Consider the following 135,621-nt stretch of genomic DNA (forward strand, 5'->3'; position numbering starts at 1 on the left):
CCAGGCCCAGGAGCAACGGCCCCAGAGGAAAGACCGTTCCCACTGAGATTCGCTCAGGCTGAGAAGCAGATTTCGCAGGAAGCGGGAGGAGAGAGCTTCCTTCGCCAATGCAGAGGCAGCCTAGCGGCCTGCGTCTGCACAGCTGGATTTGGCAGAGAGGCGTTCGCTTTGCCCCTGGGAGACGCTGAGATTGGCTCCAAGCACCGAGATTTCCGGGTGCGCGGCCTGCATCTCTCTTGCACTCTCCGAGCTGGAGAAGGCTTTCCTAGCTGCCAGCATTGCTTCCCTGAAAGGAGCAGGCTGAGGAAGTGTGTCCGACATGACTCAGCCCCTTCCTAGGCTTCCCCGTGCTATTGCCTTTCAGTGCAATGGAAGGCGCAGGACTCCTTGGAAAGGAGGCTGGGCTCGGTTGTCTCCCCACTTCAGAGGTCTAGAGCAGAGCACTGAGACGTCTGTCAGGCGGAAGGGAAGCGCTGTTGTGCCCATGGTGAAGATGTTGCTTGGCCGCACTGTGGAAGCAACGCCCAGAGAGAAACAGGCACCGTGGGCCTCCAGGCAGGGGCTGCGGGATCACAGCCAGAATGCCCCTGCGTCTCCGCTGAGAAGCGACCTCCCAGTTGGAGGCTCCATGCCGCCCTCCAGAGGAGCAAAGACGTGTGGAGTGTGTCTGGCCTTTCCTTGGGAGTGTGGTGCCCTTCCCTCTTCCCCAGGCACAGGAGCAACTGCCCCTGAGCAAAGACCTCTCCAAGGGCTTTTCCCTCAGGCTGAAGCAGATTTCGCAGGAAGCGGGCCTAGAGAGCTTCCTTCGTGGATGCAGAGGCAGCAGAGCGGCCTGCGTGTGCAAAGCTGCATTTGGCAGAGAGGAGCTCGCTTTGGCACTGGGAGGCTGTGAGACCTGCTCCAAGCACCGGGATTGCTGGGTTGGGGCCTGCATCTCGCTGCCACTTGCTGAGCTTCCAAAGACTTTCCTAGCTCACAGCCTCGCTAGCCATGAAGGAGCAGGCTGAGGGAGTGTGTCAGACATGACTCAGCACTTTCCTGGGCTTGCCTGTGGTTTTGCCTTTCCACTCCAACTGGGCCCCGGGACTCCTTGCACAGGAGGAGGAGCCCGGTTGTCTCCAAACTTCCTAGGGCTAGAGTAGAGCAGGGAGAACTCTGTCAGCTGGAAGGGAAGAGCAGAAGGGTAGGTGGGGCAGATGTTGCCTGGTCGCTCTGGTGAAGCAACGCCCAGGGAGAAACAGGCACCATGGGCCTCCAGGCAGGGGATGCGAGACCCCAGCCAGAGTGCTTCTGCGTCTCAGCCGAGAAGCTTCCTGAGCGTTTGAGGTTGCCTGCAGCTCTCCAGAGGAGCAAAGACATGTGGGGTGTGTTTGGCCTTTCCCTGTGAGGGTGGTGCCCTTGCGGCAGCCCCAGGCCCAGGAGCAACGGCCCCAGAGGAAAGACCGTTCCCACTGAGATTCGCTCAGGCTGAGAAGCAGATTTCGCAGGAAGCGGGAGGAGAGAGCTTCCTTCGCCAATGCAGAGGCAGCCTAGCGGCCTGCGTCTGCACAGCTGGATTTGGCAGAGAGGCGTTCGCTTTGCCCCTGGGAGACGCTGAGATTGGCTCCAAGCACCGAGATTTCCGGGTGCGCGGCCTGCATCTCTCTTGCACTCTCCGAGCTGGAGAAGGCTTTCCTAGCTCCCAGCGTTGCTTCCCTGAAAGGAGCAGGCTGAGGAAGTGTGTCCGACATGACTCAGCCCCTTCCTAGGCTTCCCCGTGCTATTGCCTTTCAGTGCAATGGAAGGCGCAGGACTCCTTGGAAAGGAGGCTGGGCTCGGTTGTCTCCCCACTTCAGAGGTCTAGAGCAGAGCACTGAGACGTCTGTCAGGCGGAAGGGAAGCGCTGTTGTGCCCATGGTGAAGATGTTGCTTTGCCGCACTGTGGAAGCAACGCCCAGAGAGACACAGGCACCGTGGGCCTCCAGGCAGGGGCTGCGGGATCCCAGCCAGAATGCCCCTGCGTCTCAGCTGAGAAGCTACCTCCCAGGTGGAGGCTCCATGCCGCCCTCCAGAAGAGCAAAGACGTGTGGAGTGTGTCTGGCCTTTCCTTGGGAGTGTGGTGCCCTGCCCTCTTCCCCAGGCACAGGAGAAACTGCCCCTGAGCCAAGACCTCTCCAAGGGCCTTTCCCTCAGGCGGAAGCAGATTTCGCAGGGGCGGGCCTAGAGAGCTTCCTTCGTGGATGCAGAGGCAGCAGAGCGGCCTGCGTGTGCAAAGCTGCAATGGGCAGAGAGGAGCTCGCTTTGGCACTGGGAGGCTGGGAGGCCTGCTCCAAGCACCGGGATTGCTGGGTTGGGGCCTGCATCTCGCTTCCACGTGCTGAGCTTCCAAAGAGTTTCCTAGCTGACAGCCTCGCTAGCCATGAAGGAGCAGGCTGAGGGAGTGTGTCAGACATGACTCAGCACTCTCCTGGGCTTGCCTGGGGTTTTACCTTTCCACTCCAACTGGGCCCCAGGACTCCTTGCACAGGAGGAGGAGCCCGGTTGTCTCCAAACTTCCTAGGGCTAGAGTAGAGCAGGGAGAACGCTGTCAGCTGGAAGGGAAGAGCAGAAGGGTAGATGGGGCAGATGTTGCCTGGCCGCTCTGGTGAAGCAACGCACAGGGAGAAACAGGCACCATGGGGCTCCAGGCAGGGGATGCGAGACCCCAGCCAGAGTGCTTCTGCGGCTCAGCCGAGAATCTTCCTGAGAGTTTGAGGCTGCCTGCAGCTCTCCAGAGGAGCAAAGACATGTGGGGTGTGTTTGGCCTTTCCCTGGCAGGGTGGTGCCCATGCGGCAGCCCCAGGCACAGGAGCAATGGCCCCAGAGGAAAGGCCGTTCCCACTGAGACTCGCTCAGGCTGAGAAGCAGATTTCGCAGGAAGCGGGAGGAGAGAGCTTCCTTCGCCAATGCAGAGGCAGCCGAGCGGCCTGCGTCTGCACAGCTGGATTTGGCAGAGAGGCGTTCGCTTTGCCCCTGGGAGACGCTGAGATTGGCTCCAAGCACCGAGATTTCCGGGTGCGCGGCCTGCATCTCTCTTGCACTTTCCGAGCTGGAGAAGGCTTTCCTAGCTCCCAGCGTTGCTTCCCTGAAAGGAGCAGGCTGAGGAAGTGTGTCCGACATGCCTCAGCCCCTTCCTAGGCTTCCCCGTGCTATTGCCTTTCAGTGCAATCGAAGGCGCAGGCCTCCTTGGAAAGGAGGCCGGGCTCGGTTGTCTCCCCACTTCAGAGGTCTAGGGCAGAGCACTGAGAAGTCTGTCAGATGGAAGGGAAGCGCTGTTGTGCCCATGGTGAAGATGTTGCTTGGTCGCACTGTGGAAGCAGCGCCCGGAGAGACACAGGCACCGTGGAACTCCAGGCAGGGGCTGCGGCATCCCAGCCAGAATGCCCCTGCGTCTCAGCTGAGAAGCTACCTCCCAGGTGGAGGCTCCATGCCGCCCTCCAGAAGAGCAAAGACGTGTGGAGTGTGTCTGGCCTTTCCTTGGGAGTGTGGTGCCCTGCCCTCTTCCCCAGGCACAGGAGAAACTGCCCCTGAGCCAAGACCTCTCCAAGGGCCTTTCCCTCAGGCGGAAGCAGATTTCGCAGGAATCGGGCCTAGAGAGCTTCCTTCGTGGATGCAGAGGCAGCAGAGCGGCCTGCGTGTGCAAAGCTGCATTGGGCAGAGAGGAGCTCGCTTTGGCACTGGGAGGCTGGGAGGCCTGCTCCAAGCACCGGGATTGCTGGGTTGGGGCCTGCATCTCGCTTCCACGTGCTGAGCTTCCAAAGACTTTCCTAGCTCACAGCCTCGCTAGCCATGAAGGAGCAGGCTGAGGGAGTGTGTCAGACATGACTCAGCACTCTCCTGGGCTTGCCTGTGGTTTTGCCTTTCCACTCCAACTGGGACCCAGGACTCCTTGCACAGGAGGAGGAGCCCGGTGGTCTCCAAACTTCCTAGGGCTAGAGTAGAGCAGGGAGAACGCTGTCAGCTGGAAGGGAAGAGCAGAAGGGTAGATGGGGCGGATGTTGCCTGGCCGCTCTGGTGAAGCAACGCACAGGGAGAAACAGGCACCATGGGCCTCCAGGCAGGGGATGCGAGACCCCAGCCAGAGTGCTTCTGCGTCTCAGCCGAGAAGCTTCCTGAGAGTTTGAGGCTGCCTGCAGCTCTCCAGAGGAGCAAAGACATGTGGGGTGTGTTTGGCCTTTCCCTGTGAGGGTGGTGCCCTTACGGCAGCCCCAGGCACAGGAGCAACGGCCCCAGAGGAAAGGCCGTTCCCACTGAGACTCGCTCAGGCTGAGAAGCAGATTTCGCAGGAAGCGGGAGGAGAGAGCTTCCTTCGCCAATGCAGAGGCAGCCTAGCGGCCTGCGTCTGCACAGCTGGATTTGGCAGAGAGGCGTTCGCTTTGCCCTTGGGAGACGCTGAGATTGGCTCCAAGCACCGAGATTTCCGGGTGCGCGGCCTGCATCTCTCTTGCACTTTCCGAGCTGGAGAAGGCTTTCCTGGCTCCCAGCGTTGCTTTCCTGAAAGGAGCAGGCTGAGGAAGTGTGTCCGACATGCCTCAGCCCCTTCCTAGGCTTCCCCGTGCTATTGCCTTTCAGTGCAATCGAAGGCGCAGGACTCCTTGGAAAGGAGGCCGGGCTCGGTTGTCTCCCCACTTCAGAGGTCTAGGGCAGAGCACTGAGAAGTCTGTCAGATGGAAGGGAAGCGCTGTTGTGCCCATGGTGAAGATGTTGCTTGGCCGCACTGTGGAAGCAACGCCCGGAGAGACACAGGCAGCGTGGGCCTCCAGGCAGGGGCTGCGGGATCCCAGCCAGAATGCCCCTGCGTCTCAGCTGAGAAGCTACCTCCCAGGTGGAGGCTCCATGCCGCCCTCCAGAAGAGCAAAGACGTGTGGAGTGTGTCTGGCCTTTCCTTGGGAGTGTGGGGCCCTGCACTCTTCCCCAGAAACAGGAGAAACTGCCCCTGAGCCAAGACCTCTCCAAGGGCCTTTCCCTCAGGCGGAAGCAGATTTCGCAGGAAGCGGGCCTAGAGAGCTTCCTTCGTGGATGCAGAGGCAGCAGAGCGGCCTGCGTGTGCAAAGCTGCATTGGGCAGAGAGGAGCTCGCTTTGGCACTGGGAGGCTGGGAGGCCTGCTCCAAGCACCGGGATTGCTGGGTTGGGGCCTGCATCTCGCTTCCACGTGCTGAGCTTCCAAAGACTTTCCTAGCTCACAGCCTCGCTAGCCATGAAGGAGCAGGCTGAGGGAGTGTGTCAGACATGACTCAGCACTCTCCTGGGCTTGCCTGGGGTTTTGCCTTTCCACTCCAACTGGGCCCCAGGACTCCTTGCACAGGAGGAGGAGCCCGGTTGTCTCCAAACTTCCTAGGGCTAGACTAGAGCAGGGAGAACGCTGTCAGCTGGAAGGGAAGAGCAGAAGGGTAGATGGGGCAGATGTTGCCTGGCCGCTCTGGTGAAGCAACGCACAGGGAGAAACAGGCACCATGGGCCTCCAGGCAGGGGATATGAGACCCCAGCCAGAGTGCTTCTGCGTCTCAGCCGAGAACCTTCCTGAGAGTTTGAGGCTGCCTGCAGCTCTCCAGAGGAGCAAAGACATGTGGGGTGTGTTTGGCCTTTCCCTGTGAGGGTGGTGCCCTTGCGGCAGCCCCAGGCACAGGAGCAACGGCCCCAGAGGAAAGGCCGTTCCCACTGAGACTCGCTCAGGCTGAGAAGCAGATTTCGCAGGAAGCGGGAGGAGAGAGCTTCCTTCGCCAATGCAGAGGCAGCCTAGCGGCCTGCGTCTGCACAGCTGGATTTGGCAGAGAGGCGTTCGCTTTGCCCCTGGGAGACGCTGAGATTGGCTCCAAGCACCGAGATTTCCGGGTGCGCGGCCTGCATCTCTCTTGCACTTTCAGAGCTGGAGAAGGCTTTCCTAGCTCCCAGCGTTGCTTCCCTGAAAGGAGCAGGCTGAGGAAGTGTGTCCGACATGCCTCAGCCCCTTCCTAGGCTTCCTCGAGCTGTTGCCTTTCAGTGCAATCGAAGGCGCAGGACTCCTTGGAAAGGAGGCCGGGCTCGGTTGTCTCCCCACTTCAGAGGTCTAGGGCAGAGCACTGAGAAGTCTGTCAGATGGAAGGGAAGCGCTGTTGTGCCCATGGTGAAGATGTTGCTTGGCCGCACTGTGGAATCAACGCCCGGAGAGACACAGGCAGCGTGGGCCTCCAGGCCGGGGCTGCGGGATCCCAGCCAGAATGCCCCTGCGTCTCAGCTGAGAAGCTACCTCCCAGGTGGAGGCTCCATGCCGCCCTCCAGAAGAGCAAAGACGTGTGGAGTGTGTCTGGCCTTTCCTTGGGAGTGTGGTGCCCTGCCCTCTTCCCCAGGCACAGGAGAAACTGCCCCTGAGCCAAGACCTCTCCAAGGGCCTTTCCCTCAGGCGGAAGCAGATTTCGCAGGAAGCGGGCCTAGAGAGCTTCCTTCGTGGATGCAGAGGCAGCAGAGCGGCCTGCGTGTGCAAAGCTGCATTGGGCAGAGAGGAGCTCGCTTTGGCACTGGGAGGCTGGGAGGCCTGCTCCAAGCACCGGGATTGCTGGGTTGGGGCCTGCATCTCGCTTCCACGTGCTGAGCTTCCAAAGACTTTCCTAGCTCACAGCCTCGCTAGCCATGAAGGAGCAGGCTGAGGGAGTGTGTCAGACATGACTCAGCACTCTCCTGGGCTTGCCTGTGGTTTTGCCTTTCCACTCCAACTGGGCCCCAGGACTCCTTGCCCAGGAGGAGGAGCCCGGTTGTCTCCAAACTTCCTAGGGCTAAAGTAGAGCAGGGAGAACGCTGTCAGCTGGAAGGGAAGAGCAGAAGGGTAGATGGGGCAGATGTTGCCTGGCCGCTCTGGTGAAGCAACGCACAGGGAGAAACAGGCACCATGGGGCTCCAGGCAGGGGATGCGAGACCCCAGCCAGAGTGCTTCTGCGTCTCAGCCGAGAAGCTTCCTGAGAGTTTGAGGCTGACTGCAGCTCTCCAGAGGAGCAAAGACATGTGGGGTGTGTTTGGCCTTTCCCTGTGAGGGTGGTGCCCTTGCGGCAGCCCCAGGCACAGGAGCAACGGCCCCAGAGGAAAGGCCGTTCCCACTGAGACTCGCTCAGGCTGAGAAGCAGATTTCGCAGGAAGCGGGAGGAGAGAGCTTCCTTCGCCAATGCAGAGGCAGCCTAGCGGCCTGCGTCTGCACAGCTGGATTTGGCAGAGAGGCGTTCGCTTTGCCCCTGGGAGACGCTGAGATTGGCTCCAAGCACCGAGATTTCCGGGTGCGTGGCCTGCATCTCTCTTGCACTTTCCGAGCTGGAGAAGGCTTTCCTAGCTCCCAGCGTTGCTTCCCTGAAAGGAGCAGGCTGAGGAAGTATGTCCGACATGCCTCAGCCCCTTCCTAGGCTTCCCCGTGCTATTGCCTTTCAGTGCAATCGAAGGCGCAGGACTCCTTGGAAAGGAGGCTGGGGTCGGTGGTCTCCCCACTTCAGAGGTCTAGGGCAGAGCACTGAGAAGTCTGTCAGATGGAAGGGAAGCGCTGTTGTGCCCATGGTGAAGATGTTGCTTGGCCGCACTGTGGAAGCAACGTCCGGAGAGACACAGGCAGCGTGGGCCTCCAGGCAGGTGCTGCGGGATCCCAGCCAGAATGCCCCTGCGTCTCAGCTGAGAAGCTACCTCCCAGGTGGAGGCTCCATGCCGCCCTCCAGAAGAGCTAATACGTGTGGAGTGTGTCTGGCCTTTCCTTGGGAGTGTGGTGCCCTGCCCTCTTCCCCAGGCACAGGAGAAACTGCCCCTGAGCCAAGACCTCTCCAAGGGCCTTTCCCTCAGGCGGAAGCAGATTTAGCAGGAAGCGGGCCTAGAGAGCTTCCTTCGTGGATGCAGAGGCAGCAGAGCGGCCTGCGTGTGCAAAGATGCATTGGGCAGAGAGGAGCTCGCTTTGGCACTGGGAGGCTGGGAGGCCTGCTCCAAGCACCGGGATTGCTGGGTTGGGGCCTGCATCTCGCTTCCACGTGCTGAGCTTCCAAAGACTTTCCTAGCTCACAGCCTCGCTAGCCATGAAGGAGCAGGCTGAGGGAGTGTGTCAGACATGACTCAGCACTCTCCTGGGCTTGCCTGTGGTTTTGCCTTTCCACTCCAACTGGGCCCCAGGACTCCTTGCACAGGAGGAGGAGCCCGGTTGTCTCCAAACTTCCTAGGGCTAGAGTAGAGCAGGGAGAACGCTGTCAGCTGGAAGGGAAGAGCAGAAGGGTAGATGGGGCAGATGTTGCCTGGCCGCTCTGGTGAAGCAACGCACAGGGAGAAACAGGCACCATGGGCCTCCAGGCAGGGGATGCGAGACCCCAGCCAGAGTGCTTCTGCGTCTCAGCCGAGAAGCTTCCTGAGAGTTTGAGGCTGCCTGCAGCTCTCCAGAGGAGCAAAGACATGTGGGGTGTGTTTGGCCTTTCCCTGTGAGGGTGGTGCCCTTGCGGCAGCCCCAGGCACAGGAGCAACGGCCGCAGAGCAAAGGCCGTTCCCACTGAGACTCGCTCAGGCTGAGAAGCAGATTTCGCAGGGAGCGGGAGGAGAGAGATTCCTTCGCCAATGCAGAGGCAGCCTAGCGGCCTGCGTCTGCACAGCTGGATTTGGCAGAGAGGCGTTCGCTTTGCCCCTGGGAGACGCTGAGATTGGCTCCAAGCACCGAGATTTCCGGGTGCGCGGCCTGCATCTCTCTTGCACTTTCCGAGCTGGAGAAGGCTTTCCTGGCTCCCAGCGTTGCTTCCCTGAAAGGAGCAGGCTGAGGAAGTGTGTCCGACATGCCTCAGCCCCTTCCTAGGCTTCCCCGTGCTATTGCCTTTCAGTGCAATCGAAGGCGCAGGACTCCTTGGAAAGGAGGCTGGGCTCGGTGGTCTCCCCACTTCAGAGGTCTAGGGCAGAGCACTGAGAAGTCTGTCAGATGGAAGGGAAGCGCTGTTGTGCCCATGCTGAAGATGTTGCTTGGCCGCACTGTGGAAGCAACGTCCGGAGAGACACAGGCAGCGTGGGCCTCCAGGCAGGGGCTGTGGGATCCCAGCCAGAATGCCCCTGCGTCTCAGCTGAGAAGCTACCTCCCAGGTGGAGGCTCCATGCCGCCCTCCAGAAGAGCAAAGACGTGTGGAGTGTGTCTGGCCTTTCCTTGGGAGTGTGGTGCCCTGCCCTCTTCCCCAGGCACAGGAGAAACTGCCCCTGAGCCAAGATCTCTCCAAGGGCCTTTCCCTCAGGCGGAAGCAGATTTCGCAGGAAGCGGGCCTAGAGAGCTTCCTTCGTGGATGCAGAGGCAGCAGAGAGGCCTGCGTGTGCAAAGCTGCATTGGGCAGAGAGGAGCTCGCTTTGGCATTGGGAGGCTGGGAGGCCTGCTCCAAGCACCGGGATTGCTGGGTTGGGGCCTGCATCTCGCTTCCACGTGCTGAGCTTCCAAAGACTTTCCTAGCTCACAGCCTCGCTAGCCATGAAGGAGCAGGCTGAGGGAGTGTGTCAGACATGACTCAGCACTCTCCTGGGCTTGCCTGTGGTTTTGCCTTTCCACTCCAACTGGGCCCCAGGACTCCTTGCACAGGAGGAGGAGCCCGGTTGTCTCCAAACTTCCTAGGGCTAGAGTAGAGCAGGGAGAACGCTGTCAGCTGGAAGGGAAGAGCAGAAGGGTAGATGGGGCAGATGTTGCCTGGCCGCTCTGGTGAAGCAACGCACAGGGAGAAACAGGCACCATGGGGCTCCAGGCAGGGGATGCGAGACCCCCAGCCAGAGTGCTTCTGCGTCTCAGCCGAGAAGCTTCCTGAGAGTTTGAGGCTGCCTGCAGCTCTCCAGAGGAGCAAAGACATGTGGGGTGTGTTTGGCCTTTCCCTGTGAGGGTGGTGCCCTTGCGGCAGCCCCAGGCACAGGAGCAACGGCCCCAGAGGAAAGGCCGTTCCCACTGAGACTCGCTCAGGCTGAGAAGCAGATTTCGCAGGAAGCGGGAGGAGAGAGCTTCCTTCGCCAATGCAGAGGCAGCCTAGCGGCCTGCGTCTGCACAGCTGGATTTGGCAGAGAGGCGTTCGCTTTGCCCCTGGGAGACGCTGAGATTGGCTCCAAGCACCGAGATTTCCGGGTGCGCGGCCTGCATCTCTCTTGCACTTTCCGAGCTGGAGAAGGCTTTCCTGGCTCCCAGCGTTGCTTCCCTGAAAGGAGCAGGCTGAGGAAGTGTGTCCGACATGCCTCAGCCCCTTCCTAGGCTTCCCCGTGCTATTGCCTTTCAGTGCAATCGAAGGCGCAGGACTCCTTGGAAAGGAGGCCGGGCTCGGGTGTCTCCCCACTTCAGAGGTCTAGGGCAGAGCACTGAGAAGTCTGTCAGATGGAAGGGAAGCGCTGTTGTGCCCATGGTGAAGATGTTGCTTGGCCGCACTGTGGAAGCAACGCCCAGAGAGACACAGGCAGCGTGGGCCTCCAGGCAGGGGCTGCGGGATCCCAGCCAGAATGCCCCTGCGTCTCAGCTGAGAAGCTACCTCCCAGGTGGAGGCTCCATGCCGCCCTCCAGAAGAGCAAAGACGTGTGGAGTGTGTCTGGCCTTTCCTTGGGAGTGTGGTGCCCTGCCCTCTTCCCCAGGCACAGGAGAAAGTGCCCCTGAGCCAAGACCTCTCCAAGAGCCTTTCCCTCAGGCGGAAGCAGATTTAGCAGGAAGCGGGCCTAGAGAGCTTCCTTCGTGGATGCAGAGGCAGCAGAGCGGCCTGCGTGTGCAAAGCTGCATTGGGCAGAGAGGAGCTCGCTTTGGCACTGGGAGGCTGGGAGGCCTGCTCCAAGCACCGGGATTGCTGGGTTGGGGCCTGCATCTCGCTTCCACGTGCTGAGCTTCCAAAGACTTTCCTAGCTCACAGCCTCGCTAGCCATGAAGGAGCAGGCTGAGGGAGTGTGTCAGACATGACTCAGCACTCTCCTGGGCTTGCCTGGGGTTTTGCCTTTCCACTCCAACTGGGCCCCAGGACTCCTTGCACAGGAGGAAGAGCCCGGTTGTCTCCAAACTTCCTAGGGCTAGAGTAGAGCAGGGAGAACGCTGTCAGCTGGAAGGGAAGAGCCGAAGGGTAGATGGGGCAGATGTTGCCTGGCCGCTCTGGTGAAGCAACGCACAGGGAGAAACAGGCACCATGGGCCTCCAGGCAGGGGATGCGAGACCCCCAGCCAGAGTGCTGCTGCGTCTCAGCCGAGAAGCTTCCTGAGAGTTTGAGGCTGCCTGCAGCTCTCCAGAGGAGCAAAGACATGTGGGGTGTGTTTGGCCTTTCCCTGTGAGGGTGGTGCCCTTGCGGCAGCCACAGGCACAGGAGCAACGGCCCCAGAGGAAAGGCCGTTCCCACTGAGACTCGCTCAGGCTGAGAAGCAGATTTCGCAGGAAGCGGGAGGAGAGAGCTTCCTTCGCCAATGCAGAGGCAGCCGAGCGGCCTGCGTCTGCACAGCTGGATTTGGCAGAGAGGCGTTCGCTTTGCCCCTGGGAGACGCTGAGATTGGCTCCAAGCACCGAGATTTCCGGGTGCGCGGCCTGCATCTCTCTTGCACTTTCCGAGCTGGAGAAGGCTTTCCTGGCTCCCAGCGTTGCTTCCCTGAAAGGAGCAGGCTGAGGAAGTGTGTCCGACATGCCTCAGCCCCTTCCTAGGCTTCCCCGTGCTATTGCCTTTCAGTGCAATCGAAGGCGCAGGACTCCTTGGAAAGGAGGCCGGGCTCGGGTGTCTCCCCACTTCAGAGGTCTAGGGCAGAGCACTGAGAAGTCTGTCAGATGGAAGGGAAGCGCTGTTGTGCCCATGGTGAAGATGTTGCTTGGCCGCACTGTGGAAGCAACGCCCAGAGAGACACAGGCAGCGTGGGCCTCCAGGCAGGGGCTGCGGGATCCCAGCCAGAATGCCCCTGCGTCTCAGCTGAGAAGCTACCTCCCAGGTGGAGGCTCCATGCCGCCCTCCAGAAGAGCAAAGACGTGTGGAGTGTGTCTGGCCTTTCCTTGGGAGTGTGGTGCCCTGCCCTCTTCCCCAGGCACAGGAGAAACTGCCCCTGAGCCAAGACCTCTCCAAGGGCCTTTCCCTCAGGCGGAAGCAGATTTCGCAGGAAGCGGGCCTAGAGAGCTTCCTTCGTGGATGCAGAGGCAGCAGAGCGGCCTGCGTGTGCAAAGCTGCATTGGGCAGAGAGGAGCTCGCTTTGGCACTGGGAGGCTGGGAGGCCTGCTCCAAGCACCGGGATTGCTGGGTTGGGGCCTGCATCTCGCTTCCACGTGCTGAGCTTCCAAAGACTTTCCTAGCTCACAGCCTCGCTAGCCATGAAGGAGCAGGCTGAGGGGGTGTGTCAGACATGACTCAGCACTCTCCTGGGCTTGCCTGGGGTTTTGCCTTTCCAGTCCAACTGGGCCCCAGGACTCCTTGCACAGGAGGAGGAGCCCGGTTGTCTCCAAACTTCCTAGGGCTAGAGTAGAGCAGTGAGAACGCTGTCAGCTGGAAGGGAAGAGCCGAAGGGTAGATGGGGCAGATGTTGCCTGGCCGCTCTGGTGAAGCAACGCACAGGGAGAAACAGGCACCATGGGCCTCCAGGCAGGGGATGCGAGACCCCCAGCCAGAGTGCTGCTGCGTCTCAGCCGAGAAGCTTCCTGAGAGTTTGAGGCTGCCTGCAGCTCTCCAGAGGAGCAAAGACATGTGGGGTGTGTTTGGCCTTTCCCTGTGAGGGTGGTGCCCTTGCGGCAGCCCCAGGCACAGGAGCAACGGCCCCAGAGGAAAGGCCGTTCCCACTGAGACTCGCTCAGGCTGAGAAGCAGATTTCGCAGGAAGCGGGAGGAGAGAGCTTCCTTCGCCAATGCAGAGGCAGCCGAGCGGCCTGCGTCTGCACAGCTGGATTTGGCAGAGAGGCGTTCGCTTTGCCCCTGGGAGACGCTGAGATTGGCTCCAAGCACCGAGATTTCCGGGTGCGCGGCCTGCATCTCTCTTGCACTTTCCGAGCTGGAGAAGGCTTTCCTGGCTCCCAGCGTTGCTTCCCTGAAAGGAGCAGGCTGAGGAAGTGTGTCCGACATGCCTCAGCCCCTTCCTAGGCTTCCCCGTGCTATTGCCTTTCAGTGCAATCGAAGGCGCAGGACTCCTTGGAAAGGAGGCCGGGCTCGGGTGTCTCCCCACTTCAGAGGTCTAGGGCAGAGCACTGAGAAGTCTGTCAGATGGAAGGGAAGCGCTGTTGTGCCCATGGTGAAGATGTTGCTTGGCCGCACTGTGGAAGCAACGCCCAGAGAGACACAGGCAGCGTGGGCCTCCAGGCAGGGCCTGCGGGATCCCAGCCAGAATGCCCCTGCGTCTCAGCTGAGAAGCTACCTCCCAGGTGGAGGCTCCATGCCGCCCTCCAGAAGAGCAAAGACGTGTGGAGTGTGTCTGGCCTTTCCTTGGGAGTGTGGTGCCCTGCCCTCTTCCCCAGGCACAGGAGAAACTGCCCCTGAGCCAAGACCTCTCCAAGGGCCTTTCACTCAGGCGGAAGCAGATTTCGCAGGAAGCGGGCCTAGAGAGCTTCCTTCGTGGATGCAGAGGCAGCACAGAGGCCTGCGTGTGCAAAGCTGCATTGGGCAGAGAGGAGCTCGCTTTGGCACTGGGAGGCTGGGAGGCCTGCTCCAAGCACCGGGATTGCTGGGTTGGGGCCTGCATCTCGCATCCACGTGCTGAGCTTCCAAAGACTTTCCTAGCTCACAGCCTCGCTAGCCATGAAGGAGCAGGCTGAGGGAGTGTGTCAGACATGACTCAGCACTCTCCTGGGCTTGCCTGGGGTTTTGCCTTTCCAGTCCAACTGGGCCCCAGGACTCCTTGCACAGGAGGAGGAGCCCGGTTGTCTCCAAACTTCCTAGGGCTAGAGTAGAGCAGGGAGAACGCTGTCAGCTGGAAGGGAAGAGCCGAAGGGTAGATGGGGCAGATGTTGCCTGGCCGCTCTGGTGAAGCAACCCACAGGGAGAAACAGGCACCATGGGCCTCCAGGCAGGGGATGCGAGACCCCCAGCCAGAGTGCTGCTGCGTCTCAGCCGAGAAGCTTCCTGAGAGTTTGAGGCTGCCTGCAGCTCTCCAGAGGAGCAAAGACATGTGGGGTGTGTTTGGCCTTTCCCTGTGAGGGTGGTGCCCTTGCGGCAGCCCCAGGCACAGGAGCAACGGCCCCAGAGGAAAGGCCGTTCCCACTGAGACTCGCTCAGGCTGAGAAGCAGATTTCGCAGGAAGCGGGAGGAGAGAGCTTCCTTCGCCAATGCAGAGGCAGCCGAGCGGCCTGCGTCTGCACAGCTGGATTTGGCAGAGAGGCGTTCGCTTTGCCCCTGGGAGACGCTGAGATTGGCTCCAAGCACCGAGATTTCCGGGTGCGCGGCCTGCATCTCTCTTGCACTTTCCGAGCTAGAGAAGGCTTTCCTGGCTCCCAGCGTTGCTTCCCTGAAAGGAGCAGGCTGAGGAAGTGTGTCCGACATGCCTCAGCCCCTTCCTAGGCTTCCCCGTGCTATTGCCTTTCAGTGCAATCGAAGGCGCAGGACTCCTTGGAAAGGAGGCCGGGCTCGGTTGTCTCCCCACTTCAGAGGTCTAGGGCAGAGCACTGAGAAGTCTGTCAGATGGAAGGGAAGCGCTGTTGTGCCCATGGTGAAGATGTTGCTTGGCCGCACTGTGGAAGCAACGCCCAGAGAGACACAGGCAGCGTGGGCCTCCAGGCAGGGGCTGCGGGATCCCAGCCAGAATGCCCCTGCGTCTCAGCTGAGAAGCTACCTCCCAGGTGGAGGCTCCATGCCGCCCTCCAGAAGAGCAAAGACGTGTGGAGTGTGTCTGGCCTTTCCTTGGGAGTGTGGTGCCCTGCCCTCTTCCCCAGGCACAGGAGAAACTGCCCCTGAGCCAAGACCTCTCCAAGGGCCTTTCCCTCAGGCGGAAGCAGATTTCGCAGGAAGCGGGCCTAGAGAGCTTCCTTCATGGATGCAGAGGCAGCAGAGCGGCCTGCGTGTGCAAAGCTGCATTGGGCAGAGAGGAGCTCGCTTTGGCACTGGGAGGCTGGGAGGCCTGCTCCAAGTACCGGGATTGCTGGGTTGGGGCCTGCATCTCGCTTCCACGTGCTGAGCTTCCAAAGACTTTCCTAGCTCACAGCCTCGCTAGCCATGAAGGAGCAGGCTGAGGGAGTGTGTCAGACATGACTCAGCACTCTCCTGGGCTTGCCTGGGGTTTTGCCTTTCCACTCCAACTGGGGCCCAGGACTCCTTGCACAGGAGGAGGAGCCCGGTTGTCTCCAAACTTCCTAGGGCTAGAGTAGAACAGGGAGAACGCTGTCAGCTGGAAGGGAAGAGCCGAAGGGTAGATGGGGCAGATGTTGCCTGGCCGCTCTGGTGAAGCAACGCACAGGGAGAAACAGGCACCTTGGGCCTCCAGGCAGGGGATGCGAGACCCCCAGCCAGAGTGCTTCTGCGTCTCAGCCGAGAAGCTTCCTGAGAGTTTGAGGCTGCCTGCAGCTCTCCAGAGGAGCAAAGACATGTGGGGTGTGTTTGGCCTTTCCCTGTGAGGGTGGTGCCCTTGCGGCAGCCCCAGGCACAGGAGCAACGGCCCCAGAGGAAAGGCCGTTCCCACTGAGACTCGCTCAGGCTGAGAAGCAGATTTCGCAGGAAGCGGGAGGAGAGAGCTTCCTTCGCCAATGCAGAGGCAGCCGAGCGGCCTGCGTCTGCACAGCTGGATTTGGCAGAGAGGCGTTCGCTTTGCCCCTGGGAGACGCTGAGATTGGCTCCAAGCACCGAGATTTCCGGGTGCGCGGCCTGCATCTCTCTTGCACTTTCCGAGCTGGAGAAGGCTTTCCTGGCTCCCAGCGTTGCTTCCCTGAAAGGAGCAGGCTGAGGAAGTGTGTCCGACATGCCTCAGCCCCTTCCTAGGCTTCCCCGTGCTATTGCCTTTCAGTGCAATCGAAGGCGCAGGACTCGTTGGAAAGGAGGCCGGGCTCGGTTGTCTCCCCACTTCAGAGGTCTAGGGCAGAGCACTGAGAAGTCTGTCAGATGGAAGGGAAGCGCTGTTGTGCCCATGGTGAAGATGTTGCTTGGCCGCACTGTGGAAGCAACGCCCAGAGAGACACAGGCAGCGTGGGCCTCCAGGCAGGGGCTGCGGGATCCCAGCCAGAATGCCCCTGCGTCTCAGCTGAGAAGCTACCTCCCAGGTGGAGGCTCCATGCCGCCCTCCAGAAGAGCAAAGACGTGTGGAGTGTGTCTGGCCTTTCCTTGGGAGTGTGGTGCCCTGCCCTCTTCCCCAGGCACAGGAGAAACTGCCCCTGAGCCAAGACCTCTCCAAGGGCCTTTCCCTCAGGCGGAAGCAGATTTCGCAGGAAGCGGGCCTAGAGAGCTTCCTTCGTGGATGCAGAGGCAGCAGAGCGGCCTGCGTGTGCAAAGCTGCATTGGGCAGAGAGGAGCTCGCTTTGGCACTGGGAGGCTGGGAGGCCTGCTCCAAGCACCGGGATTGCTGGGTTGGGGCCTGCATCTCGCTTCCACGTGCTGAGCTTCCAAAGACTTTCCTAGCTCACAGCCTCGCTAGCCATGAAGGAGCAGGCTGAGGGAGTGTGTCAGACATGACTCAGCACTCTCCTGGGCTTGCCTGGGGTTTTGCCTTTCCACTCCAACTGGGCCCCAGGACTCCTTGCACAGGAGGAAGAGCCCGGTTGTCTCCAAACTTCCTAGGGCTAGAGTAGAGCAGGGAGAACGCTGTCAGCTGGAAGGGAAGAGCCGAAGGGTAGATGGGGCAGATGTTGCCTGGCCGCTCTGGTGAAGCAACGCACAGGGAGAAACAGGCACCATGGGCCTCCAGGCAGGGGATGCGAGACCCCCAGCCAGAGTGCTGCTGCGTCTCAGCCGAGAAGCTTCCTGAGAGTTTGAGGCTGCCTGCAGCTCTCCAGAGGAGCAAAGACATGTGGGGTGTGTTTGGCCTTTCCCTGTGAGGGTGGTGCCCTTGCGGCAGCCCCAGGCACAGGAGCAACGGCCCCAGAGGAAAGGCCGTTCCCACTGAGACTCGCTCAGGCTGAGAAGCAGATTTCGCAGGAAGCGGGAGGAGAGAGCTTCCTTCGCCAATGCAGAGGCAGCCGAGCGGCCTGCGTCTGCACAGCTGGATTTGGCAGAGAGGCGTTCGCTTTGCCCCTGGGAGACGCTGAGATTGGCTCCAAGCACCGAGATTTCCGGGTGCGCGGCCTGCATCTCTCTTGCACTTTCCGAGCTGGAGAAGGCTTTCCTGGCTCCCAGCGTTGCTTCCCTGAAAGGAGCAGGCTGAGGAAGTGTGTCCGACATGCCTCAGCCCCTTCCTAGGCTTCCCCGTGCTATTGCCTTTCAGTGCAATCGAAGGCGCAGGACTCCTTGGAAAGGAGGCCGGGCTCGGGTGTCTCCCCACTTCAGAGGTCTAGGGCAGAGCACTGAGAAGTCTGTCAGATGGAAGGGAAGCGCTGTTGTGCCCATGGTGAAGATGTTGCTTGGCCGCACTGTGGAAGCAACGCCCAGAGAGACACAGGCAGCTTGGGCCTCCAGGCAGGGGCTGCGGGATCCCAGCCAGAATGCCCCTCCGTCTCAGCTGAGAAGCTACCTCCCAGGTGGAGGCTCCATGCCGCCCTCCAGAAGAGCAAAGACGTGTGGAGTGTGTCTGGCCTTTCCTTGGGAGTGTGGTGCCCTGCCCTCTTCCCCAGGCACAGGAGAAACTGCCCCTGAGCCAAGACCTCTCCAAGGGCCTTTCCCTCAGGCGGAAGCAGATTTCGCAGGAAGCGGGCCTAGAGAGCTTCCTTCGTGGATGCAGAGGCAGCAGAGCGGCCTGCGTGTGCAAAGCTGCATTGGGCAGAGAGGAGCTCGCTTTGGCACTGGGAGGCTGGGAGGCCTGCTCCAAGCACCGGGATTGCTGGGTTGGGGCCTGCATCTCGCTTCCACGTGCTGAGCTTCCAAAGACTTTCCTAGCTCACAGCCTCGCTAGCCATGAAGGAGCAGGCTGAGGGGGTGTGTCAGACATGACTCAGCACTCTCCTGGGCTTGCCTGGGGTTTTGCCTTTCCAGTCCAACTGGGCCCCAGGACTCCTTGCACAGGAGGAGGAGCCCGGTTGTCTCCAAACTTCCTAGGGCTAGAGTAGAGCAGGGAGAACGCTGTCAGCTGGAAGGGAAGAGCCGAAGGGTAGATGGGGCAGATGTTGCCTGGCCGCTCTGGTGAAGCAACGCACAGGGAGAAACAGGCACCATGGGCCTCCAGGCAGGGGATGCGAGACCCCCAGCCAGAGTGCTGCTGCGTCTCAGCCGAGAAGCTTCCTGAGAGTTTGAGGCTGCCTGCAGCTCTCCAGAGGAGCAAAGACATGTGGGGTGTGTTTGGCCTTTCCCTGTGAGGGTGGTGCCCTTGCGGCAGCCCCAGGCACAGGAGCAACGGCCCCAGAGGAAAGGCCGTTCCCACTGAGACTCGCTCAGGCTGAGAAGCAGATTTCGCAGGAAGCGGGAGGAGAGAGCTTCCTTCGCCAATGCAGAGGCAGCCGAGCGGCCTGCGTCTGCACAGCTGGATTTGGCAGAGAGGCGTTCGCTTTGCCCCTGGGAGACGCTGAGATTGGCTCCAAGCACCGAGATTTCCGGGTGCGCGGCCTGCATCTCTCTTGCACTTTCCGAGCTGGAGAAGGCTTTCCTGGCTCCCAGCGTTGCTTCCCTGAAAGGAGCAGGCTGAGGAAGTGTGTCCGACATGCCTCAGCCCCTTCCTAGGCTTCCCCGTGCTATTGCCTTTCAGTGCAATCGAAGGCGCAGGACTCCTTGGAAAGGAGGCCGGGCTCGGGTGTCTCCCCACTTCAGAGGTCTAGGGCAGAGCACTGAGAAGTCTGTCAGATGGAAGGGAAGCGCTGTTGTGCCCATGGTGAAGATGTTGCTTGGCCGCACTGTGGAAGCAACGCCCAGAGAGACACAGGCAGCGTGGGCCTCCAGGCAGGGCCTGCGGGATCCCAGCCAGAATGCCCCTGCGTCTCAGCTGAGAAGCTACCTCCCAGGTGGAGGCTCCATGCCGCCCTCCAGAAGAGCAAAGACGTGTGGAGTGTGTCTGGCCTTTCCTTGGGAGTGTGGTGCCCTGCCCTCTTCCCCAGGCACAGGAGAAACTGCCCCTGAGCCAAGACCTCTCCAAGGGCCTTTCACTCAGGCGGAAGCAGATTTCGCAGGAAGCGGGCCTAGAGAGCTTCCTTCGTGGATGCAGAGGCAGCACAGAGGCCTGCGTGTGCAAAGCTGCATTGGGCAGAGAGGAGCTCGCTTTGGCACTGGGAGGCTGGGAGGCCTGCTCCAAGCACCGGGATTGCTGGGTTGGGGCCTGCATCTCGCATCCACGTGCTGAGCTTCCAAAGACTTTCCTAGCTCACAGCCTCGCTAGCCATGAAGGAGCAGGCTGAGGGAGTGTGTCAGACATGACTCAGCACTCTCCTGGGCTTGCCTGGGGTTTTGCCTTTCCAGTCCAACTGGGCCCCAGGACTCCTTGCACAGGAGGAGGAGCCCGGTTGTCTCCAAACTTCCTAGGGCTAGAGTAGAGCAGGGAGAACGCTGTCAGCTGGAAGGGAAGAGCCGAAGGGTAGATGGGGCAGATGTTGCCTGGTCGCTCTGGTGAAGCAACGCACAGGGAGAAACAGGCACCATGGGCCTCCAGGCAGGGGATGCGAGACCCCAGCCAGAGTGCTTCTGCGTCTCAGCCGAGAAGCTTCCTGAGAGTTTGAGGCTGCCTGCAGCTCTCCAGAGGAGCAAAGACATGTGGGGTGTGTTTGGCCTTTCCCTGTGAGGGTGGTGCCCTTGCGGCAGCCCCAGGCACAGGAGCAACGGCCCCAAAGGAAAGGCCGTTCCCACTGAGACTCGCTCAGGCTGAGAAGCAGATTTCGCAGGAAGCGGGAGGAGAGAGCTTCCTTCGCCAATGCAGAGGCAGCCGAGCGGCCTGCGTCTGCACAGCTGGATTTGGCAGAGAGGCGTTCGCTTTGCCCCTGGGAGACGCTGAGATTGGCTCCAAGCACCGAGATTTCCGGGTGCGCGGCCTGCATCTCTCTTGCACTTTCCGAGCTGGAGAAGGCTTTCCTGGCTCCCAGCGTTGCTTCCCTGAAAGGAGCAGGCTGAGGAAGTGTGTCCGACATGCCTCAGCCCCTTCCTAGGCTTCCCCGTGCTATTGCCTTTGAGTGCAATCGAAGGCGCAGGACTCCTTGGAAAGGAGGCCGGGCTCGGGTGTCTCCCCACTTCAGAGGTCTAGGGCAGAGCACTGAGAAGTCTGTCAGATGGAAGGGAAGCGCTGTTGTGCCCATGGTGAAGATGTTGCTTGGCCGCACTGTGGAAGCAACGCCCAGAGAGACACAGGCAGCGTGGGCCTCCAGGCAGGGGCTGCGGGATCCCAGCCAGAATGCCCCTGCGTCTCAGCTGAGAAGCTACCTCCCAGGTGGAGGCTCCATGCCGCCCTCCAGAAGAGCAAAGACGTGTGGAGTGTGTCTGGCCTTTCCTTGGGAGTGTGGTGCCCTGCCCTCTTCCCCAGGCACAGGAGAAACTGCCCCTGAGCCAAGACCTCTCCAAGGGCCTTTCCCTCAGGCGGAAGCAGATTTCGCAGGAAGCGGGCCTAGAGAGCTTCCTTCGTGGATGCAGAGGCAGCAGAGCGGCCTGCGTGTGCAAAGCTGCATTGGGCAGAGAGGAGCTCGCTTTGGCACTGGGAGGCTGGGAGGCCTGCTCCAAGCACCGGGATTGCTGGGTTGGGGCCTGCATCTCGCTTCCACGTGCTGAGCTTCCAAAGACTTTCCTAGCTCACAGCCTCGCTAGCCATGAAGGAGCAGGCTGAGGGAGTGTGTCAGACATGACTCAGCACTCTCCTGGGCTTGCCTGGGGTTTTGCCTTTCCAGTCCAACTGGGCCCCAGGACTCCTTGCACAGGAGGAGGAGCCCGGTTGTCTCCAAACTTCCTAGGGCTAGAGTAGAGCAGGGAGAACGCTGTCAGCTGGAAGGGAAGAGCCGAAGGGTAGATGGGGCAGATGTTGCCTGGCCGCTCTGGTGAAGCAACCCACAGGGAGAAACAGGCACCATGGGCCTCCAGGCAGGGGATGCGAGACCCCCAGCCAGAGTGCTGCTGCGTCTCAGCCGAGAAGCTTCCTGAGAGTTTGAGGCTGCCTGCAGCTCTCCAGAGGAGCAAAGACATGTGGGGTGTGTTTGGCCTTTCCCTGTGAGGGTGGTGCCCTTGCGGCAGCCCCAGGCACAGGAGCAACGGCCCCAGAGGAAAGGCCGTTCCCACTGAGACTCGCTCAGGCTGAGAAGCAGATTTCGCAGGAAGCGGGAGGAGAGAGCTTCCTTCGCCAATGCAGAGGCAGCCGAGCGGCCTGCGTCTGCACAGCTGGATTTGGCAGAGAGGCATTCGCTTTGCCCCTGGGAGACGCTGAGATTGGCTCCAAGCACCGAGATTTCCGGGTGCGCGGCCTGCATCTCTCTTGCACTTTCCGAGCTAGAGAAGGCTTTCCTGGCTCCCAGCGTTGCTTCCCTGAAAGGAGCAGGCTGAGGAAGTGTGTCCGACATGCCTCAGCCCCTTCCTAGGCTTCCCCGTGCTATTGCCTTTCAGTGCAATCGAAGGCGCAGGACTCCTTGGAAAGGAGGCCGGGCTCGGTTGTCTCCCCACTTCAGAGGTCTAGGGCAGAGCACTGAGAAGTCTGTCAGATGGAAGGGAAGCGCTGTTGTGCCCATGGTGAAGATGTTGCTTGGCCGCACTGTGGAAGCAACGCCCAGAGAGACACAGGCAGCGTGGGCCTCCAGGCAGGGGCTGCGGGATCCCAGCCAGAATGCCCCTGCGTCTCAGCTGAGAAGCTACCTCCCAGGTGGAGGCTCCATGCCGCCCTCCAGAAGAGCAAAGACGTGTGGAGTGTGTCTGGCCTTTCCTTGGGAGTGTGGTGCCCTGCCCTCTTCCCCAGGCACAGGAGAAACTGCCCCTGAGCCAAGATCTCTCCAAGGGCCTTTCCCTCAGGCGGAAGCAGATTTCGCAGGAAGCGGGCCTAGAGAGCTTCCTTCGTGGATGCAGAGGCAGCAGAGCGGCCTGCGTGTGCAAAGCTGCATTGGGCAGAGAGGAGCTCGCTTTGGCACTGGGAGGCTGGGAGGCCTGCTCCAAGTACCGGGATTGCTGGGTTGGGGCCTGCATCTCGCTTCCACGTGCTGAGCTTCCAAAGACTTTCCTAGCTCACAGCCTCGCTAGCCATGAAGGAGCAGGCTGAGGGAGTGTGTCAGACATGACTCAGCACTCTCCTGGGCTTGCCTGGGGTTTTGCCTTTCCACTCCAACTGGGGCCCAGGACTCCTTGCACAGGAGGAGGAGCCCGGTTGTCTCCAAACTTCCTAGGGCTAGAGTAGAACAGGGAGAACGCTGTCAGCTGGAAGGGAAGAGCCGAAGGGTAGATGGGGCAGATGTTGCCTGGCCGCTCTGGTGAAGCAACGCACAGGGAGAAACAGGCACCTTGGGCCTCCAGGCAGGGGATGCGAGACCCCCAGCCAGAGTGCTTCTGCGTCTCAGCCGAGAAGCTTCCTGAGAGTTTGAGGCTGCCTGCAGCTCTCCAGAGGAGCAAAGACATGTGGGGTGTGTTTGGCCTTTCCCTGTGAGGGTGGTGCCCTTGCGGCAGCCCCAGGCACAGGAGCAACGGCCCCAGAGGAAAGGCCGTTCCCACTGAGACTCGCTCAGGCTGAGAAGCAGATTTCGCAGGAAGCGGGAGGAGAGAGCTTCCTTCGCCAATGCAGAGGCAGCCGAGCGGCCTGCGTCTGCACAGCTGGATTTGGCAGAGAGGCGTTCGCTTTGCCCCTGGGAGACGCTGAGATTGGCTCCAAGCACCGAGATTTCCGGGTGCGCGGCCTGCATCTCTCTTGCACTTTCCGAGCTGGAGAAGGCTTTCCTGGCTCCCAGCGTTGCTTCCCTGAAAGGAGCAGGCTGAGGAAGTGTGTCCGACATGCCTCAGCCCCTTCCTAGGCTTCCCCGTGCTGTTGCCTTTCAGTGCAATCGAAGGCGCAGGACTCGTTGGAAAGGAGGCCGGGCTCGGTTGTCTCCCCACTTCAGAGGTCTAGGGCAGAGCACTGAGAAGTCTGTCAGATGGAAGGGAAGCGCTGTTGTGCCCATGGTGAAGATGTTGCTTGGCCGCACTGTGGAAGCAACGCCCAGAGAGACACAGGCAGCGTGGGCCTCCAGGCAGGGGCTGCGGGATCCCAGCCAGAATGCCCCTGCGTCTCAGCTGAGAAGCTACCTCCCAGGTGGAGGCTCCATGCCGCCCTCCAGAAGAGCAAAGACGTGTGGAGTGTGTCTGGCCTTTCCTTGGGAGTGTGGTGCCCTGCCCTCTTCCCCAGGCACAGGAGAAACTGCCCCTGAGCCAAGACCTCTCCAAGGGCCTTTCCCTCAGGCGGAAGCAGATTTCGCAGGAAGCGGGCCTAGAGAGCTTCCTTCGTGGATGCAGAGGCAGCAGAGCGGCCTGCGTGTGCAAAGCTGCATTGGGCAGAGAGGAGCTCGCTTTGGCACTGGGAGGCTGGGAGGCCTGCTCCAAGTACCGGGATTGCTGGGTTGGGGCCTGCATCTCGCTTCCACGTGCTGAGCTTCCAAAGACTTTCCTAGCTCACAGCCTCGCTAGCCATGAAGGAGCAGGCTGAGGGAGTGTGTCAGACATGACTCAGCACTCTCCTGGGCTTGCCTGGGGTTTTGCCTTTCCACTCCAACTGGGGCCCAGGACTCCTTGCACAGGAGGAGGAGCCCGGTTGTCTCCAAACTTCCTAGGGCTAGAGTAGAACAGGGAGAACGCTGTCAGCTGGAAGGGAAGAGCCGAAGGGTAGATGGGGCAGATGTTGCCTGGCCGCTCTGGTGAAGCAACGCACAGGGAGAAACAGGCACCTTGGGCCTCCAGGCAGGGGATGCGAGACCCCCAGCCAGAGTGCTTCTGCGTCTCAGCCGAGAAGCTTCCTGAGAGTTTGAGGCTGCCTGCAGCTCTCCAGAGGAGCAAAGACATGTGGGGTGTGTTTGGCCTTTCCCTGTGAGGGTGGTGCCCTTGCGGCAGCCCCAGGCACAGGAGCAACGGCCCCAGAGGAAAGGCCGTTCCCACTGAGACTCGCTCAGGCTGAGAAGCAGATTTCGCAGGAAGCGGGAGGAGAGAGCTTCCTTCGCCAATGCAGAGGCAGCCGAGCGGCCTGCGTCTGCACAGCTGGATTTGGCAGAGAGGCGTTCGCTTTGCCCCTGGGAGACGCTGAGATTGGCTCCAAGCACCGAGATTTCCGGGTGCGCGGCCTGCATCTCTCTTGCACTTTCCGAGCTGGAGAAGGCTTTCCTGGCTCCCAGCGTTGCTTCCCTGAAAGGAGCAGGCTGAGGAAGTGTGTCCGACATGCCTCAGCCCCTTCCTAGGCTTCCCCGTGCTATTGCCTTTCAGTGCAATCGAAGGCGCAGGACTCGTTGGAAAGGAGGCCGGGCTCGGGTGTCTCCCCACTTCAGAGGTCTAGGGCAGAGCACTGAGAAGTCTGTCAGATGGAAGGGAAGCGCTGTTGTGCCCATGGTGAAGATGTTGCTTGGCCGCACTGTGGAAGCAACGCCCAGAGAGACACAGGCAGCGTGGGCCTCCAGGCAGGGGCTGCGGGATCCCAGCCAGAATGCCCCTGCGTCTCAGCTGAGAAGCTACCTCCCAGGTGGAGGCTCCATGCCGCCCTCCAGAAGAGCAAAGACGTGTGGAGTGTGTCTGGCCTTTCCTTGGGAGTGTGGTGCCCTGCCCTCTTCCCCAGGCACAGGAGAAACTGCCCCTGAGCCAAGACCTCTCCAAGGGCCTTTCCCTCAGGCGGAAGCAGATTTCGCAGGAAGCGGGCCTAGAGAGCTTCCTTCGTGGATGCAGAGGCAGCAGAGCGGCCTGCGTGTGCAAAGCTGCATTGGGCAGAGAGGAGCTCGCTTTGGCACTGGGAGGCTGGGAGGCCTGCTCCAAGCACCGGGATTGCTGGGTTGGGGCCTGCATCTCGCTTCCACGTGCTGAGCTTCCAAAGACTTTCCTAGCTCACAGCCTCGCTAGCCATGAAGGAGCAGGCTGAGGGAGTGTGTCAGACATGACTCAGCACTCTCCTGGGCTTGCCTGGGGTTTTGCCTTTCCACTCCAACTGGGCCCCAGGACTCCTTGCACAGGAGGAGGAGCCCGGTGGTCTCCAAACTTCCTAGGGCTAGAGTAGAGCAGGGAGAACGCTGTCAGCTGGAAGGGAAGAGCAGAAGGGTAGATGGGGCAGATGTTGCCTGGCCGCTCTGGTGAAGCAACGCACAGGGAGAAACAGGCACCATGGGCCTCCAGGCAGGGGATGCGAGACCCCCAGCCAGAGTGCTTCTGCGTCTCAGCCGAGAAGCTTCCTGAGAGTTTGAGGCTGCCTGCAGCTCTCCAGAGGAGCAAAGACATGTGGGGTGTGTTTGGCCTTTCCCTGTGAGGGTGGTGCCCTTGCGGCAGCCCCAGGCACAGGAGCAACGGCCCCAGAGGAAAGGCCGTTCCCACTGAGACTCGCTCAGGCTGAGAAGCAGATTTCGCAGGAAGCGGGAGGAGAGAGCTTCCTTCGCCAATGCAGAGGCAGCCGAGCGGCCTGCGTCTGCACAGCTGGATTTGGCAGAGAGGCGTTCGCTTTGCCCCTGGGAGACGCTGAGATTGGCTCCAAGCACCGAGATTTCCGGGTGCGCGGCCTGCATCTCTCTTGCACTTTCCGAGCTGGAGAAGGCTTTCCTGGCTCCCAGCGTTGCTTCCCTGAAAGGAGCAGGCTGAGGAAGTGTGTCCGACATGCCTCAGCCCCTTCCTAGGCTTCCCCGTGCTATTGCCTTTCAGTGCAATCGAAGGCGCAGGACTCCTTGGAAAGGAGGCCGGGCTCGGTTGTCTCCCCACTTCAGAGGTCTAGGGCAGAGCACTGAGAAGTCTGTCAGATGGAAGGGAAGCGCTGTTGTGCCCATGGTGAAGATGTTGCTTGGCCGCACTGTGGAAGCAACGCCCAGAGAGACACAGGCAGCGTGGGCCTCCAGGCAGGGGCTGCGGGATCCCAGCCAGAATGCCCCTGCGTCTCAGCTGAGAAGCTAGCTCCCAGGTGGAGGCTCCATGCCGCCCTCCAGAAGAGCAAAGACGTGTGGAGTGTGTCTGGCCTTTCCTTGGGAGTGTGGTGCCCTGCCCTCTTCCCCAGGCACAGGAGAAACTGCCCCTGAGCGAAGACCTCTCCAAGGGCCTTTCCCTCAGGCCGAAGCAGATTTCGCAGGAAGCGGGCCTAGAGAGCTTCCTTCGTGGATGCAGAGGCAGCAGAGCGGCCTGCGTGTGCAAAGCTGCATTGGGCAGAGAGGAGCTCGCTTTGGCACTGGGAGGCTGGGAGGCCTGCTCCAAGCACCGGGATTGCTGGGTTGGGGCCTGCATCTCGCTTCCACGTGCTGAGCTTCCAAAGACTTTCCTAGCTCACAGCCTGGCTAGCCATGAAGGAGCAGGCTGAGGGAATGTGTCAGACATGACTCAGCACTCTCCTGGGCTTGCCTGGGGTTTTGCCTTTCCACTCCAACTGGGCCCCGGGACTCCTTGCACAGGAGGAGGAGCCCGGTTGTCTCCAAACTTCCTAGGGCTAGAGTAGAGCAGGGAGAACGCTGTCAGCTGGAAGGGAAGAGCCGAAGGGTAGATGGGGCAGATATTGCCTGGCCGCTCTGGTGAAGCAACGCACAGGGAGGAACAGGCACCATGGGCCTCCAGGCAGGGGATGCGAGACCCCCAGCCAGAGTGCTTCTGCGTCTCAGCCGAGAAGCTTCCTGAGAGTTTGAGGCTGCCTGCAGCTCTCCAGAGGAGCAAAGACATGTGGGGTGTGTTTGGCCTTTCCCTGTGAGGGTGGTGCCCTTGCGGCAGCCCCAGGCACAGGAGCAACGGCCCCAGAGGAAAGGCCTTTCCCACTGAGACTCGCTCAGGCTGAGAAGCAGATTTCGCAGGAAGCGGGAGGAGAGAGCTTCCTTCGCCAATGCAGAGGCAGCCGAGCGGCCTGCGTCTGCACAGCTGGATTTGGCAGAGAGGCGTTCGCTTTGCCCCTGGGAGACGCTGAGATTGGCTCCAAGCACCGAGATTTCCGGGTGCGCGGCCTGCATCTCTCTTGCACTTTCCGAGCTGGAGAAGGCTTTCCTGGCTCCCAGCGTTGCTTCCCTGAAAGGAGCAGGCTGAGGAAGTGTGTCCGACATGCCTCAGCCCCTTCCTAGGCTTCCCCGTGCTATTGCCTTTCAGTGCAATCGAAGGCGCAGGACTCCTTGGAAAGGAGGCCGGGCTCGGGTGTCTCCCCACTTCAGAGGTCTAGGGCAGAGCACTGAGAAGTCTGTCAGATGGAAGGGAAGCGCTGTTGTGCCCATGGTGAAGATGTTGCTTGGCCGCACTGTGGAAGCAACGCCCAGAGAGACACAGGCAGCGTGGGCCTCCAGGCAGGGGCTGCGGGATCCCAGCCAGAATGCCCCTGCGTCTCAGCTGAGAAGCTACCTCCCAGGTGGAGGCTCCATGCCGCCCTCCAGAAGAGCAAAGACGTGTGGAGTGTGTCTGGCCTTTCCTTGGGAGTGTGGTGCCCTGCCCTCTTCCCCAGGCACAGGAGAAACTGCCCCTGAGCCAAGACCTCTCCAAGGGCCTTTCCCTCAGGCGGAAGCAGATTTCGCAGGAAGCGGGCCTAGAGAGCTTCCTTCGTGGATGCAGAGGCAGCAGAGCGGCCTGCGTGTGCAAAGCTGCATTGGGCAGAGAGGAGCTCGCTTTGGCACTGGGAGGCTGGGAGGCCTGCTCCAAGCACCGGGATTGCTGGGTTGGGGCCTGCATCTCGCTTCCACGTGCTGAGCTTCCAAAGACTTTCCTAGCTCACAGCCTGGCTAGCCATGAAGGAGCAGGCTGAGGGAGTGTGTCAGACATGACTCAGCACTCTCCTGGGCTTGCCTGGGGTTTTGCCTTTCCACTCCAACTGGGCCCCAGGACTCCTTGCACAGGAGGAGGAGCCCGGTGGTCTCCAAACTTCCTAGGGCTAGAGTAGAGCAGGGAGAACGCTGTCAGCTGGAAGGGAAGAGCAGAAGGGTAGATGGGGCAGATGTTGCCTGGCCGCTCTGGTGAAGCAACGCACAGGGAGAAACAGGCACCATGGGCCTCCAGGCAGGGGATGCGAGACCCCCAGCCAGAGTGCTTCTGCGTCTCAGCCGAGAAGCTTCCTGAGAGTTTGAGGCTGCCTGCAGCTCTCCAGAGGAGCAAAGACATGTGGGGTGTGTTTGGCCTTTCCCTGTGAGGGTGGTGCCCTTGCGGCAGCCCCAGGCACAGGAGCAACGGCCCCAGAGGAAAGGCCGTTCCCACTGAGACTCGCTCAGGCTGAGAAGCAGATTTCGCAGGAAGCGGGAGGAGAGAGCTTCCTTCGCCAATGCAGAGGCAGCCGAGCGGCCTGCGTCTGCACAGCTGGATTTGGCAGAGAGGCGTTCGCTTTGCCCCTGGGAGACGCTGAGATTGGCTCCAAGCACCGAGATTTCCGGGTGCGCGGCCTGCATCTCTCTTGCACTTTCCGAGCTGGAGAAGGCTTTCCTGGCTCCCAGCGTTGCTTCCCTGAAAGGAGCAGGCTGAGGAAGTGTGTCCGACATGCCTCAGCCCCTTCCTAGGCTTCCCCGTGCTATTGCCTTTCAGTGCAATCGAAGGCGCAGGACTCCTTGGAAAGGAGGCCGGGCTCGGGTGTCTCCCCACTTCAGAGGTCTAGGGCAGAGCACTGAGAAGTCTGTCAGATGGAAGGGAAGCGCTGTTGTGCCCATGGTGAAGATGTTGCTTGGCCGCACTGTGGAAGCAACGCCCAGAGAGACACAGGCAGCGTGGGCCTCCAGGCAGGGGCTGCGGGATCCCAGCCAGAATGCCCCTGCGTCTCAGCTGAGAAGCTACCTCCCAGGTGGAGGCTCCATGCCGCCCTCCAGAAGAGCAAAGACGTGTGGAGTGTGTCTGTCCTTTCCTTGGGAGTGTGGTGCCCTGCCCTCTTCCCCAGGCACAGGAGAAATTGCCCCTGAGCCAAGACCTCTCCAAGGGCCTTTCCCTCAGGCGGAAGCAGATTTCGCAGGAAGCGGGCCTAGAGAGCTTCCTTCGTGGATGCAGAGGCAGCAGAGCGGCCTGCGTGTGCAAAGCTGCATTGGGCAGAGAGGAGCTCGCTTTGGCACTGGGAGGCTGGGAGGCCTGCTCCAAGCACCGGGATTGCTGGGTTGGGGCCTGCATCTCGCTTCCACGTGCTGAGCTTCCAAAGACTTTCCTAGCTCACAGCCTCGCTAGCCATGAAGGAGCAGGCTGAGGGAGTGTGTCAGACATGACTCAGCACTCTCCTGGGCTTGCCTGGGGTTTTGCCTTTCCACTCCAACTGGGCCCCAGGACTCCTTGCACAGGAGGAGGAGCCCGGTTGTCTCCAAACTTCCTAGGGCTAGAGTAGAGCAGGGAGAACGCTGTCAGCTGGAAGGGAAGAGCAGAAGGGTAGATGGGGCAGATGTTGCCTGGCCGCTCTGGTGAAGCAACGCACAGGGAGAAACAGGCACCATGGGCCTCCAGGCAGGGGATGCGAGACCCCCAGCCAGAGTGCTTCTGCGTCTCAGCCGAGAAGCTTCCTGAGAGTTTGAGCTGCCTGCAGCTCTCCAGAGGAGCAAAGACATGTGGGGTGTGTTTGGCCTTTCCCTGTGAGGGTGGTACCCTTGCGGCAGCCCCAGGCACAGGAGCAAAGGCCCCAGAGGAAAGGCCGTTCCCACTGAGACTCGCTCAGGCTGAGAAGCAGATTTCGCAGGAAGCGGGAGGAGAGAGCTTCCTTCGCCAATGCAGAGGCAACCTAGCGGCCTGCGTCTGCACAGCTGGATTTGGCAGAGAGGCGTTCGCTTTGCCCCTGGGAGACGCTGAGATTGGCTCCAAGCACCGAGATTTCCGGGTGCGCGGCCTGCATCTCTCTTGCACTTTCCGAGCTGGAGAAGGCTTTCCTGGCTCCCAGCGTTGCTTCCCTGAAAGGAGCAGGCTGAGGAAGTGTGTCCGACATGCCTCAGCCCCTTCCTAGGCTTCCCCGTGCTATTGCCTTTCAGTGCAATCGAAGGCGCAGGACTCCTTGGAAAGGAGGCCGGGCTCGGGTGTCTCCCCACTTCAGAGGTCTAGGGCAGAGCACTGAGAAGTCTGTCAGATGGAAGGGAAGCGCTGTTGTGCCCATGGTGAAGATGTTGCTTGGCCGCACTGTGGAAGCAACGCCCAGAGAGACACAGGCAGCGTGGGCCTCCAGGCAGGGGCTGCGGGATCCCAGCCAGAATGCCCCTGCGTCTCAGCTGAGAAGCTACCTCCCAGGTGGAGGCTCCATGCCGCCCTCCAGAAGAGCAAAGTCGTGTGGAGTGTGTCTGGCCTTTCCTTGGGAGTGTGGTGCCCTTCCCTCTTCCCCAGGCACAGGAGAAACTGCCCCTGAGCCAAGACCTCTCCAAGGGCCTTTCCCTCAGGCGGAAGCAGATTTCGCAGGAAGCGGGCCTAGAGAGCTTCCTTCGTGGATGCAGAGGCAGCAGAGCGGCCTGCGTGTGCAAAGCTGCATTGGGCAGAGAGGAGCTCGCTTTGGCACTGGGAGGCTGGGAGGCCTGCTCCAAGCACCGGGATTGCTGGGTTGGGGCCTGCATCTCGCTTCCACGTGCTGAGCTTCCAAAGACTTTCCTAGCTCACAGCCTCGGTAGCCATGAAGGAGCAGGCTGAGGGAGTGTGTCAGACATGACTCAGCACTCTCCTGGGCTTGCCTGGGGTTTTGCCTTTCCACTCCAACTGGGCCCCAGGACTCCTTGCACAGGAGGAGGAGCCCGGTGGTCTCCAAACTTCCTAGGGCTAGAGTAGAGCAGGGAGAACGCTGTCAGCTGGAAGGGAAGAGCAGAAGGGTAGATGGGGCAGATGTTGCCTGGCCGCTCTGGTGAAGCAACGCACAGGGAGAAACAGGCACCATGGGCCTCCAGGCAGGGGATGCGAGACCCCCAGCCAGAGTGCTTCTGCGTCTCAGCCGAGAAGCTTCCTGAGAGTTTGAGGCTGCCTGCAGCTCTCCAGAGGAGCAAAGACATGTGGGGTGTGTTTGGCCTTTCCCTGTGAGGGTGGTGCCCTTGCGGCAGCCCCAGGCACAGGAGCAACGGCCCCAGAGGAAAGGCCGTTCCCACTGAGACTCGCTCAGGCTGAGAAGCAGATTTCGCAGGAAGCGGGAGGAGAGAGCTTCCTTCGCCAATGCAGAGGCAGCCGAGCGGCCTGCGTCTGCACAGCTGGATTTGGCAGAGAGGCGTTCGCTTTGCCCCTGGGAGACGCTGAGATTGGCTCCAAGCACCGAGATTTCCGGGTGCGCGGCCTGCATCTCTCTTGCACTTTCCGAGCTGGAGAAGGCTTTCCTGGCTCCCAGCGTTGCTTCCCTGAAAGGAGCAGGCTGAGGAAGTGTGTCCGACATGCCTCAGCCCCTTCCTAGGCTTCCCCGTGCTATTGCCTTTCAGTGCAATCGAAGGCGCAGGACTCCTTGGAAAGGAGGCCGGGCTCGGTGGTCTCCCCACTTCAGAGGTCTAGGGCAGAGCACTGAGAAGTCTGTCAGATGGAAGGGAAGCGCTGTTGTGCCCATGGTGAAGATGTTGCTTGGCCGCACTGTGGAAGCAACGCCCAGAGAGACACAGGCAGCGTGGGCCTCCAGGCAGGGGCTGCGGGATCCCAGCCAGAATGCCCCTGCGTCTCAGCTGAGAAGCTACCTCCCAGGTGGAGGCTCCATGCCGCCCTCCAGAAGAGCAAAGACGTGTGGAGTGTGTCTGGCCTTTCCTTGGGAGTGTGGTGCCCTGCCCTCTTCCCGAGGCACAGGAGAAACTGCCCCTGAGCCAAGACCTCTCCAAGGGCCTTTCCCTCAGGCGGAAGCAGATTTCGCAGGAAGCGGGCCTAGAGAGCTTCCTTCGTGGATGCAGAGGCAGCAGAGCGGCCTGCGTGTGCAAAGCTGCATTGGGCAGAGAGGAGCTCGCTTTGGCACTGGGAGGCTGGGAGGCCTGCTCCAAGCACCGGGATTGCTGGGTTGGGGCCTGCATCTCGCTTCCACGTGCTGAGCTTCCAAAGACTTTCCTAGCTCACAGCCTCGCTAGCCATGAAGGAGCAGGCTGAGGGAGTGTGTCAGACATGACTCAGCACTCTCCTGGGCTTGCCTGGGGTTTTGCCTTTCCACTCCAACTGGGCCCCAGGACTCCTTGCACAGGAGGAGGAGCCCGGTGGTCTCCAAACTTCCTAGGGCTAGAGTAGAGCAGGGAGAACGCTGTCAGCTGGAAGGGAAGAGCAGAAGGGTAGATGGGGCAGATGTTGCCTGGCCGCTCTGGTGAAGCAACGCACAGGGAGAAACAGGCACCATGGGGCTCCAGGCAGGGGATGCGAGACCCCCAGCCAGAGTGCTTCTGCGTCTCAGCCGAGAAGCTTCCTGAGAGTTTGAGGCTGCCTGCAGCTCTCCAGAGGAGCAAAGACATGTGGGGTGTGTTTGGCCTTTCCCTGTGAGGGTGGTGCCCTTGCGGCAGCCCCAGGCACAGGAGCAACGGCCCCAGAGGAAAGGCCGTTCCCACTGAGATTCGCTCAGGCTGAGAAGCAGATTTCGCAGGAAGCGGGAGGAGAGAGCTTCCTTCGCCAATGCAGAGGCAGCCTAGCGGCCTGCGTCTGCACAGCTGGATTTGGCAGAGAGGCGTTCGCTTTGCCCCTGGGAGACGCTGAGATTGGCTCCAAGCACCGAGATTTCCGGGTGCGCGGCCTGCATCTCTCTTGCACTTTCCGAGCTGGAGAAGGCTTTCCTGGCTCCCAGCGTTGCTTCCCTGAAAGGAGCAGGCTGAGGAAGTGTGTCCGACATGCCTCAGCCCCTTCCTAGGCTTCCCCGTGCTATTGCCTTTCAGTGCAATCGAAGGCGCAGGACTCCTTGGAAAGGAGGCCGGGCTCGGTTGTCTCCCCACTTCAGAGGTCTAGGGCAGAGCACTGAGAAGTCTGTCAGATGGAAGGGAAGCGCTGTTGTGCCCATGGTGAAGATGTTGCTTGGCCGCACTGTGGAAGCAACGCCCAGAGAGACACAGGCAGCGTGGGCCTCCAGGCAGGGGCTGCGGGATCCCAGCCAGAATGCCTCTGCGTCTCAGCTGAGAAGCTACCTCCCAGGTGGAGGCTCCATGCCGCCCTCCAGAAGAGCAAAGACGTGTGGAGTGTGTCTGGCCTTTCCTTGGGAGTGTGGTGCCCTGCCCTCTTCCCGAGGCACAGGAGAAACTGCCCCTGAGCCAAGACCTCTCCAAGGGCCTTTCCCTCAGGCGGAAGCAGATTTCGCAGGAAGCGGGCCTAGAGAGCTTCCTTCGTGGATGCAGAGGCAGCAGAGCGGCCTGCGTGTGCAAAGCTGCATTGGGCAGAGAGGAGCTCGCTTTGGCACTGGGAGGCTGGGAGGCCTGCTCCAAGCACCGGGATTGCTGGGTTGGGGCCTGCATCTCGCTTCCACGTGCTGAGCTTCCAAAGACTTTCCTAGCTCACAGCCTCGCTAGCCATGAAGGAGCAGGCTGAGGGAGTGTGTCAGACATGACTCAGCACTCTCCTGGGCTTGCCTGGGGTTTTGCCTTTCCACTCCAACTGGGCCCCAGGACTCCTTGCACAGGAGGAGGAGCCCGGTGGTCTCCAAACTTCCTAGGGCTAGAGTAGAGCAGGGAGAACGCTGTCAGCTGGAAGGGAAGAGCAGAAGGGTAGATGGGGCAGATGTTGCCTGGCCGCTCTGGTGAAGCAACGCCCAGGGAGAAACAGGCACCATGGGCCTCCAGGCAGGGGATGCGAGACCCCCAGCCAGAGTGCTTCTGCGTCTCAGCCGAGAAGCTTCCTGAGAGTTTGAGGCTGCCTGCAGCTCTCCAGAGGAGCAAAGACATGTGGGGTGTGTTTGGCCTTTCCCTGTGAGGGTGGTGCCCTTGCGGCAGCCCCAGGCACAGGAGCAACGGCCCCAGAGGAAAGGCCGTTCCCACTGAGACTCGCTCAGCCTGAGAAGCAGATTTCGCAGGAAGCGGGAGGAGAGAGCTTCCTTCGCCAATGCAGAGGCAGCCGAGCGGCCTGCGTCTGCACAGCTGGTTTTGGCAGAGAGGCGTTCGCTTTGCCCCTGGGAGACGCTGAGATTGGCTCCAAGCACCGAGATTTCCGGGTGCGCGGCCTGCATCTCTCTTGCACTTTCCGAGCTGGAGAAGGCTTTCCTGGCTCCCAGCGTTGCTTCCCTGAAAGGAGCAGGCTGAGGAAGTGTGTCCGACATGCCTCAGCCCCTTCCTAGGCTTCCCCGTGCTATTGCCTTTCAGTGCAATCGAAGGCGCAGGACTCCTTGGAAAGGAGGCCGGGCTCGGTTGTCTCCCCACTTCAGAGGTCTAGGGCAGAGCACTGAGAAGTCTGTCAGATGGAAGGGAAGCGCTGTTGTGCCCATGGTGAAGATGTTGCTTGGCCGCACTGTGGAAGCAACGCCCAGAGAGACACAGGCAGCGTGGGCCTCCAGGCAGGGGCTGCGGGATCCCAGCCAGAATGCCCCTGCGTCTCAGCTGAGAAGCTACCTCCCAGGTGGAGGCTCCATGCCGCCCTCCAGAAGAGCAAAGACGTGTGGAGTGTGTCTGGTCTTTCCTTGGGAGTGTGGTGCCCTGCCCTCTTCCCCAGGCACAGGAGAAACTGCCCCTGAGCCAAGACCTCTCCAAGGGCCTTTCCCTCAGGCGGAAGCAGATTTCGCAGGAAGCGGGCCTAGAGAGCTTCCTTCGTGGATGCAGAGGCAGCAGAGCGGCCTGCGTGTGCAAAGCTGCATTGGGCAGAGAGGAGCTCGCTTTGGCACTGGGAGGCTGGGAGGCCTGCTCCAAGCACCGGGATTGCTGGGTTGGGGCCTGCATCTCGCTTCCACGTGCTGAGCTTCCAAAGACTTTCCTAGCTCACAGCCTCGCTAGCCATGAAGGAGCAGGCTGAGGGAGTGTGTCAGACATGACTCAGCACTCTCCTGGGCTTGCCTGGGGTTTTGCCTTTCCACTCCAACTGGGCCCCAGGACTCCTTGCACAGGAGGAGGAGCCCGGTTGTCTCCAAACTTCCTAGGGCTAGAGTAGAGCAGGGAGAACGCTGTCAGCTGGAAGGGAAGAGCAGAAGGGTAGATGGGGCAGATGTTGCCTGGCCGCTCTGGTGAAGCAACGCACAGGGAGAAACAGGCACCATGGGCCTCCAGGCAGGGGATGCGAGACCCACAGCCAGAGTGCTTCTGCGTCTCAGCCGAGAAGCTTCCTGAGAGTTTGAGGCTGCCTGCAGCTCTCCAGAGGAGCAAAGACATGTGGGGTGTGTTTGACCTTTCCCTGTGAGGGTGGTGCCCTTGCGGCAGCCACAGGCACAGGAGCAACGGCCCCAGAGGAAAGGCCGTTCCCACTGAGACTCGCTCAGGCTGAGAAGCAGATTTCGCAGGAAGCGGGAGGAGAGAGCTTCCTTCGCCAATGCAGAGGCAGCCGAGCGGCCTGCGTCTGCACAGCTGGATTTGGCAGAGAGGCGTTCGCTTTGCCCCTGGGAGACGCTGAGATTGGCTCCAAGCACCGAGATTTCCGGGTGCGCGGCCTGCATCTCTCTTGCACTTTCCGAGCTGGAGAAGGCTTTCCTGGCTCCCAGCGTTGCTTCCCTGAAAGGAGCAGGCTGAGGAAGTGTGTCCGACATGCCTCAGCCCCTTCCTAGGCTTCCCCGTGCTATTGCCTTTCAGTGCAATCGAAGGCGCAGGACTCCTTGGAAAGGAGGCCGGGCTCGGTTGTCTCCCCACTTCAGAGGTCTAGGGCAGAGCACTGAGAAGTCTGTCAGATGGAAGGGAAGCGCTGTTGTGCCCATGGTGAAGATGTTGCTTGGCCGCACTGTGGAAGCAACGCCCAGAGAGACACAGGCAGCGTGGGCCTCCAGGCAGGGGCTGCGGGATCCCAGCCAGAATGCCCCTGCGTCTCAGCTGAGAAGCTACCTCCCAGGTGGAGGCTCCATGCCGCCCTCCAGAAGAGCAAAGACGTGTGGAGTGTGTCTGGCCTTTCCTTGGGAGTGTGGTGCCCTGCCCTCTTCCCCAGGCACAGGAGAAACTGCCCCTGAGCCAAGACCTCTCCAAGGGCCTTTCCCTCAGGCGGAAGCAGATTTCGCAGGAAGCGGGCCTAGAGAGCTTCCTTCGTGGATGCAGAGGCAGCAGAGCGGCCTGCGTGTGCAAAGCTGCATTGGGCAGAGAGGAGCTCGCTTTGGCACTGGGAGGCTGGGAGGCCTGCTCCAAGCACCGGGATTGCTGGGTTGGGGCCTGCATCTCGCTTCCACGTGCTGAGCTTCCAAAGACTTTCCTAGCTCACAGCCTCGGTAGCCATGAAGGAGCAGGCTGAGGGAGTGTGTCAGACATGACTCAGCACTCTCCTGGGCTTGCCTGTGATTTTGCCTTTCCACTCCAACTGGGCCCCAGGACTCCTTGCACAGGAGGAGGAGCCCGGTGGTCTCCAAACTTCCTAGGGCTAGAGTAGAGCAGGGAGAACGCTGTCAGCTGGCAGGGAAGAGCAGAAGGGTAGATGGGGCAGATGTTGCCTGGCCGCTCTGGTGAAGCAACGCACAGGGAGAAACAGGCACCATGGGCCTCCAGGCAGGGGATGCGAGACCCACAGCCAGAGTGCTTCTGCGTCTCAGCCGAGAAGCTTCCTGAGAGTTTGAGGCTGCCTGCAGCTCTCCAGAGGAGCAAAGACATGTGGGGTGTGTTTGGCCTTTCCCTGTGAGGGTGGTGCCCTTGCGGCAGCCCCAGGCACAGGAGCAACGGCCCCAGAGGAAAGGCCGTTCCCACTGAGACTCGCTCAGGCTGAGAAGCAGATTTCGCAGGAAGCGGGAGGAGAGAGCTTCCTTCGCCAATGCAGAGGCAGCCGAGCGGCCTGCGTCTGCACAGCTGGATTTGGCAGAGAGGCGTTCGCTTTGCCCCTGGGAGACGCTGAGATTGGCTCCAAGCACCGAGATTTCCGGGTGCGCGGCCTGCATCTCTCTTGCACTTTCCGAGCTGGAGAAGGCTTTCCTGGCTCCCAGCGTTGCTTCCCTGAAAGGAGCAGGCTGAGGAAGTGTGTCCGACATGCCTCAGCCCCTTCCTAGGCTTCCCCGTGCTATTGCCTTTCAGTGCAATCGAAGGCGCAGGACTCCTTGGAAAGGAGGCCGGGCTCGGTTGTCTCCCCACTTCAGAGGTCTAGGGCAGAGCACTGAGAAGTCTGTCAGATGGAAGGGAAGCGCTGTTGTGCCCATGGTGAAGATGTTGCTTGGCCGCACTGTGGAAGCAACGCCCAGAGAGACACAGGCAGCGTGGGCCTCCAGGCAGGGGCTGCGGGATCCCAGCCAGAATGCCCCTGCGTCTCAGCTGAGAAGCTACCTCCCAGGTGGAGGCTCCATGCCGCCCTCCAGAAGAGCAAAGACGTGTGGAGTGTGTCTGGCCTTTCCTTGGGAGTGTGGTGCCCTGCCCTCTTCCCCAGGCACAGGAGAAACTGCCCCTGAGCCAAGACCTCTCCAAGGGCCTTTCCCTCAGGCGGAAGCAGATTTCGCAGGAAGCGGGCCTAGAGAGCTTCCTTCGTGGATGCAGAGGCAGCAGAGCGGCCTGCGTGTGCAAAGCTGCATTGGGCAGAGAGGAGCTCGCTTTGGCACTGGGAGGCTGGGAGGCCTGCTCCAAGCACCGGGATTGCTGGGTTGGGGCCTGCATCTCGCTTCCACGTGCTGAGCTTCCAAAGACTTTCCTAGCTCACAGCCTCGCTAGCCATGAAGGAGCAGGCTGAGGGAGTGTGTCAGACATGACTCAGCACTCTCCTGGGCTTGCCTGGGGTTTTGCCTTTCCACTCCAACTGGGCCCCAGGACTCCTTGCACAGGAGGAGGAGCCCGGTTGTCTCCAAACTTCCTAGGGCTAGAGTAGAGCAGGGAGAACGCTGTCAGCTGGAAGGGAAGAGCAGAAGGGTAGATGGGGCAGATGTTGCCTGGCCGCTCTGGTGAAGCAACGCACAGGGAGAAACAGGCACCATGGGCCTCCAGGCAGGGGATGCGAGACCCCCAGCCAGAGTGCTTCTGCGTCTCAGCCGAGAAGCTTCCTGAGAGTTTGAGGCTGCCTGCAGCTCTCCAGAGGAGCAAAGACATGTGGGGTGTGTTTGGCCTTTCCCTGTGAGGGTGGTGCCCTTGCGGCAGCCCCAGGCACAGGAGCAACGGCCCCAGAGGAAAGGCCGTTCCCACTGAGACTCGCTCAGGCTGAGAAGCAGATTTCGCAGGAAGCGGGAGGAGAGAGCTTCCTTCGCCAATGCAGAGGCAGCCGAGCGGCCTGCGTCTGCACAGCTGGATTTGGCAGAGAGGCGTTCGCTTTGCCCCTGGGAGACGCTGAGATTGGCTCCAAGCACCGAGATTTCCGGGTGCGCGGCCTGCATCTCTCTTGCACTTTCCGAGCTGGAGAAGGCTTTCCTGGCTCCCAGCGTTGCTTCCCTGAAAGGAGCAGGCTGAGGAAGTGTGTCCGACATGCCTCAGCCCCTTCCTAGTCTTCCCCGTGCTATTGCCTTTCAGTGCAATCGAAGGCGCAGGACTCCTTGGAAAGGAGGCCGGGCTCGGGTGTCTCCCCACTTCAGAGGTCTAGGGCAGAGCACTGAGAAGTCTGTCAGATGGAAGGGAAGCGCTGTTGTGCCCATGGTGAAGATGTTGCTTGGCCGCACTGTGGAAGCAACGCCCAGAGAGACACAGGCAGCGTGGGCCTCCAGGCAGGGGCTGCGGGATCCCAGCCAGAATGCCCCTGCGTCTCAGCTGAGAAGCTACCTCCCAGGTGGAGGCTCCATGCCGCCCTCCAGAAGAGCAAAGACGTGTGGAGTGTGTCTGGCCTTTCCTTGGGAGTGTGGTGCCCTGCCCTCTTCCCCAGGCACAGGAGAAACTGCCCCTGAGCCAAGACCTCTCCAAGGGCCTTTCCCTCAGGCGGAAGCAGATTTCGCAGGAAGCGGGCCTAGAGAGCTTCCTTCGTGGATGCAGAGGCAGCAGAGCGGCCTGCGTGTGCAAAGCTGCCTTTGGCAGAGAGGAGCTCGCTGTGGCACTGGGAGGCTGGGAGGCCTGCTCCAAGCACCGGGATTGCTGGGTTGGGGCCTGCATCTCGCTTCCACTTGCTGAGCTCCCAAAGACTTTCCTAGCTCACAGCCTCGCTAGCCATGAAGGAGCAGGCTGAGGGAGTGTGTCAGACATGACTCAGCACTCTCCTGGGCTTGCCTGTGGTTTTGCCTTTCCACTCCAACTGGGCCCCAGGACTCCTTGCACAGGAGGAGGAGCCCGGTTGTCTCCAAACTTCCTAGGGCTAGAGTAGAGCAGGGAGAACGCGGTCAGCTGGAAGGGAAGAGCAGAAGGGTAGATGGGGCAGATGTTGCCTGGCCGCTCTGCTGAAGCAACGCACAGGGAGAAACAGGCACCATGGGCCTCCAGGCAGGGGATGCGAGATCCCAGCCAGAGTGCTTCTGCGTCTCAGCCGAGAAGCTTCCTGAGAGTTTGAGGCTGCCTGCAGCTCTCCAGAGGAGCAAAGACATGTGGGGTGGGTTTGGCCTTTCCCTGTGAGGGTGGTGCCCTCGCGGCAGCCCCAGGCACAGGAGCAACGGCCCCAGAGGAAAGACCGTTCCCACTGAGATTCGCTCAGGCTGAGAAGCAGACTTGGCAGGAAGCGGGAGGAGAGAGCTTCCTTCGCCAATGCAGAGGCAGCCTAGCGGCCTGCGTCTGCAAAGCTGGATTTGGCAGAGAGGCGTTCGCTTTGCCCCTGGGAGACGCTGAGATGGGCTCCAAGCACCGAGATTTCCGGGTGCGCGGCCTGCATCTCTCTGGCACTTTCCGAGCTGGAGAAGGCTTTCCTAGCTGCCAGCGTTGCTTCCCTGAAAGGAGCAGGCTGAGGAAGTGTGTCCGACATGACTCAGCCCCTTCCTAGGCTTCCCCGTGCTATTGCCTTTCAGTGCAACCGAAGGCGCAGGACTCCTTGGAAAGGAGGCTGGGCTCGGTTGTCTCCCCACTTCAGAGGTCTAGGGCAGAGCACTGAGAAGTCTGTCAGACGGAAGGGAAGCGCTGTTGTGCCCATGGTGAAGATGTTGCTTGGCCGCACTCGGGAAGCAACGCCCAGAGAGAAACAGGCACCGTGGGCCTCCAGGCAGGGGCTGCGGGATCACAGCCAGAATGCCCCTGCGTCTCAGCTGAGAAGCTACCTCCCAGGTGGAGGCTCCATGCCGCCCTCCAGAAGAGCAAAGACGTGTGGAGTGTGTCTGGCCTTTCCTTGGGAGTGTGGTGCCCTTCCCTCTTCCCCAGGCACAGGAGAAACGGCCCCTGAGCAAAGACCTCTCCAAGGGCTTTTCCCTCAGGCGGAAGCAGATTTCGCAGGAAGCGGGCCTAGAGAGCTTCCTTCGTGGATGCAGAGGCAGCAGAGCGGCCTGCGTGTGCAAAGCTGCCTTTGGCAGAGAGGAGCTCGCTTTGGCACTGGGAGGCTGGGAGGCCTGCCCCAAGCACCGGGATTGCTGGGTTGGGGCCTGCATCTCGCTTCCACTTGCTGAGCTCCCAAAGACTTTCCTAGCTCACAGCCTCGCTAGCCATGAAGGAGCAGGCTGAGGGAGTGTGTCAGACATGACTCAGCACTCTCCTGGGCTTGCCTGTGGTTTTGCCTTTCCACTCCAACTGGGCCCCAGGACTCCTTGCACAGGAGGAGGAGCCCGGTTGTCTCCAAACTTCCTAGGGCTAGAGTAGAGCAGGGAGAACGCGGTCAGCTGGAAGGGAAGAGCAGAAGGGTAGATGGGGCAGATGTTGCCTGGCCGCTCTGCTGAAGCAACGCACAGGGAGAAACAGGCACCATGGGCCTCCAGGCAGGGGATGCGAGATCCCAGCCAGAGTGCTTCTGCGTCTCAGCCGAGAAGCTTCCTGAGAGTTTGAGGCTGCCTGCAGCTCTCCAGAGGAGCAAAGACATGTGGGGTGGGTTTGGCCTTTCCCTGTGAGGGTGGTGCCCTCGCGGCAGCCCCAGGCACAGGAGCAACGGCCCCAGAGGAAAGACCGTTCCCACTGAGATTCGCTCAGGCTGAGAAGCAGACTTGGCAGGAAGCGGGAGGAGAGAGCTTCCTTCGCCAATGCAGAGGCAGCCTAGCGGCCTGCGTCTGCAAAGCTGGATTTGGCAGAGAGGCGTTCGCTTTGCCCCTGGGAGACGCTGAGATGGGCTCCAAGCACCGAGATTTCCGGGTGCGCGGCCTGCATCTCTCTGGCACTTTCCGAGCTGGAGAAGGCTTTCCTAGCTGCCAGCGTTGCTTCCCTGAAAGGAGCAGGCTGAGGAAGTGTGTCCGACATGACTCAGCCCCTTCCTAGGCTTCCCCGTGCTATTGCCTTTCAGTGCAACCGAAGGCGCAGGACTCCTTGGAAAGGAGGCTGGGCTCGGTTGTCTCCCCACTTCAGAGGTCTAGGGCAGAGCACTGAGAAGTCTGTCAGACGGAAGGGAAGCGCTGTTGTGCCCATGGTGAAGATGTTGCTTGGCCGCACTCGGGAAGCAACGCCCAGAGAGAAACAGGCAGCGTGGGCCTCCAGGCAGGGGCTGCGGGATCACAGCCAGAATGCCCCTGCGTCTCAGCTGAGAAGCTACCTCCCAGGTGGAGGCTCCATGCCGCCCTCCAGAAGAGCAAAGACGTGTGGAGTGTGTCTGGCCTTTCCTTGGGAGTGTGGTGCCCTTCCCTCTTCCCCAGGCACAGGAGAAACGGCCCCTGAGCAAAGACCTCTCCAAGGGCTTTTCCCTCAGGCGGAAGCAGATTTCGCCGGAAGCGGGCCTAGAGAGCTTCCTTCGTGGATGCAGAGGCAGCAGAGCGGCCTGCGTGTGCAAAGCTGCCTTTGGCAGAGAGGAGCTCGCTTTGGCACTGGGAGGCTGGGAGGCCTGCCCCAAGCACCGGGATTGCTGGGTTGGGGCCTGCATCTCGCTTCCACTTGCTGAGCTCCCAAAGACTTTCCTAGCTCACAGCCTCGCTAGCCATGAAGGAGCAGGCTGAGGGAGTGTGTCAGACATGACTCAGCAGTCTCCTGGGCTTGCCTGTGGTTTTGCCTTTCCACTCCAACTGGGCCCCAGGACTCCTTGCACAGGAGGAGGAGCCCGGTTGTCTCCAAACTTCCTAGGGCTAGAGTAGAGCAGGGAGAACGCGGTCAGCTGGAAGGGAGGAGCAGAAGGGTAGATGGGGCAGATGTTGCCTGGCCGCTCTGCTGAAGCAACGCACAGGGAGAAACAGGCACCATGGGCCTCCAGGCAGGGGATGCGAGATCCCAGCCAGAGTGCTTCTGCGTCTCAGCCGAGAAGCTTCCTGAGAGTTTGAGGCTGCCTGCAGCTCTCCAGAGGAGCAAAGACATGTGGGGTGGGTTTGGCCTTTCCCTGTGAGGGTGGTGCCCTCGCGGCAGCCCCAGGCACAGGAGCAACGGCCCCAGAGGAAAGACCGTTCCCACTGAGATTCGCTCAGGCTGAGAAGCAGACTTGGCAGGAAGCGGGAGGAGAGAGCTTCCTTCGCCAATGCAGAGGCAGCCTAGCGGCCTGCGTCTGCAAAGCTGGATTTGGCAGAGAGGCGTTCGCTTTGCCCCTGGGAGACGCTGAGATGGGCTCCAAGCACCGAGATTTCCGGGTGCGCGGCCTGCATCTCTCTGGCACTTTCCGAGCTGGAGAAGGCTTTCCTAGCTGCCAGCGTTGCTTCCCTGAAAGGAGCAGGCTGAGGAAGTGTGTCCGACATGACTCAGCCCCTTCCTAGGCTTCCCCGTGCTATTGCCTTTCAGTGCAACCGAAGGCGCAGGACTCCTTGGAAAGGAGGCTGGGCTCGGTTGTCTCCCCACTTCAGAGGTCTAGGGCAGAGCACTGAGAAGTCTGTCAGACGGAAGGGAAGCGCTGTTGTGCCCATGGTGAAGATGTTGCTTGGCCGCACTCGGGAAGCAACGCCCAGAGAGAAACAGGCACCGTGGGCCTCCAGGCAGGGGCTGCGGGATCACAGCCAGAATGCCCCTGCGTCTCAGCTGAGAAGCTACCTCCCAGGTGGAGGCTCCATGCCGCCCTCCAGAAGAGCAAAGACGTGTGGAGTGTGTCTGGCCTTTCCTTGGGAGTGTGGTGCCCTTCCCTCTTCCCCAGGCACAGGAGAAACGGCCCCTGAGCAAAGACCTCTCCAAGGGCTTTTCCCTCAGGCGGAAGCAGATTTCGCAGGAAGCGGGCCTAGAGAGCTTCCTTCGTGGATGCAGAGGCAGCAGAGCGGCCTGCGTGTGCAAAGCTGCCTTTGGCAGAGAGGAGCTCGCTTTGGCACTGGGAGGCTGGGAGGCCTGCCCCAAGCACCGGGATTGCTGGGTTGGGGCCTGCATCTCGCTTCCACTTGCTGAGCTCCCGAAGACTTTCCTAGCTCACAACCTCGCTAGCCATGAAGGAGCAGGCTGAGGGAGTGTGTCAGACATGACTCAGCACTCTCCAGGGCTTGCCTGTGGTTTTGCCTTTCCACTCCAACTGGGCCCCAGGACTCCTTGCACAGGAGGAGGAGCCCGGTTGTCTCCAAACTTCCTAGGGCTAGAGTAGAGCAGGGAGAACGCGGTCAGCTGGAAGGGAAGAGCAGAAGGGTAGATGGGGCAGATGTTGCCTGGCCGCTCTGCTGAAGCAACGCACAGGGAGAAACAGGCACCATGGGCCTCCAGGCAGGGGATGCGAGATCCCAGCCAGAGTGCTTCTGCGTCTCAGCCGAGAAGCTTCCTGAGAGTTTGAGGCTGCCTGCAGCTCTCCAGAGGAGCAAAGACATGTGGGGTGGGTTTGGCCTTTCCCTGTGAGGGTGGTGCCCTCGCGGCAGCCCCAGGCACAGGAGCAACGGCCCCAGAGGAAAGACCGTTCCCACTGAGATTCGCTCAGGCTGAGAAGCAGACTTGGCAGGAAGCGGGAGGAGAGAGCTTCCTTCGCCAATGCAGAGGCAGCCTAGCGGCCTGCGTCTGCAAAGCTGGATTTGGCAGAGAGGCGTTCGCTTTGCCCCTGGGAGACGCTGAGATGGGCTCCAAGCACCGAGATTTCCGGGTGCGCGGCCTGCATCTCTCTGGCACTTTCCGAGCTGGAGAAGGCTTTCCTAGCTGCCAGCGTTGCTTCCCTGAAAGGAGCAGGCTGAGGAAGTGTGTCCGACATGACTCAGCCCCTTCCTAGGCTTCCCCGTGCTATTGCCTTTCAGTGCAACCGAAGGCGCAGGACTCCTTGGAAAGGAGGCTGGGCTCGGTTGTCTCCCCACTTCAGAGGTCTAGGGCAGAGCACTGAGAAGTCTGTCAGACGGAAGGGAAGCGCTGTTGTGCCCATGGTGAAGATGTTGCTTGGCCGCACTCTGGAAGCAACGCCCAGAGAGAAACAGGCACCGTGGGCCTCCAGGCAGGGGCTGCGGGATCACAGCCAGAATGCCCCTGCGTCTCAGCTGAGAAGCTACCTCCCAGGTGGAGGCTCCATGCCGCCCTCCAGAAGAGCAAAGACGTGTGGAGTGTGTCTGGCCTTTCCTTGGGAGTGTGGTGCCCTTCCCTCTTCCCCAGGCACAGGAGAAACGGCCCCTGAGCAAAGACCTCTCCAAGGGCTTTTCCCTCAGGCGGAAGCAGATTTCGCAGGAAGCGGGCCTAGAGAGCTTCCTTCGTGGATGCAGAGGCAGCAGAGCGGCCTGCGTGTGCAAAGCTGCCTTTGGCAGAGAGGAGCTCGCTTTGGCACTGGGAGGCTGGGAGGCCTGCCCCAAGCACCGGGATTGCTGGGTTGGGGCCTGCATCTCGCTTCCACTTGCTGAGCTCCCAAAGACTTTCCTAGCTCACAGCCTCGCTAGCCATGAAGGAGCAGGCTGAGGGAGTGTGTCAGACATGACTCAGCACTCTCCTGGGCTTGCCGGTGGTTTTGCCTTTCCACTCCAACTGGGCCCCAGGACTCCTTGCACAGGAGGAGGAGCCCGGTTGTCTCCAAACTTCCTAGGGCTAGAGTAGAGCAGGGAGAACGCGGTCAGCTGGAAGGGAAGAGCAGAAGGGTAGATGGGGCAGATGTTGCCTGGCCGCTCTGCTGAAGCAACGCACAGGGAGAAACAGGCACCATGGGCCTCCAGGCAGGGGATGCGAGATCCCAGCCAGAGTGCTTCTGCGTCTCAGCCGAGAAGCTTCCTGAGAGTTTGAGGCTGCCTGCAGCTCTCCAGAGGAGCAAAGGCATGTGGGGTGGGTTTGGCCTTTCCCTGTGAGGGTGGTGTCCTCGCGGCAGCCCCAGGCACAGGAGCAACGGCCCCAGAGGAAAGACCGTTCCCACTGAGATTCGCTCAGGCTGAGAAGCAGACTTGGCAGGAAGCGGGAGGAGAGAGCTTCCTTCGCCAATGCAGAGGCAGCCTAGCGGCCTGCGTCTGCAAAGCTGGATTTGGCAGAGAGGCCTTCGCTTTGCCCCTGGGAGACGCTGAGATGGGCTCCAAGCACCGAGATTTCCGGTTGCGCGGCCTGCATCTCTCTGGCACTTTCCGAGCTGGAGAAGGCTTTCCTAGCTGCCAGCGTTGCTTCCCTGAAAGGAGCAGGCTGAGGAAGTGTGTCCGACATGACTCAGCCCCGTCCTAGGCTTCCCCGTGCTATTGCCTTTCAGTGCAACCGAAGGCGCAGGACTCCTTGGAAAGGAGGCTGGGCTCGGTTGTCTCCCCACTTCAGAGGTCTAGGGCAGAGCACTGAGAAGTCTGTCAGACGGAAGGGAAGCGCTGTTGTGCCCATGGTGAAGATGTTGCTTGGCCGCACTCTGGAAGCAACGCCCAGAGAGAAACAGGCAGCGTGGGCCTCCAGGCAGGGGCTGCGGGATCCCAGCCAGAATGCCCCTGCGTCTCAGCTGAGAAGCTACCTCCCAGGTGGAGGCTCCATGCCGCCCTCCAGAAGAGCAAAGACGTGTGGAGTGTGTCTGGCCTTTCCTTGGGAGTGTGGTGCCCTTCCCTCTTCCCCAGGCACAGGAGAAACGGCCCCTGAGCAAAGACCTCTCCAAGGGCTTTTCCCTCAGGCGGAAGCAGATTTCGCAGGAAGCGGGCCTAGAGAGCTTCCTTCGTGGATGCAGAGGCAGCAGAGCGGCCTGCGTGTGCAAAGCTGCCTTCGGCAGAGAGGAGCTCGCTTTGGCACTGGGAGGCTGGGAGGCCTGCCCCAAGCACCGGGATTGCTGGGTTGGGGCCTGCATCTCGCTTCCACTTGCTGAGCTCCCAAAGAGTTTCCTAGCTCACAGCCTCGCTAGCCATGAAGGAGCAGGCTGAGGGAGTGTGTCAGACATGACTCAGCACTCTCCTGGGCTTGCCTGTGGTTTTGCCTTTCCACTCCAACTGGGCCCCAGGACTCCTTGCACAGGAGGAGGAGCCCGGTTGTCTCCAAACTTCCTAGGGCTAGAGTAGAGCAGGGAGAACGCGGTCAGCTGGAAGGGAAGAGCAGAAGGGTAGATGGGGCAGATGTTGCCTGGCCGCTCTGCTGAAGCAACGCACAGGGAGAAACAGGCACCATGGGCCTCCAGGCAGGGGATGCGAGATCCCAGCCAGAGTGCTTCTGCGTCTCAGCCGAGAAGCTTCCTGAGAGTTTGAGGCTGCCTGCAGCTCTCCAGAGGAGCAAAGGCATGTGGGGTGGGTTTGGCCTTTCCCTGTGAGGGTGGTGCCCTCGCGGCAGCCCCAGGCACAGGAGCAACGGCCCCAGAGGAAAGACCGTTCCCACTGAGATTCGCTCAGGCTGAGAAGCAGACTTGGCAGGAAGCGGGAGGAGAGAGCTTCCTTCGCCAATGCAGAGGCAGCCTAGCGGCCTGCGTCTGCAAAGCTGGATTTGGCAGAGAGGCGTTCGCTTTGCCCCTGGGAGACGCTGAGATGGGCTCCAAGCACCGAGATTTCCGGGTGCGCGGCCTGCATCTCTCTGGCACTTTCCGAGCTGGAGAAGGCTTTCCTAGCTGCCAGCGTTGCTTCCCTGAAAGGAGCAGGCTGAGGAAGTGTGTCCGACATGACTCAGCCCCTTCCTAGGCTTCCCCGTGCTATTGCCTTTCAGTGCAACCGAAGGCGCAGGACTCCTTGGAAAGGAGGCTGGGCTCGGTTGTCTCCCCACTTCAGAGGTCTAGGGCAGAGCACTGAGAAGTCTGTCAGACGGAAGGGAAGCGCTGTTGTGCCCATGGTGAAGATGTTGCTTGGCCGCACTCTGGAAGCAACGCCCAGAGAGAAACAGGCACCGTGGGCCTCCAGGCAGGGGCTGCGGGATCACAGCCAGAATGCCCCTGCGTCTCAGCTGAGAAGCTACCTCCCAGGTGGAGGCTCCATGCCGCCCTCCAGAAGAGCAAAGACGTGTGGAGTGTGTCTGGCCTTTCCTTGGGAGTGTGGTGCCCTTCCCTCTTCCCCAGGCACAGGAGAAACGGCCCCTGAGCAAAGACCTCTCCAAGGGCTTTTCCCTCAGGCGGAAGCAGATTTCGCAGGAAGCGGGCCTAGAGAGCTTCCTTCGTGGATGCAGAGGCAGCAGAGCGGCCTGCGTGTGCAAAGCTGCCTTTGGCAGAGAGGAGCTCGCTTTGGCACTGGGAGGCTGGGAGGCCTGCCCCAAGCACCGGGATTGCTGGGTTGGGGCCTGCATCTCGCTTCCACTTGCTGAGCTCCCAAAGACTTTCCTAGCTCACAGCCTCGCTAGCCATGAAGGAGCAGGCTGAGGGAGTGTGTCAGACATGACTCAGCACTCTCCTGGGCTTGCCGGTGGTTTTGCCTTTCCACTCCAACTGGGCCCCAGGACTCCTTGCACAGGAGGAGGAGCCCGGTTGTCTCCAAACTTCCTAGGGCTAGAGTATAGCAGGGAGAACGCGGTCAGCTGGAAGGGAAGAGCAGAAGGGTAGATGGGGCAGATGTTGCCTGGCCGCTCTCCTGAAGCAACGCACAGGGAGAAACAGGCACCATGGGCCTCCAGGCAGGGGATGCGAGATCCCAGCCAGAGTGCTTCTGCGTCTCAGCCGAGAAGCTTCCTGAGAGTTTGAGGCTGCCTGCAGCTCTCCAGAGGAGCAAAGACATGTGGGGTGGGTTTGGCCTTTCCCTGTGAGGGTGGTGCCCTCGCGGCAGCCCCAGGCACAGGAGCAACGGCCCCAGAGGAAAGACCGTTCCCACTGAGATTCGCTCAGGCTGAGAAGCAGACTTGTCCGGAAGCGGGAGGAGAGAGCTTCCTTCGCCAATGCAGAGGCAGCCTAGCGGCCTGCGTCTGCAAAGCTGGATTTGGCAGAGAGGCCTTCGCTTTGCCCCTGGGAGACGCTGAGATGGGCTCCAAGCACCGAGATTTCCGGGTGCGCGGCCTGCATCTCTCTGGCACTTTCCGAGCTGGAGAAGGCTTTCCTAGCTGCCAGCGTTGCTTCCCTGAAAGGAGCAGGCTGAGGAAGTGTGTCCGACATGACTCAGCCCCTTCCTAGGCTTCCCCGTGCTATTGCCTTTCAGTGCAACCGAAGGCGCAGGACTCCTTGGAAAGGAGGCTGGGCTCGGTTGTCTCCCCACTTCAGAGGTCTAGGGCAGAGCACTGAGAAGTCTGTCAGACGGAAGGGAAGCGCTGTTGTGCCCATGGTGAAGATGTTGCTTGGCCGCACTCTGGAAGCAACGCCCAGAGAGAAACAGGCACCGTGGGCCTCCAGGCAGGGGCTGCGGGATCACAGCCAGAATGCCCCTGCGTCTCAGCTGAGAAGCTACCTCCCAGGTGGAGGCTCCATGCCGCCCTCCAGAAGAGCAAAGACGTGTGGAGTGTGTCTGGCCTTTCCTTGGGAGTGTGGTGCCCTTCCCTCTTCCCCAGGCACAGGAGAAACGGCCCCTGAGCAAAGACCTCTCCAAGGGCTTTTCCCTCAGGCGGAAGCAGATTTCGCAGGAAGCGGGCCTAGAGAGCTTCCTTCGTGGATGCAGAGGCAGCAGAGCGGCCTGCGTGTGCAAAGCTGCCTTTGGCAGAGAGGAGCTCGCTTTGGCACTGGGAGGCTGGGAGGCCTGCCCCAAGCACCGGGATTGCTGGGTTGGGGCCTGCATCTCGCTTCCACTTGCTGAGCTCCCAAAGACTTTCCTAGCTCACAGCCTCGCTAGCCATGAAGGAGCAGGCTGAGGGAGTGTGTCAGACATGACTCAGCACTCTCCTGGGCTTGCCTGTGGTTTTGCCTTTCCACTCCAACTGGGCCCCAGGACTCCTTGCACAGGAGGAGGAGCCCGGTTGTCTCCAAACTTCCTAGGGCTAGAGTAGAGCAGGGAGAACGCGGTCAGCTGGAAGGGAAGAGCAGAAGGGTAGATGGGGCCGATGTTGCCTGGCCGCTCTGCTGAAGCAACGCACAGGGAGAAACAGGCACCATGGGCCTCCAGGCAGGGGATGCGAGATCCCAGCCAGAGTGCTTCTGCGTCCCAGCCGAGAAGCTTCCTGAGAGTTTGAGGCTGCCTGCAGCTCTCCAGAGGAGCAAAGACATGTGGGGTGGGTTTGGCCTTTCCCTGTGAGGGTGGTGCCCTCGCGGCAGCCCCAGGCACAGGAGCAACGGCCCCAGAGGAAAGACCGTTCCCACTGAGATTCGCTCAGGCTGAGAAGCACACTTGGCAGGAAGCGGGAGGAGAGAGCTTCCTTCGCCAATGCAGAGGCAGCCTAGCGGCCTGCGTCTGCAAAGCTGGATTTGGCAGAGAGGCGTTCGCTTTGCCCCTGGGAGACGCTGAGATGGGCTCCAAGCACCGAGATTTCCGGGTGCGCGGCCTGCATCTCTCTGGCACTTTCCGAGCTGGAGAAGGCTTTCCTAGCTGCCAGCGTTGCTTCCCTGAAAGGAGCAGGCTGAGGAAGTGTGTCCGACATGACTCAGCCCCTTCCTAGGCTTCCCCGTGCTATTGCCTTTCAGTGCAACCGAAGGCGCAGGACTCCTTGGAAAGGAGGCTGGGCTCGGTTGTCTCCCCACTTCAGAGGTCTAGGGCAGAGCACTGAGAAGTCTGTCAGACGGAAGGGAAGCGCTGTTGTGCCCATGGTGAAGATGTTGCTTGGCCGCACTCTGGAAGCAACGCCCAGAGAGAAACAGGCACCGTGGGCCTCCAGGCAGGGGCTGCGGGATCACAGCCAGAATGCCCCTGCGTCTCAGCTGAGAAGCTACCTCCCAGGTGGAGGCTCCATGCCGCCCTCCAGAAGAGCAAAGACGTGTGGAGTGTGTCTGGCCTTTCCTTGGGAGTGTGGTGCCCTTCCCTCTTCCCCAGGCACAGGAGAAACGGCCCCTGAGCAAAGACCTCTCCAAGGGCTTTTCCCTCAGGCGGAAGCAGATTTCGCAGGAAGCGGGCCTAGAGAGCTTCCTTCGTGGATGCAGAGGCAGCAGAGCGGCCTGCGTGTGCAAAGCTGCCTTTGGCAGAGAGGAGCTCGCTTTGGCACTGGGAGGCTGGGAGGCCTGCCCCAAGCACCGGGATTGCTGGGTTGGGGCCTGCATCTCGCTTCCACTTGCTGAGCTCCCAAAGACTTTCCTAGCTCACAGCCTCGCTAGCCATGAAGGAGCAGGCTGAGGGAGTGTGTCAGACATGACTCAGCACTCTCCTGGGCTTGCCTGTGGTTTTGCCTTTCCACTCCAACTGGGTCCCAGGACTCCTTGCACAGGAGGAGGAGCCCGGTTGTCTCCAAACTTCCTAGGGCTAGAGTAGAGCAGGCAGAACGCGGTCAGCTGGAAGGGAAGAGCAGAAGGGTAGATGGGGCAGATGTTGCCTGGCCGCTCTGCTGAAGCAACGCACAGGGAGAAACAGGCACCATGGGCCTCCAGGCAGGGGATGCGAGATCCCAGCCAGAGTGCTTCTGCGTCTCAGCCGAGAAGCTTCCTGAGAGTTTGAGGCTGCCTGCAGCTCTCCAGAGGAGCAAAGACATGTGGGGTGGGTTTGGCCTTTCCCTGTGAGGGTGGTGCCCTCGCGGCAGCCCCAGGCACAGGAGCAACGGCCCCAGAGGAAAGACCGTTCCCACTGAGATTCGCTCAGGCTGAGAAGCAGACTTGGCAGGAAGCGGGAGGAGAGAGCTTCCTTCGCCAATGCAGAGGCAGCCTAGCGGCCTGCGTCTGCAAAGCTGGATTTGGCAGAGAGGCGTTCGCTTTGCCCCTGGGAGACGCTGAGATGGGCTCCAAGCACCGAGATTTCCGGGTGCGCGGCCTGCATCTCTCTGGCACTTTCCGAGCTGGAGAAGGCTTTCCTAGCTGCCAGCGTTGCTTCCCTGAAAGGAGCAGGCTGAGGAAGTGTGTCCGACATGACTCAGCCCCTTCCTAGGCTTCCCCGTGCTATTGCCTTTCAGTGCAACCGAAGGCGCAGGACTCCTTGGAAAGGAGGCTGGGCTCGGTTGTCTCCCCACTTCAGAGGTCTAGGGCAGAGCACTGAGAAGTCTGTCAGACGGAAGGGAAGCGCTGTTGTGCCCATGGTGAAGATGTTGCTTGGCCGCACTCGGGAAGCAACGCCCAGAGAGAAACAGGCACCGTGGGCCTCCAGGCAGGGGCTGCGGGATCACAGCCAGAATGCCCCTGCGTCTCAGCTGAGAAGCTACCTCCCAGGTGGAGGCTCCATGCCGCCCTCCAGAAGAGCAAAGACGTGTGGAGTGTGTCTGGCCTTTCCTTGGGAGTGTGGTGCCCTTCCCTCTTCCCCAGGCACAGGAGAAACGGCCCCTGAGCAAAGACCTCTCCAAGGGCTTTTCCCTCAGGCGGAAGCAGATTTCGCCGGAAGCGGGCCTAGAGAGCTTCCTTCGTGGATGCAGAGGCAGCAGAGCGGCCTGCGTGTGCAAAGCTGCCTTTGGCAGAGAGGAGCTCGCTTTGGCACTGGGAGGCTGGGAGGCCTGCCCCAAGCACCGGGATTGCTGGGTTGGGGCCTGCATCTCGCTTCCACTTGCTGAGCTCCCAAAGACTTTCCTAGCTCACAGCCTCGCTAGCCATGAAGGAGCAGGCTGAGGGAGTGTGTCAGACATGACTCAGCAGTCTCCTGGGCTTGCCTGTGGTTTTGCCTTTCCACTCCAACTGGGCCCCAGGACTCCTTGCACAGGAGGAGGAGCCCGGTTGTCTCCAAACTTCCTAGGGCTAGAGTAGAGCAGGGAGAACGCGGTCAGCTGGAAGGGAGGAGCAGAAGGGTAGATGGGGCAGATGTTGCCTGGCCGCTCTGCTGAAGCAACGCACAGGGAGAAACAGGCACCATGGGCCTCCAGGCAGGGGATGCGAGATCCCAGCCAGAGTGCTTCTGCGTCTCAGCCGAGAAGCTTCCTGAGAGTTTGAGGCTGCCTGCAGCTCTCCAGAGGAGCAAAGACATGTGGGGTGGGTTTGGCCTTTCCCTGTGAGGGTGGTGCCCTCGCGGCAGCCCCAGGCACAGGAGCAACGGCCCCAGAGGAAAGACCGTTCCCACTGAGATTCGCTCAGGCTGAGAAGCAGACTTGGCAGGAAGCGGGAGGAGAGAGCTTCCTTCGCCAATGCAGAGGCAGCCTAGCGGCCTGCGTCTGCAAAGCTGGATTTGGCAGAGAGGCGTTCGCTTTGCCCCTGGGAGACGCTGAGATGGGCTCCAAGCACCGAGATTTCCGGGTGCGCGGCCTGCATCTCTCTGGCACTTTCCGAGCTGGAGAAGGCTTTCCTAGCTGCCAGCGTTGCTTCCCTGAAAGGAGCAGGCTGAGGAAGTGTGTCCGACATGACTCAGCCCCTTCCTAGGCTTCCCCGTGCTATTGCCTTTCAGTGCAACCGAAGGCGCAGGACTCCTTGGAAAGGAGGCTGGGCTCGGTTGTCTCCCCACTTCAGAGGTCTAGGGCAGAGCACTGAGAAGTCTGTCAGACGGAAGGGAAGCGCTGTTGTGCCCATGGTGAAGATGTTGCTTGGCCGCACTCGGGAAGCAACGCCCAGAGAGAAACAGGCACCGTGGGCCTCCAGGCAGGGGCTGCGGGATCACAGCCAGAATGCCCCTGCGTCTCAGCTGAGAAGCTACCTCCCAGGTGGAGGCTCCATGCCGCCCTCCAGAAGAGCAAAGACGTGTGGAGTGTGTCTGGCCTTTCCTTGGGAGTGTGGTGCCCTTCCCTCTTCCCCAGGCACAGGAGAAACGGCCCCTGAGCAAAGACCTCTCCAAGGGCTTTTCCCTCAGGCGGAAGCAGATTTCGCAGGAAGCGGGCCTAGAGAGCTTCCTTCGTGGATGCAGAGGCAGCAGAGCGGCCTGCGTGTGCAAAGCTGCCTTTGGCAGAGAGGAGCTCGCTTTGGCACTGGGAGGCTGGGAGGCCTGCCCCAAGCACCGGGATTGCTGGGTTGGGGCCTGCATCTCGCTTCCACTTGCTGAGCTCCCGAAGACTTTCCTAGCTCACAACCTCGCTAGCCATGAAGGAGCAGGCTGAGGGAGTGTGTCAGACATGACTCAGCACTCTCCAGGGCTTGCCTGTGGTTTTGCCTTTCCACTCCAACTGGGCCCCAGGACTCCTTGCACAGGAGGAGGAGCCCGGTTGTCTCCAAACTTCCTAGGGCTAGAGTAGAGCAGGGAGAACGCGGTCAGCTGGAAGGGAAGAGCAGAAGGGTAGATGGGGCAGATGTTGCCTGGCCGCTCTGCTGAAGCAACGCACAGGGAGAAACAGGCACCATGGGCCTCCAGGCAGGGGATGCGAGATCCCAGCCAGAGTGCTTCTGCGTCTCAGCCGAGAAGCTTCCTGAGAGTTTGAGGCTGCCTGCAGCTCTCCAGAGGAGCAAAGACATGTGGGGTGGGTTTGGCCTTTCCCTGTGAGGGTGGTGCCCTCGCGGCAGCCCCAGGCACAGGAGCAACGGCCCCAGAGGAAAGACCGTTCCCACTGAGATTCGCTCAGGCTGAGAAGCAGACTTGGCAGGAAGCGGGAGGAGAGAGCTTCCTTCGCCAATGCAGAGGCAGCCTAGCGGCCTGCGTCTGCAAAGCTGGATTTGGCAGAGAGGCGTTCGCTTTGCCCCTGGGAGACGCTGAGATGGGCTCCAAGCACCGAGATTTCCGGGTGCGCGGCCTGCATCTCTCTGGCACTTTCCGAGCTGGAGAAGGCTTTCCTAGCTGCCAGCGTTGCTTCCCTGAAAGGAGCAGGCTGAGGAAGTGTGTCCGACATGACTCAGCCCCTTCCTAGGCTTCCCCGTGCTATTGCCTTTCAGTGCAACCGAAGGCGCAGGACTCCTTGGAAAGGAGGCTGGGCTCGGTTGTCTCCCCACTTCAGAGGTCTAGGGCAGAGCACTGAGAAGTCTGTCAGACGGAAGGGAAGCGCTGTTGTGCCCATGGTGAAGATGTTGCTTGGCCGCACTCGGGAAGCAACGCCCAGAGAGAAACAGGCACCGTGGGCCTCCAGGCAGGGGCTGCGGGATCACAGCCAGAATGCCCCTGCGTCTCAGCTGAGAAGCTACCTCCCAGGTGGAGGCTCCATGCCGCCCTCCAGAAGAGCAAAGACGTGTGGAGTGTGTCTGGCCTTTCCTTGGGAGTGTGGTGCCCTTCCCTCTTCCCCAGGCACAGGAGAAACGGCCCCTGAGCAAAGACCTCTCCAAGGGCTTTTCCCTCAGGCGGAAGCAGATTTCGCAGGAAGCGGGCCTAGAGAGCTTCCTTCGTGGATGCAGAGGCAGCAGAGCGGCCTGCGTGTGCAAAGCTGCCTTTGGCAGAGAGGAGCTCGCTTTGGCACTGGGAGGCTGGGAGGCCTGCCCCAAGCACCGGGATTGCTGGGTTGGGGCCTGCATCTCGCTTCCACTTGCTGAGCTCCCAAAGACTTTCCTAGCTCACAGCCTCGCTAGCCATGAAGGAGCAGGCTGAGGGAGTGTGTCAGACATGACTCAGCACTCTCCTGGGCTTGCCTGTGGTTTTGCCTTTCCACTCCAACTGGGCCCCAGGACTCCTTGCACAGGAGGAGGAGCCCGGTTGTCTCCAAACTTCCTAGGGCTAGAGTAGAGCAGGGAGAACGCGGTCAGCTGGAAGGGAGGAGCAGAAGGGTAGATGGGGCAGATGTTGCCTGGCCGCTCTGCTGAAGCAACGCACAGGGAGAAACAGGCACCATGGGCCTCCAGGCAGGGGATGCGAGATCCCAGCCAGAGTGCTTCTGCGTCTCAGCCGAGAAGCTTCCTGAGAGTTTGAGGCTGCCTGCAGCTCTCCAGAGGAGCAAAGACATGTGGGGTGGGTTTGGCCTTTCCCTGTGAGGGTGGTGCCCTCGCGGCAGCCCCAGGCACAGGAGCAACGGCCCCAGAGGAAAGACCGTTCCCACTGAGATTCGCTCAGGCTGAGAAGCAGACTTGGCAGGAAGCGGGAGGAGAGAGCTTCCTTCGCCAATGCAGAGGCAGCCTAGCGGCCTGCGTCTGCAAAGCTGGATTTGGCAGAGAGGCGTTCGCTTTGCCCCTGGGAGACGCTGAGATGGGCTCCAAGCACCGAGATTTCCGGGTGCGCGGCCTGCATCTCTCTGGCACTTTCCGAGCTGGAGAAGGCTTTCCTAGCTGCCAGCGTTGCTTCCCTGAAAGGAGCAGGCTGAGGAAGTGTGTCCGACATGACTCAGCCCCTTCCTAGGCTTCCCCGTGCTATTGCCTTTCAGTGCAACCGAAGGCGCAGGACTCCTTGGAAAGGAGGCTGGGCTCGGTTGTCTCCCCACTTCAGAGGTCTAGGGCAGAGCACTGAGAAGTCTGTCAGACGGAAGGGAAGCGCTGTTGTGCCCATGGTGAAGATGTTGCTTGGCCGCACTCGGGAAGCAACGCCCAGAGAGAAACAGGCACCGTGGGCCTCCAGGCAGGGGCTGCGGGATCACAGCCAGAATGCCCCTGCGTCTCAGCTGAGAAGCTACCTCCCAGGTGGAGGCTCCATGCCGCCCTCCAGAAGAGCAAAGACGTGTGGAGTGTGTCTGGCCTTTCCTTGGGAGTGTGGTGCCCTTCCCTCTTCCCCAGGCACAGGAGAAACGGCCCCTGAGCAAAGACCTCTCCAAGGGCTTTTCCCTCAGGCGGAAGCAGATTTCGCAGGAAGCGGGCCTAGAGAGCTTCCTTCGTGGATGCAGAGGCAGCAGAGCGGCCTGCGTGTGCAAAGCTGCCTTTGGCAGAGAGGAGCTCGCTTTGGCACTGGGAGGCTGGGAGGCCTGCCCCAAGCACCGGGATTGCTGGGTTGGGGCCTGCATCTCGCTTCCACTTGCTGAGCTCTCGAAGACTTTCCTAGCTCACAACCTCGCTAGCCATGAAGGAGCAGGCTGAGGGAGTGTGTCAGACATGACTCAGCACTCTCCAGGGCTTGCCTGTGGTTTTGCCTTTCCACTCCAACTGGGCCCCAGGACTCCTTGCACAGGAGGAGGAGCCCGGTTGTCTCCAAACTTCCTAGGGCTAGAGTAGAGCAGGGAGAACGCGGTCAGCTGGAAGGGAAGAGCAGAAGGGTAGATGGGGCAGATGTTGCCTGGCCGCTCTGCTGAAGCAACGCACAGGGAGAAACAGGCACCATGGGCCTCCAGGCAGGGGATGCGAGATCCCAGCCAGAGTGCTTCTGCGTCTCAGCCGAGAAGCTTCCTGAGAGTTTGAGGCTGCCTGCAGCTCTCCAGAGGAGCAAAGACATGTGGGGTGGGTTTGGCCTTTCCCTGTGAGGGTGGTGCCCTCGCGGCAGCCCCAGGCACAGGAGCAACGGCCCCAGAGGAAAGACCGTTCCCACTGAGATTCGCTCAGGCTGAGAAGCAGACTTGGCAGGAAGCGGGAGGAGAGAGCTTCCTTCGCCAATGCAGAGGCAGCCTAGCGGCCTGCGTCTGCAAAGCTGGATTTGGCAGAGAGGCGTTCGCTTTGCCCCTGGGAGACGCTGAGATGGGCTCCAAGCACCGAGATTTCCGGGTGCGCGGCCTGCATCTCTCTGGCACTTTCCGAGCTGGAGAAGGCTTTCCTAGCTGCCAGCGTTGCTTCCCTGAAAGGAGCAGGCTGAGGAAGTGTGTCCGACATGACTCAGCCCCTTCCTAGGCTTCCGCGTGCTATTGCCTTTCAGTGCAACCGAAGGCGCAGGAGTCCTTGGAAAGGAGGCTGGGCTCGGTTGTCTCCCCACTTCAGAGGTCTAGGGCAGAGCACTGAGAAGTCTGTCAGACGGAAGGGAAGCGCTGTTGTGCCCATGGTGAAGATGTTGCTTGGCCGCACTCTGGAAGCAACGCCCAGAGAGAAACAGGCACCGTGGGCCTCCAGGCAGGGGCTGCGGGATCACAGCCAGAATGCCCCTGCGTCTCAGCTGAGAAGCTACCTCCCAGGTGGAGGCTCCATGCCGCCCTCCAGAAGAGCAAAGACGTGTGGAGTGTGTCTGGCCTTTCCTTGGGAGTGTGGTGCCCTTCCCTCTTCCCCAGGCACAGGAGAAACGGCCCCTGAGCAAAGACCTCTCCAAGGGCTTTTCCCTCAGGCGGAAGCAGATTTCGCAGGAAGCGGGCCTAGAGAGCTTCCTTCGTGGATGCAGAGGCAGCAGAGCGGCCTGCGTGTGCAAAGCTGCCTTTGGCAGAGAGGAGCTCGCTTTGGCACTGGGAAGCTGGGAGGCCTGCCCCAAGCACCGGGATTGCTGGGTTGGGGCCTGCATCTCGCTTCCACTTGCTGAGCTCCCAAAGACTTTCCTAGCTCACAGCCTCGCTAGCCATGAAGGAGCAGGCTGAGGGAGTGTGTCAGACATGACTCAGCACTCTCCAGGGCTTGCCTGTGGTTTTGCCTTTCCACTCCAACTGGGCCCCAGGACTCCTTGCACAGGAGGAGGAGCCCGGTTGTCTCCAAACTTCCTAGGGCTAGAGTAGAGCAGGGAGAACGCGGTCAGCTGGAAGGGAAGAGCAGAAGGGTAGATGGGGCAGATGTTGCCTGGCCGCTCTGCTGAAGCAACGCACAGGGAGAAACAGGCACCATGGGCCTCCAGGCAGGGGATGCGAGATCCCAGCCAGAGTGCTTCTGCGTCTCAGCCGAGAAGCTTCCTGAGAGTTTGAGGCTGCCTGCAGCTCTCCAGAGGAGCAAAGACATGTGGGGTGGGTTTGGCCTTTCCCTGTGAGGGTGGTGCCCTCGCGGCAGCCCCAGGCACAGGAGCAACGGCCCCAGAGGAAAGACCGTTCCCACTGAGATTCGCTCAGGCTGAGAAGCAGACTTGGCAGGAAGCGGGAGGAGAGAGCTTCCTTCGCCAATGCAGAGGCAGCCTAGCGGCCTGCGTCTGCAAAGCTGGATTTGGCAGAGAGGCGTTCGCTTTGCCCCTGGGAGACGCTGAGATGGGCTCCAAGCACCGAGATTTCCGGGTGCGCGGCCTGCATCTCTCTGGCACTTTCCGAGCTGGAGAAGGCTTTCCTAGCTGCCAGCGTTGCTTCCCTGAAAGGAGCAGGCTGAGGAAGTGTGTCCGACATGACTCAGCCCCTTCCTAGGCTTCCCCGTGCTATTGCCTTTCAGTGCAACCGAAGGCGCAGGACTCCTTGGAAAGGAGGCTGGGCTCGGTTGTCTCCCCACTTCAGAGGTCTAGGGCAGAGCACTGAGAAGTCTGTCAGACGGAAGGGAAGCGCTGTTGTGCCCATGGTGAAGATGTTGCTTGGCCGCACTCGGGAAGCAACGCCCAGAGAGAAACAGGCACCGTGGGCCTCCAGGCAGGGGCTGCGGGATCACAGCCAGAATGCCCCTGCGTCTCAGCTGAGAAGCTACCTCCCAGGTGGAGGCTCCATGCCGCCCTCCAGAAGAGCAAAGACGTGTGGAGTGTGTCTGGCCTTTCCTTGGGAGTGTGGTGCCCTTCCCTCTTCCCCAGGCACAGGAGAAACGGCCCCTGAGCAAAGATCTCTCCAAGGGCTTTTCCCTCAGGCGGAAGCAGATTTCGCAGGAAGCGGGCCTAGAGAGCTTCCTTCGTGGATGCAGAGGCAGCAGAGCGGCCTGCGTGTGCAAAGCTGCCTTTGGCAGAGAGGAGCTCGCTTTGGCACTGGGAGGCTGGGAGGCCTGCCCCAAGCACCGGGATTGCTGGGTTGGGGCCTGCATCTCGCTTCCACTTGCTGAGCTCTCGAAGACTTTCCTAGCTCACAACCTCGCTAGCCATGAAGGAGCAGGCTGAGGGAGTGTGTCAGACATGACTCAGCACTCTCCAGGGCTTGCCTGTGGTTTTGCCTTTCCACTCCAACTGGGCCCCAGGACTCCTTGCACAGGAGGAGGAGCCCGGTTGTCTCCAAACTTCCTAGGGCTAGAGTAGAGCAGGGAGAACGCGGTCAGCTGGAAGGGAAGAGCAGAAGGGTAGATGGGGCAGATGTTGCCTGGCCGCTCTGCTGAAGCAACGCACAGGGAGAAACAGGCACCATGGGCCTCCAGGCAGGGGATGCGAGATCCCAGCCAGAGTGCTTCTGCGTCTCAGCCGAGAAGCTTCCTGAGAGTTTGAGGCTGCCTGCAGCTCTCCAGAGGAGCAAAGACATGTGGGGTGGGTTTGGCCTTTCCCTGTGAGGGTGGTGCCCTCGCGGCAGCCCCAGGCACAGGAGCAACGGCCCCAGAGGAAAGACCGTTCCCACTGAGATTCGCTCAGGCTGAGAAGCAGACTTGGCAGGAAGCGGGAGGAGAGAGCTTCCTTCGCCAATGCAGAGGCAGCCTAGCGGCCTGCGTCTGCAAAGCTGGATTTGGCAGAGAGGCGTTCGCTTTGCCCCTGGGAGACGCTGAGATGGGCTCCAAGCACCGAGATTTCCGGGTGCGCGGCCTGCATCTCTCTGGCACTTTCCGAGCTGGAGAAGGCTTTCCTAGCTGCCAGCGTTGCTTCCCTGAAAGGAGCAGGCTGAGGAAGTGTGTCCGACATGACTCAGCCCCTTCCTAGGCTTCCCCGTGCTATTGCCTTTCAGTGCAACCGAAGGCGCAGGACTCCTTGGAAAGGAGGCTGGGCTCGGTTGTCTCCCCACTTCAGAGGTCTAGGGCAGAGCACTGAGAAGTCTGTCAGACGGAAGGGAAGCGCTGTTGTGCCCATGGTGAAGATGTTGCTTGGCCGCACTCTGGAAGCAACGCCCAGAGAGAAACAGGCACCGTGGGCCTCCAGGCAGGGGCTGCGGGATCACAGCCAGAATGCCCCTGCGTCTCAGCTGAGAAGCTACCTCCCAGGTGGAGGCTCCATGCCGCCCTCCAGAAGAGCAAAGACGTGTGGAGTGTGTCTGGCCTTTCCTTGGGAGTGTGGTGCCCTTCCCTCTTCCCCAGGCACAGGAGAAACGGCCCCTGAGCAAAGACCTCTCCAAGGGCTTTTCCCTCAGGCGGAAGCAGATTTCGCAGGAAGCGGGCCTAGAGAGCTTCCTTCGTGGATGCAGAGGCAGCAGAGCGGCCTGCGTGTGCAAAGCTGCCTTTGGCAGAGAGGAGCTCGCTTTGGCACTGGGAGGCTGGGAGGCCTGCCCCAAGCACCGGGATTGCTGGGTTGGGGCCTGCATCTCGCTTCCACTTGCTGAGCTCCCAAAGACTTTCCTAGCTCACAGCCTCGCTAGCCATGAAGGAGCAGGCTGAGGGAGTGTGTCAGACATGACTCAGCACTCTCCTGGGCTTGCCTGTGGTTTTGCCTTTCCACTCCAACTGGGCCCCAGGACTCCTTGCACAGGAGGAGGAGCCCGGTTGTCTCCAAACTTCCTAGGGCTAGAGTAGAGCAGGCAGAACGCGGTCAGCTGGAAGGGAGGAGCAGAAGGGTAGATGGGGCAGATGTTGCCTGGCCGCTCTGCTGAAGCAACGCACAGGGAGAAACAGGCACCATGGGCCTCCAGGCAGGGGATGCGAGATCCCAGCCAGAGTGCTTCTGCGTCTCAGCCGAGAAGCTTCCTGAGAGTTTGAGGCTGCCTGCAGCTCTCCAGAGGAGCAAAGACATGTGGGGTGGGTTTGGCCTTTCCCTGTGAGGGTGGTGCCCTCGCGGCAGCCCCAGGCACAGGAGCAACGGCCCCAGAGGAAAGACCGTTCCCACTGAGATTCGCTCAGGCTGAGAAGCAGACTTGGCAGGAAGCGGGAGGAGAGAGCTTCCTTCGCCAATGCAGAGGCAGCCTAGCGGCCTGCGTCTGCAAAGCTGGATTTGGCAGAGAGGCGTTCGCTTTGCCCCTGGGAGACGCTGAGATGGGCTCCAAGCACCGAGATTTCCGGGTGCGCGGCCTGCATCTCTCTGGCACTTTCCGAGCTGGAGAAGGCTTTCCTAGCTGCCAGCGTTGCTTCCCTGAAAGGAGCAGGCTGAGGAAGTGTGTCCGACATGACTCAGCCCCTTCCTAGGCTTCCCCGTGCTATTGCCTTTCAGTGCAACCGAAGGCGCAGGACTCCTTGGAAAGGAGGCTGGGCTCGGTTGTCTCCCCACTTCAGAGGTCTAGGGCAGAGCACTGAGAAGTCTGTCAGACGGAAGGGAAGCGCTGTTGTGCCCATGGTGAAGATGTTGCTTGGCCGCACTCTGGAAGCAACGCCCAGAGAGAAACAGGCACCGTGGGCCTCCAGGCAGGGGCTGCGGGATCACAGCCAGAATGCCCCTGCGTCTCAGCTGAGAAGCTACCTCCCAGGTGGAGGCTCCATGCCGCCCTCCAGAAGAGCAAAGACGTGTGGAGTGTGTCTGGCCTTTCCTTGGGAGTGTGGTGCCCTTCCCTCTTCCCCAGGCACAGGAGAAACGGCCCCTGAGCAAAGACCTCTCCAAGGGCTTTTCCCTCAGGCGGAAGCAGATTTCGCAGGAAGCGGGCCTAGAGAGCTTCCTTCGTGGATGCAGAGGCAGCAGAGCGGCCTGCGTGTGCAAAGCTGCCTTTGGCAGAGAGGAGCTCGCTTTGGCACTGGGAGGCTGGGAGGCCTGCCCCAAGCACCGGGATTGCTGGGTTGGGGCCTGCATCTCGCTTCCACTTGCTGAGCTCCCGAAGACTTTCCTAGCTCACAGCCTCGCTAGCCATGAAGGAGCAGGCTGAGGGAGTGTGTCAGACATGACTCAGCACTCTCCAGGGCTTGCCTGTGGTTTTGCCTTTCCACTCCAACTGGGCCCCAGGACTCCTTGCACAGGAGGAGGAGCCCGGTTGTCTCCAAACTTCCTAGGGCTAGAGTAGAGCAGGGAGAACGCGGTCAGCTGGAAGGGAAGAGCAGAAGGGTAGATGGGGCAGATGTTGCCTGGCCGCTCTGCTGAAGCAACGCACAGGGAGAAACAGGCACCATGGGCCTCCAGGCAGGGGATGCGAGATCCCAGCCAGAGTGCTTCTGCGTCTCAGCCGAGAAGCTTCCTGAGAGTTTGAGGCTGCCTGCAGCTCTCCAGAGGAGCAAAGACATGTGGGGTGGGTTTGGCCTTTCCCTGTGAGGGTGGTGCCCTCGCGGCAGCCCCAGGCACAGGAGCAACGGCCCCAGAGGAAAGACCGTTCCCACTGAGATTCGCTCAGGCTGAGAAGCAGACTTGGCAGGAAGCGGGAGGAGAGAGCTTCCTTCGCCAATGCAGAGGCAGCCTAGCGGCCTGCGTCTGCAAAGCTGGATTTGGCAGAGAGGCGTTCGCTTTGCCCCTGGGAGACGCTGAGATGGGCTCCAAGCACCGAGATTTCCGGGTGCGCGGCCTGCATCTCTCTGGCACTTTCCGAGCTGGAGAAGGCTTTCCTAGCTGCCAGCGTTGCTTCCCTGAAAGGAGCAGGCTGAGGAAGTGTGTCCGACATGACTCAGCCCCTTCCTAGGCTTCCCCGTGCTATTGCCTTTCAGTGCAACCGAAGGCGCAGGACTCCTTGGAAAGGAGGCTGGGCTCGGTTGTCTCCCCACTTCAGAGGTCTAGGGCAGAGCACTGAGAAGTCTGTCAGACGGAAGGGAAGCGCTGTTGTGCCCATGGTGAAGATGTTGCTTGGCCGCACTCGGGAAGCAACGCCCAGAGAGAAACAGGCACCGTGGGCCTCCAGGCAGGGGCTGCGGGATCACAGCCAGAATGCCCCTGCGTCTCAGCTGAGAAGCTACCTCCCAGGTGGAGGCTCCATGCCGCCCTCCAGAAGAGCAAAGACGTGTGGAGTGTGTCTGGCCTTTCCTTGGGAGTGTGGTGCCCTTCCCTCTTCCCCAGGCACAGGAGAAACGGCCCCTGAGCAAAGACCTCTCCAAGGGCTTTTCCCTCAGGCGGAAGCAGATTTCGCAGGAAGCGGGCCTAGAGAGCTTCCTTCGTGGATGCAGAGGCAGCAGAGCGGCCTGCGTGTGCAAAGCTGCCTTTGGCAGAGAGGAGCTCGCTTTGGCACTGGGAGGCTGGGAGGCCTGCCCCAAGCACCGGGATTGCTGGGTTGGGGCCTGCATCTCGCTTCCACTTGCTGAGCTCCCAAAGACTTTCCTAGCTCACAGCCTCGCTAGCCATGAAGGAGCAGGCTGAGGGAGTGTGTCAGACATGACTCAGCACTCTCCTGGGCTTGCCTGTGGTTTTGCCTTTCCACTCCAACTGGGCCCCAGGACTCCTTGCACAGGAGGAGGAGCCCGGTTGTCTCCAAACTTCCTAGGGCTAGAGTAGAGCAGGCAGAACGCGGTCAGCTGGAAGGGAGGAGCAGAAGGGTAGATGGGGCAGATGTTGCCTGGCCGCTCTGCTGAAGCAACGCACAGGGAGAAACAGGCACCATGGGCCTCCAGGCAGGGGATGCGAGATCCCAGCCAGAGTGCTTCTGCGTCTCAGCCGAGAAGCTTCCTGAGAGTTTGAGGCTGCCTGCAGCTCTCCAGAGGAGCAAAGACATGTGGGGTGGGTTTGGCCTTTCCCTGTGAGGGTGGTGCCCTCGCGGCAGCCCCAGGCACAGGAGCAACGGCCCCAGAGGAAAGACCGTTCCCACTGAGATTCGCTCAGGCTGAGAAGCAGACTTGGCAGGAAGCGGGAGGAGAGAGCTTCCTTCGCCAATGCAGAGGCAGCCTAGCGGCCTGCGTCTGCAAAGCTGGATTTGGCAGAGAGGCGTTCGCTTTGCCCCTGGGAGACGCTGAGATGGGCTCCAAGCACCGAGATTTCCGGGTGCGCGGCCTGCATCTCTCTGGCACTTTCCGAGCTGGAGAAGGCTTTCCTAGCTGCCAGCGTTGCTTCCCTGAAAGGAGCAGGCTGAGGAAGTGTGTCCGACATGACTCAGCCCCTTCCTAGGCTTCCGCGTGCTATTGCCTTTCAGTGCAACCGAAGGCGCAGGACTCCTTGGAAAGGAGGCTGGGCTCGGTTGTCTCCCCACTTCAGAGGTCTAGGGCAGAGCACTGAGAAGTCTGTCAGACGGAAGGGAAGCGCTGTTGTGCCCATGGTGAAGATGTTGCTTGGCCGCACTCTGGAAGCAACGCCCAGAGAGAAACAGGCACCGTGGGCCTCCAGGCAGGGGCTGCGGGATCACAGCCAGAATGCCCCTGCGTCTCAGCTGAGAAGCTACCTCCCAGGTGGAGGCTCCATGCCGCCCTCCAGAAGAGCAAAGACGTGTGGAGTGTGTCTGGCCTTTCCTTGGGAGTGTGGTGCCCTTCCCTCTTCCCCAGGCACAGGAGAAACGGCCCCTGAGCAAAGACCTCTCCAAGGGCTTTTCCCTCAGGCGGAAGCAGATTTCGCAGGAAGCGGGCCTAGAGAGCTTCCTTCGTGGATGCAGAGGCAGCAGAGCGGCCTGCGTGTGCAAAGCTGCCTTTGGCAGAGAGGAGCTCGCTTTGGCACTGGGAGGCTGGGAGGCCTGCCCCAAGCACCGGGATTGCTGGGTTGGGGCCTGCATCTCGCTTCCACTTGCTGAGCTCCCAAAGACTTTCCTAGCTCACAGCCTCGCTAGCCATGAAGGAGCAGGCTGAGGGAGTGTGTCAGACATGACTCAGCACTCTCCTGGGCTTGCCTGTGGTTTTGCCTTTCCACTCCAACTGGGCCCCAGGACTCCTTGCACAGGAGGAGGAGCCCGGTTGTCTCCAAACTTCCTAGGGCTAGAGTAGAGCAGGGAGAACGCGGTCAGCTGGAAGGGAAGAGCAGAAGGGTAGATGGGGCCGATGTTGCCTGGCCGCTCCGCTGAAGCAACGCACAGGGAGAAACAGGCACCATGGGCCTCCAGGCAGGGGATGCGAGATCCCAGCCAGAGTGCTTCTGCGTCTCAGCCGAGAAGCTTCCTGAGAGTTTGAGGCTGCCTGCAGCTCTCCAGAGGAGCAAAGACATGTGGGGTGGGTTTGGCCTTTCCCTGTGAGGGTGGTGCCCTCGCGGCAGCCCCAGGCACAGGAGCAACGGCCCCAGAGGAAAGACCGTTCCCACTGAGATTCGCTCAGGCTGAGAAGCAGACTTGGCAGGAAGCGGGAGGAGAGAGCTTCCTTCGCCAATGCAGAGGCAGCCTAGCGGCCTGCGTCTGCAAAGCTGGATTTGGCAGAGAGGCGTTCGCTTTGCCCCTGGGAGACGCTGAGATGGGCTCCAAGCACCGAGATTTCCGGGTGCGCGGCCTGCATCTCTCTGGCACTTTCCGAGCTGGAGAAGGCTTTCCTAGCTGCCAGCGTTGCTTCCCTGAAAGGAGCAGGCTGAGGAAGTGTGTCCGACATGACTCAGCCCCTTCCTAGGCTTCCCCGTGCTATTGCCTTTCAGTGCAACCGAAGGCGCAGGACTCCTTGGAAAGGAGGCTGGGCTCGGTTGTCTCCCCACTTCAGAGGTCTAGGGCAGAGCACTGAGAAGTCTGTCAGACGGAAGGGAAGCGCTGTTGTGCCCATGGTGAAGATGTTGCTTGGCCGCACTCGGGAAGCAACGCCCAGAGAGAAACAGGCACCGTGGGCCTCCAGGCAGGGGCTGCGGGATCACAGCCAGAATGCCCCTGCGTCTCAGCTGAGAAGCTACCTCCCAGGTGGAGGCTCCATGCCGCCCTCCAGAAGAGCAAAGACGTGTGGAGTGTGTCTGGCCTTTCCTTGGGAGTGTGGTGCCCTTCCCTCTTCCCCAGGCACAGGAGAAACGGCCCCTGAGCAAAGACCTCTCCAAGGGCTTTTCCCTCAGGCGGAAGCAGATTTCGCAGGAAGCGGGCCTAGAGAGCTTCCTTCGTGGATGCAGAGGCAGCAGAACGGCCTGCGTGTGCAAAGCTGCATTTGGCAGAGAGGAGCTCGCTTTGGCACTGGGAGGCTGGGAGGCCTGCCCCAAGCACCGGGATTGCTGGGTTGGGGTCTGCATCTCGCTTCCACTTGCTGAGCTCCCAAAGACTTTCCTAGCTCACAGCCTCGCTAGCCATGAAGGAGCAGGCTGAGGGAGTGTGTCAGACATGACTCAGCACTCTCCAGGGCTTGCCTGTGGTTTTGCCTTTCCACTCCAACTGGGCCCCAGGACTCCTTGCACAGGAGGAGGAGCCCGGTTGTCTCCAAACTTCCTAGGGCTAGAGTAGAGCAGGGAGAACGCGGTCAGCTGGAAGGGAAGAGCAGAAGGGTAGATGGGGCCGATGTTGCCTGGCCGCTCTGCTGAAGCAACGCACAGGGAGAAACAGGCACCATGGGCCTCCAGGCAGGGGATGCGAGATCCCAGCCAGAGTGCTTCTGCGTCTCAGCCGAGAAGCTTCCTGAGAGTTTGAGGCTGCCTGCAGCTCTCCAGAGGAGCAAAGACATGTGGGGTGGGTTTGGCCTTTCCCTGTGAGGGTGGTGCCCTCGCGGCAGCCCCAGGCACAGGAGCAACGGCCCCAGAGGAAAGACCGTTCCCACTGAGATTCGCTCAGGCTGAGAAGCAGACTTGGCAGGAAGCGGGAGGAGAGAGCTTCCTTCGCCAATGCAGAGGCAGCCTAGCGGCCTGCGTCTGCAAAGCTGGATTTGGCAGAGAGGCGTTCGCTTTGCCCCTGGGAGACGCTGAGATGGGCTCCAAGCACCGAGATTTCCGGGTGCGCGGCCTGCATCTCTCTGGCACTTTCCGAGCTGGAGAAGGCTTTCCTAGCTGCCAGCGTTGCTTCCCTGAAAGGAGCAGGCTGAGGAAGTGTGTCCGACATGACTCAGCCCCTTCCTAGGCTTCCCCGTGCTATTGCCTTTCAGTGCAACCGAAGGCGCAGGACTCCTTGGAAAGGAGGCTGGGCTCGGTTGTCTCCCCACTTCAGAGGTCTAGGGCAGAGCACTGAGAAGTCTGTCAGACGGAAGGGAAGCGCTGTTGTGCCCATGGTGAAGATGTTGCTTGGCCGCACTCGGGAAGCAACGCCCAGAGAGAAACAGGCACCGTGGGCCTCCAGGCAGGGGCTGCGGGATCACAGCCAGAATGCCCCTGCGTCTCAGCTGAGAAGCTACCTCCCAGGTGGAGGCTCCATGCCGCCCTCCAGAAGAGCAAAGACGTGTGGAGTGTGTCTGGCCTTTCCTTGGGAGTGTGGTGCCCTTCCCTCTTCCCCAGGCACAGGAGAAACGGCCCCTGAGCAAAGACCTCTCCAAGGGCTTTTCCCTCAGGCGGAAGCAGATTTCGCAGGAAGCGGGCCTAGAGAGCTTCCTTCGTGGATGCAGAGGCAGCAGAGCGGCCTGCGTGTGCAAAGCTGCCTTCGGCAGAGAGGAGCTCGCTTTGGCACTGGGAGGCTGGGAGGCCTGCCCCAAGCACCGGGATTGCTGGGTTGGGGCCTGCATCTCGCTTCCACTTGCTGAGCTCCCAAAGACTTTCCTAGCTCACAGCCTCGTTAGCCATGAAGGAGCAGGCTGAGGGAATGTGTCAGACATGACTCAGCACTCTCCTGGGCTTGCCTGTGGTTTTGCCTTTCCACTCCAACTGGGCCCCAGGACTCCTTGCACAGGAGGAGGAGCCCGGTTGTCTCCAAACTTCCTAGGGCTAGAGTAGAGCAGGGAGAACGCGGTCAGCTGGAAGGGAAGAGCAGAAGGGTAGATGGGGCCGATGTTGCCTGGCCGCTATGCTGAAGCAACGCTCAGGGAGAAACAGGCACCATTGGCCTCCAGGCAGGGGATGCGAGATCCCAGCCAGAGTGCTTCTGCGTCTCAGCCGAGAAGCTTCTTGAGAGTTTGAGGCTGCCTGCAGCTCTCCAGAGGAGCAAAGACATGTGGGGTGGGTTTGGCCTTTCCCTGTGAGGGTGATGCCCTCGCGGCAGCCCCAGGCACAGGAGCAACGGCCCCAGAGGAAAGACCGTTCCCACTGAGATTCGCTCAGGCTGAGAAGCAGACTTGGCAGGAAGCGGGAGGAGAGAGCTTCCTTCGCCAATGCAGAGGCAGCCTAGCGGCCTGCGTCTGCAAAGCTGGATTTGGCAGAGAGGCGTTCGCTTTGCCCCTGGGAGACGCTGAGATGGGCTCCAAGCACCGAGATTTCCGGGTGCGCGGCCTGCATCTCTCTGGCACTTTCCGAGCTGGAGAAGGCTTTCCTAGCTGCCAGCGTTGCTTCCCTGAAAGGAGCAGGCTGAGGAAGTGTGTCCGACATGACTCAGCCCCTTCCTAGGCTTCCCCGTGCTATTGCCTTTCAGTGCAACCGAAGGCGCAGGACTCCTTGGAAAGGAGGCTGGGCTCGGTTGTCTCCCCACTTCAGAGGTCTAGGGCAGAGCACTGAGAAGTCTGTCAGACGGAAGGGAAGCGCTGTTGTGCCCATGGTGAAGATGTTGCTTGGCCGCACTCGGGAAGCAACGCCCAGAGAGAAACAGGCACCGTGGGCCTCCAGGCAGGGGCTGCGGGATCACAGCCAGAATGCCCCTGCGTCTCAGCTGAGAAGCTACCTCCCAGGTGGAGGCTCCATGCCGCCCTCCAGAAGAGCAAAGACGTGTGGAGTGTGTCTGGCCTTTCCTTGGGAGTGTGGTGCCCTTCCCTCTTCCCCAGGCACAGGAGAAACGGCCCCTGAGCAAAGACCTCTCCAAGGGCTTTTCCCTCAGGCGGAAGCAGATTTCGCAGGAAGCGGGCCTAGAGAGCTTCCTTCGTGGATGCAGAGGCAGCAGAGCGGCCTGCGTGTGCAAAGCTGCCTTTGGCAGAGAGGAGCTCGCTTTGGCACTGGGAGGCTGGGAGGCCTGCCCCAAGCACCGGGATTGCTGGGTTGGGGCCTGCATCTCGCTTCCACTTGCTGAGCTCCCAAAGACTTTCCTAGCTCACAGCCTCGCTAGCCATGAAGGAGCAGGCTGAGGGAGTGTGTCAGACATGACTCAGCACTCTCCTGGGCTTGCCTATGGTTTTGCCTTTCCACTCCAACTGGGTCCCAGGACTCCTTGCACAGGAGGAGGGGCCCGGTTGTCTCCAAACTTCCTAGGGCTAGAGTAGAGCAGGGAGAACGCGGTCAGCTGGAAGGGAAGAGCAGAAGGGTAGATGGGGCAGATGTTGCCTGGCCGCTCTGCTGAAGCAACGCACAGGGAGAAACAGGCACCATGGGCCTCCAGGCAGGGGATGCGAGATCCCAGCCAGAGTGCTTCTGCGTCTCAGCCGAGAAGCTTCCTGAGAGTTTGAGGCTGCCTGCAGCTCTCCAGAGGAGCAAAGACATGTGGGGTGGGTTTGGCCTTTCCCTGTGAGGGTGGTGCCCTCGCGGCAGCCCCAGGCACAGGAGCAACGGCCCCAGAGGAAAGACCGTTCCCACTGAGATTCGCTCAGGCTGAGAAGCAGACTTGGCAGGAAGCGGGAGGAGAGAGCTTCCTTCGCCAATGCAGAGGCAGCCTAGCGGCCTGCGTCTGCAAAGCTGGATTTGGCAGAGAGGCGTTCGCTTTGCCCCTGGGAGACGCTGAGATGGGCTCCAAGCACCGAGATTTCCGGGTGCGCGGCCTGCATCTCTCTGGCACTTTCCGAGCTGGAGAAGGCTTTCCTAGCTGCCAGCGTTGCTTCCCTGAAAGGAGCAGGCTGAGGAAGTGTGTCCGACATGACTCAGCCCCTTCCTAGGCTTCCCCGTGCTATTGCCTTTCAGTGCAACCGAAGGCGCAGGACTCCTTGGAAAGGAGGCTGGGCTCGGTTGTCTCCCCACTTCAGAGGTCTAGGGCAGAGCACTGAGAAGTCTGTCAGACGGAAGGGAAGCGCTGTTGTGCCCATGGTGAAGATGTTGCTTGGCCGCACTCGGGAAGCAACGCCCAGAGAGAAACAGGCACCGTGGGCCTCCAGGCAGGGGCTGCGGGATCACAGCCAGAATGCCCCTGCGTCTCAGCTGAGAAGCTACCTCCCAGGTGGAGGCTCCATGCCGCCCTCCAGAAGAGCAAAGACGTGTGGAGTGTGTCTGGCCTTTCCTTGGGAGTGTGGTGCCCTTCCCTCTTCCCCAGGCACAGGAGAAACGGCCCCTGAGCAAAGACCTCTCCAAGGGCTTTTCCCTCAGGCGGAAGCAGATTTCGCAGGAAGCGGGCCTAGAGAGCTTCCTTCGTGGATGCAGAGGCAGCAGAGCGGCCTGCGTGTGCAAAGCTGCCTTCGGCAGAGAGGAGCTCGCTTTGGCACTGGGAGGCTGGGAGGCCTGCCCCAAGCACCGGGATTGCTGGGTTGGGGCCTGCATCTCGCTTCCACTTGCTGAGCTCCCAAAGACTTTCCTAGCTCACAGCCTCGTTAGCCATGAAGGAGCAGGCTGAGGGAATGTGTCAGACATGACTCAGCACTCTCCTGGGCTTGCCTGTGGTTTTGCCTTTCCACTCCAACTGGGCCCCAGGACTCCTTGCACAGGAGGAGGAGCCCGGTTGTCTCCAAACTTCCTAGGGCTAGAGTAGAGCAGGGAGAACGCGGTCAGCTGGAAGGGAAGAGCAGAAGGGTAGATGGGGCCGATGTTGCCTGGCCGCTATGCTGAAGCAACGCTCAGGGAGAAACAGGCACCATTGGCCTCCAGGCAGGGGATGCGAGATCCCAGCCAGAGTGCTTCTGCGTCTCAGCCGAGAAGCTTCCTGAGAGTTTGAGGCTGCCTGCAGCTCTCCAGAGGAGCAAAGACATGTGGGGTGGGTTTGGCCTTTCCCTGTGAGGGTGATGCCCTCGCGGCAGCCCCAGGCACAGGAGCAACGGCCCCAGAGGAAAGACCGTTCCCACTGAGGTTCGCTCAGGCTGAGAAGCAGACTTGGCAGGAAGCGGGAGGAGAGAGCTTCCTTCGCCAATGCAGAGGCAGCCTAGCGGCCTGCGTCTGCAAAGCTGGATTTGGCAGAGAGGCGTTCGCTTTGCCCCTGGGAGACGCTGAGATGGGCTCCAAGCACCGAGATTTCCGGGTGCGCGGCCTGCATCTCTCTGGCACTTTCCGAGCTGGAGAAGGCTTTCCTAGCTGCCAGCGTTGCTTCCCTGAAAGGAGCAGGCTGAGGAAGTGTGTCCGACATGACTCAGCCCCTTCCTAGGCTTCCCCGTGCTATTGCCTTTCAGTGCAACCGAAGGCGCAGGACTCCTTGGAAAGGAGGCTGGGCTCGGTTGTCTCCCCACTTCAGAGGTCTAGGGCAGAGCACTGAGAAGTCTGTCAGACGGAAGGGAAGCGCTGTTGTGCCCATGGTGAAGATGTTGCTTGGCCGCACTCGGGAAGCAACGCCCAGAGAGAAACAGGCACCGTGGGCCTCCAGGCAGGGGCTGCGGGATCACAGCCAGAATGCCCCTGCGTCTCAGCTGAGAAGCTACCTCCCAGGTGGAGGCTCCATGCCGCCCTCCAGAAGAGCAAAGACGTGTGGAGTGTGTCTGGCCTTTCCTTGGGAGTGTGGTGCCCTTCCCTCTTCCCCAGGCACAGGAGAAACGGCCCCTGAGCAAAGACCTCTCCAAGGGCTTTTCCCTCAGGCGGAAGCAGATTTCGCAGGAAGCGGGCCTAGAGAGCTTCCTTCGTGGATGCAGAGGCAGCAGAGCGGCCTGCGTGTGCAAAGCTGCCTTTGGCAGAGAGGAGCTCGCTTTGGCACTGGGAGGCTGGGAGGCCTGCCCCAAGCACCGGGATTGCTGGGTTGGGGCCTGCATCTCGCTTCCACTTGCTGAGCTCCCAAAGACTTTCCTAGCTCACAGCCTCGCTAGCCATGAAGGAGCAGGCTGAGGGAGTGTGTCAGACATGACTCAGCACTCTCCTGGGCTTGCCTATGGTTTTGCCTTTCCACTCCAACTGGGTCCCAGGACTCCTTGCACAGGAGGAGGGGCCCGGTTGTCTCCAAACTTCCTAGGGCTAGAGTAGAGCAGGGAGAACGCGGTCAGCTGGAAGGGAAGAGCAGAAGGGTAGATGGGGCAGATGTTGCCTGGCCGCTCTCCTGAAGCAACGCACAGGGAGAAACAGGCACCATGGGCCTCCAGGCAGGGGATGCGAGATCCCAGCCAGAGTGCTTCTGCGTCTCAGCCGAGAAGCTTCCTGAGAGTTTGAGGCTGCCTGCAGCTCTCCAGAGGAGCAAAGACATGTGGGGTGGGTTTGGCCTTTCCCTGTGAGGGTGGTGCCCTCGCGGCAGCCCCAGGCACAGGAGCAACGGCCCCAGAGGAAAGACCGTTCCCACTGAGATTCGCTCAGGCTGAGAAGCAGACTTGGCAGGAAGCGGGAGGAGAGAGCTTCCTTCGCCAATGCAGAGGCAGCCTAGCGGCCTGCGTCTGCAAAGCTGGATTTGGCAGAGAGGCGTTCGCTTTGCCCCTGGGAGACGCTGAGATGGGCTCCAAGCACCGAGATTTCCGGGTGCGCGGCCTGCATCTCTCTGGCACTTTCCGAGCTGGAGAAGGCTTTCCTAGCTGCCAGCGTTGCTTCCCTGAAAGGAGCAGGCTGAGGAAGTGTGTCCGACATGACTCAGCCCCTTCCTAGGCTTCCCCGTGCTATTGCCTTTCAGTGCAACCGAAGGCGCAGGACTCCTTGGAAAGGAGGCTGGGCTCGGTTGTCTCCCCACTTCAGAGGTCTAGGGCAGAGCACTGAGAAGTCTGTCAGACGGAAGGGAAGCGCTGTTGTGCCCATGGTGAAGATGTTGCTTGGCCGCACTCGGGAAGCAACGCCCAGAGAGAAACAGGCACCGTGGGCCTCCAGGCAGGGGCTGCGGGATCACAGCCAGAATGCCCCTGCGTCTCAGCTGAGAAGCTACCTCCCAGGTGGAGGCTCCATGCCGCCCTCCAGAAGAGCAAAGACGTGTGGAGTGTGTCTGGCCTTTCCTTGGGAGTGTGGTGCCCTTCCCTCTTCCCCAGGCACAGGAGAAACGGCCCCTGAGCAAAGACCTCTCCAAGGGCTTTTCCCTCAGGCGGAAGCAGATTTCGCAGGAAGCGGGCCTAGAGAGCTTCCTTCGTGGATGCAGAGGCAGCAGAGCGGCCTGCGTGTGCAAAGCTGCCTTTGGCAGAGAGGAGCTCGCTTTGGCACTGGGAGGCTGGGAGGCCTGCCCCAAGCACCGGGATTGCTGGGTTGGGGCCTGCATCTCGCTTCCACTTGCTGAGCTCCCAAAGACTTTCCTAGCTCACAGCCTCGCTAGCCATGAAGGAGCAGGCTGAGGGAGTGTGTCAGACATGACTCAGCACTCTCCTGGGCTTGCCTGTGGTTTTGCCTTTCCACTCCAACTGGGCCCCAGGACTCCTTGCACAGGAGGAGGAGCCCGGTTGTCTCCAAACTTCCTAGGGCTAGAGTAGAGCAGGGAGAACGCGGTCAGCTGGAAGGGAAGAGCAGAAGGGTAGATGGGGCAGATGTTGCCTGGCCGCTCTGCTGAAGCAACGCACAGGGAGAAACAGGCACCATGGGCCTCCAGGCAGGGGATGCGAGATCCCAGCCAGAGTGCTTCTGCGTCTCAGCCGAGAAGCTTCCTGAGAGTTTGAGGCTGCCTGCAGCTCTCCAGAGGAGCAAAGACATGTGGGGTGGGTTTGGCCTTTCCCTGTGAGGGTGGTGCCCTCGCGGCAGCCCCAGGCACAGGAGCAACGGCCCCAGAGGAAAGACCGTTCCCACTGAGATTCGCTCAGGCTGAGAAGCAGACTTGGCAGGAAGCGGGAGGAGAGAGCTTCCTTCGCCAATGCAGAGGCAGCCTAGCGGCCTGCGTCTGCAAAGCTGGATTTGGCAGAGAGGCGTTCGCTTTGCCCCTGGGAGACGCTGAGATGGGCTCCAAGCACCGAGATTTCCGGGTGCGCGGCCTGCATCTCTCTGGCACTTTCCGAGCTGGAGAAGGCTTTCCTAGCTGCCAGCGTTGCTTCCCTGAAAGGAGCAGGCTGAGGAAGTGTGTCCGACATGACTCAGCCCCTTCCTAGGCTTCCCCGTGCTATTGCCTTTCAGTGCAACCGAAGGCGCAGGACTCCTTGGAAAGGAGGCTGGGCTCGGTTGTCTCCCCACTTCAGAGGTCTAGGGCAGAGCACTGAGAAGTCTGTCAGACGGAAGGGAAGCGCTGTTGTGCCCATGGTGAAGATGTTGCTTGGCCGCACTCTGGAAGCAACGCCCAGAGAGAAACAGGCACCGTGGGCCTCCAGGCAGGGGCTGCGGGATCACAGCCAGAATGCCCCTGCGTCTCAGCTGAGAAGCTACCTCCCAGGTGGAGGCTCCATGCCGCCCTCCAGAAGAGCAAAGACGTGTGGAGTGTGTCTGGCCTTTCCTTGGGAGTGTGGTGCCCTTCCCTCTTCCCCAGGCACAGGAGAAACGGCCCCTGAGCAAAGACCTCTCCAAGGGCTTTTCCCTCAGGCGGAAGCAGATTTCGCAGGAAGCGGGCCTAGAGAGCTTCCTTCGTGGATGCAGAGGCAGCAGAGCGGCCTGCGTGTGCAAAGCTGCCTTTGGCAGAGAGGAGCTCGCTTTGGCACTGGGAGGCTGGGAGGCCTGCCCCAAGCACCGGGATTGCTGGGTTGGGGCCTGCATCTCGCTTCCACTTGCTGAGCTCCCATAGACTTTCCTAGCTCACAGCCTCGCTAGCCATGAAGGAGCAGGCTGAGGGAGTGTGTCAGACATGACTCAGCACTCTGCTGGGCTTGCCTGTGGTTTTGCCTTTCCACTCCAACTGGGCCCCAGGACTCCTTGCACAGGAGGAGGAGCCCGGTTGTCTCCAAACTTCCTAGGGCTAGAGTAGAGCAGGGAGAACGCGGTCAGCTGGAAGGGAAGAGCAGAAGGGTAGATGGGGCAGATGTTGCCTGGCCGCTCTGCTGAAGCAACGCACAGGGAGAAACAGGCACCATGGGCCTCCAGGCAGGGGATGCGAGATCCCAGCCAGAGTGCTTCTGCGTCTCAGCCGAGAAGCTTCCTGAGAGTTTGAGGCTGCCTGCAGCTCTCCAGAGGAGCAAAGACATGTGGGGTGGGTTTGGCCTTTCCCTGTGAGGGTGGTGCCCTCGCGGCAGCCCCAGGCACAGGAGCAACGGCCCCAGAGGAAAGACCGTTCCCACTGAGATTCGCTCAGGCTGAGAAGCAGACTTGGCAGGAAGCGGGAGGAGAGAGCTTCCTTCGCCAATGCAGAGGCAGCCTAGCGGCCTGCGTCTGCAAAGCTGGATTTGGCAGAGAGGCGTTCGCTTTGCCCCTGGGAGACGCTGAGATGGGCTCCAAGCACCGAGATTTCCGGGTGCGCGGCCTGCATCTCTCTGGCACTTTCCGAGCTGGAGAAGGCTTTCCTAGCTGCCAGCGTTGCTTCCCTGAAAGGAGCAGGCTGAGGAAGTGTGTCCGACATGACTCAGCCCCTTCCTAGGCTTCCCCGTGCTATTGCCTTTCAGTGCCACCGAAGGCGCAGGACTCCTTGGAAAGGAGGCTGGGCTCGGTTGTCTCCCCACTTCAGAGGTCTAGGGCAGAGCACTGAGAAGTCTGTCAGACGGAAGGGAAGCGCTGTTGTGCCCATGGTGAAGATGTTGCTTGGCCGCACTCGGGAAGCAACGCCCAGAGAGAAACAGGCACCGTGGGCCTCCAGGCAGGGGCTGCGGGATCACAGCCAGAATGCCCCTGCGTCTCAGCTGAGAAGCTACCTCCCAGGTGGAGGCTCCATGCCGCCCTCCAGAAGAGCAAAGACGTGTGGAGTGTGTCTGGCCTTTCCTTGGGAGTGTGGTGCCCTTCCCTCTTCCCCAGGCACAGGAGAAACGGCCCCTGAGCAAAGACCTCTCCAAGGGCTTTTCCCTCAGGCGGAAGCAGATTTCGCAGGAAGCGGGCCTAGAGAGCTTCCTTCGTGGATGCAGAGGCAGCAGAGCGGCCTGCGTGTGCAAAGCTGCCTTCGGCAGAGAGGAGCTCGCTTTGGCACTGGGAGGCTGGGAGGCCTGCCCCAAGCACCGGGATTGCTGGGTTGGGGCCTGCATCTCGCTTCCACTTGCTGAGCTCCCAAAGACTTTCCTAGCTCACAGCCTCGTTAGCCATGAAGGAGCAGGCTGAGGGAATGTCTCAGACATGACTCAGCACTCTCCTGGGCTTGCCTGTGGTTTTGCCTTTCCACTCCAACTGGGCCCCAGGACTCCTTGCACAGGAGGAGGAGCCCGGTTGTCTCCAAACTTCCTAGGGCTAGAGTAGAGCAGGGAGAACGCGGTCAGCTGGAAGGGAAGAGAAGAAGGGTAGATGGGGCCGATGTTGCCTGGCCGCTATGCTGAAGCAACGCTCAGGGAGAAACAGGCACCATTGGCCTCCAGGCAGGGGATGCGAGATCCCAGCCAGAGTGCTTCTGCGTCTCAGCCGAGAAGCTTCCTGAGAGTTTGAGGCTGCCTGCAGCTCTCCAGAGGAGCAAAGACATGTGGGGTGGGTTTGGCCTTTCCCTGTGAGGGTGATGCCCTCGCGGCAGCCCCAGGCACAGGAGCAACGGCCCCAGAGGAAAGACCGTTCCCACTGAGATTCGCTCAGGCTGAGAAGCAGACTTGGCAGGAAGCGGGAGGAGAGAGCTTCCTTCGCCAATGCAGAGGCAGCCTAGCGGCCTGCGTCTGCAAAGCTGGATTTGGCAGAGAGGCGTTCGCTTTGCCCCTGGGAGACGCTGAGATGGGCTCCAAGCACCGAGATTTCCGGGTGCGCGGCCTGCATCTCTCTGGCACTTTCCGAGCTGGAGAAGGCTTTCCTAGCTGCCAGCGTTGCTTCCCTGAAAGGAGCAGGCTGAGGAAGTGTGTCCGACATGACTCAGCCCCTTCCTAGGCTTCCCCGTGCTATTGCCTTTCAGTGCAACCGAAGGCGCAGGACTCCTTGGAAAGGAGGCTGGGCTCGGTTGTCTCCCCACTTCAGAGGTCTAGGGCAGAGCACTGAGAAGTCTGTCAGACGGAAGGGAAGCGCTGTTGTGCCCATGGTGAAGATGTTGCTTGGCCGCACTCGGGAAGCAACGCCCAGAGAGAAACAGGCACCGTGGGCCTCCAGGCAGGGGCTGCGGGATCACAGCCAGAATGCCCCTGCGTCTCAGCTGAGAAGCTACCTCCCAGGTGGAGGCTCCATGCCGCCCTCCAGAAGAGCAAAGACGTGTGGAGTGTGTCTGGCCTTTCCTTGGGAGTGTGGTGCCCTTCCCTCTTCCCCAGGCACAGGAGAAACGGCCCCTGAGCAAAGACCTCTCCAAGGGCTTTTCCCTCAGGCGGAAGCAGATTTCGCAGGAAGCGGGCCTAGAGAGCTTCCTTCGTGGATGCAGAGGCAGCAGAGCGGCCTGCGTGTGCAAAGCTGCCTTTGGCAGAGAGGAGCTCGCTTTGGCACTGGGAGGCTGGGAGGCCTGCCCCAAGCACCGGGATTGCTGGGTTGGGGCCTGCATCTCGCTTCCACTTGCTGAGCTCCCAAAGACTTTCCTAGCTCACAGCCTCGCTAGCCATGAAGGAGCAGGCTGAGGGAGTGTGTCAGACATGACTCAGCACTCTCCTGGGCTTGCCTGTGGTTTTGCCTTTCCACTCCAACTGGGTCCCAGGACTCCTTGCACAGGAGGAGGGGCCCGGTTGTCTCCAAACTTCCTAGGGCTAGAGTAGAGCAGGGAGAACGCGGTCAGCTGGAAGGGAAGAGCAGAAGGGTAGATGGGGCAGATGTTGCCTGGCCGCTCTGCTGAAGCAACGCACAGGGAGAAACAGGCACCATGGGCCTCCAGGCAGGGGATGCGAGATCCCAGCCAGAGTGCTTCTGCGTCTCAGCCGAGAAGCTTCCTGAGAGTTTGAGGCTGCCTGCAGCTCTCCAGAGGAGCAAAGACATGTGGGGTGGGTTTGGCCTTTCCCTGTGAGGGTGGTGCCCTCGCGGCAGCCCCAGGCACAGGAGCAACGGCCCCAGAGGAAAGACCGTTCCCACTGAGATTCGCTCAGGCTGAGAAGCAGACTTGGCAGGAAGCGGGAGGAGAGAGCTTCCTTCGCCAATGCAGAGGCAGCCTAGCGGCCTGCGTCTGCAAAGCTGGATTTGGCAGAGAGGCGTTCGCTTTGCCCCTGGGAGACGCTGAGATGGGCTCCAAGCACCGAGATTTCCGGGTGCGCGGCCTGCATCTCTCTGGCACTTTCCGAGCTGGAGAAGGCTTTCCTAGCTGCCAGCGTTGCTTCCCTGAAAGGAGCAGGCTGAGGAAGTGTGTCCGACATGACTCAGCCCCTTCCTAGGCTTCCCCGTGCTATTGCCTTTCAGTGCAACCGAAGGCGCAGGACTCCTTGGAAAGGAGGCTGGGCTCGGTTGTCTCCCCACTTCAGAGGTCTAGGGCAGAGCACTGAGAAGTCTGTCAGACGGAAGGGAAGCGCTGTTGTGCCCATGGTGAAGATGTTGCTTGGCCGCACTCGGGAAGCAACGCCCAGAGAGAAACAGGCACCGTGGGCCTCCAGGCAGGGGCTGCGGGATCACAGCCAGAATGCCCCTGCGTCTCAGCTGAGAAGCTACCTCCCAGGTGGAGGCTCCATGCCGCCCTCCAGAAGAGCAAAGACGTGTGGAGTGTGTCTGGCCTTTCCTTGGGAGTGTGGTGCCCTTCCCTCTTCCCCAGGCACAGGAGAAACGGCCCCTGAGCAAAGACCTCTCCAAGGGCTTTTCCCTCAGGCGGAAGCAGATTTCGCAGGAAGCGGGCCTAGAGAGCTTCCTTCGTGGATGCAGAGGCAGCAGAGCGGCCTGCGTGTGCAAAGCTGCCTTTGGCACAGAGGAGCTCGCTGTGGCACTGGGAGGCTGGGAGGCCTGCTCCAAGCACCGGGATTGCTGGGTTGGGGCCTGCATCTCGCTTCCACTTGCTGAGCTCCCAAAGACTTTCCTAGCTCACAGCCTCGCTAGCCATGAAGGAGCAGGCTGAGGGAGTGTGTCAGACATGACTCAGCACTCTCCTGGGCTTGCCTGTGGTTTTGCCTTTCCACTCCAACTGGGCCCCAGGACTCCTTGCACAGGAGGAGGAGCCCGGTTGTCTCCAAACTTCCTAGGGCTAGAGTAGAGCAGGGAGAACGCGGTCAGCTGGAAGGGAAGAGCAGAAGGGTAGATGGGGCAGATGTTGCCTGGCCGCTCTGCTGAAGCAACGCACAGGGAGAAACAGGCACCATGGGCCTCCAGGCAGGGGATGCGAGATCCCAGCCAGAGTGCTTCTGCGTCTCAGCCGAGAAGCTTCCTGAGAGTTTGAGGCTGCCTGCAGCTCTCCAGAGGAGCAAAGACATGTGGGGTGGGTTTGGCCTTTCCCTGTGAGGGTGGTGCCCTCGCGGCAGCCCCAGGCACAGGAGCAACGGCCCCAGAGGAAAGACCGTTCCCACTGAGATTCGCTCAGGCTGAGAAGCAGACTTGGCAGGAAGCGGGAGGAGAGAGCTTCCTTCGCCAATGCAGAGGCAGCCTAGCAGCCTGCGTCTGCAAAGCTGGATTTGGCAGAGAGGCGTTCGCTTTGCCCCTGGGAGACGCTGAGATGGGCTCCAAGCACCGAGATTTCCGGGTGCGCGGCCTGCATCTCTCTGGCACTTTCCGAGCTGGAGAAGGCTTTCCTAGCTGCCAGCGTTGCTTCCCTGAAAGGAGCAGGCTGAGGAAGTGTGTCCGACATGACTCAGCCCCTTCCTAGGCTTCCCCGTGCTATTGCCTTTCAGTGCAACCTAAGGCGCAGGACTCCTTGGAAAGGAGGCTGGGCTCGGTTGTCTCCCCACTTCAGAGGTCTAGGGCAGAGCACTGAGAAGTCTGTCAGACGGAAGGGAAGCGCTGTTGTGCCCATGGTGAAGATGTTGCTTGGCCGCACTCGGGAAGCAACGCCCAGAGAGAAACAGGCACCGTGGGCCTCCAGGCAGGGGCTGCGGGATCACAGCCAGAATGCCCCTGCGTCTCAGCTGAGAAGCTACCTCCCAGGTGGAGGCTCCATGCCGCCCTCCAGAAGAGCAAAGACGTGTGGAGTGTGTCTGGCCTTTCCTTGGGAGTGTGGTGCCCTTCCCTCTTCCCCAGGCACAGGAGAAACGGCCCCTGAGCAAAGACCTCTCCAAGGGCTTTTCCCTCAGGTGGAAGCAGATTTCGCAGGAAGCGGGCCTAGAGAGCTTCCTTCGTGGATGCAGAGGCAGCAGAGCGGCCTGCGTGTGCAAAGCTGCCTTTGGCAGAGAGGAGCTCGCTGTGGCACTGGGAGGCTGGGAGGCCTGCTCCAAGCACCAGGATTGCTGGGTTGGGGCCTGCATCTCGCTTCCACTTGCTGAGCTCCCAAAGACTTTCCTAGCTCACAGCCTCGCTAGCCATGAAGGAGCAGGCTGAGGGAGTGTGTCAGACATGACTCAGCACTCTCCTGGGCTTGCCTGTGGTTTTGCCTTTCCACTCCAACTGGGCCCCAGGACTCCTTGCACAGGAGGAGGAGCCCGGTTGTCTCCAAACTTCCTAGGGCTAGAGTAGAGCAGGTAGAACGCGGTCAGCTGGAAGGGAAGAGCAGAAGGGTAGATGGGGCAGATGTTGCCTGGCCGCTCTGCTGAAGCAACGCACAGGGAGAAACAGGCACCATGGGCCTCCAGGCAGGGGATGCGAGATCCCAGCCAGAGTGCTTCTGCGTCTCAGCCGAGAAGCTTCCTGAGAGTTTGAGGCTGCCTGCAGCTCTCCAGAGGAGCAAAGACATGTGGGGTGGGTTTGGCCTTTCCCTGTGAGGGTGGTGCCCTCGCGGCAGCCCCAGGCACAGGAGCAACGGCCCCAGAGGAAAGACCGTTCCCACTGAGATTCGCTCAGGCTGAGAAGCAGACTTGGCAGGAAGCGGGAGGAGAGAGCTTCCTTCGCCAATGCAGAGGCAGCCTAGCGGCCTGCGTCTGCAAAGCTGGATTTGGCAGAGAGGCGTTCGCTTTGCCCCTGGGAGACGCTGAGATGGGCTCCAAGCACCGAGATTTCCGGGTGCGCGGCCTGCATCTCTCTGGCACTTTCCGAGCTGGAGAAGGCTTTCCTAGCTGCCAGCGTTGCTTCCCTGAAAGGAGCAGGCTGAGGAAGTGTGTCCGACATGACTCAGCCCCTTCCTAGGCTTCCCCGTGCTATTGCCTTTCAGTGCAACCGAAGGCGCAGGACTCCTTGGAAAGGAGGCTGGGCTCGGTTGTCTCCCCACTTCAGAGGTCTAGGGCAGAGCACTGAGAAGTCTATCAGACGGAAGGGAAGCGCTGTTGTGCCCATGGTGAAGATGTTGCTTGGCCGCACTCTGGAAGCAACGCCCAGAGAGAAACAGGCACCGTGGGCCTCCAGGCAGGAGCTGCGGGATCACAGCCAGAATGCCCCTGCGTCTCAGCTGAGAAGCTACCTCCCAGGTGGAGGCTCCATGCCGCCCTCCAGAAGAGCAAAGACGTGTGGAGTGTGTCTGGCCTTTCCTTGGGAGTGTGGTGCCCTTCCCTCTTCCCCAGGCACAGGAGAAACGGCCCCTGAGCAAAGACCTCTCCAAGGGCTTTTCCCTCAGGCGGAAGCAGATTTCGCAGGAAGCGGGCCTAGAGAGTTTCCTTCGTGGATGCAGAGGCAGCAGAGTGGCCTGCGTGTGCAAAGCTGCCTTTGGCAGAGAGGAGCTCGCTTTGGCACTGGGAGGCTGGGAGGCCTGCCCCAAGAACCGGGATTGCTGGGTTGGGGCCTGCATCTCGCTTCCACTTGCTGAGCTCCCAAAGACTTTCCTAGCTCACAGCCTCGCTAGCCATGAAGGAGCAGGCTGAGGGAGTGTGTCAGACATGACTCAGCACTCTCCTGGGCTTGCCTGTGGTTTTGCCTTTCCACTCCAACTGGGCCCCAGGACTCCTTGCACAGGAGGAGGAGCCCGGTTGTCTCCAAACTTCCTAGGGCTAGAGTAGAGCAGGGAGAACGCGGTCAGCTGGAAGGGAAGAGCAGAAGGGTAGATGGGGCAGATGTTGCCTGGCCGCTCTGCTGAAGCAACGCACAGGGAGAAACAGGCACCATGGGCCTCCAGGCAGGGGATGCGAGATCCCAGCCAGAGTGCTTCTGCGTCTCAGCCGAGAAGCTTCCTGAGAGTTTGAGGCTGCCTGCAGCTCTCCAGAGGAGCAAAGACATGTGGGGTGGGTTTGGCCTTTCCCTGTGAGGGTGGTGCCCTCGCGGCAGCCCCAGGCACAGGAGCAACGGCCCCAGAGGAAAGACCGTTCCCACTGAGATTCGCTCAGGCTGAGAAGCACACTTGGCAGGAAGCGGGAGGAGAGAGCTTCCTTCGCCAATGCAGAGGCAGCCTAGCGGCCTGCGTCTGCAAAGCTGGATTTGGCAGAGAGGCGTTCGCTTTGCCCCTGGGAGACGCTGAGATGGGCTCCAAGCACCGAGATTTCCGGGTGCGCGGCCTGCATCTCTCTGGCACTTTCCGAGCTGGAGAAGGCTTTCCTAGCTGCCAGCGTTGCTTCCCTGAAAGGAGCAGGCTGAGGAAGTGTGTCCAACATGACTCAGCCCCCTCCTAGGCTTCCCCGTGCTATTGCCTTTCAGTGCAACCGAAGGCGCAGGACTCCTTGGAAAGGAGGCTGGGCTCGGTTGTCTCCCCACTTCAGAGGTCTAGGGCAGAGCACTGAGAAGTCTGTCAGACGGAAGGGAAGCGCTGTTGTGCCCATGGTGAAGATGTTGCTTGGCCGCACTCTGGAAACAACGCCCAGAGAGAAACAGGCACCGTGGGCCTCCAGGCAGGGGCTGCGGGATCACAGCCAGAATGCCCCTGCTTCTCAGCTGAGAAGCTACCTCCCAGGTGGAGGCTCCATGCCGCCCTCCAGAAGAGCAAAGACGTGTGGAGTGTGTCTGGCCTTTCCTTGGGAGTGTGGTGCCCTTCCCTCTTCCCCAGGCACAGGAGAAACGGCCCCTGAGCAAAGACCTCTCCAAGGGCTTTTCCCTCAGGCGGAAGCAGATTTCGCAGGAAGCGGGCCTAGAGAGCTTCCTTCGTGGATGCAGAGGCAGCAGAGCGGCCTGCGTGTGCAAGGCTGCCTTTGGCAGAGAGGAGCTCGATTTGGCACTGGGAGGCTGGGAGGCCTGCTCCAAGCACTGGGATTGCTGGGTTGGGGCCTGCATCTCGCTTCCACTTGCTGAGCTCCCAAAGACTTTCCTAGCTCACAGCCTCGCTAGCCATGAAGGAGCAGGCTGAGGGAGTGTGTCAGACATGACTCAGCACTCTCCTGGGCTTGCCGGTGGTTTTGCCTTTCCACTCCAACTGGGCCCCAGGACTCCTTGCACAGGAGGAGGAGCCCGGTTGTCTCCAAACTTCCTAGGGCTAGAGTAGAGCAGGGAGAACGCGGTCAGCTGGAAGGGAAGAGCAGAAGGGTAGATGGGGCAGATGTTGCCTGGCCGCTCTGCTGAAGCAACGCACAGGGAGAAACAGGCACCATGGGCCTCCAGGCAGGGGATGCGGGATCCCAGCCAGAGTGCTTCTGCGTCTCAGCCGAGAAGCTTCCTGAGAGTTTGAGGCTGCCTGCAGCTCTCCAGAGGAGCAAAGACATGTGGGGTGGGTTTGGCCTTTCCCTGTGAGGGTGGTGCCCTCGCGGCAGCCCCAGGCACAGGAGCAACGGCCCCAGAGGAAAGACCGTTCCCACTGAGATTCGCTCAGGCTGAGAAGCAGACTTGGCAGGAAGCGGGAGGAGAGAGCTTCCTTCGCCAATGCAGAGGCAGCCTAGCGGCCTGCGTCTGCAAAGCTGGATTTGGCAGAGAGGCGTTCGCTTTGCCCCTGGGAGACGCTGAGATGGGCTCCAAGCACCGAGATTTCCGGGTGCGCGGCCTGCATCTCTCTGGCACTTTCCGAGCTGGAGAAGGCTTTCCTAGCTGCCAGCGTTGCTTCCCTGAAAGGAGCAGGCTGAGGAAGTGTGTCCGACATGACTCAGCCCCTTCCTAGGCTTCCCCGTGCTATTGCCTTTCAGTGCAACCGAAGGCGCAGGACTCCTTGGAAAGGAGGCTGGGCTCGGTTGTCTCCCCACTTCAGAGGTCTAGGGCAGAGCACTGAGAAGTCTGTCAGACGGAAGGGAAGCGCTGTTGTGCCCATGGTGAAGATGTTGCTTGGCCGCACTCTGGAAGCAACGCCCAGAGAGAAACAGGCACCGTGGGCCTCCAGGCAGGGGCTGCGGGATCACAGCCAGAATGCCCCTGCGTCTCAGCTGAGAAGCTACCTCCCAGGTGGAGGCTCCATGCCGCCCTCCAGAAGAGCAAAGACGTGTGGAGTGTGTCTGGCCTTTCCTTGGGAGTGTGGTGCCCTTCCCTCTTCCCCAGGCACAGGAGAAACGGCCCCTGAGCAAAGACCTCTCCAAGGGCTTTTCCCTCAGGCGGAAGCAGATTTCGCAGGAAGCGGGCCTAGAGAGCTTCCTTCGTGGATGCAGAGGCAGCAGAGCGGCCTGCGTGTGCAAAGCTGCCTTCGGCAGAGAGGAGCTCGCTTTGGCACTGGGAGGCTGGGAGGCCTGCCCCAAGCACCGGGATTGCTGGGTTGGGGCCTGCATCTCGCTTCCACTTGCTGAGCTCCCAAAGACTTTCCTAGCTCACAGCCTCGCTAGCCATGAAGGAGCAGGCTGAGGGAGTGTGTCAGACATGACTCAGCACTCTCCTGGGCTTGCCTGTGGTTTTGCCTTTCCACTCCAACTGGGCCCCAGGACTCCTTGCACAGGAGGAGGAGCCCGGTTGTCTCCAAACTTCCTAGGGCTAGAGTAGAGCAGGGAGAACGCGGTCAGCTGGAAGGGAAGAGCAGAAGGGTAGATGGGGCAGATGTTGCCTGGCCGCTCTGCTGAAGCAACGCACAGGGAGAAACAGGCACCATGGGCCTCCAGGCAGGGGATGCGAGATCCCAGCCAGAGTGCTTCTGCGTCTCAGCCGAGAAGCTTCCTGAGAGTTTGAGGCTGCCTGCAGCTCTCCAGAGGAGCAAAGACATGTGGGGTGGGTTTGGCCTTTCCCTGTGAGGGTGGTGCCCTCGCGGCAGCCCCAGGCACAGGAGCAACGGCCCCAGAGGAAAGACCGTTCCCACTGAGATTCGCTCAGGCTGAGAAGCAGACTTGGCAGGAAGCGGGAGGAGAGAGCTTCCTTCGCCAATGCAGAGGCAGCCTAGCGGCCTGCGTCTGCAAAGCTGGATTTGGCAGAGAGGCGTTCGCTTTGCCCCTGGGAGACGCTGAGATGGGCTCCAAGCACCGAGATTTCCGGGTGCGCGGCCTGCATCTCTCTGGCACTTTCCGAGCTGGAGAAGGCTTTCCTAGCTGCCAGCGTTGCTTCCCTGAAAGGAGCAGGCTGAGGAAGTGTGTCCGACATGACTCAGCCCCTTCCTAGGCTTCCCCGTGCTATTGCCTTTCAGTGCAACCTAAGGCGCAGGACTCCTTGGAAAGGAGGCTGGGCTCGGTTGTCTCCCCACTTCAGAGGTCTAGGGCAGAGCACTGAGAAGTCTGTCAGACGGAAGGGAAGCGCTGTTGTGCCCATGGTGAAGATGTTGCTTGGCCGCACTCGGGAAGCAACGCCCAGAGAGAAACAGGCACCGTGGGCCTCCAGGCAGGGGCTGCGGGATCACAGCCAGAATGCCCCTGCGTCTCAGCTGAGAAGCTACCTCCCAGGTGGAGGCTCCATGCCGCCCTCCAGAAGAGCAAAGACGTGTGGAGTGTGTCTGGCCTTTCCTTGGGAGTGTGGTGCCCTTCCCTCTTCCCCAGGCACAGGAGAAACGGCCCCTGAGCAAAGACCTCTCCAAGGGCTTTTCCCTCAGGTGGAAGCAGATTTCGCAGGAAGCGGGCCTAGAGAGCTTCCTTCGTGGATGCAGAGGCAGCAGAGCGGCCTGCGTGTGCAAAGCTGCCTTTGGCAGAGAGGAGCTCGCTGTGGCACTGGGAGGCTGGGAGGCCTGCTCCAAGCACCAGGATTGCTGGGTTGGGGCCTGCATCTCGCTTCCACTTGCTGAGCTCCCAAAGACTTTCCTAGCTCACAGCCTCGCTAGCCATGAAGGAGCAGGCTGAGGGAGTGTGTCAGACATGACTCAGCACTCTCCTGGGCTTGCCTGTGGTTTTGCCTTTCCACTCCAACTGGGCCCCAGGACTCCTTGCACAGGAGGAGGAGCCCGGTTGTCTCCAAACTTCCTAGGGCTAGAGTAGAGCAGGTAGAACGCGGTCAGCTGGAAGGGAAGAGCAGAAGGGTAGATGGGGCAGATGTTGCCTGGCCGCTCTGCTGAAGCAACGCACAGGGAGAAACAGGCACCATGGGCCTCCAGGCAGGGGATGCGAGATCCCAGCCAGAGTGCTTCTGCGTCTCAGCCGAGAAGCTTCCTGAGAGTTTGAGGCTGCCTGCAGCTCTCCAGAGGAGCAAAGACATGTGGGGTGGGTTTGGCCTTTCCCTGTGAGGGTGGTGCCCTCGCGGCAGCCCCAGGCACAGGAGCAACGGCCCCAGAGGAAAGACCGTTCCCACTGAGATTCGCTCAGGCTGAGAAGCAGACTTGGCAGGAAGCGGGAGGAGAGAGCTTCCTTCGCCAATGCAGAGGCAGCCTAGCGGCCTGCGTCTGCAAAGCTGGATTTGGCAGAGAGGCGTTCGCTTTGCCCCTGGGAGACGCTGAGATGGGCTCCAAGCACCGAGATTTCCGGGTGCGCGGCCTGCATCTCTCTGGCACTTTCCGAGCTGGAGAAGGCTTTCCTAGCTGCCAGCGTTGCTTCCCTGAAAGGAGCAGGCTGAGGAAGTGTGTCCGACATGACTCAGCCCCTTCCTAGGCTTCCCCGTGCTATTGCCTTTCAGTGCAACCGAAGGCGCAGGACTCCTTGGAAAGGAGGCTGGGCTCGGTTGTCTCCCCACTTCAGAGGTCTAGGGCAGAGCACTGAGAAGTCTATCAGACGGAAGGGAAGCGCTGTTGTGCCCATGGTGAAGATGTTGCTTGGCCGCACTCTGGAAGCAACGCCCAGAGAGAAACAGGCACCGTGGGCCTCCAGGCAGGAGCTGCGGGATCACAGCCAGAATGCCCCTGCGTCTCAGCTGAGAAGCTACCTCCCAGGTGGAGGCTCCATGCCGCCCTCCAGAAGAGCAAAGACGTGTGGAGTGTGTCTGGCCTTTCCTTGGGAGTGTGGTGCCCTTCCCTCTTCCCCAGGCACAGGAGAAACGGCCCCTGAGCAAAGACCTCTCCAAGGGCTTTTCCCTCAGGCGGAAGCAGATTTCGCAGGAAGCGGGCCTAGAGAGTTTCCTTCGTGGATGCAGAGGCAGCAGAGTGGCCTGCGTGTGCAAAGCTGCCTTTGGCAGAGAGGAGCTCGCTTTGGCACTGGGAGGCTGGGAGGCCTGCCCCAAGAACCGGGATTGCTGGGTTGGGGCCTGCATCTCGCTTCCACTTGCTGAGCTCCCAAAGACTTTCCTAGCTCACAGCCTCGCTAGCCATGAAGGAGCAGGCTGAGGGAGTGTGTCAGACATGACTCAGCACTCTCCTGGGCTTGCCTGTGGTTTTGCCTTTCCACTCCAACTGGGCCCCAGGACTCCTTGCACAGGAGGAGGAGCCCGGTTGTCTCCAAACTTCCTAGGGCTAGAGTAGAGCAGGGAGAACGCGGTCAGCTGGAAGGGAAGAGCAGAAGGGTAGATGGGGCAGATGTTGCCTGGCCGCTCTGCTGAAGCAACGCACAGGGAGAAACAGGCACCATGGGCCTCCAGGCAGGGGATGCGAGATCCCAGCCAGAGTGCTTCTGCGTCTCAGCCGAGAAGCTTCCTGAGAGTTTGAGGCTGCCTGCAGCTCTCCAGAGGAGCAAAGACATGTGGGGTGGGTTTGGCCTTTCCCTGTGAGGGTGGTGCCCTCGCGGCAGCCCCAGGCACAGGAGCAACGGCCCCAGAGGAAAGACCGTTCCCACTGAGATTCGCTCAGGCTGAGAAGCACACTTGGCAGGAAGCGGGAGGAGAGAGCTTCCTTCGCCAATGCAGAGGCAGCCTAGCGGCCTGCGTCTGCAAAGCTGGATTTGGCAGAGAGGCGTTCGCTTTGCCCCTGGGAGACGCTGAGATGGGCTCCAAGCACCGAGATTTCCGGGTGCGCGGCCTGCATCTCTCTGGCACTTTCCGAGCTGGAGAAGGCTTTCCTAGCTGCCAGCGTTGCTTCCCTGAAAGGAGCAGGCTGAGGAAGTGTGTCCAACATGACTCAGCCCCCTCCTAGGCTTCCCCGTGCTATTGCCTTTCAGTGCAACCGAAGGCGCAGGACTCCTTGGAAAGGAGGCTGGGCTCGGTTGTCTCCCCACTTCAGAGGTCTAGGGCAGAGCACTGAGAAGTCTGTCAGACGGAAGGGAAGCGCTGTTGTGCCCATGGTGAAGATGTTGCTTGGCCGCACTCTGGAAACAACGCCCAGAGAGAAACAGGCACCGTGGGCCTCCAGGCAGGGGCTGCGGGATCACAGCCAGAATGCCCCTGCTTCTCAGCTGAGAAGCTACCTCCCAGGTGGAGGCTCCATGCCGCCCTCCAGAAGAGCAAAGACGTGTGGAGTGTGTCTGGCCTTTCCTTGGGAGTGTGGTGCCCTTCCCTCTTCCCCAGGCACAGGAGAAACGGCCCCTGAGCAAAGACCTCTCCAAGGGCTTTTCCCTCAGGCGGAAGCAGATTTCGCAGGAAGCGGGCCTAGAGAGCTTCCTTCGTGGATGCAGAGGCAGCAGAGCGGCCTGCGTGTGCAAGGCTGCCTTTGGCAGAGAGGAGCTCGATTTGGCACTGGGAGGCTGGGAGGCCTGCTCCAAGCACTGGGATTGCTGGGTTGGGGCCTGCATCTCGCTTCCACTTGCTGAGCTCCCAAAGACTTTCCTAGCTCACAGCCTCGCTAGCCATGAAGGAGCAGGCTGAGGGAGTGTGTCAGACATGACTCAGCACTCTCCTGGGCTTGCCGGTGGTTTTGCCTTTCCACTCCAACTGGGCCCCAGGACTCCTTGCACAGGAGGAGGAGCCCGGTTGTCTCCAAACTTCCTAGGGCTAGAGTAGAGCAGGGAGAACGCGGTCAGCTGGAAGGGAAGAGCAGAAGGGTAGATGGGGCAGATGTTGCCTGGCCGCTCTGCTGAAGCAACGCACAGGGAGAAACAGGCACCATGGGCCTCCAGGCAGGGGATGCGGGATCCCAGCCAGAGTGCTTCTGCGTCTCAGCCGAGAAGCTTCCTGAGAGTTTGAGGCTGCCTGCAGCTCTCCAGAGGAGCAAAGACATGTGGGGTGGGTTTGGCCTTTCCCTGTGAGGGTGGTGCCCTCGCGGCAGCCCCAGGCACAGGAGCAACGGCCCCAGAGGAAAGACCGTTCCCACTGAGATTCGCTCAGGCTGAGAAGCAGACTTGGCAGGAAGCGGGAGGAGAGAGCTTCCTTCGCCAATGCAGAGGCAGCCTAGCGGCCTGCGTCTGCAAAGCTGGATTTGGCAGAGAGGCGTTCGCTTTGCCCCTGGGAGACGCTGAGATGGGCTCCAAGCACCGAGATTTCCGGGTGCGCGGCCTGCATCTCTCTGGCACTTTCCGAGCTGGAGAAGGCTTTCCTAGCTGCCAGCGTTGCTTCCCTGAAAGGAGCAGGCTGAGGAAGTGTGTCCGACATGACTCAGCCCCTTCCTAGGCTTCCCCGTGCTATTGCCTTTCAGTGCAACCGAAGGCGCAGGACTCCTTGGAAAGGAGGCTGGGCTCGGTTGTCTCCCCACTTCAGAGGTCTAGGGCAGAGCACTGAGAAGTCTGTCAGACGGAAGGGAAGCGCTGTTGTGCCCATGGTGAAGATGTTGCTTGGCCGCACTCTGGAAGCAACGCCCAGAGAGAAACAGGCACCGTGGGCCTCCAGGCAGGGGCTGCGGGATCACAGCCAGAATGCCCCTGCGTCTCAGCTGAGAAGCTACCTCCCAGGTGGAGGCTCCATGCCGCCCTCCAGAAGAGCAAAGACGTGTGGAGTGTGTCTGGCCTTTCCTTGGGAGTGTGGTGCCCTTCCCTCTTCCCCAGGCACAGGAGAAACGGCCCCTGAGCAAAGACCTCTCCAAGGGCTTTTCCCTCAGGCGGAAGCAGATTTCGCAGGAAGCGGGCCTAGAGAGCTTCCTTCGTGGATGCAGAGGCAGCAGAGCGGCCTGCGTGTGCAAAGCTGCCTTCGGCAGAGAGGAGCTCGCTTTGGCACTGGGAGGCTGGGAGGCCTGCCCCAAGCACCGGGATTGCTGGGTTGGGGCCTGCATCTCGCTTCCACTTGCTGAGCTCCCAAAGACTTTCCTAGCTCACAGCCTCGCTAGCCATGAAGGAGCAGGCTGAGGGAGTGTGTCAGACATGACTCAGCACTCTCCTGGGCTTGCCTGTGGTTTTGCCTTTCCACTCCAACTGGGCCCCAGGACTCCTTGCACAGGAGGAGGAGCCCGGTTGTCTCCAAACTTCCTAGGGCTAGAGTAGAGCAGGGAGAACGCGGTCAGCTGGAAGGGAAGAGCAGAAGGGTAGATGGGGCAGATGTTGCCTGGCCGCTCTGCTGAAGCAACGCACAGGGAGAAACAGGCACCATGGGCCTCCAGGCAGGGGATGCGAGATCCCAGCCAGAGTGCTTCTGCGTCTCAGCCGAGAAGCTTCCTGAGAGTTTGAGGCTGCCTGCAGCTCTCCAGAGGAGCAAAGACATGTGGGGTGGGTTTGGCCTTTCCCTGTGAGGGTGGTGCCCTCGCGGCAGCCCCAGGCACAGGAGCAACGGCCCCAGAGGAAAGACCGTTCCCACTGAGATTCGCTCAGGCTGAGAAGCAGACTTGGCAGGAAGCGGGAGGAGAGAGCTTCCTTCGCCAATGCAGAGGCAGCCTAGCGGCCTGCGTCTGCAAAGCTGGATTTGGCAGAGAGGCGTTCGCTTTGCCCCTGGGAGACGCTGAGATGGGCTCCAAGCACCGAGATTTCCGGGTGCGCGGCCTGCATCTCTCTGGCACTTTCCGAGCTGGAGAAGGCTTTCCTAGCTGCCAGCGTTGCTTCCCTGAAAGGAGCAGGCTGAGGAAGTGTGTCCAACATGACTCAGCCCCCTCCTAGGCTTCCCCGTGCTATTGCCTTTCAGTGCAACCGAAGGCGCAGGACTCCTTGGAAAGGAGGCTGGGCTCGGTTGTCTCCCCACTTCAGAGGTCTAGGGCAGAGCACTGAGAAGTCTGTCAGACGGAAGGGAAGCGCTGTTGTGCCCATGGTGAAGATGTTGCTTGGCCGCACTCTGGAAACAACGCCCAGAGAGAAACAGGCACCGTGGGCCTCCAGGCAGGGGCTGCGGGATCACAGCCAGAATGCCCCTGCTTCTCAGCTGAGAAGCTACCTCCCAGGTGGAGGCTCCATGCCGCCCTCCAGAAGAGCAAAGACGTGTGGAGTGTGTCTGGCCTTTCCTTGGGAGTGTGGTGCCCTTCCCTCTTCCCCAGGCACAGGAGAAACGGCCCCTGAGCAAAGACCTCTCCAAGGGCTTTTCCCTCAGGCGGAAGCAGATTTCGCAGGAAGCGGGCCTAGAGAGCTTCCTTCGTGGATGCAGAGGCAGCAGAGCGGCCTGCGTGTGCAAGGCTGCCTTTGGCAGAGAGGAGCTCGATTTGGCACTGGGAGGCTGGGAGGCCTGCTCCAAGCACTGGGATTGCTGGGTTGGGGCCTGCATCTCGCTTCCACTTGCTGAGCTCCCAAAGACTTTCCTAGCTCACAGCCTCGCTAGCCATGAAGGAGCAGGCTGAGGGAGTGTGTCAGACATGACTCAGCACTCTCCTGGGCTTGCCGGTGGTTTTGCCTTTCCACTCCAACTGGGCCCCAGGACTCCTTGCACAGGAGGAGGAGCCCGGTTGTCTCCAAACTTCCTAGGGCTAGAGTAGAGCAGGGAGAACGCGGTCAGCTGGAAGGGAAGAGCAGAAGGGTAGATGGGGCAGATGTTGCCTGGCCGCTCTGCTGAAGCAACGCACAGGGAGAAACAGGCACCATGGGCCTCCAGGCAGGGGATGCGGGATCCCAGCCAGAGTGCTTCTGCGTCTCAGCCGAGAAGCTTCCTGAGAGTTTGAGGCTGCCTGCAGCTCTCCAGAGGAGCAAAGACATGTGGGGTGGGTTTGGCCTTTCCCTGTGAGGGTGGTGCCCTCGCGGCAGCCCCAGGCACAGGAGCAACGGCCCCAGAGGAAAGACCGTTCCCACTGAGATTCGCTCAGGCTGAGAAGCAGACTTGGCAGGAAGCGGGAGGAGAGAGCTTCCTTCGCCAATGCAGAGGCAGCCTAGCGGCCTGCGTCTGCAAAGCTGGATTTGGCAGAGAGGCGTTCGCTTTGCCCCTGGGAGACGCTGAGATGGGCTCCAAGCACCGAGATTTCCGGGTGCGCGGCCTGCATCTCTCTGGCACTTTCCGAGCTGGAGAAGGCTTTCCTAGCTGCCAGCGTTGCTTCCCTGAAAGGAGCAGGCTGAGGAAGTGTGTCCGACATGACTCAGCCCCTTCCTAGGCTTCCCGTGCTATTGCCTTTCAGTGCAACCGAAGGCGCAGGACTCCTTGGAAAGGAGGCTGGGCTCGGTTGTCTCCCCACTTCAGAGGTCTAGGGCAGAGCACTGAGAAGTCTGTCAGACGGAAGGGAAGCGCTGTTGTGCCCATGGTGAAGATGTTGCTTGGCCGCACTCTGGAAGCAACGCCCAGAGAGAAACAGGCACCGTGGGCCTCCAGGCAGGGGCTGCGGGATCACAGCCAGAATGCCCCTGCGTCTCAGCTGAGAAGCTACCTCCCAGGTGGAGGCTCCATGCCGCCCTCCAGAAGAGCAAAGACGTGTGGAGTGTGTCTGGCCTTTCCTTGGGAGTGTGGTGCCCTTCCCTCTTCCCCAGGCACAGGAGAAACGGCCCCTGAGCAAAGACCTCTCCAAGGGCTTTTCCCTCAGGCGGAAGCAGATTTCGCAGGAAGCGGGCCTAGAGAGCTTCCTTCGTGGATGCAGAGGCAGCAGAGCGGCCTGCGTGTGCAAAGCTGCCTTCGGCAGAGAGGAGCTCGCTTTGGCACTGGGAGGCTGGGAGGCCTGCCCCAAGCACCGGGATTGCTGGGTTGGGGCCTGCATCTCGCTTCCACTTGCTGAGCTCCCAAAGACTTTCCTAGCTCACAGCCTCGCTAGCCATGAAGGAGCAGGCTGAGGGAGTGTGTCAGACATGACTCAGCACTCTCCTGGGCTTGCCTGTGGTTTTGCCTTTCCACTCCAACTGGCCCCAGGACTCCTTGCACAGGAGGAGGAGCCCGGTTGTCTCCAAACTTCCTAGGGCTAGAGTAGAGCAGGGAGAACGCGGTCAGCTGGAAGGGAAGAGCAGAAGGGTAGATGGGGCAGATGTTGCCTGGCCGCTCTGCTGAAGCAACGCACAGGGAGAAACAGGCACCATGGGCCTCCAGGCAGGGGATGCGAGATCCCAGCCAGAGTGCTTCTGCGTCTCAGCCGAGAAGCTTCCTGAGAGTTTGAGGCTGCCTGCAGCTCTCCAGAGGAGCAAAGACATGTGGGGTGGGTTTGGCCTTTCCCTGTGAGGGTGGTGCCCTCGCGGCAGCCCCAGGCACAGGAGCAACGGCCCCAGAGGAAAGACCGTTCCCACTGAGATTCGCTCAGGCTGAGAAGCAGACTTGGCAGGAAGCGGGAGGAGAGAGCTTCCTTCGCCAATGCAGAGGCAGCCTAGCGGCCTGCGTCTGCAAAGCTGGATTTGGCAGAGAGGCGTTCGCTTTGCCCCTGGGAGACGCTGAGATGGGCTCCAAGCACCGAGATTTCCGGGTGCGCGGCCTGCATCTCTCTGGCACTTTCCGAGCTGGAGAAGGCTTTCCTAGCTGCCAGCGTTGCTTCCCTGAAAGGAGCAGGCTGAGGAAGTGTGTCCGACATGACTCAGCCCCTTCCTAGGCTTCCCAGTGCTATTGCCTTTCAGTGCAACCGAAGGCGCAGGACTCCTTGGAAAGGAGGCTGGGCTCGGTTGTCTCCCCACTTCAGAGGTCTAGGGCAGAGCACTGAGAAGTCTGTCAGACGGAAGGGAAGCGCTGTTGTGCCCATGGTGAAGATGTTGCTTGGCCGCACTCGGGAAGCAACGCCCAGAGAGAAACAGGCACCGTGGGCCTCCAGGCAGGGGCTGCGGGATCACAGCCAGAATGCCCCTGCGTCTCAGCTGAGAAGCTACCTCCCAGGTGGAGGCTCCATGCCGCCCTCCAGAAGAGCAAAGACGTGTGGAGTGTGTCTGGCCTTTCCTTGGGAGTGTGGTGCCCTTCCCTCTTCCCCAGGCACAGGAGAAACGGCCCCTGAGCAAAGACCTCTCCAAGGGCTTTTCCCTCAGGCGGAAGCAGATTTCGCAGGAAGCGGGCCTAGAGAGCTTCCTTCGTGGATGCAGAGGCAGCAGAGCGGCCTGCGTGTGCAAAGCTGCCTTTGGCAGAGAGGAGCTCGCTTTGGCACTGGGAGGCTGGGAGGCCTGCTCCAAGCACTGGGATTGCTGGGTTGGGGCCTGCATCTCGCTTCCACTTGCTGAGCTCCCAAAGACTTTCCTAGCTCACAGCCTCGCTAGCCATGAAGGAGCAGGCTGAGGGAGTGTGTCAGACATGACTCAGCACTCTCCTGGGCTTGCCTGTGGTTTTGCCTTTCCACTCCAACTGGGCCCCAGGACTCCTTGCACAGGAGGAGGAGCCCGGTTGTCTCCAAACTTCCTAGGGCTAGAGTAGAGCAGGGAGAACGCGGTCAGCTGGAAGGGAAGAGCAGAAGGGTAGATGGGGCAGATGTTGCCTGGCCGCTCTGCTGAAGCAACGCACAGGGAGAAACAGGCACCATGGGCCTCCAGGCAGGGGATGCGAGATCCCAGCCAGAGTGCTTCTGCGTCTCAGCCGAGAAGCTTCCTGAGAGTTTGAGGCTGCCTGCAGCTCTCCAGAAGAGCAAAGACATGTGGGGTGGGTTTGGCCTTTCCCTGTGAGGGTGGTGCCCTCGCGGCAGCCCCAGGCACAGGAGCAACGGCCCCAGAGGAAAGACCGTTCCCACTGAGATTCGCTCAGGCTGAGAAGCAGACTTGGCAGGAAGCGGGAGGAGAGAGCTTCCTTCGCCAATGCAGAGGCAGCCTAGCGGCCTGCATCTGCAAAGCTGGATTTGGCAGAGAGGCGTTCGCTTTGCCCCTGGGAGACGCTGAGATGGGCTCCAAGCACCGAGATTTCCGGGTGCGCGGCCTGCATCTCTCTGGCACTTTCCGAGCTGGAGAAGGCTTTCCTAGCTGCCAGCGTTGCTTCCCTGAAAGGAGCAGGCTGAGGAAGTGTGTCCGACATGACTCAGCCCCTTCCTAGGCTTTCCCGTGCTTTTGCCTTTCAGTGCAACCGAAGGCGCAGGACTCCTTGGAAAGGAGGCTGGGCTCGGTTGTCTCCCCACTTCAGAGGTCTAGGGCAGAGCACTGAGAAGTCTGTCAGACGGAAGGGAAGCGCTGTTGTGCCCATGGTGAAGATGTTGCTTGGCCGCACTCTGGAAGCAACGCCCAGAGAGAAACAGGCACCGTGGGCCTCCAGGCAGGGGCTGCGGGATCACAGCCAGAATGCCCCTGCGTCTCAGCTGAGAAGCTACCTCCCAGGTGGAGGCTCCATGCCGCCCTCCAGAAGAGCAAAGACGTGTGGAGTGTGTCTGGCCTTTCCTTGGGAGTGTGGTGCCCTGCCCTCTTCCCCAGGCACAGGAGAAACGGCCCCTGAGCAAAGACCTCTCCAAGGGCTTTTCCCTCAGGCGGAAGCAGATTTCGCAGGAAGCGGGCCTAGAGAGCTTCCTTCGTGGATGCAGAGGCAGCAGAGCGGCCTGCGTGTGCAAAGCTGCCTTCGGCAGAGAGGAGCTCGCTTTGGCACTGGGAGGCTGGGAGGCCTGCCCCAAGCACCGGGATTGCTGGGTTGGGGCCTGCATCTCGCTTCCACTTGCTGAGCTCCCAAAGACTTTCCTAGCTCACAGCCTCGCTAGCCATGAAGGAGCAGGCTGAGGGAGTGTGTCAGACATGACTCAGCACTCTCCTGGGCTTGCCGGTGGTTTTGCCTTTCCACTCCAACTGGGCCCCAGGACTCCTTGCACAGGAGGAGGAGCCCGGTTGTCTCCAAACTTCCTAGGGCTAGAGTAGAGCAGGGAGAACGCGGTCAGCTGGAAGGGAAGAGCAGAAGGGTAGATGGGGCAGATGTTGCCTGGCCGCTCTGCTGAAGCAACGCACAGGGAGAAACAGGCACCATGGGCCTCCAGGCAGGGGATGCGAGATCCCAGCCAGAGTGCTTCTGCGTCTCAGCCGAGAAGCTTCCTGAGAGTTTGAGGCTGCCTGCAGCTCTCCAGAGGAGCAAAGACATGTGGGGTGGGTTTGGCCTTTCCCTGTGAGGGTGGTGCCCTCGCGGCAGCCCCAGGCACAGGAGCAACGGCCCCAGAGGAAAGACCGTTCCCACTGAGATTCGCTCAGGCTGAGAAGCAGACTTGGCAGGAAGCGGGAGGAGAGAGCTTCCTTCGCCAATGCAGAGGCAGCCTAGCGGCCTGCGTCTGCAAAGCTGGATTTGGCAGAGAGGCGTTCGCTTTGCCCCTGGGAGACGCTGAGATGGGCTCCAAGCACCGAGATTTCCGGGTGCGCGGCCTGCATCTCTCTGGCACTTTCCGAGCTGGAGAAGGCTTTCCTAGCTGCCAGCGTTGCTTCCCTGAAAGGAGCAGGCTGAGGAAGTGTGTCCGACATGACTCAGCCCCTTCCTAGGCTTCCCCGTGCTATTGCCTTTCAGTGCAACCGAAGGCGCAGGAGTCCTTGGAAAGGAGGCTGGGCTCGGTTGTCTCCCCACTTCAGAGGTCTAGGGCAGAGCACTGAGAAGTCTGTCAGACGGAAGGGAAGCGCTGTTGTGCCCGTGGTGAAGATGTTGCTTGGCCGCACTCGGGAAGCAACGCCCAGAGAGAAACAGGCACCGTGGGCCTCCAGGCAGGGGCTGCGAGATCACAGCCAGAATGCCCCTGCGTCTCAGCTGAGAAGCTACCTCCCAGGTGGAGGCTCCATGCCGCCCTCCAGAAGAGCAAAGACGTGTGGAGTGTGTCTGGCCTTTCCTTGGGAGTGTGGTGCCCTTCCCTCTTCCCCAGGCACAGGAGAAACGGCCCCTGAGCAAAGACCTCTCCAAGGGCTTTTCCCTCAGGCGGAAGCAGATTTCGCAGGAAGCGGGCCTAGAGAGCTTCCTTCGTGGATGCAGAGGCAGCAGAGCGGCCTGCGTGTGCAAAGCTGCCTTTGGCAGAGAGGAGCTCGATTTGGCACTGGGAGGCTGGGAGGCCTGCTCCAAGCACTGGGATTTCTGGGTTGGGGCCTGCATCTCGCTTCCACTTGCTGAGCTCCCAAAGACTTTCCTAGCTCACAGCCTCGCTAGCCATGAAGGAGCAGGCTGAGGGAGTGTGTCAGACATGACTCAGCACTCTCCTGGGCTTGCCGGTGGTTTTGCCTTTCCACTCCAACTGGGCCCCAGGACTCCTTGCACAGGAGGAGGAGCCCGGTTGTCTCCAAACTTCCTAGGGCTAGAGTAGAGCAGGGAGAACGCGGTCAGCTGGAAGGGAAGAGCAGAAGGGTAGATGGGGCAGATGTTGCCTGGCCGCTCTGCTGAAGCAACGCACAGGGAGAAACAGGCACCATGGGCCTCCAGGCAGGGGATGCGAGATCCCAGCCAGAGTGCTTCTGCGTCTCAGCCGAGAAGCTTCCTGAGAGTTTGAGGCTGCCTGCAGCTCTCCAGAGGAGCAAAGACATGTGGGGTGGGTTTGGCCTTTCCCTGTGAGGGTGGTGCCCTCGCGGCAGCCCCAGGCACAGGAGCATCGGCCCCAGAGGAAAGACCGTTCCCACTGAGATTCGCTCAGGCTGAGAAGCAGACTTGGCAGGAAGCGGGAGGAGAGAGCTTCCTTCGCCAATGCAGAGGCAGCCTAGCGGCCTGCGTCTGCAAAGCTGGATTTGGCAGAGAGGCGTTCGCTTTGCCCCTGGGAGACGCTGAGATGGGCTCCAAGCACCGAGATTTCCGGGTGCGCGGCCTGCATCTCTCTGGCACTTTCCGAGCTGGAGAAGGCTTTCCTAGCTGCCAGCGTTGCTTCCCTGAAAGGAGCAGGCTGAGGAAGTGTGTCCGACATGACTCAGCCCCTTCCTAGGCTTCCCCGTGCTATTGCCTTTCAGTGCAACCGAAGGCGCAGGACTCCTTGGAAAGGAGGCTGGGCTCGGTTGTCTCCCCACTTCAGAGGTCTAGGGCAGAGCACTGAGAAGTCTGTCAGACGGAAGGGAAGCGCTGTTGTGCCCATGGTGAAGATGTTGCTTGGCCGCACTCTGGAAGCAACGCCCAGAGAGAAACAGGCACCGTGGGCCTCCAGGCAGGGGCTGCGGGATCACAGCCAGAATGCCCCTGCGTCTCAGCTGAGAAGCTACCTCCCAGGTGGAGGCTCCATGCCGCCCTCCAGAAGAGCAAAGACGTGTGGAGTGTGTCTGGCCTTTCCTTGGGAGTGTGGTGCCCTTCCCTCTTCCCCAGGCACAGGAGAAACGGCCCCTGAGCAAAGACCTCTCCAAGGGCTTTTCCCTCAGGCGGAAGCAGATTTCGCAGGAAGCGGGCCTAGAGAGCTTCCTTCGTGGATGCAGAGGCAGCAGAGCGGCCTGCGTGTGCAAAGCTGCCTTTGGCAGAGAGGAGCTCGCTTTGGCACTGGGAGGCTGGGAGGCCTGCCCCAAGCACCGGGATTGCTGGGTTGGGGCCTGCATCTCGCTTCCACTTGCTGAGCTCCCAAAGACTTTCCTAGCTCACAGCCTCGCTAGCCATGAAGGAGCAGGCTGAGGGAGTGTGTCAGACATGACTCAGCACTCTCCTGGGCTTGCCTGTGGTTTTGCCTTTCCACTCCAACTGGGCCCCAGGACTCCTTGCACAGGAGGAAGAGCCCGGTTGTCTCCAAACTTCCTAGGGCTAGAGTAGAGCAGGGAGAACGCGGTCAGCTGGAAGGGAAGAGCAGAAGGGTAGATGGGGCCGATGTTGCCTGGCCGCTCTGCTGAAGCAACGCACAGGGAGAAACAGGCACCATGGGCCTCCAGGCAGGGGATGCGAGATCCCAGCCAGAGTGCTTCTGCGTCTCAGCCGAGAAGCTTCCTGAGAGTTTGAGGCTGCCTGCAGCTCTCCAGAGGAGCAAAGACATGTGGGGTGGGTTTGGCCTTTCCCTGTGAGGGTGGTGCCCTCGCGGCAGCCCCAGGCACAGGAGCAACGGCCCCAGAGGAAAGACCGTTCCCACTGAGATTCGCTCAGGCTGAGAAGCAGACTTGGCAGGAAGCGGGAGGAGAGAGCTTCCTTCGCCAATGCAGAGGCAGCCTAGCGGCCTGCGTCTGCAAAGCTGGATTTGGCAGAGAGGCGTTCGCTTTGCCCCTGGGAGACGCTGAGATGGGCTCCAAGCACCGAGATTTCCGGGTGCGCGGCCTGCATCTCTCTGGCACTTTCCGAGCTGGAGAAGGCTTTCCTAGCTGCCAGCGTTGCTTCCCTGAAAGGAGCAGGCTGAGGAAGTGTGTCCGACATGACTCAGCCCCTTCCTAGGCTTCCCCGTGCTATTGCCTTTCAGTGCAACCGAAGGCGCAGGACTCCTTGGAAAGGAGGCTGGGCTCGGTTGTCTCCCCACTTCAGAGGTCTAGGGCAGAGCACTGAGAAGTCTGTCAGACGGAAGGGAAGCGCTGTTGTGCCCATGGTGAAGATGTTGCTTGGCCGCACTCGGGAAGCAACGCCCAGAGAGAAACAGGCACCGTGGGCCTCCAGGCAGGGGCTGCGAGATCACAGCCAGAATGCCCCTGCGTCTCAGCTGAGAAGCTACCTCCCAGGTGGAGGCTCCATGCCGCCCTCCAGAAGAGCAAAGACGTGTGGAGTGTGTCTGGCCTTTCCTTGGGAGTGTGGTGCCCTTCCCTCTTCCCCAGGCACAGGAGAAACGGCCCCTGAGCAAAGACCTCTCCAAGGGCTTTTCCCTCAGGCGGAAGCAGATTTCGCAGGAAGCGGGCCTAGAGAGCTTCCTTCGTGGATGCAGAGGCAGCAGAGCGGCCTGCGTGTGCAAAGCTGCCTTTGGCAGAGAGGAGCTCGCTTTGGCACTGGGAGGCTGGGAGGCCTGCCCCAAGCACCGGGATTGCTGGGTTGGGGCCTGCATCTCGCTTCCACTTGCTGAGCTCCCAAAGACTTTCCTAGCTCACAGCCTCGCTAGCCATGAAGGAGCAGGCTGAGGGAGTGTGTCAGACATGACTCAGCACTCTCCTGGGCTTGCCTGTGGTTTTGCCTTTCCACTCCAACTGGGCCCCAGGACTCCTTGCACAGGAGGAGGAGCCCGGTTGTCTCCAAACTTCCTAGGGCTAGAGTAGAGCAGGGAGAACGCGGTCAGCTGGAAGGGAAGAGCAGAAGGGTAGATGGGGCCGATGTAGTCTGGCCGCTCCGCTGAAGCAAAGCACAGGGAGAAACAGGCACCATGGGCCTCCAGGCAGGGGATGCGAGATCCCAGCCAGAGTGCTTCTGCGTCTCAGCCGAGAAGCTTCCTGAGAGTTTGAGGCTGCCTGCAGCTCTCCAGAGGAGCAAAGACATGTGGGGTGGGTTTGGCCTTTCCCTGTGAGGGTGGTGCCCTCGCGGCAGCCCCAGGCACAGGAGCAACGGCCCCAGAGGAAAGACCGTTCCCACTGAGATTCGCTCAGGCTGAGAAGCAGACTTGGCAGGAAGCGGGAGGAGAGAGCTTCCTTCGCCAATGCAGAGGCAGCCTAGCGGCCTGCGTCTGCAAAGCTGGATTTGGCAGAGAGGCGTTCGCTTTGCCCCTGGGAGACGCTGAGATGGGCTCCAAGCACCGAGATTTCCGGGTGCGCGGCCTGCATCTCTCTGGCACTTTCCGAGCTGGAGAAGGCTTTCCTAGCTGCCAGCGTTGCTTCCCTGAAAGGAGCAGGCTGAGGAAGTGTGTCCGACATGACTCAGCCCCTTCCTAGGCTTCCCCGTGCTATTGCCTTTCAGTGCAACCGAAGGCGCAGGACTCCTTGGAAAGGAGGCTGGGCTCGGTTGTCTCCCCACTTCAGAGGTCTAGGGCAGAGCACTGAGAAGTCTGTCAGACGGAAGGGAAGCGCTGTTGTGCCCATGGTGAAGATGTTGCTTGGCCGCACTCTGGAAGCAACGCCCAGAGAGAAACAGGCACCGTGGGCCTCCAGGCAGGGGCTGCGGGATCACAGCCAGAATGCCCCTGCGTCTCAGCTGAGAAGCTACCTCCCAGGTGGAGGCTCCATGCCGCCCTCCAGAAGAGCAAAGACGTGTGGAGTGTGTCTGGCCTTTCCTTGGGAGTGTGGTGCCCTTCCCTCTTCCCCAGGCACAGGAGAAACGGCCCCTGAGCAAAGACCTCTCCAAGGGCTTTTCCCTCAGGCGGAAGCAGATTTCGCAGGAAGCGGGCCTAGAGAGCTTCCTTCGTGGATGCAGAGGCAGCAGAGCGGCCTGCGTGTGCAAAGCTGCCTTTGGCAGAGAGGAGCTCGCTTTGGCACTGGGAGGCTGGGAGGCCTGCCCCAAGCACCGGGATTGCTGGGTTGGGGCCTGCATCTCGCTTCCACTTGCTGAGCTCCCAAAGACTTTCCTAGCTCACAGCCTCGCTAGCCATGAAGGAGCAGGCTGAGGGAGTGTGTCAGACATGACTCAGCACTCTCCTGGGCTTGCCTGTGGTTTTGCCTTTCCACTCCAACTGGGTCCCAGGACTCCTTGCACAGGAGGAGGAGCCCGGTTGTCTCCAAACTTCCTAGGGCTAGAGTAGAGCAGGCAGAACGCGGTCAGCTGGAAGGGAAGAGCAGAAGGGTAGATGGGGCAGATGTTGCCTGGCCGCTCTGCTGAAGCAACGCACAGGGAGAAACAGGCACCATGGGCCTCCAGGCAGGGGATGCGAGATCCCAGCCAGAGTGCTTCTGCGTCTCAGCCGAGAAGCTTCCTGAGAGTTTGAGGCTGCCTGCAGCTCTCCAGAGGAGCAAAGACATGTGGGGTGGGTTTGGCCTTTCCCTGTGAGGGTGGTGCCCTCGCGGCAGCCCCAGGCACAGGAGCAACGGCCCCAGAGGAAAGACCGTTCCCACTGAGATTCGCTCAGGCTGAGAAGCAGACTTGGCAGGAAGCGGGAGGAGAGAGCTTCCTTCGCCAATGCAGAGGCAGCCTAGCGGCCTGCGTCTGCAAAGCTGGATTTGGCAGAGAGGCGTTCGCTTTGCCCCTGGGAGACGCTGAGATGGGCTCCAAGCACCGAGATTTCCGGGTGCGCGGCCTGCATCTCTCTGGCACTTTCCGAGCTGGAGAAGGCTTTCCTAGCTGCCAGCGTTGCTTCCCTGAAAGGAGCAGGCTGAGGAAGTGTGTCCGACATGACTCAGCCCCTTCCTAGGCTTCCCCGTGCTATTGCCTTTCAGTGCAACCGAAGGCGCAGGACTCCTTGGAAAGGAGGCTGGGCTCGGTTGTCTCCCCACTTCAGAGGTCTAGGGCAGAGCACTGAGAAGTCTGTCAGACGGAAGGGAAGCGCTGTTGTGCCCATGGTGAAGATGTTGCTTGGCCGCACTCGGGAAGCAACGCCCAGAGAGAAACAGGCACCGTGGGCCTCCAGGCAGGGGCTGCGGGATCACAGCCAGAATGCCCCTGCGTCTCAGCTGAGAAGCTACCTCCCAGGTGGAGGCTCCATGCCGCCCTCCAGAAGAGCAAAGACGTGTGGAGTGTGTCTGGCCTTTCCTTGGGAGTGTGGTGCCCTTCCCTCTTCCCCAGGCACAGGAGAAACGGCCCCTGAGCAAAGACCTCTCCAAGGGCTTTTCCCTCAGGCGGAAGCAGATTTCGCCGGAAGCGGGCCTAGAGAGCTTCCTTCGTGGATGCAGAGGCAGCAGAGCGGCCTGCGTGTGCAAAGCTGCCTTTGGCAGAGAGGAGCTCGCTTTGGCACTGGGAGGCTGGGAGGCCTGCCCCAAGCACCGGGATTGCTGGGTTGGGGCCTGCATCTCGCTTCCACTTGCTGAGCTCCCAAAGACTTTCCTAGCTCACAGCCTCGCTAGCCATGAAGGAGCAGGCTGAGGGAGTGTGTCAGACATGACTCAGCAGTCTCCTGGGCTTGCCTGTGGTTTTGCCTTTCCACTCCAACTGGGCCCCAGGACTCCTTGCACAGGAGGAGGAGCCCGGTTGTCTCCAAACTTCCTAGGGCTAGAGTAGAGCAGGGAGAACGCGGTCAGCTGGAAGGGAGGAGCAGAAGGGTAGATGGGGCAGATGTTGCCTGGCCGCTCTGCTGAAGCAACGCACAGGGAGAAACAGGCACCATGGGCCTCCAGGCAGGGGATGCGAGATCCCAGCCAGAGTGCTTCTGCGTCTCAGCCGAGAAGCTTCCTGAGAGTTTGAGGCTGCCTGCAGCTCTCCAGAGGAGCAAAGACATGTGGGGTGGGTTTGGCCTTTCCCTGTGAGGGTGGTGCCCTCGCGGCAGCCCCAGGCACAGGAGCAACGGCCCCAGAGGAAAGACCGTTCCCACTGAGATTCGCTCAGGCTGAGAAGCAGACTTGGCAGGAAGCGGGAGGAGAGAGCTTCCTTCGCCAATGCAGAGGCAGCCTAGCGGCCTGCGTCTGCAAAGCTGGATTTGGCAGAGAGGCGTTCGCTTTGCCCCTGGGAGACGCTGAGATGGGCTCCAAGCACCGAGATTTCCGGGTGCGCGGCCTGCATCTCTCTGGCACTTTCCGAGCTGGAGAAGGCTTTCCTAGCTGCCAGCGTTGCTTCCCTGAAAGGAGCAGGCTGAGGAAGTGTGTCCGACATGACTCAGCCCCTTCCTAGGCTTCCCCGTGCTATTGCCTTTCAGTGCAACCGAAGGCGCAGGACTCCTTGGAAAGGAGGCTGGGCTCGGTTGTCTCCCCACTTCAGAGGTCTAGGGCAGAGCACTGAGAAGTCTGTCAGACGGAAGGGAAGCGCTGTTGTGCCCATGGTGAAGATGTTGCTTGGCCGCACTCGGGAAGCAACGCCCAGAGAGAAACAGGCACCGTGGGCCTCCAGGCAGGGGCTGCGGGATCACAGCCAGAATGCCCCTGCGTCTCAGCTGAGAAGCTACCTCCCAGGTGGAGGCTCCATGCCGCCCTCCAGAAGAGCAAAGACGTGTGGAGTGTGTCTGGCCTTTCCTTGGGAGTGTGGTGCCCTTCCCTCTTCCCCAGGCACAGGAGAAACGGCCCCTGAGCAAAGACCTCTCCAAGGGCTTTTCCCTCAGGCGGAAGCAGATTTCGCAGGAAGCGGGCCTAGAGAGCTTCCTTCGTGGATGCAGAGGCAGCAGAGCGGCCTGCGTGTGCAAAGCTGCCTTTGGCAGAGAGGAGCTCGCTTTGGCACTGGGAGGCTGGGAGGCCTGCCCCAAGCACCGGGATTGCTGGGTTGGGGCCTGCATCTCGCTTCCACTTGCTGAGCTCCCGAAGACTTTCCTAGCTCACAACCTCGCTAGCCATGAAGGAGCAGGCTGAGGGAGTGTGTCAGACATGACTCAGCACTCTCCAGGGCTTGCCTGTGGTTTTGCCTTTCCACTCCAACTGGGCCCCAGGACTCCTTGCACAGGAGGAGGAGCCCGGTTGTCTCCAAACTTCCTAGGGCTAGAGTAGAGCAGGGAGAACGCGGTCAGCTGGAAGGGAAAAGCAGAAGGGTAGATGGGGCAGATGTTGCCTGGCCGCTCTGCTGAAGCAACGCACAGGGAGAAACAGGCACCATGGGCCTCCAGGCAGGGGATGCGAGATCCCAGCCAGAGTGCTTCTGCGTCTCAGCCGAGAAGCTTCCTGAGAGTTTGAGGCTGCCTGCAGCTCTCCAGAGGAGCAAAGACATGTGGGGTGGGTTTGGCCTTTCCCTGTGAGGGTGGTGCCCTCGCGGCAGCCCCAGGCACAGGAGCAACGGCCCCAGAGGAAAGACCGTTCCCACTGAGATTCGCTCAGGCTGAGAAGCACACTTGGCAGGAAGCGGGAGGAGAGAGCTTCCTTCGCCAATGCAGAGGCAGCCTAGCGGCCTGCGTCTGCAAAGCTGGATTTGGCAGAGAGGCGTTCGCTTTGCCCCTGGGAGACGCTGAGATGGGCTCCAAGCACCGAGATTTCCGGGTGCGCGGCCTGCATCTCTCTGGCACTTTCCGAGCTGGAGAAGGCTTTCCTAGCTGCCAGCGTTGCTTCCCTGAAAGGAGCAGGCTGAGGAAGTGTGTCCGACATGACTCAGCCCCTTCCTAGGCTTCCCCGTGCTATTGCCTTTCAGTGCAACCGAAGGCGCAGGACTCCTTGGAAAGGAGGCTGGGCTCGGTTGTCTCCCCACTTCAGAGGTCTAGGGCAGAGCACTGAGAAGTCTGTCAGACGGAAGGGAAGCGCTGTTGTGCCCATGGTGAAGATGTTGCTTGGCCGCACTCTGGAAGCAACGCCCAGAGAGAAACAGGCACCGTGGGCCTCCAGGCAGGGGCTGCGGGATCACAGCCAGAATGCCCCTGCGTCTCAGCTGAGAAGCTACCTCCCAGGTGGAGGCTCCATGCCGCCCTCCAGAAGAGCAAAGACGTGTGGAGTGTGTCTGGCCTTTCCTTGGGAGTGTGGTGCCCTTCCCTCTTCCCCAGGCACAGGAGAAACGGCCCCTGAGCAAAGACCTCTCCAAGGGCTTTTCCCTCAGGCGGAAGCAGATTTCGCAGGAAGCGGGCCTAGAGAGCTTCCTTCGTGGATGCAGAGGCAGCAGAGCGGCCTGCGTGTGCAAAGCTGCCTTTGGCAGAGAGGAGCTCGCTTTGGCACTGGGAGGCTGGGAGGCCTGCCCCAAGCACCGGGATTGCTGGGTTGGGGCCTGCATCTCGCTTCCACTTGCTGAGCTCCCAAAGACTTTCCTAGCTCACAGCCTCGCTAGCCATGAAGGAGCAGGCTGAGGGAGTGTGTCAGACATGACTCAGCACTCTCCTGGGCTTGCCTGTGGTTTTGCCTTTCCACTCCAACTGGGCCCCAGGACTCCTTGCACAGGAGGAGGAGCCCGGTTGTCTCCAAACTTCCTAGGGCTAGAGTAGAGCAGGGAGAACGCGGTCAGCTGGAAGGGAGGAGCAGAAGGGTAGATGGGGCAGATGTTGCCTGGCCGCTCTGCTGAAGCAACGCACAGGGAGAAACAGGCACCATGGGCCTCCAGGCAGGGGATGCGAGATCCCAGCCAGAGTGCTTCTGCGTCTCAGCCGAGAAGCTTCCTGAGAGTTTGAGGCTGCCTGCAGCTCTCCAGAGGAGCAAAGACATGTGGGGTGGGTTTGGCCTTTCCCTGTGAGGGTGGTGCCCTCGCGGCAGCCCCAGGCACAGGAGCAACGGCCCCAGAGGAAAGACCGTTCCCACTGAGATTCGCTCAGGCTGAGAAGCAGACTTGGCAGGAAGCGGGAGGAGAGAGCTTCCTTCGCCAATGCAGAGGCAGCCTAGCGGCCTGCGTCTGCAAAGCTGGATTTGGCAGAGAGGCGTTCGCTTTGCCCCTGGGAGACGCTGAGATGGGCTCCAAGCACCGAGATTTCCGGGTGCGCGGCCTGCATCTCTCTGGCACTTTCCGAGCTGGAGAAGGCTTTCCTAGCTGCCAGCGTTGCTTCCCTGAAAGGAGCAGGCTGAGGAAGTGTGTCCGACATGACTCAGCCCCTTCCTAGGCTTCCCCGTGCTATTGCCTTTCAGTGCAACCGAAGGCGCAGGACTCCTTGGAAAGGAGGCTGGGCTCGGTTGTCTCCCCACTTCAGAGGTCTAGGGCAGAGCACTGAGAAGTCTGTCAGACGGAAGGGAAGCGCTGTTGTGCCCATGGTGAAGATGTTGCTTGGCCGCACTCGGGAAGCAACGCCCAGAGAGAAACAGGCACCGTGGGCCTCCAGGCAGGGGCTGCGGGATCACAGCCAGAATGCCCCTGCGTCTCAGCTGAGAAGCTACCTCCCAGGTGGAGGCTCCATGCCGCCCTCCAGAAGAGCAAAGACGTGTGGAGTGTGTCTGGCCTTTCCTTGGGAGTGTGGTGCCCTTCCCTCTTCCCCAGGCACAGGAGAAACGGCCCCTGAGCAAAGACCTCTCCAAGGGCTTTTCCCTCAGGCGGAAGCAGATTTCGCAGGAAGCGGGCCTAGAGAGCTTCCTTCGTGGATGCAGAGGCAGCAGAGCGGCCTGCGTGTGCAAAGCTGCCTTTGGCAGAGAGGAGCTCGCTTTGGCACTGGGAGGCTGGGAGGCCTGCCCCAAGCACCGGGATTGCTGGGTTGGGGCCTGCATCTCGCTTCCACTTGCTGAGCTCTCGAAGACTTTCCTAGCTCACAACCTCGCTAGCCATGAAGGAGCAGGCTGAGGGAGTGTGTCAGACATGACTCAGCACTCTCCAGGGCTTGCCTGTGGTTTTGCCTTTCCACTCCAACTGGGCCCCAGGACTCCTTGCACAGGAGGAGGAGCCCGGTTGTCTCCAAACTTCCTAGGGCTAGAGTAGAGCAGGGAGAACGCGGTCAGCTGGAAGGGAAGAGCAGAAGGGTAGATGGGGCAGATGTTGCCTGGCCGCTCTGCTGAAGCAACGCACAGGGAGAAACAGGCACCATGGGCCTCCAGGCAGGGGATGCGAGATCCCAGCCAGAGTGCTTCTGCGTCTCAGCCGAGAAGCTTCCTGAGAGTTTGAGGCTGCCTGCAGCTCTCCAGAGGAGCAAAGACATGTGGGGTGGGTTTGGCCTTTCCCTGTGAGGGTGGTGCCCTCGCGGCAGCCCCAGGCACAGGAGCAACGGCCCCAGAGGAAAGACCGTTCCCACTGAGATTCGCTCAGGCTGAGAAGCAGACTTGGCAGGAAGCGGGAGGAGAGAGCTTCCTTCGCCAATGCAGAGGCAGCCTAGCGGCCTGCGTCTGCAAAGCTGGATTTGGCAGAGAGGCGTTCGCTTTGCCCCTGGGAGACGCTGAGATGGGCTCCAAGCACCGAGATTTCCGGGTGCGCGGCCTGCATCTCTCTGGCACTTTCCGAGCTGGAGAAGGCTTTCCTAGCTGCCAGCGTTGCTTCCCTGAAAGGAGCAGGCTGAGGAAGTGTGTCCGACATGACTCAGCCCCTTCCTAGGCTTCCCCGTGCTATTGCCTTTCAGTGCAACCGAAGGCGCAGGACTCCTTGGAAAGGAGGCTGGGCTCGGTTGTCTCCCCACTTCAGAGGTCTAGGGCAGAGCACTGAGAAGTCTGTCAGACGGAAGGGAAGCGCTGTTGTGCCCATGGTGAAGATGTTGCTTGGCCGCACTCGGGAAGCAACGCCCAGAGAGAAACAGGCACCGTGGGCCTCCAGGCAGGGGCTGCGGGATCACAGCCAGAATGCCCCTGCGTCTCAGCTGAGAAGCTACCTCCCAGGTGGAGGCTCCATGCCGCCCTCCAGAAGAGCAAAGACGTGTGGAGTGTGTCTGGCCTTTCCTTGGGAGTGTGGTGCCCTTCCCTCTTCCCCAGGCACAGGAGAAACGGCCCCTGAGCAAAGACCTCTCCAAGGGCTTTTCCCTCAGGCGGAAGCAGATTTCGCAGGAAGCGGGCCTAGAGAGCTTCCTTCGTGGATGCAGAGGCAGCAGAGCGGCCTGCGTGTGCAAAGCTGCCTTTGGCAGAGAGGAGCTCGCTTTGGCACTGGGAGGCTGGGAGGCCTGCCCCAAGCACCGGGATTGCTGGGTTGGGGCCTGCATCTCGCTTCCACTTGCTGAGCTCTCGAAGACTTTCCTAGCTCACAACCTCGCTAGCCATGAAGGAGCAGGCTGAGGGAGTGTGTCAGACATGACTCAGCACTCTCCAGGGCTTGCCTGTGGTTTTGCCTTTCCACTCCAACTGGGCCCCAGGACTCCTTGCACAGGAGGAGGAGCCCGGTTGTCTCCAAACTTCCTAGGGCTAGAGTAGAGCAGGGAGAACGCGGTCAGCTGGAAGGGAAGAGCAGAAGGGTAGATGGGGCAGATGTTGCCTGGCCGCTCTGCTGAAGCAACGCACAGGGAGAAACAGGCACCATGGGCCTCCAGGCAGGGGATGCGAGATCCCAGCCAGAGTGCTTCTGCGTCTCAGCCGAGAAGCTTCCTGAGAGTTTGAGGCTGCCTGCAGCTCTCCAGAGGAGCAAAGACATGTGGGGTGGGTTTGGCCTTTCCCTGTGAGGGTGGTGCCCTCGCGGCAGCCCCAGGCACAGGAGCAACGGCCCCAGAGGAAAGACCGTTCCCACTGAGATTCGCTCAGGCTGAGAAGCAGACTTGGCAGGAAGCGGGAGGAGAGAGCTTCCTTCGCCAATGCAGAGGCAGCCTAGCGGCCTGCGTCTGCAAAGCTGGATTTGGCAGAGAGGCGTTCGCTTTGCCCCTGGGAGACGCTGAGATGGGCTCCAAGCACCGAGATTTCCGGGTGCGCGGCCTGCATCTCTCTGGCACTTTCCGAGCTGGAGAAGGCTTTCCTAGCTGCCAGCGTTGCTTCCCTGAAAGGAGCAGGCTGAGGAAGTGTGTCCGACATGACTCAGCCCCTTCCTAGGCTTCCCCGTGCTATTGCCTTTCAGTGCAACCGAAGGCGCAGGACTCCTTGGAAAGGAGGCTGGGCTCGGTTGTCTCCCCACTTCAGAGGTCTAGGGCAGAGCACTGAGAAGTCTGTCAGACGGAAGGGAAGCGCTGTTGTGCCCATGGTGAAGATGTTGCTTGGCCGCACTCGGGAAGCAACGCCCAGAGAGAAACAGGCACCGTGGGCCTCCAGGCAGGGGCTGCGGGATCACAGCCAGAATGCCCCTGCGTCTCAGCTGAGAAGCTACCTCCCAGGTGGAGGCTCCATGCCGCCCTCCAGAAGAGCAAAGACGTGTGGAGTGTGTCTGGCCTTTCCTTGGGAGTGTGGTGCCCTTCCCTCTTCCCCAGGCACAGGAGAAACGGCCCCTGAGCAAAGACCTCTCCAAGGGCTTTTCCCTCAGGCGGAAGCAGATTTCGCAGGAAGCGGGCCTAGAGAGCTTCCTTCGTGGATGCAGAGGCAGCAGAGCGGCCTGCGTGTGCAAAGCTGCCTTCTGCAGAGAGGAGCTCGCTTTGGCACTGGGAGGCTGGGAGGCCTGCCCCAAGCACCGGGATTGCTGGGTTGGGTCCTGCATCTCGCTTCCACTTGCTGAGCTCCCAAAGACTTTCCTAGCTCACAGCCTCGCTAGCCATGAAGGAGCAGGCTGAGGGAGTGTGTCAGACATGACTCAGCACTCTCCTGGGCTTGCCTGTGGTTTTGCCTTTCCACTCCAACTGGGCCCCAGGACTCCTTGCACAGGAGGAGGAGCCCGGTTGTCTCCAAACTTCCTAGGGCTAGAGTAGAGCAGGCAGAACGCGGTCAGCTGGAAGGGAGGAGCAGAAGGGTAGATGGGGCAGATGTTGCCTGGCCGCTCTGCCGAAGCAACGCCCAGGGAGAAACAGGCACCATGGGCCTCCAGGCAGGGGATGCGAGATCCCAGCCAGAGTGCTTCTGCGTCTCAGCCGAGAAGCTTCCTGAGAGTTTGAGGCTGCCTGCAGCTCTCCAGAGGAGCAAAGACATGTGGGGTGGGTTTGGCCTTTCCCTGTGAGGGTGGTGCCCTCGCGGCAGCCCCAGGCACAGGAGCAACGGCCCCAGAGGAAAGACCGTTCCCACTGAGATTCGCTCAGGCTGAGAAGCAGACTTGGCAGGAAGCGGGAGGAGAGAGCTTCCTTCGCCAATGCAGAGGCAGCCTAGCGGCCTGCGTCTGCAAAGCTGGATTTGGCAGAGAGGCGTTCGCTTTGCCCCTGGGAGACGCTGAGATGGGCTCCAAGCACCGAGATTTCCGGGTGCGCGGCCTGCATCTCTCTGGCACTTTCCGAGCTGGAGAAGGCTTTCCTAGCTGCCAGCGTTGCTTCCCTGAAAGGAGCAGGCTGAGGAAGTGTGTCCGACATGACTCAGCCCCTTCCTAGGCTTCCCCGTGCTATTGCCTTTCAGTGCAACCGAAGGCGCAGGACTCCTTGGAAAGGAGGCTGGGCTCGGTTGTCTCCCCACTTCAGAGGTCTAGGGCAGAGCACTGAGAAGTCTGTCAGACGGAAGGGAAGCGCTGTTGTGCCCATGGTGAAGATGTTGCTTGGCCGCACTCTGGAAGCAACGCCCAGAGAGAAACAGGCACCGTGGGCCTCCAGGCAGGGGCTGCGGGATCACAGCCAGAATGCCCCTGCGTCTCAGCTGAGAAGCTACCTCCCAGGTGGAGGCTCCATGCCGCCCTCCAGAAGAGCAAAGACGTGTGGAGTGTGTCTGGCCTTTCCTTGGGAGTGTGGTGCCCTTCCCTCTTCCCCAGGCACAGGAGAAACGGCCCCTGAGCAAAGACCTCTCCAAGGGCTTTTCCCTCAGGCGGAAGCAGATTTCGCAGGAAGCGGGCCTAGAGAGCTTCCTTCGTGGATGCAGAGGCAGCAGAGCGGCCTGCGTGTGCAAAGCTGCCTTTGGCAGAGAGGAGCTCGCTTTGGCACTGGGAGGCTGGGAGGCCTGCCCCAAGCACCGGGATTGCTGGGTTGGGGCCTGCATCTCGCTTCCACTTGCTGAGCTCCCGAAGACTTTCCTAGCTCACAGCCTCGCTAGCCATGAAGGAGCAGGCTGAGGGAGTGTGTCAGACATGACTCAGCACTCTCCAGGGCTTGCCTGTGGTTTTGCCTTTCCACTCCAACTGGGCCCCAGGACTCCTTGCACAGGAGGAGGAGCCCGGTTGTCTCCAAACTTCCTAGGGCTAGAGTCGAGCAGGGAGAACGCGGTCAGCTGGAAGGGAAGAGCAGAAGGGTAGATGGGGCAGATGTTGCCTGGCCGCTCTGCTGAAGCAACGCACAGGGAGAAACAGGCACCATGGGCCTCCAGGCAGGGGATGCGAGATCCCAGCCAGAGTGCTTCTGCGTCTCAGCCGAGAAGCTTCCTGAGAGTTTGAGGCTGCCTGCAGCTCTCCAGAGGAGCAAAGACATGTGGGGTGGGTTTGGCCTTTCCCTGTGAGGGTGGTGCCCTCGCGGCAGCCCCAGGCACAGGAGCAACGGCCCCAGAGGAAAGACCGTTCCCACTGAGATTCGCTCAGGCTGAGAAGCAGACTTGGCAGGAAGCGGGAGGAGAGAGCTTCCTTCGCCAATGCAGAGGCAGCCTAGCGGCCTGCGTCTGCAAAGCTGGATTTGGCAGAGAGGCGTTCGCTTTGCCCCTGGGAGACGCTGAGATGGGCTCCAAGCACCGAGATTTCCGGGTGCGCGGCCTGCATCTCTCTGGCACTTTCCGAGCTGGAGAAGGCTTTCCTAGCTGCCAGCGTTGCTTCCCTGAAAGGAGCAGGCTGAGGAAGTGTGTCCGACATGACTCAGCCCCTTCCTAGGCTTCCCCGTGCTATTGCCTTTCAGTGCAACCGAAGGCGCAGGACTCCTTGGAAAGGAGGCTGGGCTCGGTTGTCTCCCCACTTCAGAGGTCTAGGGCAGAGCACTGAGAAGTCTGTCAGACGGAAGGGAAGCGCTGTTGTGCCCATGGTGAAGATGTTGCTTGGCCGCACTCGGGAAGCAACGCCCAGAGAGAAACAGGCACCGTGGGCCTCCAGGCAGGGGCTGCGGGATCACAGCCAGAATGCCCCTGCGTCTCAGCTGAGAAGCTACCTCCCAGGTGGAGGCTCCATGCCGCCCTCCAGAAGAGCAAAGACGTGTGGAGTGTGTCTGGCCTTTCCTTGGGAGTGTGGTGCCCTTCCCTCTTCCCCAGGCACAGGAGAAACGGCCCCTGAGCAAAGACCTCTCCAAGGGCTTTTCCCTCAGGCGGAAGCAGATTTCGCAGGAAGCGGGCCTAGAGAGCTTCCTTCGTGGATGCAGAGGCAGCAGAGCGGCCTGCGTGTGCAAAGCTGCCTTTGGCAGAGAGGAGCTCGCTTTGGCACTGGGAGGCTGGGAGGCCTGCCCCAAGCACCGGGATTGCTGGGTTGGGGCCTGCATCTCGCTTCCACTTGCTGAGCTCCCAAAGACTTTCCTAGCTCACAGCCTCGCTAGCCATGAAGGAGCAGGCTGAGGGAGTGTGTCAGACATGACTCAGCACTCTCCTGGGCTTGCCTGTGGTTTTGCCTTTCCACTCCAACTGGGCCCCAGGACTCCTTGCACAGGAGGAGGAGCCCGGTTGTCTCCAAACTTCCTAGGGCTAGAGTAGAGCAGGCAGAACGCGGTCAGCTGGAAGGGAGGAGCAGAAGGGTAGATGGGGCAGATGTTGCCTGGCCGCTCTGCTGAAGCAACGCACAGGGAGAAACAGGCACCATGGGCCTCCAGGCAGGGGATGCGAGATCCCAGCCAGAGTGCTTCTGCGTCTCAGCCGAGAAGCTTCCTGAGAGTTTGAGGCTGCCTGCAGCTCTCCAGAGGAGCAAAGACATGTGGGGTGGGTTTGGCCTTTCCCTGTGAGGGTGGTGCCCTCGCGGCAGCCCCAGGCACAGGAGCAACGGCCCCAGAGGAAAGACCGTTCCCACTGAGATTCGCTCAGGCTGAGAAGCAGACTTGGCAGGAAGCGGGAGGAGAGAGCTTCCTTCGCCAATGCAGAGGCAGCCTAGCGGCCTGCGTCTGCAAAGCTGGATTTGGCAGAGAGGCGTTCGCTTTGCCCCTGGGAGACGCTGAGATGGGCTCCAAGCACCGAGATTTCCGGGTGCGCGGCCTGCATCTCTCTGGCACTTTCCGAGCTGGAGAAGGCTTTCCTAGCTGCCAGCGTTGCTTCCCTGAAAGGAGCAGGCTGAGGAAGTGTGTCCGACATGACTCAGCCCCTTCCTAGGCTTCCCCGTGCTATTGCCTTTCAGTGCAACCGAAGGCGCAGGACTCCTTGGAAAGGAGGCTGGGCTCGGTTGTCTCCCCACTTCAGAGGTCTAGGGCAGAGCACTGAGAAGTCTGTCAGACGGAAGGGAAGCGCTGTTGTGCCCATGGTGAAGATGTTGCTTGGCCGCACTCGGGAAGCAACGCCCAGAGAGAAACAGGCACCGTGGGCCTCCAGGCAGGGGCTGCGGGATCACAGCCAGAATGCCCCTGCGTCTCAGCTGAGAAGCTACCTCCCAGGTGGAGGCTCCATGCCGCCCTCCAGAAGAGCAAAGACGTGTGGAGTGTGTCTGGCCTTTCCTTGGGAGTGTGGTGCCCTTCCCTCTTCCCCAGGCACAGGAGAAACGGCCCCTGAGCAAAGACCTCTCCAAGGGCTTTTCCCTCAGGCGGAAGCAGATTTCGCAGGAAGCGGGCCTAGAGAGCTTCCTTCGTGGATGCAGAGGCAGCAGAGCGGCCTGCGTGTGCAAAGCTGCCTTTGGCAGAGAGGAGCTCGCTTTGGCACTGGGAGGCTGGGAGGCCTGCCCCAAGCACCGGGATTGCTGGGTTGGGGCCTGCATCTCGCTTCCACTTGCTGAGCTCCCAAAGACTTTCCTAGCTCACAGCCTCGCTAGCCATGAAGGAGCAGGCTGAGGGAGTGTGTCAGACATGACTCAGCACTCTCCTGGGCTTGCCTGTGGTTTTGCCTTTCCACTCCAACTGGGCCCCAGGACTCCTTGCACAGGAGGAGGAGCCCGGTTGTCTCCAAACTTCCTAGGGCTAGAGTAGAGCAGGGAGAACGCGGTCAGCTGGAAGGGAAGAGCAGAAGGGTAGATGGGGCCGATGTTGCCTGGCCGCTCCGCTGAAGCAACGCACAGGGAGAAACAGGCACCATGGGCCTCCAGGCAGGGGATGCGAGATCCCAGCCAGAGTGCTTCTGCGTCTCAGCCGAGAAGCTTCCTGAGAGTTTGAGGCTGCCTGCAGCTCTCCAGAGGAGCAAAGACATGTGGGGTGGGTTTGGCCTTTCCCTGTGAGGGTGGTGCCCTCGCGGCAGCCCCAGGCACAGGAGCAACGGCCCCAGAGGAAAGACCGTTCCCACTGAGATTCGCTCAGGCTGAGAAGCAGACTTGGCAGGAAGCGGGAGGAGAGAGCTTCCTTCGCCAATGCAGAGGCAGCCTAGCGGCCTGCGTCTGCAAAGCTGGATTTGGCAGAGAGGCGTTCGCTTTGCCCCTGGGAGACGCTGAGATGGGCTCCAAGCACCGAGATTTCCGGGTGCGCGGCCTGCATCTCTCTGGCACTTTCCGAGCTGGAGAAGGCTTTCCTAGCTGCCAGCGTTGCTTCCCTGAAAGGAGCAGGCTGAGGAAGTGTGTCCGACATGACTCAGCCCCTTCCTAGGCTTCCCCGTGCTATTGCCTTTCAGTGCAACCGAAGGCGCAGGACTCCTTGGAAAGGAGGCTGGGCTCGGTTGTCTCCCCACTTCAGAGGTCTAGGGCAGAGCACTGAGAAGTCTGTCAGACGGAAGGGAAGCGCTGTTGTGCCATGGTGAAGATGTTGCTTGGCCGCACTCGGGAAGCAACGCCCAGAGAGAAACAGGCACCGTGGGCCTCCAGGCAGGGGCTGCGGGATCACAGCCAGAATGCCCCTGCGTCTCAGCTGAGAAGCTACCTCCCAGGTGGAGGCTCCATGCCGCCCTCCAGAAGAGCAAAGACGTGTGGAGTGTGTCTGGCCTTTCCTTGGGAGTGTGGTGCCCTTCCCTCTTCCCCAGGCACAGGAGAAACGGCCCCTGAGCAAAGACCTCTCCAAGGGCTTTTCCCTCAGGCGGAAGCAGATTTCGCAGGAAGCGGGCCTAGAGAGCTTCCTTCGTGGATGCAGAGGCAGCAGAACGGCCTGCGTGTGCAAAGCTGCATTTGGCAGAGAGGAGCTCGCTTTGGCACTGGGAGGCTGGGAGGCCTGCCCCAAGCACCGGGATTGCTGGGTTGGGGTCTGCATCTCGCTTCCACTTGCTGAGCTCCCAAAGACTTTCCTAGCTCACAGCCTCGCTAGCCATGAAGGAGCAGGCTGAGGGAGTGTGTCAGACATGACTCAGCACTCTCCAGGGCTTGCCTGTGGTTTTGCCTTTCCACTCCAACTGGGCCCCAGGACTCCTTGCACAGGAGGAGGAGCCCGGTTGTCTCCAAACTTCCTAGGGCTAGAGTAGAGCAGGGAGAACGCGGTCAGCTGGAAGGGAAGAGTAGAAGGGTAGATGGGGCCGATGTTGCCTGGCCGCTCTGCTGAAGCAACGCACAGGGAGAAACAGGCACCATGGGCCTCCAGGCAGGGGATGCGAGATCCCAGCCAGAGTGCTTCTGCGTCTCAGCCGAGAAGCTTCCTGAGAGTTTGAGGCTGCCTGCAGCTCTCCAGAGGAGCAAAGACATGTGGGGTGGGTTTGGCCTTTCCCTGTGAGGGTGGTGCCCTCGCGGCAGCCCCAGGCACAGGAGCAACGGCCCCAGAGGAAAGACCGTTCCCACTGAGATTCGCTCAGGCTGAGAAGCAGACTTGGCAGGAAGCGGGAGGAGAGAGCTTCCTTCGCCAATGCAGAGGCAGCCTAGCGGCCTGCGTCTGCAAAGCTGGATTTGGCAGAGAGGCGTTCGCTTTGCCCCTGGGAGACGCTGAGATGGGCTCCAAGCACCGAGATTTCCGGGTGCGCGGCCTGCATCTCTCTGGCACTTTCCGAGCTGGGGAAGGCTTTCCTAGCTGCCAGCGTTGCTTCCCTGAAAGGAGCAGGCTGAGGAAGTGTGTCCGACATGACTCAGCCCCTTCCTAGGCTTCCCCGTGCTATTGCCTTTCAGTGCAACCGAAGGCGCAGGACTCCTTGGAAAGGAGGCTGGGCTCGGTTGTCTCCCCACTTCAGAGGTCTAGGGCAGAGCACTGAGAAGTCTGTCAGACGGAAGGGAAGCGCTGTTGTGCCCATGGTGAAGATGTTGCTTGGCCGCACTCTGGAAGCAACGCCCAGAGAGAAACAGGCACCGTGGGCCTCCAGGCAGGGGCTGCGGGATCACAGCCAGAATGCCCCTGCGTCTCAGCTGAGAAGCTACCTCCCAGGTGGAGGCTCCATGCCGCCCTCCAGAAGAGCAAAGACGTGTGGAGTGTGTCTGGCCTTTCCTTGGGAGTGTGGTGCCCTTCCCTCTTCCCCAGGCACAGGAGAAACGGCCCCTGAGCAAAGACCTCTCCAAGGGCTTTTCCCTCAGGCGGAAGCAGATTTCGCAGGAAGCGGGCCTAGAGAGCTTCCTTCGTGGATGCAGAGGCAGCAGAGCGGCCTGCGTGTGCAAAGCTGCCTTTGGCAGAGAGGAGCTCGCTTTGGCACTGGGAGGCTGGGAGGCCTGCCCCAAGCACCGGGATTGCTGGGTTGGGGCCTGCATCTCGCTTCCACTTGCTGAGCTCCCGAAGACTTTCCTAGCTCACAGCCTCGCTAGCCATGAAGGAGCAGGCTGAGGGAGTGTGTCAGACATGACTCAGCACTCTCCAGGGCTTGCCTGTGGTTTTGCCTTTCCACTCCAACTGGGCCCCAGGACTCCTTGCACAGGAGGAGGAGCCCGGTTGTCTCCAAACTTCCTAGGGCTAGAGTAGAGCAGGGAGAACGCGGTCAGCTGGAAGGGAAGAGCAGAAGGGTAGATGGGGCAGATGTTGCCTGGCCGCTCTGCTGAAGCAACGCACAGGGAGAAACAGGCACCATGGGCCTCCAGGCAGGGGATGCGAGATCCCAGCCAGAGTGCTTCTGCGTCTCAGCCGAGAAGCTTCCTGAGAGTTTGAGGCTGCCTGCAGCTCTCCAGAGGAGCAAAGACATGTGGGGTGGGTTTGGCCTTTCCCTGTGAGGGTGGTGCCCTCGCGGCAGCCCCAGGCACAGGAGCAACGGCCCCAGAGGAAAGACCGTTCCCACTGAGATTCGCTCAGGCTGAGAAGCAGACTTGGCAGGAAGCGGGAGGAGAGAGCTTCCTTCGCCAATGCAGAGGCAGCCTAGCGGCCTGCGTCTGCAAAGCTGGATTTGGCAGAGAGGCGTTCGCTTTGCCCCTGGGAGACGCTGAGATGGGCTCCAAGCACCGAGATTTCCGGGTGCGCGGCCTGCATCTCTCTGGCACTTTCCGAGCTGGAGAAGGCTTTCCTAGCTGCCAGCGTTGCTTCCCTGAAAGGAGCAGGCTGAGGAAGTGTGTCCGACATGACTCAGCCCCTTCCTAGGCTTCCCCGTGCTATTGCCTTTCAGTGCAACCGAAGGCGCAGGACTCCTTGGAAAGGAGGCTGGGCTCGGTTGTCTCCCCACTTCAGAGGTCTAGGGCAGAGCACTGAGAAGTCTGTCAGACGGAAGGGAAGCGCTGTTGTGCCCATGGTGAAGATGTTGCTTGGCCGCACTCGGGAAGCAACGCCCAGAGAGAAACAGGCACCGTGGGCCTCCAGGCAGGGGCTGCGGGATCACAGCCAGAATGCCCCTGCGTCTCAGCTGAGAAGCTACCTCCCAGGTGGAGGCTCCATGCCGCCCTCCAGAAGAGCAAAGACGTGTGGAGTGTGTCTGGCCTTTCCTTGGGAGTGTGGTGCCCTTCCCTCTTCCCCAGGCACAGGAGAAACGGCCCCTGAGCAAAGACCTCTCCAAGGGCTTTTCCCTCAGGCGGAAGCAGATTTCGCAGGAAGCGGGCCTAGAGAGCTTCCTTCGTGGATGCAGAGGCAGCAGAGCGGCCTGCGTGTGCAAAGCTGCCTTTGGCAGAGAGGAGCTCGCTTTGGCACTGGGAGGCTGGGAGGCCTGCCCCAAGCACCGGGATTGCTGGGTTGGGGCCTGCATCTCGCTTCCACTTGCTGAGCTCCCAAAGACTTTCCTAGCTCACAGCCTCGCTAGCCATGAAGGAGCAGGCTGAGGGAGTGTGTCAGACATGACTCAGCACTCTCCTGGGCTTGCCTGTGGTTTTGCCTTTCCACTCCAACTGGGCCCCAGGACTCCTTGCACAGGAGGAGGAGCCCGGTTGTCTCCAAACTTCCTAGGGCTAGAGTAGAGCAGGCAGAACGCGGTCAGCTGGAAGGGAGGAGCAGAAGGGTAGATGGGGCAGATGTTGCCTGGCCGCTCTGCTGAAGCAACGCACAGGGAGAAACAGGCACCATGGGCCTCCAGGCAGGGGATGCGAGATCCCAGCCAGAGTGCTTCTGCGTCTCAGCCGAGAAGCTTCCTGAGAGTTTGAGGCTGCCTGCAGCTCTCCAGAGGAGCAAAGACATGTGGGGTGGGTTTGGCCTTTCCCTGTGAGGGTGGTGCCCTCGCGGCAGCCCCAGGCACAGGAGCAACGGCCCCAGAGGAAAGACCGTTCCCACTGAGATTCGCTCAGGCTGAGAAGCAGACTTGGCAGGAAGCGGGAGGAGAGAGCTTCCTTCGCCAATGCAGAGGCAGCCTAGCGGCCTGCGTCTGCAAAGCTGGATTTGGCAGAGAGGCGTTCGCTTTGCCCCTGGGAGACGCTGAGATGGGCTCCAAGCACCGAGATTTCCGGGTGCGCGGCCTGCATCTCTCTGGCACTTTCCGAGCTGGAGAAGGCTTTCCTAGCTGCCAGCGTTGCTTCCCTGAAAGGAGCAGGCTGAGGAAGTGTGTCCGACATGACTCAGCCCCTTCCTAGGCTTCCCCGTGCTATTGCCTTTCAGTGCAACCGAAGGCGCAGGACTCCTTGGAAAGGAGGCTGGGCTCGGTTGTCTCCCCACTTCAGAGGTCTAGGGCAGAGCACTGAGAAGTCTGTCAGACGGAAGGGAAGCGCTGTTGTGCCCATGGTGAAGATGTTGCTTGGCCGCACTCGGGAAGCAACGCCCAGAGAGAAACAGGCACCGTGGGCCTCCAGGCAGGGGCTGCGGGATCACAGCCAGAATGCCCCTGCGTCTCAGCTGAGAAGCTACCTCCCAGGTGGAGGCTCCATGCCGCCCTCCAGAAGAGCAAAGACGTGTGGAGTGTGTCTGGCCTTTCCTTGGGAGTGTGGTGCCCTTCCCTCTTCCCCAGGCACAGGAGAAACGGCCCCTGAGCAAAGACCTCTCCAAGGGCTTTTCCCTCAGGCGGAAGCAGATTTCGCAGGAAGCGGGCCTAGAGAGCTTCCTTCGTGGATGCAGAGGCAGCAGAGCGGCCTGCGTGTGCAAAGCTGCCTTTGGCAGAGAGGAGCTCGCTTTGGCACTGGGAGGCTGGGAGGCCTGCCCCAAGCACCGGGATTGCTGGGTTGGGGCCTGCATCTCGCTTCCACTTGCTGAGCTCCCAAAGACTTTCCTAGCTCACAGCCTCGCTAGCCATGAAGGAGCAGGCTGAGGGAGTGTGTCAGACATGACTCAGCACTCTCCTGGGCTTGCCTGTGGTTTTGCCTTTCCACTCCAACTGGGCCCCAGGACTCCTTGCACAGGAGGAGGAGCCCGGTTGTCTCCAAACTTCCTAGGGCTAGAGTAGAGCAGGGAGAACGCGGTCAGCTGGAAGGGAAGAGCAGAAGGGTAGATGGGGCCGATGTTGCCTGGCCGCTCCGCTGAAGCAACGCACAGGGAGAAACAGGCACCATGGGCCTCCAGGCAGGGGATGCGAGATCCCAGCCAGAGTGCTTCTGCGTCTCAGCCGAGAAGCTTCCTGAGAGTTTGAGGCTGCCTGCAGCTCTCCAGAGGAGCAAAGACATGTGGGGTGGGTTTGGCCTTTCCCTGTGAGGGTGGTGCCCTCGCGGCAGCCCCAGGCACAGGAGCAACGGCCCCAGAGGAAAGACCGTTCCCACTGAGATTCGCTCAGGCTGAGAAGCAGACTTGGCAGGAAGCGGGAGGAGAGAGCTTCCTTCGCCAATGCAGAGGCAGCCTAGCGGCCTGCGTCTGCAAAGCTGGATTTGGCAGAGAGGCGTTCGCTTTGCCCCTGGGAGACGCTGAGATGGGCTCCAAGCACCGAGATTTCCGGGTGCGCGGCCTGCATCTCTCTGGCACTTTCCGAGCTGGAGAAGGCTTTCCTAGCTGCCAGCGTTGCTTCCCTGAAAGGAGCAGGCTGAGGAAGTGTGTCCGACATGACTCAGCCCCTTCCTAGGCTTCCCCGTGCTATTGCCTTTCAGTGCAACCGAAGGCGCAGGACTCCTTGGAAAGGAGGCTGGGCTCGGTTGTCTCCCCACTTCAGAGGTCTAGGGCAGAGCACTGAGAAGTCTGTCAGACGGAAGGGAAGCGCTGTTGTGCCCATGGTGAAGATGTTGCTTGGCCGCACTCGGGAAGCAACGCCCAGAGAGAAACAGGCACCGTGGGCCTCCAGGCAGGGGCTGCGGGATCACAGCCAGAATGCCCCTGCGTCTCAGCTGAGAAGCTACCTCCCAGGTGGAGGCTCCATGCCGCCCTCCAGAAGAGCAAAGACGTGTGGAGTGTGTCTGGCCTTTCCTTGGGAGTGTGGTGCCCTTCCCTCTTCCCCAGGCACAGGAGAAACGGCCCCTGAGCAAAGACCTCTCCAAGGGCTTTTCCCTCAGGCGGAAGCAGATTTCGCAGGAAGCGGGCCTAGAGAGCTTCCTTCGTGGATGCAGAGGCAGCAGAACGGCCTGCGTGTGCAAAGCTGCATTTGGCAGAGAGGAGCTCGCTTTGGCACTGGGAGGCTGGGAGGCCTGCCCCAAGCACCGGGATTGCTGGGTTGGGGTCTGCATCTCGCTTCCACTTGCTGAGCTCCCAAAGACTTTCCTAGCTCACAGCCTCGCTAGCCATGAAGGAGCAGGCTGAGGGAGTGTGTCAGACATGACTCAGCACTCTCCAGGGCTTGCCTGTGGTTTTGCCTTTCCACTCCAACTGGGCCCCAGGACTCCTTGCACAGGAGGAGGAGCCCGGTTGTCTCCAAACTTCCTAGGGCTAGAGTAGAGCAGGGAGAACGCGGTCAGCTGGAAGGGAAGAGCAGAAGGGTAGATGGGGCCGATGTTGCCTGGCCGCTCTGCTGAAGCAACGCACAGGGAGAAACAGGCACCATGGGCCTCCAGGCAGGGGATGCGAGATCCCAGCCAGAGTGCTTCTGCGTCTCAGCCGAGAAGCTTCCTGAGAGTTTGAGGCTGCCTGCAGCTCTCCAGAGGAGCAAAGACATGTGGGGTGGGTTTGGCCTTTCCCTGTGAGGGTGGTGCCCTCGCGGCAGCCCCAGGCACAGGAGCAACGGCCCCAGAGGAAAGACCGTTCCCACTGAGATTCGCTCAGGCTGAGAAGCAGACTTGGCAGGAAGCGGGAGGAGAGAGCTTCCTTCGCCAATGCAGAGGCAGCCGAGCGGCCTGCGTCTGCAAAGCTGGATTTGGCAGAGAGGCGTTCGCTTTGCCCCTGGGAGACGCTGAGATGGGCTCCAAGCACCGAGATTTCCGGGTGCGCGGCCTGCATCTCTCTGGCACTTTCCGAGCTGGAGAAGGCTTTCCTAGCTGCCAGCGTTGCTTCCCTGAAAGGAGCAGGCTGAGGAAGTGTGTCCGACATGACTCAGCCCCTTCCTAGGCTTCCCCGTGCTATTGCCTTTCAGTGCAACCGAAGGCGCAGGACTCCTTGGAAAGGAGGCTGGGCTCGGTTGTCTCCCCACTTCAGAGGTCTAGGGCAGAGCACTGAGAAGTCTGTCAGACGGAAGGGAAGCGCTGTTGTGCCCATGGTGAAGATGTTGCTTGGCCGCACTCGGGAAGCAACGCCCAGAGAGAAACAGGCACCGTGGGCCTCCAGGCAGGGGCTGCGGGATCACAGCCAGAATGCCCCTGCGTCTCAGCTGAGAAGCTACCTCCCAGGTGGAGGCTCCATGCCGCCCTCCAGAAGAGCAAAGACGTGTGGAGTGTGTCTGGCCTTTCCTTGGGAGTGTGGTGCCCTTCCCTCTTCCCCAGGCACAGGAGAAACGGCCCCTGAGCAAAGACCTCTCCAAGGGCTTTTCCCTCAGGCGGAAGCAGATTTCGCAGGAAGCGGGCCTAGAGAGCTTCCTTCGTGGATGCAGAGGCAGCAGAGCGGCCTGCGTGTGCAAAGCTGCCTTTGGCAGAGAGGAGCTCGCTTTGGCACTGGGAGGCTGGGAGGCCTGCCCCAAGCACCGGGATTGCTGGGTTGGGGCCTGCATCTCGCTTCCACTTGCTGAGCTCCCAAAGACTTTCCTAGCTCACAGCCTCGTTAGCCATGAAGGAGCAGGCTGAGGGAATGTGTCAGACATGACTCAGCACTCTCCTGGGCTTGCCTGTGGTTTTGCCTTTCCACTCCAACTGGGCCCCAGGACTCCTTGCACAGGAGGAGGAGCCCGGTTGTCTCCAAACTTCCTAGGGCTAGAGTAGAGCAGGGAGAACGCGGTCAGCTGGAAGGGAAGAGCAGAAGGGTAGATGGGGCCGATGTTGCCTGGCCGCTATGCTGAAGCAACGCTCAGGGAGAAACAGGCACCATTGGCCTCCAGGCAGGGGATGCGAGATCTCAGCCAGAGTGCTTCTGCGTCTCAGCCGAGAAGCTTCCTGAGAGTTTGAGGCTGCCTGCAGCTCTCCAGAGGAGCAAAGACATGTGGGGTGGGTTTGGCCTTTCCCTGTGAGGGTGATGCCCTCGCGGCAGCCCCAGGCACAGGAGCAACGGCCCCAGAGGAAAGACCGTTCCCACTGAGATTCGCTCAGGCTGAGAAGCAGACTTGGCAGGAAGCGGGAGGAGAGAGCTTCCTTCGCCAATGCAGAGGCAGCCTAGCGGCCTGCGTCTGCAAAGCTGGATTTGGCAGAGAGGCGTTCGCTTTGCCCCTGGGAGACGCTGAGATGGGCTCCAAGCACCGAGATTTCCGGGTGCGCGGCCTGCATCTCTCTGGCACTTTCCGAGCTGGAGAAGGCTTTCCTAGCTGCCAGCGTTGCTTCCCTGAAAGGAGCAGGCTGAGGAAGTGTGTCCGACATGACTCAGCCCCTTCCTAGGCTTCCCCGTGCTATTGCCTTTCAGTGCAACCGAAGGCGCAGGACTCCTTGGAAAGGAGGCTGGGCTTGGTTGTCTCCCCACTTCAGAGGTCTAGGGCAGAGCACTGAGAAGTCTGTCAGACGGAAGGGAAGCGCTGTTGTGCCCATGGTGAAGATGTTGCTTGGCCGCACTCGGGAAGCAACGCCCAGAGAGAAACAGGCACCGTGGGCCTCCAGGCAGGGGCTGCGGGATCACAGCCAGAATGCCCCTGCGTCTCAGCTGAGAAGCTACCTCCCAGGTGGAGGCTCCATGCCGCCCTCCAGAAGAGCAAAGACGTGTGGAGTGTGTCTGGCCTTTCCTTGGGAGTGTGGTGCCCTTCCCTCTTCCCCAGGCACAGGAGAAACGGCCCCTGAGCAAAGACCTCTCCAAGGGCTTTTCCCTCAGGTGGAAGCAGATTTCGCAGGAAGCGGGCCTAGAGAGCTTCCTTCGTGGATGCAGAGGCAGCAGAGCGGCCTGCGTGTGCAAAGCTGCCTTTGGCAGAGAGGAGCTCGCTTTGGCACTGGGAGGCTGGGAGGCCTGCCCCAAGCACCGGGATTGCTGGGTTGGGGCCTGCATCTCGCTTCCACTTGCTGAGCTCCCAAAGACTTTCCTAGCTCACAGCCTCGCTAGCCATGAAGGAGCAGGCTGAGGGAGTGTGTCAGACATGACTCAGCACTCTCCTGGGCTTGCCTGTGGTTTTGCCTTTCCACTCCAACTGGGTCCCAGGACTCCTTGCACAGGAGGAGGGGCCCGGTTGTCTCCAAACTTCCTAGGGCTAGAGTAGAGCAGGGAGAACGCGGTCAGCTGGAAGGGAAGAGCAGAAGGGTAGATGGGGCAGATGTTGCCTGGCCGCTCTGCTGAAGCAACGCACAGGGAGAAACAGGCACCATGGGCCTCCAGGCAGGGGATGCGAGATCCCAGCCAGAGTGCTTCTGCGTCTCAGCCGAGAAGCTTCCTGAGAGTTTGAGGCTGCCTGCAGCTCTCCAGAGGAGCAAAGACATGTGGGGTGGGTTTGGCCTTTCCCTGTGAGGGTGGTGCCCTCGCGGCAGCCCCAGGCACAGGAGCAACGGCCCCAGAGGAAAGACCGTTCCCACTGAGATTCGCTCAGGCTGAGAAGCAGACTTGGCAGGAAGCGGGAGGAGAGAGCTTCCTTCGCCAATGCAGAGGCAGCCTAGCGGCCTGCGTCTGCAAAGCTGGATTTGGCAGAGAGGCGTTCGCTTTGCCCCTGGGAGACGCTGAGATGGGCTCCAAGCACCGAGATTTCCGGGTGCGCGGCCTGCATCTCTCTGGCACTTTCCGAGCTGGAGAAGGCTTTCCTAGCTGCCAGCGTTGCTTCCCTGAAAGGAGCAGGCTGAGGAAGTGTGTCCGACATGACTCAGCCCCTTCCTAGGCTTCCCCGTGCTATTGCCTTTCAGTGCCACCGAAGGCGCAGGACTCCTTGGAAAGGAGGCTGGGCTCGGTTGTCTCCCCACTTCAGAGGTCTAGGGCAGAGCACTGAGAAGTCTGTCAGACGGAAGGGAAGCGCTGTTGTGCCCATGGTGAAGATGTTGCTTGGCCGCACTCGGGAAGCAACGCCCAGAGAGAAACAGGCACCGTGGGCCTCCAGGCAGGGGCTGCGGGATCACAGCCAGAATGCCCCTGCGTCTCAGCTGAGAAGCTACCTCCCAGGTGGAGGCTCCATGCCGCCCTCCAGAAGAGCAAAGACGTGTGGAGTGTGTCTGGCCTTTCCTTGGGAGTGTGGTGCCCTTCCCTCTTCCCCAGGCACAGGAGAAACGGCCCCTGAGCAAAGACCTCTCCAAGGGCTTTTCCCTCAGGCGGAAGCAGATTTCGCAGGAAGCGGGCCTAGAGAGCTTCCTTCGTGGATGCAGAGGCAGCAGAGCGGCCTGCGTGTGCAAAGCTGCCTTTGGCAGAGAGGAGCTCGCTTTGGCACTGGGAGGCTGGGAGGCCTGCCCCAAGCACCGGGATTGCTGGGTTGGGGCCTGCATCTCGCTTCCACTTGCTGAGCTCCCAAAGACTTTCCTAGCTCACAGCCTCGCTAGCCATGAAGGAGCAGGCTGAGGGAGTGTGTCAGACATGACTCAGCACTCTCCTGGGCTTGCCTGTGGTTTTGCCTTTCCACTCCAACTGGGCCCCAGGACTCCTTGCACAGGAGGAGGAGCCCGGTTGTCTCCAAACTTCCTAGGGCTAGAGTAGAGCAGGGAGAACGCGGTCAGCTGGAAGGGAAGAGCAGAAGGGTAGATGGGGCAGATGTTGCCTGGCCGCTCTGCTGAAGCAACGCACAGGGAGAAACAGGCACCATGGGCCTCCAGGCAGGGGATGCGAGATCCCAGCCAGAGTGCTTCTGCGTCTCAGCCGAGAAGCTTCCTGAGAGTTTGAGGCTGCCTGCAGCTCTCCAGAGGAGCAAAGACATGTGGGGTGGGTTTGGCCTTTCCCTGTGAGGGTGGTGCCCTCGCGGCAGCCCCAGGCACAGGAGCAACGGCCCCAGAGGAAAGACCGTTCCCACTGAGATTCGCTCAGGCTGAGAAGCAGACTTGGCAGGAAGCGGGAGGAGAGAGCTTCCTTCGCCAATGCAGAGGCAGCCTAGCGGCCTGCGTCTGCAAAGCTGGATTTGGCAGAGAGGCGTTCGCTTTGCCCCTGGGAGACGCTGAGATGGGCTCCAAGCACCGAGATTTCCGGGTGCGCGGCCTGCATCTCTCTGGCACTTTCCGAGCTGGAGAAGGCTTTCCTAGCTGCCAGCGTTGCTTCCCTGAAAGGAGCAGGCTGAGGAAGTGTGTCCGACATGACTCAGCCCCTTCCTAGGCTTCCCCGTGCTATTGCCTTTCAGTGCAACCGAAGGCGCATGACTCCTTGGAAAGGAGGCTGGGCTCGGTTGTCTCCCCACTTCAGAGGTCTAGGGCAGAGCACTGAGAAGTCTGTCAGACGGAAGGGAAGCGCTGTTGTGCCCATGGTGAAGATGTTGCTTGGCCGCACTCTGGAAGCAACGCCCAGAGAGAAACAGGCACCGTGGGCCTCCAGGCAGGGGCTGCGGGATCACAGCCAGAATGCCCCTGCGTCTCAGCTGAGAAGCTACCTCCCAGGTGGAGGCTCCATGCCGCCCTCCAGAAGAGCAAAGACGTGTGGAGTGTGTCTGGCCTTTCCTTGGGAGTGTGGTGCCCTTCCCTCTTCCCCAGGCACAGGAGAAACGGCCCCTGAGCAAAGACCTCTCCAAGGGCTTTTCCCTCAGGCGGAAGCAGATTTCGCAGGAAGCGGGCCTAGAGAGCTTCCTTCGTGGATGCAGAGGCAGCAGAGCGGCCTGCGTGTGCAAAGCTGCCTTTGGCAGAGAGGAGCTCGCTTTGGCACTGGGAGGCTGGGAGGCCTGCCCCAAGCACCGGGATTGCTGGGTTGGGGCCTGCATCTCGCTTCCACTTGCTGAGCTCCCATAGACTTTCCTAGCTCACAGCCTCGCTAGCCATGAAGGAGCAGGCTGAGGGAGTGTGTCAGACATGACTCAGCACTCTGCTGGGCTTGCCTGTGGTTTTGCCTTTCCACTCCAACTGGGCCCCAGGACTCCTTGCACAGGAGGAGGAGCCCGGTTGTCTCCAAACTTCCTAGGGCTAGAGTAGAGCAGGGAGAACGCGGTCAGCTGGAAGGGAAGAGCAGAAGGGTAGATGGGGCAGATGTTGCCTGGCCGCTCTGCTGAAGCAACGCACAGGGAGAAACAGGCACCATGGGCCTCCAGGCAGGGGATGCGAGATCCCAGCCAGAGTGCTTCTGCGTCTCAGCCGAGAAGCTTCCTGAGAGTTTGAGGCTGCCTGCAGCTCTCCAGAGGAGCAAAGACATGTGGGGTGGGTTTGGCCTTTCCCTGTGAGGGTGGTGCCCTCGCGGCAGCCCCAGGCACAGGAGCAACGGCCCCAGAGGAAAGACCGTTCCCACTGAGATTCGCTCAGGCTGAGAAGCAGACTTGGCAGGAAGCGGGAGGAGAGATCTTCCTTCGCCAATGCAGAGGCAGCCTAGCGGCCTGCGTCTGCAAAGCTGGATTTGGCAGAGAGGCCTTCGCTTTGCCCCTGGGAGACGCTGAGATGGGCTCCAAGCACCGAGATTTCCGGGTGCGCGGCCTGCATCTCTCTGGCACTTTCCGAGCTGGAGAAGGCTTTCCTAGCTGCCAGCGTTGCTTCCCTGAAAGGAGCAGGCTGAGGAAGTGTGTCCGACATGACTCAGCCCCTTCCTAGGCTTCCCCGTGCTATTGCCTTTCAGTGCAACCGAAGGCGCAGGACTCCTTGGAAAGGAGGCTGGGCTCGGTTGTCTCCCCACTTCAGAGGTCTAGGGCAGAGCACTGAGAAGTCTGTCAGACGGAAGGGAAGCGCTGTTGTGCCCATGGTGAAGATGTTGCTTGGCCGCACTCGGGAAGCAACGCCCAGAGAGAAACAGGCACCGTGGGCCTCCAGGCAGGGGCTGCGGGATCACAGCCAGAATGCCCCTGCGTCTCAGCTGAGAAGCTACCTCCAAGGTGGAGGCTCCATGCCGCCCTCCAGAAGAGCAAAGACGTGTGGAGTGTGTCTGGCCTTTCCTTGGGAGTGTGGTGCCCTTCCCTCTTCCCCAGGCACAGGAGAAACGGCCCCTGAGCAAAGACCTCTCCAAGGGCTTTTCCCTCAGGCGGAAGCAGATTTCGCAGGAAGCGGGCCTAGAGAGCTTCCTTCGTGGATGCAGAGGCAGCAGAGCGGCCTGCGTGTGCAAAGCTGCCTTCGGCAGAGAGGAGCTCGCTTTGGCACTGGGAGGCTGGGAGGACGGCCCCAAGCACCGGGATTGCTGGGTTGGGGCCTGCATCTCGCTTCCACTTGCTGAGCTCCCAAAGACTTTCCTAGCTCACAGCCTCGTTAGCCATGAAGGAGCAGGCTGAGGGAATGTCTCAGACATGACTCAGCACTCTCCTGGGCTTGCCGGTGGTTTTGCCTTTCCACTCCAACTGGGCCCCAGGACTCCTTGCACAGGAGGAGGAGCCCGGTTGTCTCCAAACTTCCTAGGGCTAGAGTAGAGCAGGGAGAACGCGGTCAGCTGGAAGGGAAGAGAAGAAGGGTAGATGGGGCCGATGTTGCCTGGCCGCTATGCTGAAGCAACGCTCAGGGAGAAACAGGCACCATTGGCCTCCAGGCAGGGGATGCGAGATCCCAGCCAGAGTGCTTCTGCGTCTCAGCCGAGAAGCTTCCTGAGAGTTTGAGGCTGCCTGCAGCTCTCCAGAGGAGCAAAGACATGTGGGGTGGGTTTGGCCTTTCCCTGTGAGGGTGATGCCCTCGCGGCAGCCCCAGGCACAGGAGCAACGGCCCCAGAGGAAAGACCGTTCCCACTGAGATTCGCTCAGGCTGAGAAGCAGACTTGGCAGGAAGCGGGAGGAGAGAGCTTCCTTCGCCAATGCAGAGGCAGCCTAGCGGCCTGCGTCTGCAAAGCTGGATTTGGCAGAGAGGCGTTCGCTTTGCCCCTGGGAGACGCTGAGATGGGCTCCAAACACCGAGATTTCCGGGTGCGCGGCCTGCATCTCTCTGGCACTTTCCGAGCTGGAGAAGGCTTTCCTAGCTGCCAGCGTTGCTTCCCTGAAAGGAGCAGGCTGAGGAAGTGTGTCCGACATGACTCAGCCCCTTCCTAGGCTTCCCCGTGCTATTGCCTTTCAGTGCAACCGAAGGCGCAGGACTCCTTGGAAAGGAGGCTGGGCTCGGTTGTCTCCCCACTTCAGAGGTCTAGGGCAGAGCACTGAGAAGTCTGTCAGACGGAAGGGAAGCGCTGTTGTGCCCATGGTGAAGATGTTGCTTGGCCGCACTCTGGAAGCAACGCCCAGAGAGAAACAGGCACCGTGGGCCTCCAGGCAGGGGCTGCGGGATCACAGCCAGAATGCCCCTGCGTCTCAGCTGAGAAGCTACCTCCCAGGTGGAGGCTCCATGCCGCCCTCCAGAAGAGCAAAGACGTGTGGAGTGTGTCTGGCCTTTCCTTGGGAGTGTGGTGCCCTTCCCTCTTCCCCAGGCACAGGAGAAACGGCCCCTGAGCAAAGACCTCTCCAAGGGCTTTTCCCTCAGGCGGAAGCAGATTTCGCAGGAAGCGGGCCTAGAGAGCTTCCTTCGTGGATGCAGAGGCAGCAGAGCGGCCTGCGTGTGCAAAGCTGCCTTTGGCAGAGAGGAGCTCGCTTTGGCACTGGGAGGCTGGGAGGCCTGCCCCAAGCACCGGGATTGCTGGGTTGGGGCCTGCATCTCGCTTCCACTTGCTGAGCTCCCAAAGACTTTCCTAGCTCACAGCCTCGCTAGCCATGAAGGAGCAGGCTGAGGGAGTGTGTCAGACATGACTCAGCACTCTCCTGGGCTTGCCTGTGGTTTTGCCTTTCCACTCCAACTGGGTCCCAGGACTCCTTGCACAGGAGGAGGGGCCCGGTTGTCTCCAAACTTCCTAGGGCTAGAGTAGAGCAGGGAGAACGCGGTCAGCTGGAAGGGAAGAGCAGAAGGGTAGATGGGGCAGATGTTGCCTGGCCGCTCTGCTGAAGCAACGCACAGGGAGAAACAGGCACCATGGGCCTCCAGGCAGGGGATGCGAGATCCCAGCCAGAGTGCTTCTGCGTCTCAGCCGAGAAGCTTCCTGAGAGTTTGAGGCTGCCTGCAGCTCTCCAGAGGAGCAAAGACATGTGGGGTGGGTTTGGCCTTTCCCTGTGAGGGTGGTGCCCTCGCGGCAGCCCCAGGCACAGGAGCAACGGCCCCAGAGGAAAGACCGTTCCCACTGAGATTCGCTCAGGCTGAGAAGCAGACTTGGCAGGAAGCGGGAGGAGAGAGCTTCCTTCGCCAATGCAGAGGCAGCCTAGCGGCCTGCGTCTGCAAAGCTGGATTTGGCAGAGAGGCGTTCGCTTTGCCCCTGGGAGACGCTGAGATGGGCTCCAAGCACCGAGATTTCCGGGTGCGCGGCCTGCATCTCTCTGGCACTTTCCGAGCTGGAGAAGGCTTTCCTAGCTGCCAGCGTTGCTTCCCTGAAAGGAGCAGGCTGAGGAAGTGTGTCCGACATGACTCAGCCCCTTCCTAGGCTTCCCCGTGCTATTGCCTTTCAGTGCAACCGAAGGCGCAGGACTCCTTGGAAAGGAGGCTGGGCTCGGTTGTCTCCCCACTTCAGAGGTCTAGGGCAGAGCACTGAGAAGTCTGTCAGACGGAAGGGAAGCGCTGTTGTGCCCATGGTGAAGATGTTGCTTGGCCGCACTCGGGAAGCAACGCCCAGAGAGAAACAGGCACCGTGGGCCTCCAGGCAGGGGCTGCGGGATCACAGCCAGAATGCCCCTGCGTCTCAGCTGAGAAGCTACCTCCCAGGTGGAGGCTCCATGCCGCCCTCCAGAAGAGCAAAGACGTGTGGAGTGTGTCTGGCCTTTCCTTGGGAGTGTGGTGCCCTTCCCTCTTCCCCAGGCACAGGAGAAACGGCCCCTGAGCAAAGACCTCTCCAAGGGCTTTTCCCTCAGGCGGAAGCAGATTTCGCAGGAAGCGGGCCTAGAGAGCTTCCTTCGTGGATGCAGAGGCAGCAGAGCGGCCTGCGTGTGCAAAGCTGCATTTGGCAGAGAGGAGCTCGCTTTGGCACTGGGAGGCTGGGAGGCCTGCCCCAAGCACCGGGATTGCTGGGTTGGGGTCTGCATCTCGCTTCCACTTGCTGAGCTCCCAAAGACTTTCCTAGCTCACAACCTCGCTAGCCATGAAGGAGCAGGCTGAGGGAGTGTGTCAGACATGACTCAGCACTCTCCTGGGCTTGCCTGTGGTTTTGCCTTTCCACTCCAACTGGGCCCCAGGACTCCTTGCACAGGAGGAGGAGCCCGGTTGTCTCCAAACTTCCTAGGGCTAGAGTAGAGCAGGGAGAACGCGGTCAGCTGGAAGGGAAGAGCAGAAGGGTAGATGGGGCAGATGTTGCCTGGCCGCTCTGCTGAAGCAACGCACAGGGAGAAACAGGCACCATGGGCCTCCAGGCAGGGGATGCGAGATCCCAGCCAGAGTGCTTCTGCGTCTCAGCCGAGAAGCTTCCTGAGAGTTTGAGGCTGCCTGCAGCTCTCCAGAGGAGCAAAGACATGTGGGGTGGGTTTGGCCTTTCCCTGTGAGGGTGGTGCCCTCGCGGCAGCCCCAGGCACAGGAGCAACGGCCCCAGAGGAAAGACCGTTCCCACTGAGATTCGCTCAGGCTGAGAAGCAGACTTGGCAGGAAGCGGGAGGAGAGATCTTCCTTCGCCAATGCAGAGGCAGCCTAGCGGCCTGCGTCTGCAAAGCTGGATTTGGCAGAGAGGCCTTCGCTTTGCCCCTGGGAGACGCTGAGATGGGCTCCAAGCACCGAGATTTCCGGGTGCGCGGCCTGCATCTCTCTGGCACTTTCCGAGCTGGAGAAGGCTTTCCTAGCTGCCAGCGTTGCTTCCCTGAAAGGAGCAGGCTGAGGAAGTGTGTCCGACATGACTCAGCCCCTTCCTAGGCTTCCCCGTGCTATTGCCTTTCAGTGCAACCGAAGGCGCAGGACTCCTTGGAAAGGAGGCTGGGCTCGGTTGTCTCCCCACTTCAGAGGTCTAGGGCAGAGCACTGAGAAGTCTGTCAGACGGAAGGGAAGCGCTGTTGTGCCCATGGTGAAGATGTTGCTTGGCCGCACTCGGGAAGCAACGCCCAGAGAGAAACAGGCACCGTGGGCCTCCAGGCAGGGGCTGCGGGATCACAGCCAGAATGCCCCTGCGTCTCAGCTGAGAAGCTACCTCCCAGGTGGAGGCTCCATGCCGCCCTCCAGAAGAGCAAAGACGTGTGGAGTGTGTCTGGCCTTTCCTTGGGAGTGTGGTGCCCTTCCCTCTTCCCCAGGCACAGGAGAAACGGCCCCTGAGCAAAGACCTCTCCAAGGGCTTTTCCCTCAGGCGGAAGCAGATTTCGCAGGAAGCGGGCCTAGAGAGCTTCCTTCGTGGATGCAGAGGCAGCAGAGCGGCCTGCGTGTGCAAAGCTGCCTTCTGCAGAGAGGAGCTCGCTTTGGCACTGGGAGGCTGGGAGGCCTGCCCCAAGCACCGGGATTGCTGGGTTGGGGCCTGCATCTCGCTTCCACTTGCTGAGCTCCCAAAGACTTTCCTAGCTCACAGCCTCGTTAGCCATGAAGGAGCAGGCTGAGGGAATGTCTCAGACATGACTCAGCACTCTCCTGGGCTTGCCTGTGGTTTTGCCTTTCCACTCCAACTGGGCCCCAGGACTCCTTGCACAGGAGGAGGAGCCCGGTTGTCTCCAAACTTCCTAGGGCTAGAGTAGAGCAGGGAGAACGCGGTCAGCTGGAAGGGAAGAGCAGAAGGGTAGATGGGGCCGATGTTGCCTGGCCGCTCTGCTGAAGCAACGCACAGGGAGAAACAGGCACCATTGGTCTCCAGGCAGGGGATGCGAGATCCCAGCCAGAGTGCTACTGCATCTCAGCCGAGAAGCTTCCTGAGAGTTTGAGGCTGCCTGCAGCTCTCCAGAGGAGCAAAGACATGTGGGGTGGGTTTGGCCTTTCCCTGTGAGGGTGATGCCCTCGCGGCAGCCCCAGGCACAGGAGCAACGGCCCCAGAGGAAAGACCGTTCCCACTGAGATTCGCTCAGGCTGAGAAGCAGACTTGGCAGGAAGCGGGAGGAGAGAGCTTCCTTCGCCAATGCAGAGGCAGCCTAGCGGCCTGCGTCTGCAAAGCTGGATTTGGCAGAGAGGCGTTCGCTTTGCCCCTGGGAGACGCTGAGATGGGCTCCAAGCACCGAGATTTCCGGGTGCGCGGCCTGCATCTCTCTGGCACTTTCCGAGCTGGAGAAGGCTTTCCTAGCTGCCAGCGTTGCTTCCCTGAAAGGAGCAGGCTGAGGAAGTGTGTCCGACATGACTCAGCCCCTTCCTAGGCTTCCCCGTGCTATTGCCTTTCAGTGCAACCGAAGGCGCAGGACTCCTTGGAAAGGAGGCTGGGCTCGGTTGTCTCCCCACTTCAGAGGTCTAGGGCAGAGCACTGAGAAGTCTGTCAGACGGAAGGGAAGCGCTGTTGTGCCCATGGTGAAGATGTTGCTTGGCCGCACTCGGGAAGCAACGCCCAGAGAGAAACAGGCACCGTGGGCCTCCAGGCAGGGGCTGCGGGATCACAGCCAGAATGCCCCTGCGTCTCAGCTGAGAAGCTACCTCCCAGGTGGAGGCTCCATGCCGCCCTCCAGAAGAGCAAAGACGTGTGGAGTGTGTCTGGCCTTTCCTTGGGAGTGTGGTGCCCTTCCCTCTTCCCCAGGCACAGGAGAAACGGCCCCTGAGCAAAGACCTCTCCAAGGGCTTTTCCCTCAGGCGGAAGCAGATTTCGCAGGAAGCGGGCCTAGAGAGCTTCCTTCGTGGATGCAGAGGCAGCAGAGCGGCCTGCGTGTGCAAAGCTGCCTTTGGCAGAGAGGAGCTCGCTTTGGCACTGGGAGGCTGGGAGGCCTGCCCCAAGCACCGGGATTGCTGGGTTGGGGCCTGCATCTCGCTTCCACTTGCTGAGCTCCCAAAGACTTTCCTAGCTCACAGCCTCGCTAGCCATGAAGGAGCAGGCTGAGGGAGTGTGTCAGACATGACTCAGCACTCTCCTGGGCTTGCCTGTGGTTTTGCCTTTCCACTCCAACTGGGTCCCAGGACTCCTTGCACAGGAGGAGGGGCCCGGTTGTCTCCAAACTTCCTAGGGCTAGAGTAGAGCAGGGAGAACGCGGTCAGCTGGAAGGGAAGAGCAGAAGGGTAGATGGGGCAGATGTTGCCTGGCCGCTCTGCTGAAGCAACGCACAGGGAGAAACAGGCACCATGGGCCTCCAGGCAGGGGATGCGAGATCCCAGCCAGAGTGCTTCTGCGTCTCAGCCGAGAAGCTTCCTGAGAGTTTGAGGCTGCCTGCAGCTCTCCAGAGGAGCAAAGACATGTGGGGTGGGTTTGGCCTTTCCCTGTGAGGGTGGTGCCCTCGCGGCAGCCCCAGGCACAGGAGCAACGGCCCCAGAGGAAAGACCGTTCCCACTGAGATTCGCTCAGGCTGAGAAGCAGACTTGGCAGGAAGCGGGAGGAGAGAGCTTCCTTCGCCAATGCAGAGGCAGCCTAGCGGCCTGCGTCTGCAAAGCTGGATTTGGCAGAGAGGCGTTCGCTTTGCCCCTGGGAGACGCTGAGATGGGCTCCAAGCACCGAGATTTCCGGGTGCGCGGCCTGCATCTCTCTGGCACTTTCCGAGCTGGAGAAGGCTTTCCTAGCTGCCAGCGTTGCTTCCCTGAAAGGAGCAGGCTGAGGAAGTGTGTCCGACATGACTCAGCCCCTTCCTAGGCTTCCCCGTGCTATTGCCTTTCAGTGCAACCGAAGGCGCAGGACTCCTTGGAAAGGAGGCTGGGCTCGGTTGTCTCCCCACTTCAGAGGTCTAGGGCAGAGCACTGAGAAGTCTGTCAGACGGAAGGGAAGCGCTGTTGTGCCCATGGTGAAGATGTTGCTTGGCCGCACTCGGGAAGCAACGCCCAGAGAGAAACAGGCACCGTGGGCCTCCAGGCAGGGGCTGCGGGATCACAGCCAGAATGCCCCTGCGTCTCAGCTGAGAAGCTACCTCCCAGGTGGAGGCTCCATGCCGCCCTCCAGAAGAGCAAAGACGTGTGGAGTGTGTCTGGCCTTTCCTTGGGAGTGTGGTGCCCTTCCCTCTTCCCCAGGCACAGGAGAAACGGCCCCTGAGCAAAGACCTCTCCAAGGGCTTTTCCCTCAGGCGGAAGCAGATTTCGCAGGAAGCGGGCCTAGAGAGCTTCCTTCGTGGATGCAGAGGCAGCAGAGCGGCCTGCGTGTGCAAAGCTGCCTTTGGCAGAGAGGAGCTCGCTTTGGCACTGGGAGGCTGGGAGGCCTGCCCCAAGCACCGGGATTGCTGGGTTGGGGCCTGCATCTCGCTTCCACTTGCTGAGCTCCCAAAGACTTTCCTAGCTCACAGCCTCGCTAGCCATGAAGGAGCAGGCTGAGGGAGTGTGTCAGACATGACTCAGCACTCTCCTGGGCTTGCCTGTGGTTTTGCCTTTCCACTCCAACTGGGCCCCAGGACTCCTTGCACAGGAGGAGGAGCCCGGTTGTCTCCAAACTTCCTAGGGCTAGAGTAGAGCAGGGAGAACGCGGTCAGCTGGAAGGGAAGAGCAGAAGGGTAGATGGGGCAGATGTTGCCTGGCCGCTCTGCTGAAGCAACGCACAGGGAGAAACAGGCACCATGGGCCTCCAGGCAGGGGATGCGAGATCCCAGCCAGAGTGCTTCTGCGTCTCAGCCGAGAAGCTTCCTGAGAGTTTGAGGCTGCCTGCAGCTCTCCAGAGGAGCAAAGACATGTGGGGTGGGTTTGGCCTTTCCCTGTGAGGGTGGTGCCCTCGCGGCAGCCCCAGGCACAGGAGCAACGGCCCCAGAGGAAAGACCGTTCCCACTGAGATTCGCTCAGGCTGAGAAGCAGACTTGGCAGGAAGCGGGAGGAGAGAGCTTCCTTCGCCAATGCAGAGGCAGCCTAGCGGCCTGCGTCTGCAAAGCTGGATTTGGCAGAGAGGCGTTCGCTTTGCCCCTGGGAGACGCTGAGATGGGCTCCAAGCACCGAGATTTCCGGGTGCGCGGCCTGCATCTCTCTGGCACTTTCCGAGCTGGAGAAGGCTTTCCTAGCTGCCAGCGTTGCTTCCCTGAAAGGAGCAGGCTGAGGAAGTGTGTCCGACATGACTCAGCCCCTTCCTAGGCT

Source organism: Moschus berezovskii, chromosome 6 (assembly GCF_049115385.1).
Source record: "Moschus berezovskii isolate FMDL1 chromosome 6, NW_MosBer_1.0, whole genome shotgun sequence".
Taxonomy (NCBI): Eukaryota; Metazoa; Chordata; class Mammalia; order Artiodactyla; family Moschidae; genus Moschus; species Moschus berezovskii.